Source organism: Lates calcarifer, linkage group LG5 (genome assembly GCF_001640805.2).
Source record: "Lates calcarifer isolate ASB-BC8 linkage group LG5, TLL_Latcal_v3, whole genome shotgun sequence".
Taxonomy (NCBI): domain Eukaryota; kingdom Metazoa; phylum Chordata; class Actinopteri; family Centropomidae; genus Lates; species Lates calcarifer.
This window is the reverse complement of record NC_066837.1, coordinates 6,495,519-6,614,138: the sequence shown is the minus strand read 5'-3', so window position 1 is coordinate 6,614,138 and position 118,620 is coordinate 6,495,519. Positions and strand designations below refer to the sequence as shown.

The 118,620-nt window shown below is 40.8% G+C and overlaps 5 protein-coding genes across 14 annotated transcripts in view; 4 read left to right on the top strand and 1 right to left on the bottom strand.

Annotated features, from left to right (window-relative positions):
• Nucleotides 1–12,140, top strand: part of si:dkey-27h10.2 (uncharacterized) — a 16,835-nt gene extending 4,695 nt beyond the window's left edge. For both annotated transcript variants that reach the window (XM_018690950.2, XM_018690949.2), the window contains exons 8-10: nucleotides 2,487–2,729; nucleotides 3,446–3,538; nucleotides 11,526–12,140. In XM_018690950.2, the coding sequence (XP_018546466.1) occupies nucleotides 2,487–2,729; nucleotides 3,446–3,498 (296 nt within the window). In that variant the 3' untranslated portion in view covers nucleotides 3,499–3,538; nucleotides 11,526–12,140. The remainder of the gene's footprint in view (nucleotides 1–2,486; nucleotides 2,730–3,445; nucleotides 3,539–11,525) is intronic.
• A 6,455-nt stretch (nucleotides 12,141–18,595) lies between these two features.
• Nucleotides 18,596–47,652, top strand: frem3 (Fras1 related extracellular matrix 3). The gene is made up of 24 exons (XM_018690874.2): nucleotides 18,596–23,799; nucleotides 24,252–24,341; nucleotides 34,456–34,602; nucleotides 35,551–35,781; nucleotides 35,907–36,032; nucleotides 36,305–36,556; nucleotides 39,603–39,752; nucleotides 39,841–40,050; nucleotides 40,762–40,959; nucleotides 41,046–41,210; nucleotides 41,618–41,800; nucleotides 41,914–42,044; nucleotides 42,581–42,739; nucleotides 42,862–43,165; nucleotides 43,246–43,377; nucleotides 43,486–43,817; nucleotides 44,006–44,198; nucleotides 44,289–44,393; nucleotides 44,731–44,858; nucleotides 44,962–45,096; nucleotides 45,286–45,412; nucleotides 45,529–45,716; nucleotides 45,803–45,949; nucleotides 46,033–47,652. Exons 1-24 carry the CDS (start codon nucleotides 18,771–18,773, stop codon nucleotides 46,600–46,602), a joined length of 9,432 nt encoding a protein of 3,143 aa, XP_018546390.1. The 5' UTR covers nucleotides 18,596–18,770; the 3' UTR covers nucleotides 46,603–47,652.
• Nucleotides 47,653–47,677: 25 nt separating this feature from the next.
• On the bottom strand, nucleotides 47,678–55,882 carry smarca5 (SWI/SNF related, matrix associated, actin dependent regulator of chromatin, subfamily a, member 5). The gene is made up of 24 exons (XM_018690876.2): nucleotides 55,615–55,882; nucleotides 54,251–54,376; nucleotides 53,993–54,159; nucleotides 53,808–53,908; nucleotides 53,592–53,692; nucleotides 53,290–53,469; nucleotides 52,522–52,677; nucleotides 52,281–52,412; nucleotides 52,046–52,114; nucleotides 51,795–51,904; nucleotides 51,479–51,705; nucleotides 51,257–51,378; nucleotides 50,971–51,123; nucleotides 50,738–50,870; nucleotides 50,437–50,585; nucleotides 50,196–50,318; nucleotides 49,985–50,092; nucleotides 49,739–49,852; nucleotides 49,518–49,640; nucleotides 49,282–49,414; nucleotides 49,066–49,184; nucleotides 48,684–48,896; nucleotides 48,487–48,597; nucleotides 47,678–48,165 (listed from the first exon to the last, which is right to left on the bottom strand). Exons 1-24 carry the CDS (start codon nucleotides 55,684–55,686, stop codon nucleotides 48,100–48,102), a joined length of 3,108 nt encoding a protein of 1,035 aa, XP_018546392.1. The 5' UTR covers nucleotides 55,687–55,882; the 3' UTR covers nucleotides 47,678–48,099.
• Nucleotides 55,883–56,846: 964 nt separating this feature from the next.
• On the top strand, nucleotides 56,847–66,466 carry usp38 (ubiquitin specific peptidase 38). Its single transcript, XM_018690875.2, is given in 13 exon segments — nucleotides 56,847–57,163; nucleotides 58,735–59,022; nucleotides 59,024–59,426; nucleotides 60,569–60,704; nucleotides 60,944–61,028; nucleotides 61,030–61,074; nucleotides 61,300–61,401; nucleotides 61,808–61,966; nucleotides 62,160–62,353; nucleotides 62,445–62,538; nucleotides 62,639–62,745; nucleotides 63,097–64,444; nucleotides 65,129–66,466. Coding segments are annotated over 12 exon segments (3,117 nt in total). The 5' UTR covers nucleotides 56,847–57,163; nucleotides 58,735–58,743; the 3' UTR covers nucleotides 65,294–66,466.
• Nucleotides 66,467–69,028: 2,562 nt separating this feature from the next.
• Nucleotides 69,029–118,315, top strand: gab1 (GRB2-associated binding protein 1). 9 transcript variants are annotated; one of them, XM_051070523.1, is made up of 14 exons: nucleotides 69,029–69,472; nucleotides 69,604–69,759; nucleotides 101,750–101,878; nucleotides 102,323–102,488; nucleotides 105,565–105,793; nucleotides 105,977–106,069; nucleotides 106,579–107,264; nucleotides 108,993–109,087; nucleotides 109,347–109,647; nucleotides 111,978–112,070; nucleotides 113,268–113,361; nucleotides 115,163–115,238; nucleotides 116,243–116,371; nucleotides 116,483–118,315. In XM_051070523.1, the coding sequence occupies exons 2-14, from the start codon at nucleotides 69,688–69,690 to the stop codon at nucleotides 116,639–116,641; spliced, it is 2,322 nt and encodes a 773-aa protein (XP_050926480.1). In that variant the 5' UTR covers nucleotides 69,029–69,472; nucleotides 69,604–69,687; the 3' UTR covers nucleotides 116,642–118,315. The 9 variants fall into 9 exon arrangements, with proteins under 9 accessions (XP_050926480.1, XP_050926479.1, XP_018546393.1 ...); XM_051070522.1 differs by lacking the exon at nucleotides 115,163–115,238 and adding an exon at nucleotides 114,062–114,185; XM_018690877.2 differs by lacking the exons at nucleotides 105,977–106,069; nucleotides 115,163–115,238 and adding an exon at nucleotides 114,062–114,185.
• The last annotated feature ends 305 nt before the right edge of the window (nucleotides 118,316–118,620 follow it).

The window sequence follows — 118,620 nt, the reverse complement described above, 5'->3', positions numbered from 1 at the left end:
GTCTGGGCCTGCCTCCTTGCCTTGAGCCACACTTTGTTTAAATGGACAGTGCTGATGGCTGCTTTGAAAGGCAGTTACCTCTCAAATGGCTCTCTTCCTCTCATGGGAAATAATGAAACTTTGCCAGCAATCAGAGTAGGTGAGGAGCCAGATTTCTAATCATGCACCTGGGTTTACTGCTGCTGTTTTAGTTCAGAAAGTTTTATCTGATGATGACGGCTTGTCCAGTGCACTCAGACTCACTTGTTTTATTTCAAGCGTTACTGAAAGGAACACAGAAGAAAACAGCCAGACGCTTGGCAAATTATGGTTTCCACAATTACAAAATCTCTGATTTCCCTATAGGGTATTGTTTACAGCACCTACTTGAAATATCCATGCACAAGATAAGACAAAAAAATAACCACAATTCTACTTATTACAAAGCCACAGCCTACCATCACACACACACATTTGACCTTGAGGAAACTCTCACAAAATCTAACCCCACCTTCACTGGCCCTTTGGTAACAGTTAATGTGAAGTTAAATGATCAGCTCTGACATTAATTGTCTTTTATCTTCATATTGAGAAGTATCTAAAGAGGAAGCTTCTTGAATGTGTGTGACTTGCCTCTTTCAGTAGTGAGAAACATGAGATAAGCGTTAAAGTTTGACCGGAAAACAAACATCATTGTGCAAACTGATGACTAAAGTAAGTTAAAGCAACACTAGGCAACTGGTATGAGATAACTAGAAAATTAGACTATTCCACAGAAACTTTGTAAGGTGATGTTTGCAAGCTGTGCATAGTACAACATGGCATATTTGTTACATTTCATACAAAAGGATACTAGAGTGACAAAAGAGGCTAAATATAATCAGCTTTTATCAGGATGGATCATTTGCTGGTTTAAAAAAAAAAAAATCACCAGAAGTCTGGTTTGTCATTTCCTGTGGATTGAGTACAAGTACTTCTTCATTTTCTTTTATTCAACAGGGAAATGTGTTATTGCAATTAAGACCTCTTCTGCTAGAGAGACTTGGCTGAGAAGAAAGCATAACTGTGTTACAACAATAAGTAGAACCCATACAAAGGAAAACTTTTTGCACTGACACACTGAAGAAGCAGACATCCATTAAAATGTAACAGGTAATGACACTTTAAAAACCATCCAAATAGATGTAAAATGTCACATGGGTAACCCTACCATCTGTACATGCCCACACATCCCTGAGAAATGGTCTAATCAGATGAAATAATTGAAATCACCTGTGTGGGTGGACCAGGGCTTTGGAGCCAGGGAGGGCAGGTGATTAGCTTTATTTAGCATTAAGATTGGAAGCAGGGGTAAACAGTTAGCCTAGGTGTCTCCAAAGTTTAAAAAAAAAAAAAAAAAAAAAGGAAAACCAGCACCTCTAAAGCTCACTATAACTGGTGAGAGGCAGGGTACACCCTGGACAGATCGCCAGTCAATCGCAGGGCTGACATATAGACAAACAACTGCAGTCAAAATTCACACCTGCAGGCAATTTAGTGTCACCAATTGTCTTTAGGACTGTGGGAGGAAGCCAGAGGACCCAGCGAGACCATATGCAGGTACAGGGAGAACCAGGGAGAACCAGGGTGGCTGTGAGGTGACAGTGCTGACGACTGCACCACATTGTTGCCCCAAAGTGTTTAACCATATCCTTAAATACTGCATTTTAACCAATATCTTTTTACATAATAAAAAGTATCAAGTGCACTACAGAGCACATTTTCAGTCTCAGACTATGAAATAAGAGTGCTAAGCTCACAATCAGGTCAACAGCCCACCTGTAATTAAGAATGTAGTCATCTGCCAAAAAACAGACAGACATGATGATTCTCTGAAGGTTGGAATGATGCCTGAGGAGCCATCTTAGTCATGGCAGAATTATGTCTAGAACAACGGTCGCCTTCCTCTCTCCTTCATCTCTGCTTTCCCTCCACCTAACCTTGGGTCAGATAATGATGGGGCCGCTCTACTTTCCCACAGCCTTCAACAGCTGCATGGCTGTAGATCATTAGGAACTGGTCAGTAATCAGCCGCCTCATTACCAACATGGTGGCCCCCTCAAATGCCTTTGCCCAAGAAAAATTCCCCACCCCACCCCAGACTGTCAGAGAGGGCAAAACCACTGCAGGCTATATGAGTGGAAAAACTGTTATTATGTGGCAGCTAAACACAGAATATACTGACCCTAACAGCCAACCTGCAAAGTCATAGAAGTTTAAGATATCAGAGAAATGTCTCAACAACCTTACACAATTAATTTATTGCAACAGTTTAACTTCCTAAAATGTCATGTCAATATTCTTCAAAAATATGACTCAGCCTGTGTGTTATTTCAATTTATTTACATATTGTTTTCATTTACATTCGTATGATAACCAGATACAGAATAGAAAACAGCATTAATGTTCTTGAGAGTCACTAAAAAACAGCTATGTGGTTTGCTTTTTGTCGGGTTTGTCTTTCACAGCTGAGGCCGATAAACCTGTTGTCGATCCCAGTGCTGAGTCTGCAGCTCCAGCTCCTTCTCCAGACAGCTCTGAGGACAAACCCAAAGAGGACGTTGTTGAGCAGAGCCCTCCTGCACCTGTGCAACCGAGCACGGAGGAGAAAACTGATGACGAAGGCGCTGTCTCCAACAAGACCTCAGTGGAATCGCTGAAGGAGGCAAATGGGAACAACAGCAACAATGCTGACTTAAGTCTGAAGAGAGGTTGGTATTTAAATAATGTGTCTCCTCTAAATAGTCTGCAATTCCTTTTACTATCTGAAATGTGAACAATTTCACACTCTGAAATTCACTTCCCTTTGTAACATTAAACAACAGGCTCTGTTTTCTTTTCCCAAGTCTACCTTAATATATTGCTGACATACCTATATGTATGTTAAAAGAGTTATTGCACTCTAAAGATTAGTTGAAGCTAATATGAGGCTACAGCAGTTTAATTAAGTCAAATAAAATTCCAAGATTCATCTTTTTAGTACAAAATTCCCTTTGTGTCCCTTTGAGTTGCAGTGGAGGGATAATAACAAAAAAGAGGGAACTGATTAGGCACAAAAACATCTGTAATTATGGAAGATATTGTTTGATTTGGCTGACTGACTGCTGAAGTCTCATATTAGCTTTAGGTAAACCTTATAATGAGCATACGTACAGAAAGAGGGTTGGATTTAGTCCCTCCACTCTTTCTCCGGAGTAGGACCTAGGAAGGAATGTGTTCACTTAACACGAGGAGCAATTACAAAATTATGAATAACTCTTTCAATGACTCTTCTGTCTGAATTATGAAGTGTGATTGTGGTAATAATTACATCAAGGTACTGTCACATTTGAATGTACATTTTTTTAACGTTTACTTTTTATCATCTTACTTTTGACCAACAAACAACTGTTTAGCATCATAATTCACTTCTTTGTCTTTTGAACAGATCTGGAGTCAGGCTACATCTTCTTGGATATTCCACTCGACTCTCAAGTGTGATATTCGCCTCGTTGCCCCCATCCTCCACCTCAAAAACATGGTAAGACCACAGTGGAGGAATACTCTGCTGCAGCTGCTGCACTGCTCAGCCAGCTCAGGTGTTAGTTAAGGGAAAACCCCCACCCCCACCCCCACCCCACGTACTGCAGCTCAACAGACCACATATGACCACTGGGAGTGCTGTGTTACAGCTTCCTGTCTTTAATTTTTAAAAATAGAGTCATAACCATTAAATCTAAAATTATAAAATGTGCTTGTCCCCAGAATTATAAATCACACTGATAGCCTGGTGTCCAGTAGTTTATAAATACACATTATGGAAGCTGCATCCAAAACTGAGCCTCGCTGCAAGAGACAGTATCACAACATACAGTATATCATTATTTCAGACTGTTTGCTGTTACTTTAAATTGCTTTCCTGTTTGCATCTTTAAACAGATTTTTATGTTTTAATTTACAGTAGGTGTGCTGACAAAATTGTTTTCATTCAACATCCACTTGCTTGTTTTTTCCGGTGCTATCAACTGCATCTCTTGGTCTCAATCATCAATATCACCTGACCCGAGATCCACACTAGGCCAATGACATGTGATGACAACTGAGCAAACTCAATCCACTGATGAAGACAGGGGAAAAAGCTATGAAGTGGACCTTGAGTTCAGATGTCTTTGCCAAACAGCTATTTCTAGGGTTGAAAGGGGCCTTTATGCTCATTTATAGGACTCTCAATAATGATGAAAAAGCAGTTGCTATTTTACTTAAATGCAGCAAAATCACTTCTTTTCTTTCAAAATCACTCTATTTTTGCCAACTTTTAACCACACTTGGCTTAATTCCTCTTGCCTTCTGTTACCCCCTGCTCTATCTTCCACTCATAGATAAGATTCTTCTCACACAAGTAGTAACATGGGCCCTCTCAGTCTAATCATCATGTGCTTCAGGATGTTAAGGCCCACATCTGCACCTGCACCTCTCTCTTCCTCTCTGCTCAGAGACACTCAGGGCTGAAGTCTGTCACACTGCTCTTAACAGCTGATGATAAGCTCACATCTCAGGAGCTAAGCGCTCAGATGCTCTGTGTTAGCAGTCACGGATCATCTCTGTTCTCACAAAAAACACCAGCTTCAGAAATCCCAAGAATCTCCATTTCAGCAAAGGTAGTCAGTTCTGGTTCGACACTGCATCTCTAAATACCCGTTCACATTGTATCACTAATCTGAGCTCCGAGCCCCAGTATGCTTTGCTGGCAGTACACTTAACTTCTAAAATCAACATTATTTAAGGATTTAAAGTAAGTAAACTCATCATGTGTTTACTTTATTAGCATTTAACCAAAACCATCATCTTATCTTAAACTTAACCAAAGGGCTTTTGTTTCCCAAGCCGAACCAAATGATGGAAACGCTGGTCTCGAGTGTCAAAGTCCTGCAGTTTGTACACCCTCCATCCACCCCAACCACCCCTAAGACTCTCCTTTGTATACTGTGCAGAACAAAAATGTGTCACTCTTCATTCTAAAAAACAGCATAATCCAGACAGCAACTGTTTCCAAACATTTGTTATTGTTTAAAAAAATGTACTACATAAACACAATTTCCAGAAGACAGAGCTACTTCAAGTGACTCTTACAGTCTTTATCTTGAGAATGTCTTTTTTAGATGAAGTGCATATCTGTCTGTATTTCTGTCTGATGGTGCTAAAACAGCAAGAAAATTAGATGTGTTGTGTTGTGTGTCCTGTGACCAGACTCTTCCATTAGGATGTTTTAAGTTGGTCCATGAGTGATACAGAGTGATCACAAAACACAATCCAAGGTTGTGGAAATTTGCAATTTCTAAAAATATCCAGTCATGTGACGGTATGTAACACAACAGCAGTGCAAGCCATTTATCTTTGAACCCCCCCCCCCCCCCATCTGAATGATGTGAGTCTCTTCTTTACTGGAAATTCACTGGAACCATGTGAAACAAAGTTACATTGAAAACCCAAAGATTTTTTGGGTCCATAGTCTGGGAGTGACTTTTAAATTTCATGTAAGAGACAATACCTTTCAGACTGTGAGAAATTATTCACATGAGTATGAGCCGGCCTTCCAAAATAACACAATGAACATGCATTGTAAAACAGTAAATAACACAATTTGGGAAAACAGAAGAGAAAAGAAAAAGTGAACGCTTCACTCATTCCCACCTGGATTGGGAATTGATGAGCAAGCTGGAAGCTGAAATTGAAAGGCTGTTGGCTGTAGCTGGTGGATAATGGATATTGAACTGACAGGTCATAAACTAAACCAGCATAATTAGACCTGGGACTTAACAGTGTTATTTTCCAGTCAGAGCTGGGCTTTCATGTTTGATGGCTAATGTTGGAAACTGTCTGTACCGCCTGGGATGAATATTTCACAAGACAAACGGGACTAGTGGTCAGCTGGAAGCAGCTTGTTTTATTTGCAAAGGCTCTTATTGTAAGGAGCTGCTGCTGCTGGTTCAGAGGCAGGTCACAAAGACGATGAGGGTCAAGGATCTGAGGCTGAGGAGGGTAGTTTATCTTTTATGAGCCTTTGTGTGTGGCTTCAGGAGAATAAATCTTATGAAAAAACATAAACTATTAATATAGTTTTTCAACTTTTAGCTTTTTGCCTCTTCCCTCTAATAGCAAAAGTGATTTTCTCGGGAAGTATTGCAGGCGTAAACATAGATTTATGGTGGGTAGGATGACAATGGTGTGTGTGGTGAATGTGGGATCTTTATCTCAGTAATAACAGTGAGGGGAAGCTTCCTGCTCATGAGTTTTGATGTGGTTCAGACTGGCAGGTAGACCATTACACCTGGGCAGCTTTACAGGAGGGAGGGACTGTCGGAAAGCCCAGACTGACACTCCCTTCACACTACAAGAGGGAAAACAGCTGGTGGAGGCAGGTTCTGCCCCTTCCTCTCTACACTTCCTACCACAAACAATCAAGTTTTGGTCAAAAAAGAAGAAGAAGAAAACTTGGAATGGCAAAGTGGTGAAGATAGCAATTAGACTTGCAGCATTACAGGGCTGCACCTGCAGTATATGCTGCACATACAGTTTTAAGGCTGATGATGGTGTGTCATCACTTTTTTCATGTGACAACATGAACATTTTCATGTTCTAACTCACCTTAGCTTAGTGTAGATCCCTTGAGTTTATCTCAGTTTTCAACTCCACAATACACAGTGACTTCTTTTTTACTTAAAAAAAAAAAAGGTAAATATTGAGGAGATATTGTACATATGATCAATCAAAGATGGTTATATTGTAGTTTAGTCTTGTCATCACATATTGTTGCTCATTTATTCATAAATGTTTAATATACTTAAAATATGGAACAAAGATTTCAGAGGCTTTACACCCTGGACAGATCACCAGTCCATCACAGTGAACTTGTAGTTGAATCCCTGAAAATCTTTTGCAGAAACAGAGCTGTTGGTGGTGCAACTTGCGCATCCTGTGTCAAAGGTCAAGTTGAACAGTGTTCAGTTTTATTTGTTAAAAATCCTATGTATAAGTAAAAATATTTACTAATCATTCCAGAGACACAGCTGACCATTACAAAATACATAGAAAATAAATCTGTCAGTGGTGTTTTGATGCTGTTTCCTTTAATGGCCTGTCAACATAATAAGAATTGTGGACCAAACAAAATGGAGCAGGGGAGAAGCTGATTGTTTCCCAAACAATGTAGGTGAGTTTGTTTTGAAACTGAGCCCTTTATGAGGCCATGGTGTGTTGAAAGAAGTGAGACACTGACAAATGAGGTCAACCTGACTGTCTTTAAACAGAAACTAGTGCAGTTAATGATGATGTCATTGCACATGTATAGCAGATTGATAGCTTCCTTTGTTTCTGAATGCAGACTGTGTGTCATCCCTCTTCATCAAAACCACAGGGTTTGTCCTTTTTCCCTCTTCAGTTCCTTGACCTGAAGACATTCTGGGTTGTCCTTTCCAAAGGTCAGAGGTCAGACAATCCTAATTAAAGGGTTCACAGTGACTGCAGGAGAATAATGTGGCCTCAATGTCAGAGTCAACTGGCTCAAATTCTTTGCCTGCCATTGAGCAAGTCTCTGCAGAATTGGATGTGTAGCGGCTGCTGTGATGTGAAGCCCAAACCAGGATACATTTCAACACATGACAGAACCTGAAACACATTCTGAGAAAAATAAATGGAGACATGAAAAACTGTTTACCAGCTGGTTTTAATGTCGCATTTAAGCAGAGCCTCAATTCTCCCTCACACATCCAAAGCAAATTATTTTATATTCAAGAGTACTGTTTTCTATCGTGTGACACACTGTATTTTATTCATGAATAAATAACCCACAGCAACACACACTTATAAAGATTTTGTGATGGAGGAAAAAGAGCAACAAAAGTTTAGAAGCAAGGGTAACACTTTCTAATATGGCCCCCTTTTTTATTTGTTTAACTAATGGTTTTATAAATTATTAATACATTGTTTGTACTTTATAGGTCAGTTATGAGCCACTAATTAAAACAATGTTAACTGGTTATGTAGTCTACAAATGTTAATAAGTTGTTTAGAGAGAGACAAGAGATTATAACTTATTATATTTCTGTCTATAATAACCTTCATTTAATGAGACTTTCTTATGAGCCAAAAGGGGAAAGTGTCATATGCTGGAGCAGGATAAAAACAAGCCACAACTTGACCAAACATTGTTCTAAGTAATGGCCTCTTCTGATCCATAAAGCAGTAGCAGATTATTCATTTACTCTTAATGAAGCTATCCATCACAATTAATAAACCACAAGTCTTTTAAAAGACTCCTCACCTCTACTTTCCCTGAAGCCCCAACCTATATCCTTTTATTTGAAGAGATATCCGAGTATGCCAGGCCTTGACCCTCACAATTTACACCATAGATGCTTTACAACATGAGAGCCATTTTTTAGATTCTTCCTTTGTACTTCAGTCCATACTTTGGTAGGTGGCCCATAAAACATTTACAGCCCTTAGTTTAGCATGTACGATGTTCCATGTCTTCACATGCAGCACCTCTCTCAACAAAGGAAAAGAGAGGGGGGAGTAACATAGTGAAAATAATTTGTAGATGACACAGAAATAGAGGTAGCACTCATGAACAATCACACCTTTGACACCTCCATTCTGCCTAGTTACAAATGGTCTCAAATGCTTTGTTGCTGTTGGTTTTTTTTTTTTTTTTTTTTTTACAGTTCACCCTCTGTAAAGAGGAAACAGCCATCTAGTTTATGTTAAGGTAATGACAACTTGCTGCGGTTTAGAAATTTGTCATCAACGGTGTGCAGGAGTTTTGTTTATGTTGCTGGTTCCCTGGGGACTGGATTAGGTAAATGGTTACAATTAGTTGTAAAGGATGAAGAAATTACTGCTCTCCTGTCCTGCTCTCCTCAACCAAAAGTTTTTGTGTACAGCTTTGTGAGTTCTGTAACAAAACAATTAGATATTGGTTAAATTGTAAAACACATCATGTTACAATAAAAAAGACTACAGCCAAGCTAGAAACTCTGTAAAGCTGTACTTAGCTACAGTGCTAAATGCTGGCATGCTTAGTGACACTGTTGACAGTGACATTAACATGATGATTAGAAGGTAATGGTTACCATGTTGACTAGCTTAATTTAGAGTGTTAACAGGCTAACTTTTGGTAATTGGCACTGAACACAAACTATGGCTGAGGTTAATGGGAATATGACCTGATGATGGGGCTAGATGGAAAGTCTGAGGATCAGGAAAGTTATTATAATTAATCCTGACGATACGAATGTCTGTACCAAATTTCGTGACAATCCATGGAGTAGTTGTTGAGATATCTTAATCAACCTGCTGGTGGCACTGGAGAAAAAGTCAGTCGAATGCTTCTTTCGGGAATTTAATGCTATTTTATTGAATAAGTGAAAACTGTGATTTGCTGGTGGCGCTAGAAGAAAAGCCAATGGATCATCAAAGTCAGGTGGAATTCATCCTCTGGGGATCCTGAATATCTGAACCAAATGTTATGTCAATCCATTCTAAATTTGTCAAGATATTTAAATGTGGACCAGGCGACTGATTGACCGACCAGTATTGCCATCCCAAGAGTCAGGCTGTTCCTCTCCAGCCTGGTTTAGACATTCCTGGCCTGGCCTTGTGCAGTTGGCAGGGCTGCTGTGATCAGGAGGCCTGCTGACAGACGGGCGTTCATTCACCTGCTGGTATTGCCTGTGGCATCAGGCTCCACATTCCTCAGGCAGTGTCAAACTGTCAGAGTAATATCGTGGCTTTATTACCTCTCTGTCTCTCATCATTCACACACAGTTTAAAGTGAACTCAGGTGGAATCTCAGATGATGCTGAATGAAAGTTCCTAAAAATGTTAAACCTCTAGTTTCCTTTCATGGGACGCAAGTTGATGTGTGGACATGTCAAATGTTGAAATATGAATGTGGAAACAACCAAGAATTGTTTTGAAAGCCAAGCACAAAGCCTGACGTGTATATTCCATACTGTGTTATGCACCAAATAATAATGAGTACAAGGTAGCAGGTGCAATGTAAGAGAACAATCTAATGCCAATACTCTTTAACTTAAAGTCTGCTCACTTTATCAGTGTATCTTTGCTGAGTGAGTGGTGTTGGATGCTTGAAGCTAAAAGCTAATTGTGCCTGGTTGGTTAACAAGTAACATGCTAGCCTGCCAGAAAGTAGTGCTAGTCAGTCACAACAGCTCTCCAAGCTTCTCTCTGTTCTCATTGTACCAGACTATTAATTTTACTGGGTATTACGTTTCTTTTAAAACTCTTTTAACTAATATCAAGATTAATAATTAACTAAGTGATCAATTAATTGGATAATCCCCAGTTGAGCCATAAATCTTCCCATAAATCTTGTTTTGCTGTGAAAAACATCCCTTTACATTCTAGCACAGGATATTTAACCTTGGAGCGATCAATCCATCAGGTCTGATACATTTTATTGCTCCAGTTGTTCCGACTTCTGTTTTTGTACACACCCCTTGTCATGTCAATAGCCCCAATAAATACATTTGTCACCTTACAAAACACATACAAGATCAGTTAAGTGTCATGTGATATAAGTTAAATGCACAGCTAAGCTGTGCTTCAGATGCAAAAATAAGTAGAGAACACAACAAAAATAACTCACTTAAACTCAAAAGCGGTTTCCATAAACTCCCATTGTTTTACCTGAAGAGGATTTGTGGGTTTTCTATCTGTGTGACTGAAAAAGGACAAACATCCTTGGAAGAGATTGTGTTGAGAATTTTCTTCCGCACTCTTAAATCCCCCGTGGAATGCCCAGTCTTTCAGCAGCCGGGTTTCACTGTAGAGGCTAACTGGTTTCCACAGATCCCTATCTCTCCCCGTGGCTCAACTCAGCACAGCCGTATAGACTAAGATCAATGTGTAGTCTCACCTGCAACCTGAGCCTCAGTAGTCACATTACTGGTCTAAAACCAAACTTCTTTATACTGGATGCAGTTCAGATTAACTCAGGTCAAATTTGAGATTGTGGGATTTGTGAGAACAAAACATCTCTTTGACAGATGCGAATTGGTTTGAATGATTCTTAAAGTGCAATACATCAGTGGTCACTCTAAACCCTGTTGAAAGCATCAACCAATGTCTTCAAGTAATTGTAGTAAAAAGATCATTAAATAATAGAAATAGATAAATACACTTTTATTTAGACAAATATTTGGATAAATCCAAAGTTGAACCCTCCCAGTGCTGTTGTCACTTCACCCTCAGGCACTACAGTGGTTTCTTTGCAGCCGCTTAACAGTGAAGCGTAAATCACATCAATAGATGTGGAGTGGGATTATGTCAGCTATCCTTTCCCTCAAACAGATGTTTCTCCATAGAGATCAAAGGTCATGGCAAAGGCCACATAAACTTGGACAAAGCAGAAGTTACAAGTGGAAAAAGCAGGTGATTGCAGGACACATGACTGTGGGACAAAATACATTTGTTTTCATTGCTCTGTTCCTTGTTTTCTCTCTCAGATTGAAGAAGAGACCCATAAACTCAAGCCACTGGAGGACACTTCTCTTCATGCTGTGTGAGAAACTCAATTGGCTTCTTGTCGGAAACTAATTTGTTGTAGCACAGCAGCTTTAACCAAATTAAATGTCATCTGAGCTCAGCTTATTAGTGATTTTATTAGGTAAGGTACACATATTGAAGATTTTTAGATCATTATTAATGACCTTATTGATGGTTGTTGTATTGCAGTATTGGTATAAATACAAGCAGTGGCAGCTTTTATTCATTGCCACTTCCTCTGATATCCTCAAAAGTAGGCTTGCAACCTGGCAACCTTAAAACTGCTTTTTACACATTACAACAAGATATATCTGAAGGTTTTTTTTCACATAAGAGTATTTTTGGTATGGATTTGTATAGTAAAAATAATATATAAATAAACAAGACAGTATATGATGACAGATTTTAAATCAGTGTTCTTGTATAAATTTATGAAATGTATCAGTTTTATTTTTGTAGATGGCATTTTGCTTTTTCATGCTCTTACCATTCAGTAGTATAAAGTTTCCGTTATGCTGAGAAATTGCTATGATGTGAATATAATGATTATACTAAATAAAAGTACTCTGACTTTTTCCTGTTGTGTTTATGTCATTTTTTTATCATTGCAGTTAGTGACAGATTATACATAAAGTGGATTTGATCGATCTTGGTCTCAGAACAGGGCAGCTTTGCCTTGTTTCGCTTCTTTGATCTGAGAAAATAATAATTAGGTCAATTAATAGCGTATTGTATCTCTGCTGCTCCCCTACTGACTTTTACAAGCCGTTCTTCAGATAGCCCCTGACTTGTTCTAATGTAAGTGCAAACATGAGCTCCAGGTGCAAACACATTTAGTTCAAAGTGACTGTGTTAAAAGACAGGAATCCCCAGACACTGTACTGCAAACATTCCTGGGTCAGTAGCTGGCTTTCTCTTTTTGGAACCAGTGTTGTCTAGGAGTAAATGTGTAGTTACATCATTATAGGTGCTAATTAAACCTTAAACAAGGATGGAGGAGGAACAATGTTTTATGATGCTATATATCAAATATGTCATTGTGAGTAAGACAGAATATAAATTTGCTGTTTAATAGACAATAAAGCTAAATTTACTGCTGTGTGGGGTTTGAGCTCATCACTAAAGGAACAGCCTATATATATGCCTTTAGATTCCTGTTTAATTTCATGAGGCATATAATATTTTTATTATTTCCATCTACAGTGATGTGTTGCCCAGTGTTTGGGTCTGATCCAGCTGCTATATCCAGCCTGTTTCCATGGGCTTCTGCTCCCCTTTAAAGAGAAGTGATAGCACTGGCCTATATCAATCTGCCCGCAGGATGCTTTAATCCACCATTAAGCAGATGAAATGTTGCACTGAGCCTGCGGTGCGGCAGTGACGGCAGGAGCGGTTCTAAAATTTGTGCGCGTACCTCCTCAAACCTGACCGCAGTCATGGACACCCTGCACCAAACCACCCAATGCAGCAGAACACAAACCTCTTCCTCCTTGGGAACTGGATCCAAATGTCTCAGGTCTCAGTATCCTCTATTTATACGCTGTGTATATTTACAACAGGCCAGATGATTAGGATGCTAGCGAGTAGTGCTAGAGCAAAGAGAATGTAGGTGCAATCTTCTTCAGCTATTCTAAGGACACAAGGAGTTTATCAGGGGTGAGCGACCTCTCTGATGTCAAAGCTTGTTTTCAAAGAATCTGTCAGAGCTACTTTCCTGAACGACTTCACACATTCTGCTGTTGATCCTTTAATTTTTTTCCTTCATAACGTTTATTTAATCAGCTAATCTCAGTGAGACTGACATCTCTTTTGCAAGAGAAACTTGAACACAGCAGGAAAATACAGTACATGCAGAGCAAAGACAACCAAGAAACATTGTTCAGTCAGACATATGAAAGCACAAGTGCAGACACAAACACCTAATTATGTTCTTGGTCAAACGTTTGCAACAATATGATGCAAGGAAATGGAAGCTAATAATTCCAAATAACATCCTTTTCATATTATCCAGACAGTTTTTTTGCATGTCATACCTCTCTGTCTCTTTCCATTAAAGACAAATAATCTGTGTAAATATCTTTATGTTGTTATGGAACCAGCCTGTTTTTTGTTATACACTTCCTCATGATTAATATTATATTTTTTTTCTTTAACAAAGTACAATGATACAATCCATCAAGACAGGATGTGAAACATATGAGAAAGAGACATCTCCATAGTCTAACACAGACGTGATGGTGGACAAAACATGTTTTATTTTTAATAAACAAGGAAATCACAAATAGTGGATGGAATGCTTGATGCAGGTTTACTAGATAAGCTAACATAACTGGTTGTTATCTGGGAACTGATGCATTTTTGAGTGTGTTCAAATGTACTGTACTGCACTGGACTTTCTATTTTCACTGAATGAAATATATGTAAGAGCAGTACTGCACAGATGGAGTAGTGTGTCTGACCAGGAAGATAAGTCATATTGACCCTCTGTATTGTCTCTAGGCACACACACTCACACAATGACAGTGATGCTCATCTACAACTGTTCAGCACAGCTGGATTTGGCTGCTCAGGAGCAGTGTGAACAGTTGAGATGTTCTCAAGTGATAAGCGTTAAGGACATGCTCAGAATGTGAAGAATGATCACTAAAACTGTTGCTGTTGAAATGGGGAAACATCCATTAAAGCTTCTGTCAGTGTGCCACATTGTGGAATGTTATAATGATTTAAGTCTATGAAGACGTATTTCCATTCCTATTTTTTGACACCTCTAAATCAATTAAATTGTCTCAATTACAGTTTATTTTTACTCTGTTTTCTTTTTTATATTCATTCTACACCCAGGTTTTAGTCTATAGTCAAGACAAAGCCTGATCCTGAAAAAACAAACAAATAAACAAACAAAAAACTGTTGTGACTTTAATATCTTTGTTTCCTTGGTCCCGAGTTGGTTTGGTTTTGTGCAACATTTCAATGTTGTTGTTCTAGTAAAAAGAAAAACTGGGAGTCTACTATGAAGGACAAAAAATGACTTAAGTATAAATAAATAAATAAATAAATGCAGAAATAAATAAATGCAATATACAAGACATTTTGTGATGTAAAACGCTATTTTTTATATGTATTTATTTCTACATTTATTTATACTTATGTCATTTTTTGTCCTTCATAGTCTACAGCCAATAAACAGCAAAGAAGAGTCTACATTCATGTTAGCAGCTCTTGTACTCACGCTAACCAGTGCTTTGAGCTGAACGCTGAAGTCAATAAAGTAAAGACAAAGGCAACATGCTAATGTTAAACAAGTGTAATGTTTCCATACCACCCTCCTAGCGTGTTAGCATGTTTACGTTTGTTAATTAGCGCTGAACACTAACAGCTGAGGCTGCCGATGCGGGCTAGCTAAGACGTTAAACCTCCAATAACTTTTTTGGTAACTGTGAGTGGAGTGGAGAGCAGCTGTGAACATAACTGCCAAATGTAAGTTCAGTGTTAAATCTCGGTTAACACTGTTTTTGCTCTGTACCGACTTATGAGGGAAACATGTGGCTGTTTCGCCGTGAGTCCTCCTTTGTGTTCACCGGCTAAACTAGTTGCTAACTGCGTTTGTTGGCTGTTCGGTGCTAAGAAAGTAGTGTACAGTGAGTTCTTATGGCTTTTTCTCTAAAAACGGTCGCTGTTGTTGCTAAAACAATGATGTGAGAGCAGTGACAGTGAACCAAAACAGTAAAGTTGTAGGCCAGACAGGTAAACAATGACCTGAAACTTAATGTAAAGTCTGTGAGACCAAACAGATCTGCAGATTCAGATTGATAGTCCCTTGCAGGTTCATCATGAGGAGCAGCCCCATGCACACCGTCAAACTGTTCACATTTTCATTTGATACACTGTTATAGGTAAATATTTATATATAATATATAATATAAATATTTTAAGCTGTTAATGGTGAAGGAAAGGTCAGTAAATCACCAAAGTAATTAGGATTCATCCTCTGCTGGGAACCGTGAATGTTGGTTCAAAATTTCACGGCAGTCCATCCAATTAGAGATATTGACTGACAAACAGTTGAGTCCCTGGAGTGTGGTTAAAAACATGTATAGCCACAATATGTATTTTTATTGAAAACATGACACATTAAGACAAATTTTGAAAAAAAAGAAAATGAAAACGCAGGTGCTTACTTAATAACTTTGCATTCTGTGTCCTCTAAGGAAAACAGGTTTCTGAAGAGCTAAATGAAAATGATGGAGATCTGCATCTGAGCACAGCATCATCTTGACAGACGGAACAACTGCACTGAGAGGAAAGTAAGCAAATCCCATCTTCCCTCTGAGTGGCTGTTAAGGATTCAGGGATTGGAACTACTTGGGCTTTGTTTTCCATCTATCATGAGGTCATTAGTGCCTGCTGTCATCATGAGCTGCCTCCTGGATGAAGAGTTGATCCTGGGCAGCGGGGCTGGCCCCGACCCAGCTTCTCTCTCTGTTTACCTTAGACGCTCATTAAAGGCATGTCGCGTCTTTAATGTCTAAATTGGACAAAGGCAAGCTAATGGCTTAATGAATACCATGCTGTAGCTCAAGAGCAGACACATTTAGTAGTAGCTGTTTTCCACTCACTTGTACAGTACTGTAGCTGGAGAGGCAGTTTCAATTCTCATGTTTCATGGCCCAGGAAACAATATTAGAAGTTTCTCTGTCTTTTTTTGATCCAAACACAAATGAGAAGTTGCTGCTGTAAATCCACAGGTCTTGATATTTTGCAGTACACTTCTTCACCATGGGAGGAATGTGAGTGAAATCCAAGAATAACAAAGTATAAAAAGATTGCTGTGTTTGTTTCTATAGTTACACCCTGTGGTGTGTGCCCCCTTTTTATTCTTGGCCAGTCAAGTGAGGAGGGCAAGATTTATTTAGAGGATGCAATGAAAAGTGTGATACAGAATGCCTGGATGCAAATGGCATGTCTGCTATTTGGCCCACACTTAGGGAGAAGGTTGAGTGGTTCACAGTGTTGCCCCAAAAGCATTATCATGTCCAGTAAACAGAGGAACATTTTCAGAAAAATGACTTAAATTGTCAGAGTTACAGTATTAAACCTAATTTATTAATTGGTTAAAGGTAACATTCCAGATATTTTCCTTCAACAGGTTATCAATCTCACATTCTTGTGCATTAGAGAGATTCATTCATCATAAGAACTTTTTATGAGTGCTTACCCTGATAAATTTACAGGTATATTTGTTTATTCAAAAATTGTAACTCAATTCAAGATTTGTCTTTCAATACAACAATTTAGCATCACTACATCTGTGACAATAAAATGTAAAAATTCCAATAATTTCAAGCTCTGCAAGAGAAAGAACTGTGTGTTTGAGCAATGCACACAGATCACTTCATCAAGTGTCAGGCCCAACTCAAAAGATGATCCATAAAAGGCTACTAGGTATTTTTATCTTAACATGACCTTGTGCACCATACTGAGTACACATTCTCACATTCTCACTGCATCCAGTGTGACCGCTTGATGTCTCCATGCAGTGCTTTGTCAGTATCACTGCAGAAAAAGCCTAAGCCAGTGTACTTTATTCATATATCTCCCTGCTAAGACAAAACTTGATGTTTTATGAGGACTACACTTTATATGTTCTGTATTAGGTTAACAAAAAATCACAACATTGTGCATCAAACATCTTAAATTACACACTGGCACAACAAGAAAGGGGATTTCCAAGATTGAATAGCACATGATTTAGTTTCTAGCGAGGGAGCCACTGTGGGCTCAGCAACTACAACTTAAAGTGCACTCATTTGACAAAACTCTCAGCACTTGAGCAGTATTTTGAGCTGTGTAGTGTTTTCTCTGTGTGTGAGAGACCAAACAGTGTCCATTCACCTGTCCTGCCAGCTGATGCAAGGTTATTGTCCCTCAGTGTGAGACTAATGGCCACTCCGGTGCCGAGGTGTCCCTCTGACATGACCTCAGAGGCACTCTGAACAGAATACAAAAGCCTTTCACACAGTTCATGTTTATATCTAATTTTATAGATGACAAATAAGTTTGCATTTTTTATGTCAAAGAGTCTAGGTAAGAACTCAAATCCATGCTGAATGTTGCAAAATGTATGTAATTTAGATTCTCTCTAAAACAACAAATTACATTTCTGCATTTCACCTTTTATCTGATAGTTGCAAGAGGCTGAGTTATGCACTGCAGTACGATTTCAGGTACCCTGAGTTAGTAAAGGAGTGCTGGGATGTCAGATTTGACCTTGACAGAGAGACTATGATGCAACTGCAATAAGGCTTTTCTTCCTTCATTCACATAGTTCCCACCCTTGAAGATGCCTTCGTCCCCCTCTAGAGCAGTGTGTGAGATCACACAGGTTAGGTATGATATATCACTGCATACAGCTAACTAAGTGACTTTGAAACCACTCGTAAAACTACTTGACCAAAATCAGTTTAATACTGAGCAAAGTGTTTAATATTATCCACAAGAGTTGCTGTTTATTGCTTCATTTATTCAACTTAAATCCACAGTCATAGATAGCTTAATCAGTTTATTCACCATAGGGCCCTAGTATCATGTATTTTTAAAAAAAAAGCATTAAGTGCATGTACAATTAAATTCTCATATGCATAGTAATTTCCAAAAGTAAATCTTGAAAAGATCAAATCATGATCAGATGTTGTATTTTTAAATGTATTAAATTAATTGACAATTTGTCAAATTTGTTAAAACTCAAATAAAATATAGAAACAGTGTCAAGTTTGATTGAGCACTGATTCCACTAAATTAGGTTAAATTAGTTTTTACACTGAATTTTTCCCCCCAGTTTTTTTCTGTGAGACACTGGGAGGAGGGTGGGTGTTGGTTGGGGGAGCACTTTCACAGTCTTGTCCAATAGTCTTTCTTAAATTAGCTGTGGGGGCAGGAGGCCCTCCCTGTGCTGACAGAAGGAGGAGCCTACCCCTGTCACTGTCTACTGTTTCATTATTACCTGCCCAGCCCTGCAGCATTCACCACACTTGTGTCTCTGTGTGGCCACACAGAAACAGAGAGAGACTGAGTGCGACAGATTCCATCCAAAGGCCCAAACCATCAGAAAGAAGTTTCTTCTTTGATGCTTTTTCTCCACTTGGGAGAGTAATCTGCCTGCTACCTGCTGACTTGTAAAATAAATTGCAAGGCAACTAGCAGTGGACATGGCTGGTTGTCTGCAAAGTTGGCAACTTTGTAAAAAGTGGGCATTTTTGAGATGCCTGCTTGTGACATTTTCTCTCAGCTTCTGTTTTGCCTCATTAGATGCAGAGCCATTTGATCCAACTCATCTCTATCACCACAGATCTGGACCTAATGAAGACAACATAATCATTGCCAACAATGGGATCAGGGTGCCTTTTGGGAGGTCTGTGTATCTGGACCCTGTGAATGACCTGATAACAGAAGTGCAGCCCGGTGACCGCTGCCACATCACAGTTTTGGACAATGACCCGCTGGCCCAGAAACCTGGTATGCTGACCCCTAAGAAGTTCCCCTGCTCATTTGGACCGGATGAAGTGAAATACACTCATTTTGGATCTCGGAGCCCCAGCAAGGATCGTGTGAAGCTACAGCTTCGTTATGACTCCCAGACGGACACAGTTATCATCCCTTTCATGCTGGAAGTGGAAGTGGTTTTCCAGCAACTTGAGATCCTCACCAGGAATATGCCTCTTAATGTAGAGAAGCTCAATGGTGACAGCCACCCTATTGACAAAAAGAGTCTGGAGTTTTCCTTTGAGGATGGTGTCACACAGTGTAAGATCACCACTCTGGTCGGTGCTGGAGGTCTTCCCAGGTATGGCACTCTTTTGAATAACCCCACCAATGGCCAAATGGTTGACTGTGATGAGTTTGTGAAGCAGGGCATTCGCTATAAGCACACTGCTAAAACAAATTCACCAAACAGAGACTATGTGCCAATGATGGTGGAGCTGCAGGATAATGAAGGCAACACTATAATGCAAGAGCATTTCCAAATGATGGTTAGAATCAGAGAGGGTGCTGAGAATACAGCTCCTAAACCTAGCTTTGTAGCCATGATGATGATGGAGGTTGATCAGTTTGTGATGACAGCTATTACAAGCGACATGCTGGCTGCTGAAGATGTTGAATCCGACCTAGATGATTTAATCTTCAACATTACTTCACCATTGAGCCCTCAACAGGGTTATATCATCAGCACAGATGATCAGAACCTGCCTATTACCTCCTTCTATCAGAGAGACATCAAAGATCTTAAAATAGCCTATAAACCACCCTCAGAGGACTCAGAAGTAGAGAGGATTTTCCAGCTAGAGTTAGAAATTGTAGACACGGATGGTGCTGTGTCTGATACATTTGCTTTTATGATTGTGGTGAAGCCTATGAATACCTTGGCTCCTGTGGCAACCAAAAATACAGGACAGCTATTGTTTGAAGGGCAGTCCCGAGCGCTCTCCAGCTCCCAGAATTTAGAGATTAGTGATGAGGATAACCTAGAAGATGTGAGAATTACTGTTGTTGATGGCTTAAAGCACGGAGAGCTCACTGTGCTTGGCGCTCGCAGGAAATTCTTCACACCAGCCGATCTAGACGCCGGCATTGTGGTGTACCAGCATGATGGCAGCGATACCTACAGCGACAACATTATTTTTAGAATGACTGATGGCAGTAATGAAGTAGAATTTTTGTTCCCTATCACTATTGCTCCCACTGATGATGAGCCCCCTATTATCAATGCTAACACCGGTTTGGTGCTATTCAAGAATGAAGTCATGCAGATCTCTCCCTTCATCCTGAGTGCAACAGATATTGATTCAGAAGACTCTACCATAAAGTTTATCTTAGAGGCACCCTACTCCACAGTTGGGGAGCTGCTGCTAAGGCAAGTTGAGCCTCCATCTGATCCATCTCTCTGGAACTTCAGCGAGACAGATGAGATGTTTGAGCAGGTGGTGACTGAGTGGTTTCAGCAGGATATTCTTGATGGGAAGCTGTTCTATCGTCACATCGGACCTCATAGCACCACCACTGTGATCGATCAGTTTGTGTTCCGGGTCCAAGATGATAATGATCCTCCTAATCAATCGGGCGAGCATATGTTCACCATCAAAATCCACCCAGTTGATGACCTAGCCCCAGAACTTTTTCCAGGCACCACCCTTCACATGACAGTCCAGGAGTATGAACTAACACACTTTAAGAAGAAATTTTTGTGTTATACTGATTTAGATTCAGATGACAGGGACCTTAAGTATACCATCACTAAGACCCCAACTGACACAGATGAGAACAATCCAGCCTCCTTAGGTGAAATTGTACTGACTGACAAGCCTGACACTATAATTACAGAGTTCACACAGGCCCAGGTTAATCACCACAAAGTAGCTTACAAGCCTCCAGACCAGGAGCTGGGCATCACTCCAAAAGTGGCTCAGTTCACATTCATTGTGGAAGACACAGCTGGTAACACAGCAGATGGACTATTCACCATTTTCCTACAACCAGTTGACAACAAACCACCAGTTATCACCAACACAGGGTTCACTGTTATGGAAAGAAGTACATATATCATTACTAGGAAGGAGCTGCATGCCACTGACACAGATACAGATGATGAAAATATCGTCTTTACAGTGAGCCAGATTCCTCGGTATGGGCAGCTGCAGTATTTGGGGATCGACATGACAAATGGCGAAACGTTTGTGCTTGAAGACATCGCAAATGGACGTCTAACTTACATCCATGGAGGAGAAGAATCTCTCAGTGATGTTATCAAGCTTGATGTCAGTGATGGTTTCCATGAAGTACCCATCACTATTAAGATCACCATCGAGCCCGTCGATGATGAGATCCCCACAATTATGCTCCCAGCCGGCCTGCTCGGAGCCTCCATTGATGTACTGGAGAATGGAGCAACAGAGATTACGAGCAATGTCATTCAGGGCCGTGATGAAGACACAGATGACCTCATGCTCACTTTTATTGTAGAAGAACCCCCCAGGCTGGGTGAAATCCTGGTTAACGGTGCTCCTGCTGAGAGATTCACCCAGGAGGACATTATTAATGGGGTGGTGGTGTACGCTCACACATCTGGTGAAATTGGCCCAGTCAAAGAACATGACTCCTTCAACCTTACTCTGTCTGATATGTCTGACCAGTGGGTTGTTGGTGGTAACAAGGTCCAAGGTGTGACAGTATATGTCACTATCCTTCCAGTTGACAGCATTCCACCTATTGTTAGTGTCGGAGACCAATTTGTTGTTATTGAAGGAGAGAAAAATGTCATTACTCTGGACCACATCCAAGCTGAAGATATTGACACAGACAATGAAGATATCCTGTGCACCATCATCGTCCAACCAACATCTGGTTATGTTGAAAACATCTCCCCAGCTGCAGGCTCTGAGAAATCCAGGGCAGGGACAGCCATCACTGCCTTTAGCATAAAAGATATTGCTCTTGGTCATATCTACTATGTCCAAAGTATCCACAAAGGTGTTGAACCTGTGGAGGATCGTTTCACCTTCCGTTGCTCAGATGGTATAAACTTCTCTGAACGCCACTTCTTTCCTATAGTCATCATTCCAGCCAATGATGAGAAACCTGAAATTTTTATTCGTGAGTTTGTGGTAATGGAGGGCTTGAGTCTGGTAATTGATACACCAATTCTGAATGCAGCTGATGCTGACATCCCTGGGGATGAGCTGCACTTTGAGATCATCAAAAAACCCAAGCATGGAACAATAGTTCAGCAGCTCAGCACTGGCACTATCCCTGTGGAAAAATTCAACTTAGAACAAATCAAAGAGGCATCCAACATTGTCTATGAACACGATGACTCTGAGACGAAAGAAGACAGCTTTGAAATCAGACTCTCAGATGGGAAACACATAGTTGAAAAAACAGTTCTTATCATGGTTATTCCTGTTGATGATGAGTCGCCAAGGATGGCTATAAATGATGGCCTTGATGTGGAGATTGGAGAGACAAAAGTGATCAGCAACAGGGTTTTAAAAGCCACAGATCTTGACTCTGAGGACAAAGACCTAACATATGTTGTGCGGTATGGCCCTGGCCAAGGCTATCTCCAGCGAATCAGCAAGTTTGGTGATGTTTTAGGTAACATCACTCTGGGGATGAACTTCACACAGGACGAAATCGACAAACAGCTCATTCAGTATGTACACACAGGTCAGGAGGGAATCCGTGACCTGCTGAAATTTGACGTCACCGATGGTATCAATCCCCTCATTGACCGTTACTTTTACATCAACATCGGAAGCATTGACATGGTCTTCCCAGACGTTATCAACAAAGGTGTGACTCTTAAGGAAGGAGGGAAAGTCACTCTCACTACTGACCTCCTCAGCACCACTGACATCAACAGTCCTGATGAATACCTCAGCTTTAGCATCACAAGAGCACCTAGCAGAGGCCACTTAGAGAGCACTGACCACCCAGGTGTTCCTATCTCCACCTTCACCCAACTGCAGCTTGCTGGCAACAAGATCTACTACATCCACACCTCCGATGATGAGATGAAAATGGACAGCTTTGAGTTTGAGGTAACGGATGGTTACAATCCTGTCTTCCGAACCTTCAGAGTGTCCATCACTGATGTAGATAATAAAAAACCTGTCCTGACTATAAACAGACTGGTTGTAGAAGAGGGTGAAACCAAGCTCATCACACCATTTGAGTTGACAGCTGAGGACCGAGACACTTCAGACAACCAGTTGCGCTTCATAGTCACTCAGGTGCCAGTGCATGGCCAGCTGCTTTTCAACAATACCCAACCAATCACAACCTTTACCAAGCAGGACCTCAATGAGAACCTTATCAGCTATAAGCACGATGGCACCGAGACCAGTGAAGACAGTTTCTCCTTCACTGTCACAGACGGCACACATACCGATTTTTATGTCTTTCCTGACACTGTGTATGAGACACGCAAACCCCAGATGATGATCATTCATATCAACACAGTTGACAATGGTGTGCCCCAAATCGTAGTCAATAAGGCTGCAGCCTCACTGAAGGTCCTCCAAACAGGCCACCTGGGCTTCGTGATCACCAGCAAGGCCCTTCGGTCAGAGGACCGTGACAGTCCCCAGAGGGTCTTGAAATACAGTGTGTCTGAGGCTCCTCTGCATGGCTTCATCATTAACACTGCCCTGGGCAATGACAGCATCAAAACTTTCACACAAGGTAAGATAATGTCACACCATTACATCTTTTTAATTATGAGTTACTGTTTGTAACTGTTATCTAGTTTAATTGGTTTAAATGGTAATGAATGTGTGATAAATAATTATTGTGGGTGTAATGAAGTTAAGATTGTATTAAGATGCCACACATATATTAATGTATTGTATAATTATACTAATAATAGTGATTCTAATATGACTGCAACTAATATTAATCATCATCATATTAACTGTAGATAATATTTCTGTAATAGATATTTCTAGCAGATAAAACATTAAGACTTTGCCTAAAACAATCCTGAATTCTTGGTATCACATGTCCTCTGTGGCCCATATTACTTTGCAGCCTAAGGGCTGTAACTAAAACCTTGTTAAAGTGGCTTAGTCGTCACAGTTATCGTACCTAATGTTTTCAGCTACCACTCAGTCTCTCTATATTTGTCATACCAACAGCTGATATCAATGACATGAAGATCTGTTACGTGCTGTTGGATGGAAGCAATGCCACAAGTGATATCTTCTACTTCACAGTTGAAGACAACGGTAGGAACCCTTCAAAATTTCATACTTGTGTACACTGACACCAAACTGGGGCCCATTGCCAAGGAATAATTTGCCCAAAGGCTTTCCTCAGACTTAATGTGTCTTTTTTAATGGCTTCTTAAAATTGAAACTTCCTGCTTTCTGTCAATCTCCCAAGTGTTTGCATCACAAAGACTTAAGGCAGTTGGCCATGACTGACACCCAGTATAGAGCCACCATCTCTTTTCGCCCCACTGGAAAGGGTGGCAGGTTTTAAGGACAGGGGTCAAAGGAGACTTAAGCCAAACACTGACTGTTGGCTGGTAAAAGTGAAAGAGGTGGGACTACCACATGCTCTAAACTTTATTGTCAATGAACAATAGGGCCCATTCCCTCAGGGTGTTTCTCTGAGCTTTCAAATGTCACCTTCTGTTCATCATGTGTTTGAAGTGACACTGTGAAATGTGCAAAGGTATGCATATGATATTTACTTTATATTTTCTTGGAATATTTTGTGAATGTTATGATTAAAGAATACTAGGTATTGGCAAAAAAAACCCATTCAGTGCAATTTGAGGACGATATATAAATGTAGAGATTCAGATTTTTAGTCTCTATTTTCTGTTTTCAAGTCATCAACATCCAATAGGGTCCTCTACATTTTGAATTAAATACATTCCTTTCTTTCTCAGCTTACACAGGCACTCCACTGATAGACTGTGGTTCTCAGTAACTCAGTTTTTATTGAAGATTATATTTCCTTATGGCCTGCTGTCTTATGAGTCTCACTTTTAAAATATTATAAATATCTACAGAACACGCAAACATGTTTTTAGCCTGTTTATCCTAAAGAATTCTCTTAAATGAACCAGATATGCATGGTACAGACATGACTGTGAGCTGCAGTATAATGTATAAGCTCTGCAGCTTGTCACCTCTGACTCTTCCATAAATTTACTCGAATAGTATTACAAATATAGCAAATGCAAAATGCAACAGGTGTCCATGATTTGGATATGCAATCATTGGATGAGGGAAAGTTTAGTCTGCAAGTATGCTGGATTGAGGGACATGTTAAAAGTAATACCACTTTTAACCATCAGGACCATTGAGAAGGCAGGGCCAGGAAGATGTTTAACCAAATTACTATCTTTTTCTCTGTAAAGTGAAACCTCATATTCGCCTCAACTGAATGCCTACAAATTAGCTGTAAGTGAAGCAGGTGATAATTGCAGCTCTGACATTGCTTGAAATAGATAACATAGCCATTATTATTCTTTAATCTATACTGTCCCCCAAGATTATCATTAATATTTCTTTACCGTACATTTGTGACCTAGAAGGCAAAGCAGGCATTTCTGTCTCTAAGTGGAGGTTTAACCACAGGAAGGGAGCAAGGGCCTCAATTAGCTCAACAGCACTTTTTCTGTTTGCTTTCCCACTTTGTTTAAGCTTCCTGGCAACTCAGCTGAACCAGGTGCAGTGATGCAGGCTGGGACATAAAACAACCGTGTTTCTGCATGGCCACGGTTCATATGAACAGGGCACAGACAAGGCCTTCGGCTCACACCACAGTATATATATGTAATTAATTACATACACATATATCATTACACCTACTTGATAAACTAGTTACACTCTCAGCACTGCATGCATACATAGGAACACACACAAACATCTGTAAAGAAGCTCAAATAACAGATAAAAGTCAGATGAGCCGACTGGTGAATCACTAATGTGAAGTGTTGAAGAGGTGATTGCTGGAGGAGGTGGTATTATCCTGGACATGTAGGGACATGCAGGTAGTGAGCATGTTAATGGTCAGCTTATCTGCTTATAAATCTAAGTAGGTTTGTGTGTGAAGCAAAACTCTGGGTCAGTAGAGATTTGCACTCAAGATATTCCACTTAAACCGGTCTTCGTTAGCATACTTTTACATATGTGAATTCACTGAATAGTGAAAAAAGTAGAAGTATGTTTGCTCCAACATCATAAAAAGTGATTATGTACTTTTGAAGTTTTGAATCAGTATAAATAGTGGCCATTTCTTTGGCAATTTCTCTGTTGCTTAGAATCTTTTTGGAAATTCATTCAGAGAGACAGAGAAGTAAACTGTTATTAGATCTAAACAGAGAGGATTATTCCTAAATGAGAACAGACCACAATGATTTAATGGGAAATAAACCTCCTTTATAAACAGTAGTTTAACCTTAAATTAAGTCTAATCATTGTGTTTCCTAGACATAACATTCTAAAACAATTTAGCTAAGTAAGTTGTTATGTTAAACACAGCCTGAGTATGACCTCGTGTCAGGAAATACCCCTCAGATCCACTGATGGGGGCAGCTGCTTAAGGGTCTTAGCAGCCTTTAAAAGGTTCCTGCCACTACATGTACTGTGCTGATTACAAGTGGGTCAATAATAGACACACCCACAAATATATAAATCATTAACTTATCCTCATGGAGTAGTAGTGTGTACTGTGACATACCTTATAAGTCTTACACGCTGAAATGTTGCCAGAATGTGTGTCTGTCTGCAGATACAGGACTTCAAGATCTTAATCAGAGACTTCAGGGTGCCATGTGTGGTGCAGGAACAGCTTGTGTGTGGCCAGGCACAGCTGAAGTGTTGTCGTAATTGTGTCTCAAGAGTAAGAGGTCAAAAGTGGACATTTAGTTTTATTTCACACAAGTCTGAGTGTGGACCTGCTGGTCAGTGGTTAAATTCCAAACTCTGAGTAGAAAGTTAGCTCTGTTGAGTCAGGACACATCAGTCAGTCCTTTAAACATCTCACTTCTTTGCAGAAATGTGTCAGAGATCCATAAATCATTCACACCTGCTCATCAGATATGACAGAAGCAGAGGACAGTGAGTGAACCTGAGGAAGCCACAATGGAGAATGTGTTGTTCTCTCATGGATTTTTGAGTTTGTGGTCCGCTAAAGAAATTCATGAAGTAAAAGTAAAGTAAAAGTTGGTTTCAAAAAATGCTGATTTGAGCACTTATAATGCTACTTCCTAAGTTAAATCCAGGTGAGAATGGCCCCAGATGACCCATAAAGACCTATTTCAGGAGTCAAAGAGCACATCAAAGAGATGTGAGAGCTGCAGAGAGAAGTGAAGGAACAGTGATTAATGGTGTGAGCAGGAGAATTCGTTTTCTTTTATCCTGAAATGTTATTTATTTTGTTTATTTACCCCAGAAAGGAGTGCAATGACAAAAAATGCATGATATGTCTGAAGCGAAGTCATCTACTTTATAAAAAGAATGGCATAAGAATTCTTGCAAAGTAGTTAATAATAACAAACTCAACCCTCCAGTAATGATGTGGCAGTGACCTCAAATACAAACTGTAGTTCAACTTGGTTCATTCTTGCTGTCTGCTGGGAATTTTCTATGGGAAAAGCAATAACCTGTGTGCAAGTGACCAGGTCAGAAACTCCCCAAAGCCATTCAAAGTGTGGGTTACTGAGGCAATAAATACTTGTTTTTACAAGTGGATACACAGTTTGCATACATCCTTGTCCATTAGGCATGGGCCCAGTGAGCCACAGGCTAAGAGACGAAGCCCTTACTCACTTTCAGACGTGTTGGGACATCTGTAGCTTTATGTTCGTTTCTAATTCTCAGGACTGGTGCAATATTTACATGTCAGATCTTTGTCTTTAGAGTCTAGTCTGCCAACCTTAGGTGTAAGATAGTCTCAGATTTCATTGCAACACTAATCAAACTGATTAAGAGACTAGAAGAAAAAGAGAACATAGCCTCTGCATTCAGATAAGTTGAATCAGTCTCTGTGGTTTTTCCAATAGCAACAATATAGTCTTCTGGCTCTGGAGAGGGATCACAGACCTCCAGTGGGTTGAGTGTTATGTGATCATTCATAGCTGGGGGAGGAATGCACTTCCTTGGAGACTCCAGACTCCAGGGCCACAGACAGAGCAGGCCCTGGAAGTGCAGTGGTATCCCGAACAGACAGGTGTGTACGTGAGAGGGAAGGCTCCAGAGGGATCCCCTTTCAAAGCCCTCCGTCACCCCGTTCCCAGCTCTGCAGAAATCCAACCCATTCTCAGATAGCTCGATAACCCGCCGCAGACTTCCACTGCAGAGGTGCCTGCTCTGGAGGGGCACTTCCCCGCAGAGTGCAATGATACCAATAGAGACAAAACGAATTTAAAAAAGCTATAAAATGTGAATATGAATGTGAATACTATAGTTAGACTTTGGTTAGTTTTCTTCAATGCAGTGAGTGTATTCTGCTGTACAGTAGGACTGCAGAATGATTGACAGAGCCATGTTACACCCCTACTTCCTAACTGTGTTTTGGGATCTAACATGTCACCCGTGTCAACAGTCACCAGGAGATTTACTGGCTAATGGTGCCACGGTCAGGGTCCCCTGTGACGAGAAGAAGCTGAGGCCTTTCAGTCCCCCTCTACCGCACCCCACTCTCTGTTCTCACTCTCCCTCCTTCCCTCCCTCTGTGACCCCTTTGAGTATCACTATTCTTTTTCTTTTGTGTATTCATCTCATTACCTCGTCTCAATTTCTTTTCCTTCTCCTTCTTCTCAGGTTTTTCTCCTCTCCCTTTCAATGAACGATGGTATCGTTCTCTGTTCTCTGTCCTTTTTCTTCTGCCCTGATTTATGGTGGTTCAGGGGCTGCTGGGGTGGAGAGTTATGATGTATGGCTTCAAGTGGTTATTCTTATCTCCTCTCATATGGCAAAGCTGTTGCTGCCTCTAGCCAAGCTGTCATTGAGTTTCTTGCACTCCTTTCCTTGTCTTTTTCTTTTTAACCACACTAAGGTGTGGCTCTTTCGATGGCAGTTCACCTCTTTGATCCAGGCTGAAATATCTTGATAACTTTTGAATGGATTGTCACTAGAGCTGCTAAAGACCTCCATGGTACCCAGGGGATGTATCCTCCTGATTTTAGTGGCCTTGACTTTTCCTCTTGCAACACGACTGTACCTAACTTTGATCATTCCTTAACTCTCATCAAGTGTTAATGTCCAATTCTTTGGTTTATGACAAAACTACATGAGCATGTTAGCATGTTGACATTTCGCTTTAAGCACCACTAAGTACAGATGGAGAGGGCTACTGTGGTTTTAGACTCAGCTCTGTTTTGTTTCTACATAATTATTGTTGTTGGACTTGTGTGTGCTAACATGGTACAAGATTGAATATTGTCTGTGAAAATCCCTAACCTTTTTGTTTATGTCGGCTTTCCTCTCGTCCATTCTACACAGAATAGAGTGGTTTTAGTTTGGTTTGTTTTTTGTTGCAGACGTTGGTGTCACCATGCCAAATGTGGCAAGCAAGGGTCTAAGAGGATGTGGCTCTCAGGCCGTGTCAACATCCTCCAGAGATCACTTCAGTGTCCTGAACAGAAGCAGTAAACCAGCCGCTGTAATGTGTCGATTTACAATCCATGCTGCCACAGTCCGGAAGGAATGATTGCAGTTATTAATACATTTAATCATGTAGCATTCCTAACATGAATTCCTTGGAACGCAGAGCGGAAGCTAAGCCAAGCTCGCACTATTTGAAAAATCTCTTTATTTCTTTATTGAAATGTACAAGAAAAATCAAAATGAAGATCAACTTTTGACATTTGATTTAATAGAACATACTTTAAAAAATACTCTGATATTTAAATACCACACATAGCTGACTGGAACCTCCACAGTATTTATATCAACGGGATGATTAATGAGGAAATGCAATAATGGCAATGCTTGTCACTTGATGAAGATATTCTTAGAAGGTTGCTTGTCCTTGCATCATGTTGGTGAACGTCAAAGCCTCATATTGACCTTCCTTTCCAGTGATATCTCCGGCCTGACCCACTATCCCACTGCATCTATGTATGGTACAGGCAGCATGGCTGTGTAAATATGAGCCGATGAAGAATGTGCTGTCCGAGGTCGCTTAGTGCAGGGAAAATCTGAGGCTGTAATGTCATGTATGTGTTTTGATGTTGCTTTGCTGATGCAGGATATTGGATACATTTTCTGAAGAGCACTCTTCTGCTGACTCATTCTGCCATGCTGTACTCGCATCCAATTAACTAATGACTTTTAGTTAAATTGTGTACCAAAAGAACCTATATGTGCCACTTACGTGACTTTCTGCACTAAAATAAGTCAAGCAGCTTTTAATGAGGGTTTGGAGAGGATCCAGTTAGTTACACCAAGGTCCTAAAACAGCAAAACTTTGTTGCACTTCCTTAATATTCCTTCCATGTCAGCGATTAGCATCAATCACACTGAAGCTAATTTATTAAATAGCTGCTAACAGGGACATTTAGAAATACGTGCAGGCTATAAAACATTTCACCCCAGCTGAAGTTATGATGATTGTCAGTTTGAAAAGCTAATGGAAATGTGAGCTGAGCCAGGCACTGACTGTGTGTATTAGATTTGATGGCCAGTCTAATATAGTATGTGTGCCATAAAAATGGTAATAAATTAGACCATCAGTCATGTTTAAATTCATGTCAAAGCAGCTATTTGGACTTCTATGTTTGCAGCTATTTTTCTCCCAGGTCTTTAATTTGTCATTTTCTGTTCTGGGCAAAGTTAAGCCATTTTCATCTCTCTCTGAAGTACTGTGTTACCCCGGGAAGTCTGGCATCTTGATTATTTCTTGATTTGTTGAGGCTCTTACCAACTCCAGCCTCAATGTCTGACAGCATGTACAATAGAAGTGAGAGAAAGGGATATTCCCCTCTCTTACACTCGTGTGAACAATGTGGAGGCAGGCAGGGAGGCATGCCATGGTGGTAGATCTAGCCCACCCAGACTGTGGCCTGCTGTCCTTCTCAGTTGTTCATCCCCTGAGTGAACAAAGCCGACACAGGGAGGAAGGGGGACTTCAAGGGGGGAGGCAGGGGGTGTGGAGTACAGCTGTCACTCTGCTCCACATAATATAGGAGATTGTGGTGGGAAGGAGAGACAGACAGACGGACAAAGACAGAGAAAGATCTTTGCTTTGATGATCTTGAGCCCAGCGAGAGGATTGTTGTGCTTAGGTTATGTTATATATACTGTAACTTTCCATCACTTAGCAGTGAATGAGGGTGAAGGCTGAGGCATGGCTAGGAAGAAGAGATATGAAACTGGCATTTTGAACAGCACTGACCGAAGTAATGCTAGACAAAGGGAATTTGCAACACTGCTTGTGCAGCAAAAGAAATGCACCTGTTGACCACACAGTGTTGTAATCCCACTGAACAGGCCAAGGAAAATAGCAAATGTCACTTATTCATATCTCCTCATACCTTTTGACCACAGTGTGGTGTGAACTTTTATTCAGTTCTGAAGGTTATAGTTAGAAGTTATAGCTCTAAGAATGAACAAATACTGATTTGATGGTCATGGTGGTAAGATGCATAATCCCCTTATGTCATTTCTTGTATGTCCTGTTAACACCTGTGCCTCCAGTTTACAACTACATATCAGGTAGCATTTCATCACCTCTTTTTTCCAAACACTCACTGCTGAGTTTGCCTGTTACAATGATTTCACAAGTGAGGAACTGAACACCGAACTACTGAGTCAGTTTGACCGGTGCCTATTTATAAATTTGTGACTCTTGATCTGTCAAAAGAAAATGTTTTTAATACAGATATAGCACTGAGTGTATGTGTAATGTGTACCTCAAGAACTGTAATGGGTGACTCATTCACTCATCAGTGTTTTTTTTTATTACAATGAAAAATACCTTGTTTTTTACTACAGGTGTCTCTTATTCAGAACTGTGTACCCTGGCAGCTGTGGTCAGGTCTCATTCATAAAAACTCCATTGTTTTACTCCTTGTAGCAGCAATGCAGAAACCTTAAACTGGCTGATTGCTCAATGCCAAAACAGAAGCAGCTTTTTGTCTTGCCCGTGTTCATTTGATAATCCTCGATGATAGCCACTGACTAAGCATCTCCTCGTTTCAGCTCCAAACAGGGCTGGCTGCCAGGACACACTTTCTCCAGCACAGAAACAATCTGATAATTGAAGCTTGTCAAAGACCTTCTGTTTTTTTGGGAACTGTACATCAGGTTGAAATGAAGGCATTTCTTGTGGAGATGTGAATTTGATTCCTTCTTGAGGGCAGATTAAGCAAAAGTCTTATCAGTCAGAAGTTTATTCCTTGAACAGAACACAGGCTCTCTATAGTTTCTGTGCAGAATACAACAAAGGCATATGTTCTAAACTTATTTTACACATGTACTGTATCAACACTTGAAGAATTTGGGGCGAGCAAAAACAGACATGATACATGTTTCCCATATTTTTAGCCATGACTGTTGGAAACCTGAGCATGGAGCATGGCTGAGGGTAGCTGTGCCTGCTGCTGAGCTCTGCTGCTCCATGTCACCTTTCTCCATGTCTGTGTGTGGATAGATGGACAAAATGGATAGAATAGACAGAATAAGCGGTACTCTGATTATTTGAACTTGTGGTTGTCTTTGTGAGAAGAGATAGAAAAGGGCCTTTGTGTTTACAGTCTCATCATCACATTTTCCAGTTAGTTAATTCCAGCAGAGACATGATCCAATGTTATTATTTTTCCAGAGAAAAAGGCTTATCATTATCACTTCCATCTTAACATGCTTCTGTCTTTTTGGTGAGTGTGGTTCGTCCCCTGTTGCGACTCGGCCTGGTTTGGCTTCAGTGTTGACATGTGGGTTTGAGGAAGTGGCCCCTCTCCGATCCTGAATACCCACACTCAGCCCCCCAGTGTTTTCATTCTTCCCACTCACATAGCATAAAGACTGCAGCCTCTTTCTTCCTCACTGAGGCAAAACTGAGCTCCGTGCTGGTTTATTGTGTAGACGTTCTGTGCCAGTATTTGCTTTTTTTCATGCTCCGTTGACAAGTATGATGTCCAGTTCACCTTTGTGTATTATATATCACATCAGATAACCATTGTTTTTAGTTTTGCCGAATTGCTGTTTGTTTCTTCTGAACCAGTGAAGTTCCCTCACTCCTCTAAGGGTCTTGAAGTGTCCTTAACAGAGTTAGGTCAACAGGGCCGCTGTCAGCATGACCAGCCTTGCAAGACTAAAGAGAGACTACCCTCTCTAACCTCCCCAATTCAAAGACTCCGCCAAGCCTGACCCATTTCACATCTCCCAAGTCACAGGTCACCAGGCTCGTCTCACAGAAGGATGAGACATTAGGGCGTTTCTCCGCTGTTGTTAAAAAACATTTACGTTATGCAGCAGAATTCCGTAATCTTAAATATCTCTGAAGCAGTCAGAATCAAGTCAATGACCAAAACTGAGCTGACAGTTTTAGGGATTACATGAGTCATGAGATAGTGTGGATTAAGGACAGGAATGGGCCTGTAGTTGTGGATCAGCAGCAGGTGACTCTGAGCTTTGGATGATTCATGTCGAGTGTTTTGTTCTGATGTGTGTTTTACAAGCAGGGCCTCTCTCACAGATAATAAAGAGGAGCTAAACTAAATGAGGATCAAATGTTCTATGAGATTCAGGACTGATACAGTGAATATGCTTCATACTTTCGGAGAATAAACATAGTAAGATAAGGTGATATTAGTTTCAGACAGTGGAATAATGAAGTATGTCTTTGCAGTCACCCTGTGAGGTCACTATTAGAGCAAAAAGAAGCCGCACTGCTGCTCACACTTAAACTTTACCTTGTTTGAGAGGGAGAGCGACAGAGCGTGGACATGATGGGGTGAGACTCCGAACAAGCCAGCTCATTAATGAAATAAAATAAATTATGACAGATTTTTTCCATAAGAAGATGATGGACAGTATATTTATGCTTTTATGCAACTGAGCGTAGAGAATATGGCAGTGCATTAGGTAGAGGTGGATGACAGTCATGGGAAATACGCAGTGAAGCAGCTCTTCTTGAAGCTCTGTGAAGTGAGGTTTAGGGAAGCCCTGGTATTAAGTTATCATGTTTCACTTCCAAAATTAAAATGGCTCTTTGATTCCTTTTATCCTTTAGCCTGAAGCAAATTGCAGTTTATATGCCTCACTGGCTCCTAATATGAACAAAACAGATTGTTTCCTTATTGTACTGTGCAGTGAGGAGGTCTTTCAAATTAAGTACTGAGGCATTAAGCTTTTTCTCTCTCTCTCTCTCCCTCGTTAGGTGGAAACAAACTAAAGCCTCAGCCTTTCCGGCTCAACTGGGCTTGGATCTCATTGGAGAGGGAGTATTACTTGGTGGATGAGGACGCCAAATTCCTGGAGGTGACGCTGAAACGCAGAGGTTACCTGGGGGAAACCTCCTTTGTCAGTAAGTGTTGACAATTGTTTAACATCTATCCTGATGTGTAAACTTTGAAACAGATTTTTTTTTGTTTCTTGACTGACTGAAACTGAATGAATTAACTTAATTTTAGAAATCACGTACATTCATGAACTATCTGTAGTGACTTAAGCTAAAGTCAGAGAAATCTTATCATTATATCTAAATTTTTTTACAAAAATATTTTTTCCCCATTTTTATTTTTGTGTGTCTGTATCATTTGTGTCACTAATAAACTGATATGAAACATGATGGTAACATGCCCTTATTAAACTGACAGTTTCACAAAGAAATATTGCCTCTTAAACTGTTCGCTTGACTGTATTATGTAATTTATGTGTCATCTCAAAGGCCAGTCCTGCTATAAAATGTCAACATAACCTACTTATTTGAAATCTGTTCCTCTGAGGCTACAGGGTGTCCTCAGTTTACCACCACAGTTAGATTGACGAAAACTTAATCAACAACCTAGAATTGTTCTAAATTGTGCAAATCTTTTGTTTTCTTGTTTTACTGGTGCTCCATTTCCTCTTTTGTCTGAGATAGAGGTGTGATTGAGAGCACATATGATCTTTCTAGAAAGGTCACAAGGAAATGTCAACATGTCGGTCACTGACACTTATATTTATAACAACATATGTCTTTGAAGATGCAAGGGGAATGCAAAGGAAGAAACAAGATAATACATTACAGACACAGATTTTAACATGGGATAAACCTAATCTGTTCAGATAATACATGTATGATGTGGTTCTGTGGTTTCTTACATACAGTACCTAAATCATGATTTCCATTGTTGACTGCTTGTACTCAAATTTTTAAGCATGGGATAAGCACAGGACAAAAAATGGTGTTCTTAGAGATCTCACAGCTGCTTAAATCAGCACTTGAGTCTTTAATGTTGCATCTCAAAACACGTACATCCCTCTCCCTCAGGTATTGCCACAAAGGATGGCACAGCTGAGAAGGATAAGGACTTCCGTGGTAAAGCCCAGAAACAGGTCCAGTTCAACCCTGGCCAGACTATAGCTACCTGGAGGGTGAAGATCTTCACAGACCAGGAGTTTGAAACCTCAGAGACCTTTGAGATACAGTTGTCAGACCCAGTCATGGCGGTGCTGGAGTTTCCAGACATCGCAACAGTGGAGATAGTGGATCCTGGAGATGGTAAGAATCTGATATTTGAGATTTTTTAAAAAGTTTTACCACCAAAAATATTGACCTGAATATATTTTATAAGTGAAGAAATTTACTCATGATTATTTGTCCTCATTGTTTCTTTTCCAAAACAGAATCAACAGTGTTCATTCCACAAGCAGAGTTCAAGATCGAGGAGGATATTGGAGAGCTGTTAGTGCCTGTACGGCGCTCAGGAGATGCCAGTCAGGAACTCATGGTTGTTTGTTTCACTCAGCAAGGTAAGCTGAACTTGTATGGAGAGAGAAGAATTTACACAAAAAAAGCCAAATGGAAACAAGGACAAAGTATCACACGTCAAAAATTCCAACATCAAACAGTGAAGCTTTTATCAAGGATAATTACTGTAAATATAAGGTAGTTAAAGGAGCAAATGTGAATGTGTAGACAGCTATTTTTCCTATGTTTACCCTTTTTGTAGTCTTCTGTGCTAAAACTGTGTCTGCAATCATTTAATTGTACTCCCATCCAATTTCCTCCCACAATTCCTCAGCCACGGCCACCGGCACCATACCTAGCACTGTCTTGTCCTACTCTGACTACATCACCCGGCCTGAGGACCACACCAGCGTCCTGCGTTTCGATAAGGACGAGCGTGAGAAACTCTGTCGCATCATCATCATCGATGACTCGCTGTATGAGGAGGAGGAGAGCTTCAACGTCAGCCTCAGCATGCCCATGGGTGGCCAAGTGGGCGCCAACTTCCCAACCGCCAAAGTCACCATCTTGGCAGACAGTGATGATGGTAAGTAGAGTGGTAGATAGATAGATAGATAGATAGACTTGTAAGTAACGAGCCCATTTCTCTTGGGATCTTCTCATGGGTACTCGTGGAAATGCGAGGTCAGGAACAGATGACATCATGTGTAGTTACAGTCCTACAGAGGGTCGGGTCATGGTAGCAGGTGTTGGTGATCCTGCAGCTCAGTGCCCCTTTGATGCTCTACTTTGCCATTTTGGTATCTGCACACCGTTAATCCACCAAAAGTGCACAGACAGCACCATAACCCCAGTTGCCAAAACAAAAGCCCTGGATACTGTACTTGCCTTAATGGATTTACAGTGATTTCAGGTCCATTACCTTTTCCATGCCTGAGACTAACTTCTCTGTTTACACACTCTGTCTCATTCATCCACCACACTCTGTCTGTCTGCGTCTGTCTGTCTTGAGTGTTAGAAACAAGATAACAATAGACAGGTGTTGAGGTGGAGAATGGTGGCCTCCGTGGATGTTACGCTACATCTGCCTGTGTGACAGATAAAAGGACTTTAAACCTCACTGTGTTTCTCGACCGACCCCCGTCCTCATTGGCATTCAGAGGAACTCAGGGGGAAACACAGGGCATCCCTTTGTCTGCAGGGACCAAAAGGCAGGTGGTGGAGAGAGAGGGACTATTGTTCAGGGAATCCAAATGACTGGCATGTTTTCACTCTGTTCCTCTGTTTGATGGTATTCAGTGCAGTTCTGCCTCTTTGTGCTAAATATATTAGACTCTCTGCATTTCCATTTTCAACGTGAGAAGGAATGCAGTTTTTTAAAGCGATCAATCACAAATTTGTCATTGTCTAAAAACATGGCAAATGATAGCTCTCAATTCTTAAAATCCTTGCAGTTCTTTTTGTCTTTCTTTTGCAACCAGACTCATTTTGTCCTCCTCACATTTCTCCTCTGTCTCTTCCACCTTTCACTGAGGCTAATTTCCTGCACTTGCCTCTTGTAGTGAAAGACCTGCTCACAGAACAAGCATGCCTCCCATGCAATTTGGAACAGAAGTTTATGTATAAATAATCAGCGTGCATTCCCAGACACGTAAAGAGACAAGAGAAGAATCCTCAGTGTAAACCTCTATTGTGGTTCCACTTCTTGGTGGGTCCTGAAGTAACACCCCACCATAAATCTGGTTCTGTGTGTGTGTGTGTGTGTGTGTCTGCGCGTGTGTGTAAAACCATCTGCCTGCCTGAGTAAACTTGTGGTTTGGACTCTCGCCAGCATCTAGCCTCTATTGTTACAGTATTTGTCTGGCTATTCCTCCCACTGATCTTTAAGGTTGCCATGTTGGCACTCATTTCCCCATACAACCCCTCTGGTACTAAATAGCTGGCTTGAAGGCAGAAAGACATTGAAAGTGTGCCAGAAATCTGTCCTTAGACATCAGTTGTCAGTTGCAGTATCAGTCAGTTTCTAAATAAGCCCAAGATCTGCCAATGCTGCTCAAGCACCAATAATTGAGAGCACCTTTATTGTCAAAACTGCTGTTTTTTTTTTTTTTTTGGCCTATAGGCTTCATCACGTTCAACAAACAGCACTTTCACAGAACATTTAAATAGACAAAATTAGGACGTCACTCTCAACTTGCTGCCATAAGTGACACTTACAGGATAACGCTGAAAATAATGCAAATCATGTAATGTAACAATACCACCAGTAAAGATGAGTCATAAAGTCTCCAGAGGGACTCGGTAAGTCAGTTGCTTAGCAATATCTATTTAAAGTCTGTTATTTGCTAATATTAGTCGATATAATAATGGTCAAATCGTACCAAGTGTATTCAGTTAAGCAAAAGTGTGTTTAAGTGCATATGTATTAAACTTTTCTCTTGTAAATGGAAGAATTGATAAGTTGTTCCCAATATTTACCATACTATACTACAAAACAGTAAGTTCAGAAGTTCACCAGGGTTACCTCCCTGGCAGCAGCTTAAATAATTTAGGTATCACTTGCTAATAAGGCACCTATTATCATATGTTTATACATTGTAACAAATGGCTTTAGTTATAGTGGTTAAAATGAGTTTAGACCTGTTGATGTGGTTGAAGTTTGGGGATGGCGATATGTGAAATATCCCTTGCTTACCCCTCACTTGCTTTCTCTTTTAATTCAGCATTCTTAATGATTGTTTGATCTATAAAGCAATGGTAAATAATTTACCAAGTATCATTAACACCTATAATTACTATTCACAAACTCCAAGCATGCTTTATTTGAAATTGGTACCATAATTTGCACTTGGGATTTCTGTCTCTACCTTGTCTATACTTGTGTCTTAGTTTATAGTCCAAAAAAGCTTAAGGCCTAGATCTGCACCTCTATCAGTTGATCTTTAAGAGCACTGGCTGGACAGAGTGTGATGAAAACAAGCTTTATACAGAAGTGAAGAGAGATGAATTGACATTGTGTTCCAGGGGTCTGAATTCTTGCCCTCTCTCTTTGCAAAGTGGAAGGTTGCCTCTCTGTCTCTGCCACCCGCTCTCCTCTAGTGCTTATCGTCTGCTCTATCATCAGAACATCCCTTCACTAATGCATCATTCTGTGGGGCACACACAAGCACACGCCTTATTCTTCGGGTGTATCCTCGACCCTTTGGCGTTGAGTTCAGACAGAGCTGTCTGGATTTAGATAAATGGGGAGGAAGGTGGAAGGAGGACAGGATAAGAGGGATGACAGCTCTCTTCCTGTGCTGAGTCAAAAAATGAGGGAGTTTGCTCAGCTATTCATGTCAGTCTGTCCCTGAACCTGATCACAAAATACGTGTAGCAGTTAACCACAAATATGCAAATGTCAGTGGTTGATTAAAATACACTCTTGTTCTGACAAATACCAAAAATACAGCAGACTATGACAAAATGACACGATGGTGAAGCTGTTTGAAATTGTGTTTTAGCAATGACTTGGGCATGATATTTGTTTTGCAAATCAGGTGAGGCAACAGTGCTAACCACTGCACCACCCTGCCACCTCCAACCCACTGTACTTTTCTGTTTTTTTTTTTTTTTTTCCCCAAATCCCACAGAGCCCTCGTTGTACTTTGGGGAACCTGAATATATTGTGGATGAAAGTTCAGGCTATGTTGAAGTGAAGGTTTGGAGGACAGGGACCGATCTGTCCAAGACAGCTACCGTCACCGTCCGCTCCAGGAAGAGTGATCCCGTCTCAGCAGAAGGTAAACTCAGCAGTTTGACAGAATCAGCAGCACTCTGTCATGATTTCACACTGCAGTGTTAATTTGTGGCTTCCTCTCCATCTGGCAGCTGGATTAGACTACGTCGGCATTAGTCGCAACCTAGACTTTGCTCCTGGAGTGACAATGCAGACATTTAGAGTGACCATCCTGGATGATCTGGGTCAGCCGGAGCTGGAGGGGCCTGAGACCTTTGACCTTGTGTTACGGATGCCCATGAACGCTGTGCTAGGAGAACCAAGCAAGACCACCATCACGATCAATGATACCGTCACTGACCGTGAGTGTCAAATACAGAAACAAAACATACAATATATATTCATGGTATATCCAAGCCAACAATAACTATTTGCCATATTCTGTATATGAAATGATAGAATAATCTATATGGAAATTCTCTGATTGTGGGTTGAAAAATACAATTTAACAAATTTATGCACAATTCTGGAAAAAATTGCAACACTTGATTTTTATTCCCCTCTTTAGCATTAACAGTACATCAACAATTAACAAAGGTCAATATAACATACTCCTGGATAGTTGTAAGCACACCTAAGGACATTGTTACATATGTGTTTGCATAGTCATTATACAAATGTACAAATCCTTCATAGGCCTGTTTAAAAGTGTTTATGTCTTAATATAGTCTGAAGTTTTTGTAATACTTTTATAAATAACAAACTACAAAACATTTGGTTTTGTTGTTGCCTTCAAACAGTTTCAATGTCTAATATCAAACATTTGTTGATTGTTTTAACGCTTATATATTCATTCACAGGTGACATCATTGTATATTATTACAACTACTGGTATATTATACTATGAATGCTTCATAGCTGTTATATTTGTTGACTAATACATTATTACATTTTTTTGAAATGTCCTTGTATCTGCATACAGTAATTCTGCTGGGCTAAATGTAATTGCCATCACTAGGCTCACTCAAATCCAGTGAGACTCTCTTCTAACAGGTTGATTATTGTCCTAACAGTGCCTAAGGTTCAGTTTAAGGAGGGCAGCTACAAGGTGGACGAGTCTGACGGGGAGGTAAAAGCCATAGTGTACCGCAGTGGAGACATCAGCCTCCAATCCACAGTGCGCTGTTACACTCGCCAGGGCTCTGCTCAAGTCATGATGGACTATAGTGAGAGGCCCAACACTGATGCATCAATCATCACTTTCCTACCAGGTGAGACATGCCTCTCTTCATTTTAATGTGTCTGTTCCACACCAACCTACAGCACCTAACTAAGCACGTTAATGATTCTTCTCTAGGTGAGTCAGAGAAGCCGTGTGTGGTTAGTCTGATGGACGACTCTATCCATGAAGAGGACGAGGAGTTCCGCTTGGTCCTGGGAAATCCAAAGAGCAAGTCTCCATACGGAGCCTCTGTTGGGGAGCAGAAGGAGGCACTGGTCACAGTCACAGATGAAAAAGACAGTGAGTGCTTTATAAATAAGAGGAAATATTCTAGGAAAATATTTAAACGAAACAAAATTCATTAAAACCGTACATAAACCAATACCCTCAGGACAGCTGTAGCAAATGAATGAGAGCAAAGTGATTCAGTAATGTTGATGGAAAGAATAATCTCCTCTCACCTCTTTTTAAGAACTACTGCTGCAGTGCTCTTGAGCAAAGCACCTCATTCATAACTGTTTCAGCTGAACCAGTAAGGGAAGCATGTGTTTATATCAAGTAGGCTAAAAATGTCAGGCAGGATACTGATACACATAATTACAAATTATTTTTGATCCATCCATTATTAAAAAAATATTTTTACTGCATCAGACAATAAGTAAACCGCTTGTGTTTCTCTCATGAGTTCAATTTATTTCCTGTTCTAGAGTCCATCATCCGTTTCTCTGAGATCAAGTACAGTGTGCGTGAACCTCAGGTCAAAGGAGATGTGGCTATAGTGAAGATTCCTATCCTGCGTATTGGAGACACCTCAAAGGTCTCAGTGGTGAGAGTGCACACCAAGGACGGCTCTGCAACCTCTGGAGATGACTACAACCCGCTGTCAGAGGGTAAGAACCTGATTTAATGGCACATTAGCTTCCACAGTCCCTCCTGCTACAAATATATGTTTGAGACTTTTATGTTTTTGATTGTTCCTCACTTGATTGTCTGGGTTTCTAAGATGTGGAGTTCAAGGAGGGCGAGAGGGAACACTTTGTGGAGATTGAGATCCTATACGACGGTCAGAGAGAGATGAGGGAGGCCTTCACTGTTCACATGAAGCCTGATGACAACATGGTGGCTGAAATACAGGTGAGACAAAGACCCCACGGCGCACACAAAAGCCAATACACTCAATCAACAGCAGGTCCTGGTGTGCACATGTACAGTACTGCAAATCTACACACGTGAGCATGCGCCTTGTCATGTCAGCCTGTGTTAAAATAGCCAGGCAGCAGCTGGCATTGCTGTCAGCGCGCCTGAACCACAGGGTCTTATAAAAAGCTTTTCCCTCTGGAATGAGATGCTGAGGGGAATGTCCCAACAGAGCCAAACAGTAGACGAACCTATAAACAGAACTGTGACATTCTACCCATATACTCCACATCAGGCATGTATCGTTCACGTGACAGAAATAGGTTACCTCTGACTAAACCGTTTTGTGCTTTTACTGGGGATGAAAGAATGGCTAATTGACCTAGGAAGGGCTCAGGGGAAACATCCCATGAGTAGGGCTGCAGTATTTTCATTTATCCATGAACTGGACCAAAAAACACCTCAGCAGAGGTTATGAATGAATGAATTTACATTATGTGATGGGGTCATAACGATGCCTTTCTTCTTGGTAGATGAACAAGGCCATTGTGTACATCGAGGAGATGGACAGTGTAGCAGATGTTACCTTCCCCGCAGTGCCCCAGGTGGTTTCCCTGCTCATGTACGATGACACAGTTAAAACCAAAGACAAGCCCCATCCACCCAATGGATACCCTGTTGTGTGTGTGACGGTGAGTGGGATGTTACTTTTTCCACACTGCTCTAAAGCTTACCAACTGAACCAGTCATTATTGTTAAAAAATTTAAGAGGAAATATGTATTCATTCAGCGTCCGTTTTGTCCTCTCTGGCAGGCCTGCAACCCTAAGTACCATGACTTTGATAAAACTGGTTCCATCTGCTCTGCGGAGAACATCAATGACACCCTTACCCAGTACCGCTGGCTGGTCAGCGCCCCCACTGGGTCAGATGGAGTGACAAGCCCCATGAGGGAGGTGGACACTAACACTTTCTTCACCAACACCAAGTCCATCACCTTAGATTCAATCTACTTCCAAGCTGGCTCCAGAATTCAGTGTGCAGCAAGAGCCTTCAATGCCAATGGAGATGCGGGACTGGAGCTGTCCAGTCCCATTGTTGTGATCAGCAAGGAGGAGGGTGAGTGGAAGGCAGAGGAGACATGGGTGATCAGTGCAGATTTGTTTGGTTGTGGATTAATTGTTTTAACTACTTTGCAGGTATGTGTCAGCCTCGTATCCCTGGTACTGTTGGAGCTGAGCCTTTCTCTGCAAAGATCCGTTACACCGGCCCAGATGACCCAGACTTCCCCAACCTAATCAAACTGACTGTCAACATGCCTCACATGGATGGTGAGCAGTAACTCTTCTATTAAGTAGTGATATATGATCATTATTATTCATTCATCTCAACTAAATCCTTATCTTGTGTGATAAGAACAAGCTTTCCCCTCTCGACAGGCATGTTACCAGTGATCTCCACAAGACCTCTCTCCAACTTTGAGCTTACACTGAGCCCAGATGGCACACGTGTGGGCAACCACCGTTGTTCCAACTTACTGGACTTCAATGAGATCCAAACCGGCCATGGCTTCATCACCGACGCAACAAAGAACCCGGAGATCATTGGCGAGACTTCACCCTACCAGTACAGCGTTATCATGCGTTCAGCCAACTCTCTGCGCTTCTACAGGAACCTCAACTTAGAGTCCTGCCTCTGGGAGTTCACCAGCTACTATGACATGTCAGAGCTGCTAAATGACTGTGGAGGCTCCATAGGCACAGATGGACAGGTAGGAAATACAATCAGTTGGTTTGCTCATACGCAAATGTACACTGTTTGTAAACTGTCTGGGACAGTGAGCATAAAAAATGGAAGAAATTATTGTAGCTCGTCATTAGCAGTGCACCATCCACTTTTATATTATGTCCTCTGTTGGTGTATAAATGTCCTACAGTGTCTGTTTTCCCACTTATTTAGGTACTGAACCTCGTCCAGTCCTATGTCACCTTGCGTGTTCCACTATTTGTATCCTACGTCTTCCACTCTCCTGTGGCTGTGGGGGGCTGGCAGCACTTTGACCTCCAGTCAGAGCTCAAACTCACCTTTGTGTATGATACAGCCATTCTGTGGCAGGACGGCATTGGCAGCCCTCCTGAGGCTGAGCTACAAGGTACGTTCTCGGAGCAATGCTGCTCCCTGTCGGTGCTGACAGAGAGAGAAAATCTGTTTTCTAAATACTGTAAAACTTTCTCTGTTATAGGAGCCATGTACCCCACCAGCATGCGTATTAATGAGGAGGGCCGCCTGGTTGTCAACTTCAAGACCGAGGCTCGCTTCAGGGGACAGTTTGTTATGTCTCATCCAGGTAAGAGTGTGGTGCCCTAATGCGCACACACACACCCTAAACCTATCCTGTGTGGTCATTCTATACAAGCAGCCTCCTATTGGATTACCCTGTGGCCCACATCCTCTCTTCATCTATTTCTGGAGTTCCACATTAGGGGTCCTTCCTGTGTGAAAGTGCCAGAGGTCATTTCAGCAAATGTCAAAATCACCCTGTGGCGTTTACAGTTAGGAAGCAAGTGGCACAAACAATACAAAAGGTCACTCTATAAATAAAAGGGTGGACACTGTTGCTAGTTTTAATTTGGACAAAATGCAGCTTCAGAGATTTATGACTTACAAACAATGTTTGTTTTCAGGAACCAGCGTGTCATCCATGGTGATGTGTGCTGACCACCCTGGACTGACGTTCACCCTCAACCTGGTCAGGACTGAGCCTACGTACAACCAGCCCATGCAGCAGTGGAGTTTTGTCTCAGACTTTGCTGTGAGTCAATATGGAGTGAAAACTTTCCTTGCTGTAGTAAAGAATTCACAAACGTTATACAAAATACCAACATTTGTTCCTGTGTTCTCTGTGTGACATACAGGTGCGAGACTACTCTGGGACCTACACTGTGAAGTTGACCCCCTGCATTGCCTCCCCCAATGGGGAGTTCAGCATCCCTCCTGTCTGCCACCCAAGAGAGCCTCTTACCTTTGACATGGACATACGCTTCCAGCAGGTTAGCCCAGATATCCTGACAAAAATCCCCAAGCAATATTTCTTTCCTCCACAATAGTGAGAACAGACACCAACATAGGAGTCATTTAGTCTTTAACACAAGATTAATACTGTGTTACTTTGGTTAGTTTAGTTACATTTGTCAATAAAGGTTTTAAGTGTCTTAATATCTCAAAATAATGTTCTCCAGGTGAGTGACCCAGTAGCAGCTGAGTTTAGCCTCAATACTCAGATGTTCCTGCTGTCCAAGAAGGAGTTGTGGTTGTCGGATGGCTCCATGGGCTTTGGAGAGGGGACTGATACTGCTTTTTCAGAAGGTACTACAACGCTGCCATCTAGTGGTGATAAATAATATTACAGTCGATGACCGTGACCCCTGAAGAACCCCATGTTGTATCATCCCCCTTACCTTTTCATCTGTCCTTTGCTTCAGGCTCTATGATCTTCGGTCGTGTGATGGTGGACCCAGTCCAGAACCTGGGTGACTCCTTCTCCTGCAGCATTGAGAAAGTCTTCCTCTGCACAGGAGCAGATGGTTATGTTCCCAAATACAACCCCACTAACAAGGAGTACGGATGCCTGGCGGACGCTCCCTCTCTGCTTTACAGATTTAAGATCCTGGTAAGATGTAAAGGACAATACTTAAGGGGTGTAGAAGCCAAAAGAAGTAGATCCCATATCTGATTTCTGTTTGTATTGTTCTGCAGGACAAGGCCCAGCCAGAGACTCAAGCTTCAGCATTTGGTGATGTTGCTTTTAAGGCCACACTGGCCCAAGACACACCTGGAGCGCTGCCTTTGGTCAAACAACCAGGATCAGATGGCTTCACACTGTCTTCATCTCCACTTTTCCAGGTCTTGATAGATATTAAACTAATAACGTGTATTGAATAATACATAAACATATACGAAAAGGCTCAAATACCTCTCTTCTCTAGGTGGCTGCTGGTCGAGAGTGGTTCATCCACACCATCTACACTGTCCGCTCCAGAGAAAATGCCAACCGCAATATCGGCAAACGCAGTGTGGAGTACCTCCATCACAGCATATCCTCTGTCGAGCAGCCCCAGATCTCCAGCGTAGCCGCCCGCCGCCACCGCCGCGCTGCCCCTGCTCTCTCCAGCCCTGCTCTGGCCCAGGACATCGGTATCGAAAACAACCGGGGAACCAACATCCAGCACATCGCTCTGGACCGAGCAGACCGCATGGTGGTCAGCCAGCGCCAACCTTGGTCCCCCAACCGTGACCCTCTCCTGGAGCGGCCCCTGCTGGAGAGTTCTGGCAGAGAGCCCTCCGACACCTCCACCCTGCCCATGTTGGTGGGCCTCGCAGGTCTTATCCTCCTCATCTGCCTCATCACCACTATTGTCATCCTGCTGCTGAGGCGCAAGAAGAAGGAAAAGAACACCCAGTACCCTCCTTACACCACCTCCTCCTCCTCTGCCTACAGTGGCTACAACCAACGTCCAGCAGGCATGTGGAGCAGTTCAGACAGCTCTGAGGTCTAGATGTGGACCACCTACACCTCAAACACCTGCCCTTTATTAAAAAAAAACTATGATAGTCTCCACCACTGTGCCTTTAATGCCCAACTCTTGTAGCACTGAGGAGCCCAGAACAACCTGTGGACAACACAATATGTCAGTGCTCTGGGGCCCACATACAGAGAGTGCTCCAGAGTTTTCTGAGGCTTACTGATCTCTGATGATGGTTAGTTCTTGCTGTAACAATTGGTTCTTGCCTTTTTTGCAGCATATTCTGAATCATGGATGTACGTAGGGGCCCTTAAAATATTAATCTGCTTCACTGCTCACCCAGTTGTAAAATATCCCTCTTTATCCAATGTTTGCAAATGCATGAAAAGCCAGATTTTACTAAACACAATTATTTACCGAGTAAAAGGCAACCACTTTAAAACTTCATGAAAGAATTTCCTGTGTTCCTCCTTTAAAGAAAATTAATTTACCAAGTTTTTTATGACTGTAATTCACTGTTCATTATTTTGTTTTGTGGAGAGTAGAGTAGAGCAAAATGGACTGAATGTTAGTTGAAGCTGACCTTAATGAATGATAATGTGATTAATGATTTTTAGTATTGATGTGTTTCTGTTGTGCTTTAAAAAGCCTGCAGTACTTCGTGCCCACTGCTGAGTTAACAATACCACTATGGTGTCATTGAAAGGGATTGTAAATGAAATGTTTGTCTTGAGAATGCAGAATTTTCTTTCTTTTTTTAAAAACATTTTTTCAGGTTAATGTGGCTGAAATTAGATGCAAAATGATCTGTGTACATATCAATGTAGGACTATGAAAAAAAGGTATTATAACACCCTGGTGAAACTTGAAAAATTATGAACTATACGTCTTTCTGGTTTGTCGATCAAGTTCTGAAAAACAAGCGCAGTATCAAAATTATAAATACTCCTCTACAGGTGACAATATATTTTAATGTGCCAATTGTTATTAGTCTTTTATGGCTTATTAATTTTGTGTCAATTTCAAGAGTTTGGATGTTTGTACACTTCAACTGCCAAATATAAATGTCCTTTTTTGAATCAATGTCTTATTTACCAGAGTGCACACATTTTTTTTTCTTTAAAAAAAGGGGAAGTTTAATTGTGATGTTCAAAAAGACATTTTCTACTTCACATAGGAAGATAAAAGAACAAATGTTTTTTTAAAAATAAAACGGGTACATATTGTTTCAAGCAATGGAATGTAGTACATCCAACAGGCATAAATACATTTATTTCAATTAAGTACTAGTAAAAAAAGGACTAGCAAACAAAAAACTAAACCAGCACAGCTGCAGTGTTTAGGTCAGTGACAACAAGGCAGGCTTGTAAAGAAGCACTTCCTAAAACCTAATACAACCAGATCAGTCCATCGGGGAGTTTTACACAGTACATTATCACAGCCTGCAAAAACAAACACAGACACTAGAACTAATGGTACCGGAGCTGGCTGCCGCTCTCCAATTATGATACTGTGTGTTTATAAACAGCTTCATAACTTCAGCTTTTTCCTGCGTCCACGACCATCTGGGGTTCCCTCTGACTTTCGTTTCTGAGCCTGGGAAGGGGGAGACAGTGATTAGGAAAGATTTACAAGCAGGAACAGGAGTACTGTCAGATTTGTACCGTTGCTTCTTCTAATTCCTGATTTAAATCTGTTATTTGTTAATTGTTTAGACAACATTTAACATAGAAAGTTTTTATTTAAAAAAAAATCACTTTGGTATTGTACCGAAACTCAGGTATCATATTGGAGCTAATACTCAAAAACTGAAAACAATACCCAGCTCTAACAAAGACTATTTTGAATTTGAAAGGTTTTAGTAGCATCAAACAAGTGGCTTGCTTCCTGTAATATGACAATGGATTCCCAACTTACTGAGCCGGTCTTTGGGCCTCGTTTCTTTTTCTCCGCCTTCTCCCTCTCCTCCAGCTCCATGTTCTCTCTCTCTATCAGGGTAATCAGGGTGTTACATCGCCTCTGGAGCTCCTACAACACAAAACATCATTTTAATCATAAAGCCAGATTTTACAATCACCATGCAGGAGAGGTGGTGCAAAGAAGCCACAATTCACCATGGCGGTCCTGGATTTGAGGAACCAGTCGAAGCGGAACTGGGGAGAGTTGCGGATGCACTGACGCAGCTCGTCGTACACGCTCTCCTTGTCGAAGCCCAGCTTGTGGAGCATACAGATAAGGAAGCGGTCTTCTTCCTCTGTGTAGTTCTTGCCTTTGTTGGTGCCGTAGGAGATACGAAGCTGATGGAAGGGAGCCTTGTAGCGGCCGATCTGAGCGAGGAGATGAGAAACACAGCGAGGCAGCATTAATTAATGAGGAACAGAGGATAATGTGATAAAGAAACAATTAAGGAATCAGAGCAAGATTTAGAGTTTAAGTGTTTAATGAGATAAAGCTAATTAGGTAGTTTAACCAGAAATAAGACAGAAAGTCAGCTACCTTTGAGTCGAGTGCTTTCTTGATGCTAATCCTTCTCTGAATCCTGGCCTCTCCTCTCTCTATCTGGGCCATGATCTTCTCGATATCCTGCAGCTCATTGCAGCGCTCCCAGAACACAGCTGCAAGAACAAATACAAACATTAAATTACAAAATGTTTAACAAAGGCAAAAGGCTTGGATTTACTTTCTGGACAGAGGAGAAAAGTGAGTCATTACCAGAATATTCCATGACTTCCTCAGGAGTTTTCCCCTCCACTTCTCTGGCAATGTTCTCAATATCATCTCGTCCCCACTTCTCGTTGGCTTTGATGAACTGGTTGAAGTCGCGCTTGTTCCAAATGGTAAATCCCTGCCATGAAGGTGCAGTTGATCAAAATCCAGGTTAAGAAAAATATTTGGATTTGCAGCGTATCAGCCATTAATTGTTAATATTAAGCGAGAATGGTCAGTACCTGTTGCAGCAGGTTCTCCTTCTCCTCCAGTTCCTCCTCTGTGAGAGCCTCAGCCTCGTCAATCTTAGCCTGCTCCTCTTTCTGCACCTGAGCCGAGTTTGGCATGTCTGGATTACGGGGAACCTAAAAAAAAAAAAAAAACAAGAACCACAGATTGACTTCGAGACATTTCTAAAGACATTAACAGCAATCTCACTCTCATCTGTAAGATATCTTTGTACCTTGTAGCCTATGGTCTTCCTATAGAACAGAATTTCCTTTTCTAGAAGCTCAAAGAGACGTGGGGGGAAGAACTGGAAGTCCTGAACATTTGGCTGCTTGGGAGGACGAGGAGCCTGGGAAATGGAGTCAAATAGACACATCTTATGTTACAAACAGGCCATCTGTCATAGGAATATTGTAATTACACATTCTGCTGCATTTAAGCTTTACATCCTAAGGGTGTTATTAGGGTGATCCGACTCTACCTTGGGTGCTTTAGGCTCACTGACTCGCAGGGCTTCTCTGAAATAGGCATCCACTGCGTAATTGGCTTTCCTTTCCCTCTTGGGTGGCTCAATCCAGTTGGTAATGACCTGAATGAAGACAGAAGAGGGGAACACGGTAAAGCCTCAAAGGCTCATGTTGTAGGAATGAAGCAATTACAGACTGCATACTGATGTTGTAAGGTCTCTGTACCTTTTTCTTCTCTCTGTAATCTTCTCCTTCAAATGTGTACACACTGCTGTTCTCCGTGTCCATGGTGAAGTTTCTCAGAGAGCTCTCACCCAGGGAAGACAGCCTCTCCTTCATCTCCATAGTCTAACATATGACGAGATGGCGAAATTCAAAATTAATACAAAAAAATATATATTTATTGGGAATAGCTCAAAGTGAAGTATCACCATCTGTAGGTTTTCTCTCATGCATCCAGACTCACCTTCCTTTCACCTCTCTCCAGGATTGCGTCAATGTCATCGTCTGTGATCTCGCTCTCTTTGGAAGCAAACACGTGCGTGGCGCCGTGGCGGATGATGGACAGCATCTCGTCCTTGCCCAGCTTGTTTGCGCTTGGATCCACAAGTCTTCCTGTTAAACACACAAAGCAAAACTCACTCAAAACCTCTGGTTTTATTTTATTTACCAACTACGTTACAACACTCACTGACGTTTACTGTGTGAACTGTAAGTACACACGATGATGTTCATTTACAATTAAAGCTCATCAGGGGAAGAATTACCTTGCTGGATGACAATGGAGTCCAGGCGCAGCTTCATCTCGGCCCTCTCTACGATCCTCTCCTCCACTGTGTTTTCGGTGATGAAACGAAAGACGCGCACCTGCTTCTGCTGACCGATCCTGTGAGCTCGGTCCTGAAATGAAAAGATTAGACCGGTCATTTTCCTGCCTCTGAAACCAAGTGTTCCAGTATCCAGTGAACGAGGAGAAAGATCACTGCTTCAGAGTACTGACCATGGCTTGCAGGTCGACTTGAGGGTTCCAGTCTGAGTCGTAGAGGATGACAACATCAGCTGTAGCCAGGTTAATACCCAGCCCACCGGCTCTGGTGCTCAGCATGAAGATGAACTTAGAGCTGTTGGGCTCATTGTACGCATTGATAGAGATCTGAAAACACACAAACAATTAACTTTAGTGTCTCGATGAATAGTTTTCTGAGGATGATAGTTTGTTATGAGTTCATGTCAATCTACAGAGTACTCATAAATCATGTCTAAAGTTTGAGAACTGAGCATCTCACCTGTCTCTCCTCGTGTGGCGTCTGGCCATCCAGGCGGCAGTATCCGTAGTTCCTCCACATGCAGTAGTCCTCCAAGATGTCCAGCATCCTGGTCATCTGACTGAAGATGAGCACACGGGAACCTGGAATGAAGGGACAGTGATTGTCAATTACATGTACAGAAAAGCTGAATTACCTGTGAATACGTTAAGACCTTGTAGACTCCAGTGATAATTCACACACCCTGCTCCTTCATCTTTGGTAGCAGCTTGTCCAGCACCGCCATCTTGCCACTGTTCACCACCAGGTGGAGGTCGGTTGTGTAGGGAGGGCCCGGCTCGGCTCCGTCGAACAGGTACGGGTGGTTGCAGCATTTCCTCAGCTGCATGAGAACGTTCAGCAGGCGCATCTTGTCCATCTTACCCGCCGAGTTCAGAATGTCAATGTCCTTCATCAGAATCTTTGTGTACCTTATATACACAACACTTTAATGTTAGTACCCAGGTAATTTCAAGTGGTGCAGAATTTAGAGCGAGAATGCTCAACTGAGGATGCTTACCACTCTCGCTGCATCTTGCTCAGGCCCACATACATCTTGATCTCTTTTTTGGGGAGCAGAGTCTTTTCCACATCAGCTTTTATACGACGGAGCAAGAAAGGACGCAGAACCTACACACACACACACACACACACACACACACAGAAATGGCAGGTCAAACAAGCTGCTTGCTGCTTTAATCCAAATAAGAATGATATATCTTAAAATTAGTTATAAGTTTGAAGTCATCATCAAGAACTTTCAATACATACGGTGTGAAGACGTTCAACCAACTTCTGGTCACCCAAGCAGTTGTTTGTGTCAAACCAAGAGTCAAAGTCCTAAGGGAATTAATAAAATAATAAAATTAGAATCAGAAGGCAAAAACACTTTTCCGCTACATAACAGATCGGAACTAAGTAGATTATGTTTTTAGTTCAAACCAGAGAGTTACCACCTCCTAATAATAGTTCATCTCAATCTTGCGCATTTTTTGTCAATTCTCACCTCTGATGAGTTAAAGACATCAGGCAGCAGGAAGTTCAGCAGAGCCCACAGCTCATGGAGGTTGTTTTGCAGGGGTGTTCCAGTCAGGAGTAAACGGTTAGTGGTCTTGAATTCTCGCACAATTTCTGATAGCTATGTGGACAAACAAGGGCAATTTTAGCTTTACTAAAATATCTTGCAATATTAAATGTAAGACAAAGCGATCATGCAAGTATCTATTTTATCTCAGCGGCTTTCTGACCTTGGATTTCTCATTCTTGATCCTGTGGGCCTCGTCAATAACCAGATATCTCCAGTTGAATTTCTTGAACACAGCCTTCTCGATGATGAGCATCTCATAGGATGTGACACACACATCCCACTCTCCTGGCAGCAGCACGTCTCTGATCAGGGCAGTCTGAGAACGAAGGAAAAATGTTTAGCATTTAGTTTTTTTAATCTGTGACACTTACCTAGACTTCACACAAGACATTTTGCGCATTAGTTTCAGGAATCACAAGCATAATTTTGAATACAACAATCACTTCAAAATAAGATAGAGTTACTTTTCATTAGTGATGCTAAAGTTAGCTGTAGCCTTCAGTGACAGATTATCTTGTGCATGACAGCTATAGTGTGTCCTCGGTACTCTCTCGCCTCAACACATACAGTCAGTAAAAATACACTTTTAACGCATGATATGTGTGCCACATATAAAACAAAAGCTCCCCGTGGAAATAAATGATCAAATGATCTTTAGTGTTATCTAAATCTTGCAGTCATTTTAGTTTGGGTCCATTTCATTAAGCCCAAACCAGAGGTTTCACACACAAAGAAATTAGATCCAGACCAGAGTTTACTATTGCAATCATCAGCAGGATTAGTGCACTATATACTGCCTTGCTGTGAAAATGCTGATTCTTCACAAAACGACAGCTACTGTGCTAAGATGTTGCATGGTTGGCTAAACTCTACTCCCACCTTAAAATAAGCACAATGTAATCAAGTATTAAAGAGTAAAACAGCCTACCCTCTCATCTCTGTCTCCGATCAGGCAGACTGCTCGGAGAGAAGGCACCCATCTCTTGAACTCATTCATCCAGTTGTACAGGGTGGACTTGGGCACCAGCACCATGTGAGGACCAGGGATGTTTCTGTAGTGCTTCATATAACCCAGCAGGGCGATAGTCTGGAGAGTCTTACCCAAACCCTAAAAAACGACAAACAGGGAGAGTGTGAGACAGAGCAGTGTGTGACAATATGAAATGAAAATATGTGGTATACATATCAAGATGCAGAGGTAACCGTGTTTAACTGTGAGAAAGTACTGACCATTTCATCAGCGAGGATGCCATTTATGCCATTTTCATACAAAGAGATGAGCCAGTTCAGACCACGGACCTGATAGTCCCTCATTTTTCCTGTTTTGACGTCTAGATGAGAGACAAGAAAACAAATAAATATTACTTCTGTTCTTATGTATTTTACATATGCCTGTGTACAATGTTCCTTCCTCTCAAGCTCAAATAAAAACTGCTTGTTGCTTACAGGAAGGAGATTCATCAAAGCGAGTGCAGACATTAGTAGTCTTGGTGCTCTCGTTCAGAAGCTCTTCATCCTCCTCTTGCTCTGTGCGTCGATGGCGGTTGCTATCAAACACAAAGGGTCAGTATCATAATGGGAGCCTGCTTGCTCTGATCAAAGACACCTGTGTTGTGCGGACATGTACTCACTCTCCGGCAGACAGGAGGTTCTGTTTCTCATCTTTCTTGATGCGAGGACGTCCTGGTTTCATCTTCAGGGGGGATGTGGGAGTCTTCTGTGCGGCTGGTTGGATGAAATGAGCAAACAACTCTGTCTGCTTCAACAGGTACTCAAATCTGTTGGTCCGATCTGTTTGCTACACGCACACACAAGCAGAGAGTCTTTTTAAACTTCTTTATCCAAAAACAGAGAGCTGTGGCATGCAATGTAATGTACAGTGTCCTTACCACTTTCTCCTCATATCCTGGAGTGGAATCTTTAGTTTTGGATGAGGAAGAGGAGGATGCATCTTGTCCATCAGGACCAGCATCTGAGGAAGATTCTTTTCCAGCATCTGAAGAGTCAGACTTCTCCTGAGCAGGAAAAAATTAAAACAGTTTTGTTTAGTGGCTGGTCTCTGATTTTCTTTCTAACAACAGCAGGCAGGAAGAGATAAAACAAACTAATAAGGAAGGAGGAACAGCTCTGTTCTGGGATGCTCTTTGGACTCTCTCTGGAAATGGCAGAGGAATAATGTCAAGACATCCTCCACTAAGTTTCAACATGAACTCTTGAAAGCTTTGGGCAGTGTTTTCACCCCTACTGCCAAGCATCCACCAAGCCAATCATGCGTACTAGTTGTTAACCTTCTGCACCGGTCTTTGCATTATAAGACAGGTTTTGTATGCGTCTTATAATGTTGTGGTACAAAAAGTGTATGTTTGAATTAAGTGTATTTGCTACACCTTATATGTCACAGTCTATGTCTCGATACACTTTCTGGTTACTATTTATGTTAGTGCTTACAGTATTTTCTACCTTTATTTTTGCTTTTCATGTGTCATATTTGTGTAATAAACAATACACACACAGCAGTCTCCGAGTTTTATCAAAGTCACTTTCTCATTCAATGCTTCTGTTCTTGTACTTCTGTGAATAATCTAATGTTTATCTTATCTAAATTTTTAATATGTGCAGATAAAAGAAACCCTGCTCTTTTTGTCTACATTCGTTAGTCAAAGCTCGATACATAAAGCAGCGGACGACAAGTTGGCGGCAGGCAGCGCCGCGGCGGCATCCCTCTCCGGGAACAACAGCCATAGCCGAACTGACTGTCCCTACTGAAAACAAAGACGCAGATGGGACAGCTGAGCGGGGCGCTGCTCTCCACTCGTCTTCACGGGGTTTTCCAAACGCCGGATCGCAGTTACGAACAACTCGTCGAGTGAATCTGGCCCGGTAGTAAACAAAAAGCACGCCGTGACTTCTCACGCGATGATCAATGAGTGGCTAACGGGTCTATGCTAGCAGTGTGAGTGCTTATGAAACGGGGTGGCCTCGCCGCTGCTTCGTGTTGTAACGTTAGCTTCAGTCCCGAGTCCCCAGCGCCGAGCTGTTGCTGTCGCGAGCTAATGATAGCACCGCGGCGGCTAGCTAACTAGCTCAAACAGCCCACATTAATGTTGACAAAGTGAAAGTTTTACAGAGCCGAGTTAGAGAGACCCGCAGTCGAGGGACGGGCGGGGGTCATAGTTATAGACTTATGCGGCAGGTTTTGAGAGAAGTGTACGCGGTGGTGAGAGAAGATGATGTCCGTTTTAAACCATCTTACCTCGGCTCCTCCGGCTTCTTCAAGTTCAGTCTGCTCTTCCCGCTGTTCCGCGCAGTTTGCACTTTCGGACATTTTTAGTCGAATTTCCTTTTCGATCTAGAAATATCGTCAGTTATTAGGTGCCTTATATGATCCCCTGTACGAGCCGTTGAAAATTTTCCGAACGTTGTCACGGTAAATGGGAACTATCCTCTTGTTTTTAATGAAAGACACACCGGTTGGTCACAGGCAGCACATCCGCGCTAGCAACAAGGGTTTTCTTCAGCACCCGCGTTCATACGGCGCTAACGTTACCCGGTGTATGCGCTCTATCGCGAGACTTGGTGATGGTGCCTTCGTAACTGTTGGAAATGTTGACATTCAGACGTTACAGCTACTCCTAATGAGTTCCTCCTTGGTTTTGATTGTGTTCCCTCTGAAGCTGTTAAGTAGCTAAAATACATGAATGTTAATTCTTCTGTTGTTCTTTCTCCGGATCTTTGTGAAACTATTGTGGTCTTATACTGGGAAGGTGTTGTAGAAAACAGAAGATTTTTATTCATCCAAAGCATTTCTTTTTTCAGGAAATTTCAGGATGATTCTTTGCTTACAAAATCAAATTTAAAAGTTCATATTTGACATTGACAGGCTGAGATTTGCCATACTCTGGCTTTCATTTGTTTGTCCTTAATTTGTTGTTTGTGTAATGCTATTTGTGTTATGATTTTACTATTTATACATATATTTTATTAGATCATTCGTGTATTTTTGTCTGATTGTAATCATCAATCAAATAATCCCATAATTCAGTTTGCAAAGCACTTTGGTTAGTGTTTGGAGTTTTAATGGGCTTTATTGATTAATTAACTTGGCTTTCATAAACACTGAACAAATAAACCACACCAAGTCAACAAGTCAAATAAAATTTCACATCCACTTATGGTCTCTACCACCGTGCACACTCTGCATCTAGTCTTGACAAATCTATATAATTACATATTTACATACATTATCATTTTCTGCAGTGGACGCTTTTACTTTTGAAACTTTAAGCACATTTTCCTGGTTATATTTACATACTTTTACTTTTGAATGCAGGACTTTTACTTGTAATGGAGGATTTTTACAGTGTGACATTCGTACTTTTACTTAAATGAAGGATAAGAATATTTGTGACCTCTGAAATAAGGATGCACGAGGAGTACTTGAATGCAGCACATCAACTGTACATAAACTTCTCAGAAGTGCGTAAATATCGCAACGACAGTTTGACAACATTTAAATCTCGTCATTCAGAAACGGCCAAAAACCTCTCTCACGGTGGTCTGTGATTTTATCTCTCAAAATTTAACAACTGCGTAAACAGGCAATGTTAAGACGAATATTGCTTCATGCAAGGGTCCTACCAGCACCTCCGCCCGTGGGAATGACGCCGGTGGAGGTTTAATCAGCTGATTGTGAGCAAACAAATGAACCAAAATAACGCGGTTTTCTCTGTTAAAAAGTCGTTTAACTTCGACCGACAGTTGAGGATATTCAAGTCGGACACTTGTTGACATGCTTTATTTGGGTAAGCACACATTATAAAGCCTCTGTGTCGTGCTAATACATGGCGGCATTTATGCTAAGTCAGTGGCTCTTAACGTTACTCAGCTAATGTCAGGCCCGTTTGGCTGCTTTGTTAATTTTTTTAATTGTTATTCAATATTAATAACAGCTGTCTGTACGGAGCGTGAGAACCGGCTCCAAGGATTTGTTGTCGTCTTCAGCTCCCGAGCCACGTTTTTAACCGTCGGATGCATAGAGATATCCGTTACCGTTACAGCTAGCGTTAGCAAGCTAGCTGCCTGTATCCACACAACACGTAGAGACAGCGGCTGGTTGCTGTTCTTTTTCAGCGTCGAGATACAGAAGAAAAAGATAATATGTAACATTGTGTTAAATACATACTACTTAACAATAGTTTAATTTGCCCGGGTTTGACTTTGTTAAGGCAGATAGTTAATAAATGAATCCTAAAATTGGTTTGATGACATTTGAAAAAGATAAAACAAAAACATCACATCATATGGGCTATCTGCAGGTCATAGATAGATAAATAGATAGAGTACTTTATTAATCACAAATGGTAATTGCTGTGTTGCAGCAGCTACCACAAATAAATCACCAAAACTATTAAGTCGGGAACAATGCAATTCAGCTTGGTAGTGCTGACAAAAAATGTGATTTTTTTTTTATAGTTTACCAAGTGCCTGGTTTTCCTTGATATTTTTCTTATGTTCACCAGGAAACAGGCCTTAAATTGTCTTCTATGTGACATTAGAATTTTCTTTCAAAAATCTTAAGTTAATGATTATAGTAACCCAAGACAATTATGGCCAAAATTGAGACAGAAATTCTGTGATGGATGAAACCACTTTAACTGTTACATCCATTTTAGACCTATTCACTTTCTTAAATATTGCGAAAGTGATTAGAAGTTCTTCAAGTATGTATTTCGAAAATATGTTGTAGGCTGAAAAACAAAAGTATGTTTGATAAAAATGAAACATTATGTATGCACATGTTACTTGGTTTCTATGAGGCTCAGTCTATAGAAACATGATTAGTGTGTGACATTTTGCTTTCCAGTTATTTCATTCATAAATCTAAATTGGTTCTGAAAATAAGAGTAAATAAGATGACTTCTCATCTGAAAATTGATCTACTACAGTTTCTGTAATCATTTAATTGTCTTAAATAATTTTTTACACATCACAGCCTTTATTTGTTGTGACTCATCGTGTTATATATTTGTCTGTGTGTGTGTTTATGTAATACTTAGAGCCCCAGTTGTCAAACGGTGTAAAATGCCTATTTTCAACTCAATAGTTCCCGTCGCCATCTATTCAGCTGAGTAAACATGTTCTACGTTTGTGTGCTGACAATGGTCACCCGACGAATGTAGACAATTGGTGTACTCTGACAGTTGGAGTGAAAAGAGTTTTACACACCAAACTCTCTCATGTGGTCAATATCATTTAAACAATATAGATTGTTTGTGATATTCCAAAATATGACATTTATGTTTAATATGATTGCAGACCTTGTGTTACCTGTTTACAAGTATCAGCTAATTATTTCCTGAATTGCCCTTTATAGACCGTCATCATGGACAAGATTTTGGAGGGCCTCGTGAGCTCCGATCACTCTGTACCGCTGAAGAGGGCCATTGTGAAGAAGGTAGTGGAAGCAGCAGAGAAAGAAGTTACAGAGGAGCAGTGTCAAGCACTCTTTACTCTCACCACTCGCCTCATCTTGCTTGGTGAAGATGCCTTCCAGAAGCAGATTGGCTTCCAGGTTTTGGAAGCCTATGCACGCTACCACCGCCCGGAGTTTGAGCGTTTCTTCAGTAAAGACTTTGTCCTCAGTCTTCTCCAGCAGGGCTACAGGCCAGCTGGACCGCAAAGACCCAGCCATAATAGACTACATTCACTGCTGCCTGCGGCTGCTCATCAGCTGCCCCTCAGTGCTGGAGATTTTCAGCATAATCCAGGTGGAGGTTTTAAGGATGGTGTGTGAACGTCCGGAGCCTGCTGTTTGTGCCCGGCTGAGCACTTTGCTGTCTGACTTTGTGCAGTGCATTCCAAGGGATAAGTCAGGCGTTTTGTTCTGTCAGCAGCTAGTGAGGACCATCAGTTACTTCCACTGCTTTTCCAGCCAAGAGCCGGAGCTCAGAGAGTATGTCGATCAGGTGACTAAGGTTAGCACATTGCTGCAGAACATCTGGAAGGCTGACCCCGCCACACTGCTTCCCTCATTGCAGGAAGTCTTTGCCATTATCTCTTCCACAGGTAAGACACCTTCAAAAGTGGCCATATTACATCTTATTTCATTCTAAAGGAAAAGGTACCTTTATTTTTCTACAGAGAAAGTTCTGGGAGACCTGGGATGTCCTGAAGAAGTTTAATAGTGCAAAAATGTTTATATGAATGTATAGATCATAGAATCATAGATGTGTGCCTACCAGTGATGGAAAAGGGTATTTGCTTTTGTCAGCATGGATACATGACTTATAACCCTCCCTCTATAAATCTTGGCATTAGTACCCAGGTTGTTAGCGCATGATTGAGCACCCGGGAACAGTTACCTTGTTTCATTTTGGTTTTTAGGCCCTGCCAATAGCTGACTTTGATCCATTGGCTTAGTTTTCTCATTTGTATAGGCTGGAAGTAAATCTAACAATATTCAGTATTATTGGCACACCAATTGTTTTCATTTTGGAGGTAGTGGCCTCATTCTACACACTTGTAATTGCTCGGCGCAATTACTTTCAAATCCACTGATTCGAAGAGTGCATTTTCTTCAAGAGCAAATATTGAAAAGGATTTGCTGTGGGGATGTAGTCGAGTTCAGAACATTTCAGCTCAAGTCAAAGCTGCAGTTCTTTTGTTGACGGTTAAATTTAGGGATGTCCTGAGACTACTGTGCAGTGTTTCAAGTGACTGAACCCTGGAGTAGCACACAATAAACCAACAGCAGGCTGCAGTTCTCAATTAAATAGTCACACTGACAGTGTGTGTCAGTGAGCGACGTGAGCAGAGCCATAGAGGGTTCAGAGGTGACTCTGCCTCTATTTCAGTGATATTTTTCAGGTGAATTGGACTTTTAAAGTGCTGCAGTTGAACTCAAAGATGCTGTCAAAATCCACACTCTTCTTCACAGCTATTACATTAAAAACTATAGGACACTATACAGAATATTACAAGAAACCATCAAAGCAACGCTGTGATGCAGGATACATTCAGCTGCAGCAATTTAGATATGTTTTTTAATTTTAAAATGGACCCACTTTAGTTTCACTGTACTCTGTGCAACTGTTTTATGTAAGAATAAATAAATATTGTACTGAACTGAATTGTAAAGAACCTGGATCTGAATTGGGGGTTAAAAACTTGCTTTATGTTCCACTTTGATTATGATTTACATCTCGCAGACCCCTCCTTTGACCCATCCATCGCCCTTGCCAGCCTGGTCCAGCACATCCCCGTCCAGATGATCACAGTGCTTATCAAGAGCCTCACCACGGACCAGAATGTCAAAGATGCAAGCATGACTAAAGCCCTCTGCAGGTTGCCTCACACATCGAGTCTTTTGATATGAATGGCTGTGCTAGAGTCTTTTAAAAAATCTTTGTAATTTGTAGGAATAATGATAGTCATGCCTAAATCTGTTCTCCCCATGTTTCCTGCATTTTTTTTTCAGAATACATGTCTGAATTCTTCTCACATTGTCCCTACGGGTAACAATCTATACATCTACTTAAGGTCAACATTTTTACACTCAACACGCCCGTCTTCTGTCTGTCTAGGATGATTGACTGGCTTTCTTGGCCTCTGGCCCAACATGTAGACACCTGGGTCATCGCTCTACTGAAAGGACTTGCTGCAGTTCAGAAAGTTCACTATCCTTATTGATGTCACCCTCCTCAAGATTGAACTGGTTTGTAGTTCAAATGCCTTATTCTGAATGAGAAATTGGAGAAATTGTATGCATTTTAAAATCTACACAGATGTTAAACTACAGTAATAAGTAAGATAGATTGCAGCACTTCTTTTTGGACAATATTTATGTAAGGCTGGTAAGAAGACTTACTTGAATTATAGAAGCATTTTCCTAGTGTAAATAAATGTATCTATGGTTTTAAGATTTCTTATTGACCCACAGGTATTCAGCCGTCTGTGGTACCCCCTGGTGCGGCAGGGGGCGCTGGCTGTGCTCTCTCACATGCTGCTGAGTTTCCAGCATTCTCCCGAGGCCTTCCATTTGGTAAGGGATCTCCTGTCTCCTCACAGCCCATTTCCCTCTCATATGGCCACTTTATTGGTTTTCTCATTTTCTTCTCTTCTGGCTTAAATTACTTCAAAGCTGTGTAGACGTCTTTTCCCAGAACCCCAGGCTCGGCGCCGCTCTCCCACTAATGATGTGTGAAGCACTTAAATGCCGAGCAATGGCCCTTGAGTTGGCCAATTTCATTAGTATCTAAAAACATGAATAGTCGTGAAAAATACCCAGCAAATGAGACTGAACTCTCTGTGGGGTTCCTTATGTGCAACTACCCTCTGGCTGACCGCGCTGCAGATTTGTATGATTAATGTTAGCCATACCTTCCAGTGTTTACAGCACCACAGTGTCCTTATCATTTTTCTTTTCTCTTCATCCCTCACTGTCACAGGTTGTTCCTCATGTGGTGCAGCTAGTCCAGTCTTTAAGGACAGATGGTCTCCTCACCAGTAAAGCTTTCTTGCTGCAGTTCACTGAGCTCATACACTGCATGATGTACCAGTACTCCGGCTTCCCAGATCTCTATGACCACATATTAGAGGCCATCAAGGTAAAAGAGTGCAGGACACCTCATGTTAGAAATGCTCTTATGTATAAAAAATGTTGATTTGTGTAATGCACCGGGCCTGGCCATTTTAAACATTGAATATGTAATCAAAATCTGTAAAGACATGTTAATTTTGCCTGTGAACTACTTGCTAAGTTTGTTCTGTATCTGAAATGATTTGAATATGTGCTGTCAGGATCTCCCAAAACCTGGAGAGGAAAAGATAAAACTTGTGTTGAATCAAAGTGCCTGGACATCTCAAACCAACTCATTTGCATCTGGTCTCCTGAGGCAAGTTGGGAAGTCTGAGACAGGCAAGACAGGCCTGGTCAACCTGGGGAACACCTGCTACATGAACAGCATCATCCAGACTCTCTTCATGGCCACAGAGTGAGTCATTTACACATATACACAGTATATACACGTTTTTGTTGCATTTTATTGTGAAACATGAGGATTAAATATGACCTTTCTTTCTCAGTTTCAGGAGGCATGTTTTATCATTACATCTGAACGGTTCCAACACATTAATGAAAAAGCTTCAGCTGCTCTTTGCTTTCCTTGCGCACACTCAGGTTGGTGCCAGCCTGTGTAATGGATAACAGCAGTGGATGACAGTGAGGTTGTGTGTATATTTATGTTTGACATGCATGTGTGTTTCTCTGTGTCCTACAGAGGGCAGCATATGCCCCCAAAAACTTCTTGGAAGCATCTCGGCCTCCCTGGTTCAATGTGGGCTCTCAGCAGGACTGTTCTGAGTACCTCAGGTTTCTTCTAGACAGGTACTGTAGCTCTCTGAACAGACTGGATGAATCAGTCGCAGTAAGATTGTGTAAAGTTTGTGACATTTTAAACAAAAAAAGCTTTTCCTGTATTGTTCTTCCACGCTAAATGAATGGAAATCATACATTTGTGCATCACTGAGTGTAGAATGTAAAAATTGTTAATATAAAAGCCATTGCTATTAAGAACATAAGGCATTTACAGCGCTGTTGAGTGTGCATGATTGGTGTACTGATATAAACTAAATGGTAAGACTTATTGTCAAGAAAGAATATATGTGGAACAAATTAAAATCACTCTGCAGTAACATTTTCTCCTGATGTTGATTGTCCCTGTCTCCTGAATTCAAGGTTACATGAAGAGGAGAGAACACTTCAGGTCCTGGAATCAGCTAAGCCAAAGGTCGCCTCCCCTGTTGACACAAGCAGCAAAGACCCAACAGGTCTGATTTCTTCAGAGGAAGGCGAAGAGTCATCTTTGACTCCTGCAGAAACCAAACCTGAGAATGATGGGAAGACTTTGATAGAAAGGATGTTTGGTGGGAAGCTGATTACAGGTATTCGCTGCATGCAGTGCTTCTGCATCTCAGAGAAAGAGGAGCCTTTTACAGACCTCTCTTTGGCCTTCTGTCCTTCTGCCACCTCTCAGGACGGCCCTCAGGCTGAGGGGCCCTCACAGGAGCCCAAGGTTCTCTGTCAGGGATCTGTCAATGGTGGCAGTGAAATTCCCGAATCAGGCTCAGCGAAAGCCCCAGCTAGCAGTGTCCATTTTGTGCCAGTGACAAATGAGCCTCCTCTCTCTGTGCCTGACCTGGTGAACTATTTCCTGGCTCCAGAGATCCTGGACGAAGACAATGCGTATTTCTGTGAGAAGTGTAGCTCCCTTCAGCGGGCAGAGAAGACCATGAAAGTGGTGTCAGCACCCGAATACTTGATCCTCACCCTGCTGCGATTCTCGTACGATGCCAAATGCCATGTGCGGAGGAAGATTCTGGACAATGTGACCATCCCACCACTCATGAGACTTCCAGTACACGCCCTTTCAATGCCTACACAGTGTTCCTCTAATACCTCTTCCCCTCTGCAAGTGGATTCTCCTGAGAGCAGTGAGAATCTGGCCAAGAAACTCAAACCATCTCAAAAAGATGAGGAGGAAGAGGAGAAGGAGAGGATAGATGGTACAGAGCAGATAAACAGTGGAGGAGAAATGCCAGTCATGTCAGTGCCCTATGTACTGAGCTCAGTGGTAATGCATTCTGGTATATCATCCGAGAGCGGCCACTACTACTCGTATGGTCATAACATCAACGGAGCAGATGGAGCACAGCATCCAGCCAATCACTTCGCCCTCAAGGAAGATTTGGGGAACGACCAGGCCGAGTGCAACCTCGCCACTTGCTCAGCTCTCTCAATTCCACCTGCCGAAGGAGACCCGCTCCCTAATAGTGGCCAGGAAGCAAGGGATTGGCTGCTGTTCAATGACAGCAGAGTGACATTCACATCCTTCCAGTCAGTGCAAAACATTACCAATCGCTTCCCCAAGGACACGGCTTATGTGCTTATGTACAGAAAACAGGAGCTAGTAGGGCAGAACATAAATGGGGGACTGATGGCAAATGGAATGAGATTGTGTGCTGAGCCTCCCCTGCAGAAAGAACTGCTGGATGCCATTATCAAGGACAACAAACTGTATTTACAGGTAAGTGAAGGTGAACAAAAGAAAACATACTTTTCCCACAAACAGGCATTGTGGTACACATTTATCGATCAGTGCCTATAAAATCTCACCAAGAAACGCAAACCAAGTGTGAGGTGATTAAGAGTTAGAGCAAGAATTTAATCTGCTGCAAATAGTTTGTTTGGATATTGTAGCTGAAACACTGCTTAATTTTTCATGCTTTACAAGCAGATGTTGTATAACATCATTACCACTAACCCTCCTAAGTGTGAGGTTATTATGAAAGTCAAGGACTGTACAAGATTCTCTCAGGTGGAAAGTGACTGAGAGAAAACAGACTGTACTTTTACAGATAACTAAGAGCCTGCAGGGTATTGGATTTTTTTTTTGACTGCACTTGAAGTCAAATCTGAACTGTCCTGTTATAAGACGTGAGGTGTAATTTCACGAGTCATTGAACTGTGCTGTGTTAGGTTGACATTCCACCATGCTTGTAGTATAAGTGACTTAAGTAAATCACCCCTAGAGGGTGCTGGAACAATATGAAGTGACAACACTTACTCCCTGATAGTCACATAGAACTACACCATTGCTAAAGTAACTCTTTGGCATGACATTGTTTAGGTGTTGTTTATGTTTTACAGCTGTTTAACAGTTAGAAATAAACTGATGTGTAAACATTTTTTTCCTTCATAATGTCAAAAGGAACAGGAGCTCAACGCTCGGACCCAGGCTCTCCAGGCCCCTTCATCTTCCTGCTCATTCAGGCCCAACGGTTCAGATGACAATAACCCACCAGGGAGCTGCGGTCCATCTGGTGGAGGGGGAGGGGGAGGGGGCTTCAACACCATTAGCAGACTGGTATTCTGAAAGAGAGGAAAAAAAGAAAAAAGAAATGCAGCAGGAAACCTGTGTGGACTCCTGGACTGCTTCGTACAAGAGCCTGAACTGTCACACTATAGATGTGCATATAACCTCATAAAAAAAACACTGAAATAATCTAAGAACATGAACACACACACACACACACGCATTCATACAGACATACACCCAAACACATTCACATACACACATAGGCTATCTGTGCTGGCTCTAATCCTAGATTTGATTTTGACTAAAATAGTTTTTATACCACTGTTCCAGTCATCATTTAACATGTTTTTATTTATTCTGGTTATTTTTTTGTGATCTTAGTATTCTAACCCTCCATTAATCCCCCAGATTTTAAGACAGTCATTGGTGCAAGTGTGTTCTCCCCCTTAAAGAAATATGGCGAAATATAATTTGACATTATTGATGTAACTTCAGTAACCATCATTCTCCAAATAAGCATTTACATTTTACGATGATAAAAACATAAATTTGGTTCAGTCTATAACGTGCGCATATCATCTGGTTTGTCTTGAGTTTTTATAATATTACCTCACACACAAACATATGCAAACACATGCATGTGCATTGCACAATACAGAAAGCATTCAACTGTAAGATAAACTTTTTTTTTTTTTTTTGATCTGTCATAGTTCTGAACACACAGCTCACAAACTTTGTTTACTTTTCTGATGTGCATGCAGCTTTTCTTCATGAGCTGTGCTGTTTGATTTTCAAGATATTTGAATCTTTTTGGTGTGTGCTGTGGTGTTTTATAGGTTTCATATCCCATGCAATAAATGTAAATATGACTTAAATATCATTTCTGAATAATTGTGGAATACAAAATATATATGGAAAGTGAAAACTATATATGGAAAATTTCCAAGATAAAGGCATTTTCAGTAAGAATATTTAAAGCTGTTCTCACACTGTTAGCTTGTGTGATTTACAGAGGATTTAATTGCAAACTACTTGTTTAAACATATTTGACAACAGGTATTCCTCTGATTTGATCATTCAGGGAGACTTTTGTGTTCATGCTGATTTTATGTGCCTTTTGATATTTAATGCAGACTTTTGAAGATGAATTTGTCTGAATTTACACCTCAGCTGTACTGTGTTAATATTCATAATGGCTTCACCTTTCCCTCCAGTAAAAACAAATCCATATTTGTTGTATTGTCTTACTTGCATAGACAAAGCAGTGGGCAGATGCTGGCGACTAAACTGTATGTAATATTAATATATGACAGGGCAAATGGTAAAAATGAATGAAAAAGATGGAAGAGAACACTAATGTGAACCATGGAAAGATGAAGCAGAAGTTGGTTTCTAAATTAATTTCTGTTGTTATGCTCAACTGTATCTAAATGCCTGTGACATCTCACTTGTTTCCATATTTCAGCATTTCATTGCAGAAAATACATTGACCACTTGGAGCCATCTCTAGTACTACATCTTAACTACTGTACATGATTTCTAAACCTACTTGCAGTATACACAGACCTTGTAATCACCAGTGCCAGTTTCTTCCTGCAGGGAGCTAGAGTGTGGCAAGATGGGTTTTAAACTCCAAATAATATGTTTTTTAAATTAAATTCTTCAAAATGAAAATGGTTAATTGTTAAAATCATGGCATTACTGTTGCACACCTCAAGAATTCCACTCAAAAACATGAAAATTTGAGTTTGTGAGTGTCTTTGTTGATTAAAAAAAAAAAATAGAGAACTCTGTGGTTTCATAATTCATCCAAACAAGTATAAGTATCCTCCCATTTGTTGCTTTGATTGCAAAAATATTTTTGCACGAATGGAAGTGCAAATAGACTAACCAGTGACTGAAAAGGGAACTGGGAAATCACATGCACTCACTTGCTTTTCCCACCAGCACGAGACAAATGACTTGTAATGTAGCAAGAGTTAAATTATTTGTAAAGGTGCCATTTTTACTAATTTGCAATTGATTCGGGAAAAACACTGCAGTAGCACCAAAGCTTTCAAAGGGCATTTGGAAAAATCAATGACTCTCAATTATTAATCAACCAAACCATTCCATTTTTGTTGAAACATTAACTCCTGGGAATGGCAGAGTCCTTTTAAATTTGATGCCATAGTAGCATTCTGTAATATTTACATAAGTTTTCATCTAGTGTTGGCACTAAATGTAGTTATGCAATGCAACTCATATTCTCAGTTGACCACAAGGATGCTGTAATGCCCACAAACTAAAGATTTATGTACCTGTGAAGCACAACAAGAGACAACAAACGACAAAGACAGAAGTTTCATCAAAACTGATGTATAAAGAACATGGCACAAGCTATTTGGTGTTGTAACACTTAAGAGTATAGAGCTAAATATATGGTACTGTGGAAAAGAATTCATTAACTGGAAGTGGGGTATGGTGTATACAGCCTTTAATTGCTCCCCATTTCTTCATCGATATTGAGGCTGTTGAAAGAGGTAATGTGTCTGTATAATGGCAAAGTCATTAATCATCGACTAACAGCTAGGGAACATCCTTTGGGGGAAATGTTTACCATTACAATAGCATTCCAATAAGATTCCTCAGATACCAATCTAAGTTCATGGGAAACACATCTTTGCCAGAGGATTAGACCAGTTATAGATGCTCTGTTGAGCCCAGGAAATTGATTAGATTTAAAGAGCCAAATCAATCTTATAGCATTTTTTTTATCAGTTGGATGTTAGACAATTAAACCAGTATCTTGTAAATCTGGGGTTTGTTACATCCTAGAGTACAGTTTAAGTAATATATATACAAATCTGTCAGGGATATAATGTATGTATTTTAGTGTATGTCTTTTTTAAAGTAAAAAATAGACTGTATTTGATACTATAATAAACATAGTCTATGTACAAACTACAAGAGGTCAACGGGCACACTGCCATTATACTAACATTACATGATATTTGGGCGAGTTTTCCTCATCGAGTACATCACGCATTATGGTTGGTGTAGTTTAGACGTGCAATGATTTGTTGGGACCTTTCCGTTCACACTGAGGTGGGTCCTTTCTTTGTCTTGTCTTCAACTGTCTGATGACACTTTTTGTGTTCAGTCAGAGGTGCATTTAGCTTTATTACATCATGGTCCATGTATCAACCCGCCCTTCACTCTTTTGTTGTTTTTGGGACGGAGTACAAACGATTTTGAACTACATGTCCCATGGTTGAAGCTCTACGGTTTTCCCTACACGCCGCCGCCTCCCCAGTTCGTCCTCCAAACTCGTGGTTAAACAATACAGGTTACATGAGTATAACTTCCGACTACAGCTTTCAAAATAAAATCATCAGCGACGAACATCACGTTGCGGAAACACGTTGAAGAAATTAGTTATATCAGAGACATTATAAAATGGACTTGGGCTGTGCAATGTGATATGATTATCGCCGTGAAAGCTGACTGTAATCCATGAATGAAAATACCAGTGTTCTTCACGATTTTTTTTTAAAAATATGCTAGCCATAACTCTGAAAAGTCGAACAAATACATGCACATTCATATCTAGGGACACCAAATGCTTATCAGCAAGACTGAATTAGCAAATTACAAGTGACTTAATGTGACATTTTTTTTGCTGATGGTATCATAGACAGCAGTTCAAACTGACGTTCTAGACAAGCCAAACATTTTATTTTGAAAGTAGAATTCCGACACTTCCGATATTTTTTGTCGTTGGTTCGGTTAACTTGACGCCGCCATGTTCCAGAGGAGGGTGAGTTTAGGGAAAGACGGAGCCACCCTGTCAATCACAATTAAGGAACCATGGGAGTGAACTGGTAGGGAAGCTCGGCGGATCCACAGTGTTTACGGTGAAGCTTGTTTTAATTTGCCCAGAAACGACAACTATGCACCGGTACACTGTGGGGCATTTACGTCTAATCTCGCCAATTGGGAATGGCTCCACTTTGACGGGAATTAGCATGAGGCGTTACATATAACAACAAAAACTTAGCGACTTTCAGTTGCCTGCGTCTATTTTTTGCCCGCACAGCGTTCCAGTTTGAACAAAATACACAAGTCACCGTTGATATTTGTTCAAAAGGCGGCGCCGCGGAGGTTTATATTCACTCCAAGCTCAGGATATACCCGTTTATTTGACTACAACTCGTGGAAAATCTGGTCTGTGCATATCAGACAACTGCCTTGTCGGTGAGTCGACTTTTGAAGAAGGAGTGACGGTATTTACCGCGCTCAAACACGCAATAATAATACATTTTAACTTTTTATTTTTCAGCTTCAGCGTTTAAGCTTTTTTGTCAACGTCTTTTCTCGTCTTTCAGGTACAAGAAGACACTCCCAAAAACAAACGAAGCCAAACAGCAAATCTCCGCTCAAACTCCAGGGAGAGCAAGAAAGGAGCAGATATGAGTGGGGGAGATGTGGTGTGCTCAGGGTGGCTGAGAAAGTCTCCTCCTGAAAAAAAGTTGAGACGTTACGTAAGTGCACTTTATATCCTATTTGTAACGTTGTAATAAAGTAACCTGTTACACACACAAAAAAATGCCAGCTAGATTTACCCTGGGCGCTTTCCGTGTGCACGGTTGGCCGCAGTGACAGCCATGTGTAGGCCTCATCTCCTCTGCATTTCAACAAATAACTTTTTGCTGCTTTTTTTCCTGATCCTGAAACGGTTTGTGTCCTCTCTCAGCTCGGTTTGCTGTGTAATCCCATACAGCAAGAGTGACTTTACCATCAAATTTTGCAAGTAGGAGGCTACTGTGCTGCTCAATGGCACTTCAGTGGGGACACATGGATGATGTTTTGAGACTTTTTCATAATGGGGAAGCCGTTTGTGATCCCTTTTCACATCTTCTCCGTAAGGATTTGATTTCCTTGGATCAATAACACAATACACTGATTGCCTTGGGAAGCAATGCTTGTGCAGTCACAGTCAGCGCTCTCTGTGTCAAAGGTGGTAGAAGGTCATGCCAAGGGTTAAATGATTTACAAGGCAACTGAGGAATACATCAAAGGATGACCACTTTCCTGCAAATGTCAAACAGTGGTTGTAGAGAGCTGTCAGATGTACATAATGAAGTGTTGTTTGTTACAGCTACTGTAACGATTGGTGTTTACTACCCTATGCTGCCTGATCACTCATACGCTTTCACACTCTTGCTACTCACATTGTTTTGTGTGTGATTCTCTCTGCTTATTTGTTGTGCTCTTGAAAAAAAACAAACCTTTTAATGGCCTACAACAGCTCTGATACAAAAGCAAACAACTTCAGTAACATGTTAGCTGTAAAGTCCGCATGCTTTCTTTGTGAATTTGTGGATATCTCCATTATTGATATTTGAATTATGAGGCCTGCAACTTGAGAGGAGGTATGTTTTCACAGAAACCACAGGTCCAATTAAATGTTTTTTCTGAATGCAATAAAGCTAAAATCTAGCCACAAAGACAGGGTTTTTAAAGAGCTGTCTCTTGATGGCAGGACAGTGTCTGATTTGATGAAGAGGAAGTCAAAATCCTACCTCACTGCCTGATTGTGAGCATTTTTCTTGTGTTAGTGTAAGTCTTTATGGGTGGTAAACACTCATGGCTTGATAACACTAATTAGAGACTACATCTTATGTACCATTTGTAGGAAGAACAAATACTACTACAAATACTGTCAGAAGTCACCCTGATTTACTGTTTGAGGTAGATGGGAACTTAAAGTTCCCTCTTCAGAATTTTCTCACTTCTGCATGACTTGATATAATCTCCAGTGTTTACAAATAGTTCCTCCCAATAGAGTAAACGGCAGGCTGGTGGAGGACATAGTTGATCTCAAAGGAGATATGGCAACTTGCTGCTCTAGTTTTATAAATGTTTTTTAGACACATGGGAAGAGCATAGCCAGGAGACCATCTCACAATCCTGGGAAGTCCTCTGATGCTGGTTTCACAAAGAAGAATGTCAGTGGCTTACAGCAGTTCGTTTTTATATTACATGCAAATAACCATGGTCAGTTGTTATTGCTGCTTTTTATTGTTGAGAAATGTAGCATTTTGAATCAATGGTTAGTCAATACAAGTCAGTAAACTGAACAAAGGCAACGCTGGAAACCACCCCTCTGCTTTTAGATGGTTTAAGGAAACGCAACACCACCACCACTGCCACTACCCATCTCCATTTTTCTGTTAGGCGTATCACAACAGTTAATGACAGAATGTGTTGGTTGCAGAGGCTCATTATGTAGTCTACATGAGAGCTAAAACCAAAAACAGGGCTCTATGCCTATTAATCAGCAGATTTGAAACCAGGTTTCTACACTTAACTTACGCTGGATACCTGAGCCATCAGGTTTGGTAATTACAAATTCGGTACCACACATACAGTAGCTTTCATGAGTGAAATAGCCATATAAATTTTAACCTGGTCCCTCAGCATCAAAGTAGTTTTTCACTGCAGTTCAACAATTGAATTGGCAAATAGACCCCCTGTATTCTGTAATGCAATACAACCACAAGATATGATGTGTTTTGCTTAATGTTTTTTCTCAATTGACATAATACTAATTAACAGAAAAGTGGGAGGTTGGAGCATGGTTCCCCTCCCTGTGAAGGGTCATAACGCTTGGTCACATGAGGCTGTGTAATCCATAGAGGTGCTGACTGTCCTTTTTTTTTGGCAGATGACAAATTGTTTAAATGTACCTATCTGGCAACTCACCACCAGCTGTTTGAGTTGATTCCCAAAATAAATAGAGAAGTTGCTTCTTTTCTAAAATAGAAGTCCCGCAGCTGGCAGTGAAGCGTTGTGGTTTTAGGCTGGAAAGGATTAGTGGGATTGATTTAAGGCTGAATCCTGGAATCGTTTTGGTATTTGAATAATCAGGGGACTTTTTTCATCCGGTTAATCTGTTTTCTTTGTTGTATTTGAAAAGAATGTCGTGAAGAGAAAGCACTTGCTGGAAGTTAACTATTTTTAACTTTACTTCCTTGGGTGACAAAACATTCAGTGTAATTGGCACCATGGTCACCATACTTTTTTAGCTACACTCCTAATGACCCACAGCCCCTAGTATAATAGTATTAAATGTTAATATTAGGGTGAGGTATTGTTTAAAATGTGTGTATCACTACCAGTGCCATATCTGGGCTTTAGTACCAACATAAATGAGAGTTTTTAAATACTTAAATACCTGAGGTTGTATGCATATGAGGTGTAAATGTAAATGCTGTCTTCGTGTCACTGTAACAAAATCAGTGGCTCTCAGTAGTGTCCACTGAGACTGAGGCCACTGTAGGATAGAACTGTAGTTGCTTTGTCTGTTGAAGGCAGAAATGGTGAGGTTCTGTCAGCAAGAACAGTCTTGACTATGTTTTTTTCTCCCTTTGACACAGTCTGAGTAGATCTCAGATGTATGGGGCATGAGTGAAAATAAAATATTTTTACTGTCACATGTCAATATCATGATAGCATTGTGAGAACTATAATGATATTTTGTACATATTGCCCATCGCTACTTAGAAGACAAGAGTCCTTGCCACATTTTTGCCAGGTTTTTCTCCTCCTCAGCTTTCAATTAAAACCATAGGGGGGACTAGCTTCATGACTGTTTGCTCTACTTGATTTGCCTCATCACCTATTGGGTCAGTCAAGAACTCTGACTGCCAATGCCCCATTTATCAACACAAACACACAAATCCTCATCATCCATTTTAAATAATGCAACATTTTTGTATTAACATTTCAAGAACAACACTGATTTATTGTGCACTCTGAAAAATACTTATGTAGCTAGCTGTGTATTATATTTAAAATGTACATCCTTTTCAGCTAAAAACAGTTTTTGCTTAACCAAGATTAAGATTAGCAGTTAAACTAAATTCACAGTAAACTTTTTATACATTAGTTTTCCACTAGAATTTATCAAAGAGGGACTGATAAAGGAATTAATAAACCACTGGATTGTTAAGCAGAATCACTAAGCAAGTTAGAACAAATCATTACAAATCATTTGATACAAATAATTTGAATACCCAGTCTTAAATTTCACAGTATTTTTTTTAATACCGCTAACCCTAATTCTTGTATTCCACTGTTTTCTACTGTTTCAAATAATCAGATTACATAAGTTGAACTCTGTCTAACATTATTAAATTTTCAACTTGCTTCCATGTAAATTATCCAGCAGTTGTCTATCTTATTTAACAGTGTATACTGATTGTTTTTTTCCCTCATGAGCAACTTCATATGAGCACCTTTTAAATATCAAAATATTTTGGGTTTTCCAATATCTTGAAATGTATTGCTTTAATTTTGGGGAAAAGAGTCAAGAAAGTTACCAAGGAAATGGACTTTTGCCAAACTGCCAAATTGATGCTGTTGTGGACAGTTATGCCACATTTTTCTGCCTGCATTTGATAGTTTACAACATCATTTACTGAGTGAAAAATATTCTATCCTGCAAATACAACAGATAAAAAACCGTCATGATTTATTTCTCCCATCTGTAGAGATTACCTATGTCATGGCATACCTGTAAGTTTATATCACAATACTGAATGATCTAAAGATGTTCTTTGGTGTTTTAAAAACAAAAAAATCTTACAGTATATCATCTTTAATTTGTCTCATGATAATAAAAAAAAATCATTTCAAGATTACTGTATTTGTTCTGAGACAAGTTGAGCACTCTGTGTATAGTGAAGATTTGGTGGTAGGTTAAATGACTTGGAAAATAAAAGAACAAATAGGATGGTTTACAGTCATATGTGAACATACCATTGCCGTCTCTCTATTTTAATCCCCATCTCCAGACTCAGCAGCAGTAGACTAGAAGCTGAGGCCCCTGCTTACCTGATTAACTACTCAGAGCAAAGTTTGCCCCTGAGGCTCTGCTGCTGATTGGTGGAGCTCAAAGGTGAAAGAAGTTCAGCCGACCTGCCTGTGTCTGAGCAGGCCTGACCATCATGGGGTTGACACACTGTGCATTGTTGTCCCCTCTATTCAGTACAAGTGAAGTAGGTGTCAAGAGGCAGTGCTCACAGATCCCAATTTTTTTTATCACTGTCACCTGATGTTGGCCAGTCACAGATCAGAAATAGTGCATGTATATTTTTTTATACAAACAGTGATAAAAGTGCTGTATTTTCTCTTTCTGTGGGTGTCAGATTAGTCTGCTTAGTTTTTCCATTTTCTCCTAAACAACTCAGTCAGCATTTGATATACAGAATATGTGCAGTATATACAGTATGGCCTCGGTAGTGAATTAATTCTTTGCTGCACTGCTGAGTTTTCTGAGAAAGAGTCAACACTTCCTGGCCATTAATGTCTCATTCACGGACAGCGTGAAGGTATCTAACCACAATTGCTTTTGTAGGACTTTTCCCAGCCAGAGTTTGTCATAACTGTATCCTCTGTGGTTTTCCATTTCATTGACACTGCATTTTCCATCTGGTTCTCCTTTTCCTCTTTCATTTCTCCTACCTTTCAATCTATGAATTTTTGTTTGAGGTCCACTCGTAAAACCCCCTTCAAAGGAACAGCTTGATGACTGGTATCTTCAGGACATCTGCAGTGTGTTATCACAGGGACCTGAAGAGATTCAGGGATGAAGCTGCAAGGTCATTTTTCAGCACCACCCAGTGTGTATGTGACAATATATTGCATCTTATCATGATATCAGAGAGAGGTTATGTGTCTTTTAGAAGGATGCGGATCGCTGGTATGGCTATTGTGTACAAAAAAATGTACATGTCATTATCAGAATTCAGTGCCTTGCCAAAGACATCTTCTCATTGCTGTTTGTATTGAAGGAGTACAAAGCACAGATTTACTGTCATTAAGCGTGGCCCACCAACCCAATTTTGATAATGTCGGTATGTTTATAAGAAGTGCTCCCCAGCTGCTTTCAACAGTAGATGTGTAAATAATGCAATACCAACTTTATCATAATCACATGCTTCCATTTCATCCAACTTTTATTCTCCAGCTTAATTCATCACAAAGACGCATGCAGCCCAATGAGGGCTAATGGTTATATTTTAATTGTTATGTATATGTAAAACATCATTTTTGGCTAATCGTACTGTGCAGTGCATAGTTGTCACAAGTCCTAATTTGACTGGACATTTTCTCAGCGCTTTCCTCCCATTGCACACAGCTGTATGGAGCATTGTAATCCCTGTAGTCCACCAGCATGTACCCGCTGGAAACAGATTAGGATTTTATTGTACACTTTGTCTAACCCTTAATAGGGCCTCAGTGCTGCAGCACAAGGCTACGGGGTAGACCGGATGAAGGAAAATATTGAACCCTGAAGGTCCTCCTCTGATGGCTGTAAAGGGAGAGTGAGGACACACTCCATGCTGATCTCCAGTCCTCTCAGCTGGGAGAAAATGCATTTACTGTACACACCACATTGACCGTTAGCCATTACTTCTGTCTGTGGCTGACTAGAAACAGTTGTCATTTGCAAACTGCTGAAGAGAAATATGTACGCAACAAATGTGACAGCACGATCAGATGAAAACAAAGGCATAGCTTTTTGATTAAGTAGAGGATTCATTAAATCTGCTTAGCAAGTGGAACAGAGAACAAACACTCACTTTCTGTTACCCCCCCACCCCCACCCCACCCCACCCCCCTTCCCCACATGCTTGAAGAAACAAACAAACAAGCAACCCGAAGGGGATGCAACAGAGGGGTACTTGTGCAGCATTAGCCTCTTAGGCTAACAAAGAAAAAATTACTGGACCGTGTCCTGACCGCCTCAGCTACGCAGCACTCCATTTGGACCGGGCAGACTACTGTTGTGTGATATGCCACAGCTTGAAAATGGATTGCATGTGCCATTAATTATTTAATGTCCATTACAAACAAATAATCATTAAATATTAATATCTGTGCTACTACAATAGTTATCCTTACCGGCCCACTTTTGTTCCAGACACAGAATATCGTCACCGTGTTATACATAGGCATATCAGTTTCATTGTAGATAAACTGGTACCCACCATGGTACCAAAGTTAGACTGTAAGAATACAATAAACATATTGTAAAAATTAGCCAATTCAGTGATATTTACATCTATTCCATCCTCAGATGTGGTAATTTTATCTACAGGGTTGGTTGTGTGAGACTGAACACACTGTTTATTTTTTTTCAGGAGATGAAATCTTTTGTGACCTAAACTGTTGTTTTGGTCTTTGTTTCAAAACAGGAGAGAAATGAATGTGATTGTGGTCGGACTCCATTTTCTTCTGGATATTTATAGGGTGTAGTAAGCCTGAAATCATGTCATTGCATCACAAAGAAAAACACTGCGACAAAAACAAAACAGCTAGTAAGAGAAGACCGTGCAGAACATTTTTTGGCACGTGGTAAATACCTCACCAGCCTTTTGCAGCCTTGAGTAATTGAGATTATGTCTTCAGTGTGTAATAAACATCAGATCTATCTATGTTTTACACAGTTTTCTTCATCACATGTGTTTCTGTCAAAGCTGTTTTGAGCGTCTCGAAAACATAGAATTGTGCCTGTCACTCCAATTACTCAGAAGGGGCAGTCCAGTAAAAATAAATCACCTGAACTGATCTAGTTTGAATATCTCATTATGTCTCTGTGGTTCTAATACTATTTTGGAATCCAACAAATCAAGTGCTGGTGTCTTTGCCCCCTCCTTGATACCCCGCTGTCTCTGTCACCATGTGGTCACCAGTTCACTGTCTTGCAGTTCTTCCTGTCACCAGCCAATGGTCAAGTGGCTGCCATGTAACTCCCTCCATAACTCACAACTCACTCCCTTCAGTGATGAAGACTGCAAATAATACTAGCTGTGATACTTTGCATTGTTGATCTTGAGTATATCAACTTAATGTGTAATTCTTCATGCAGCACTTTACCCAGGCATTTGCAAAGTAGCATTTAGTCGGCTCTGGTTGTCTGCATCAGAACAATATAGATTTGTTTGGAAGCCACAGAAGTATGTTAAACTAACCTCAAGTCAGATTCAGCTTATGTTGCAACTTTAACTCACTTGCATTGTTCCCTTCACAATAAATCATCTCTTGTTTGTGATGTAAATTTGACACTTTGATGCATGGCTTACCATGTAGATTGTAGCGCAACAGGACTGCTTTCCAAAAGCCAATACACCATTGTTTAAACCAGCACACAACTGTTGTACAATATCAAAATGAAACTGAAGTTGAAGATAATTGTTTAGACATTGTTAACCCTTAAATCAAGAGATTTACCGCAGCATCAACTTTGGTTTGTTTTGTTTAAAGCTGTGAAATTAATTCAAAGGCCACAGTGAAATAGAAGAGCATATTGTATGTGAAAGTTGAAAGTTGATGAAGTGCAACATGTCGGACGAAGAATAACTTAGAAACTGGCTGTGAGGTACGTATGTTCACCAAGCTGTGATTAAATTATTGATTGAAAGAATTTTTTCTTGCAAATTGGTACATCACAATGAAGCTACACAAATTTCCAGGATTTAAAAAAGACGTTCAATAGAACATAATAGTTAAAAAGCATGCTATCATTTCTGTCATTGTGACCATGCATCAGAGTACTGTTTACCTCTCAGATGTGCTGATTATGCACATTTCCCCCCCTAAATGTTTACATTGCGTCATTGTATCCTTCTTTAAACTGAATTTGTTGCCTTAGTGGAACAATGAGATTGTTGAGTAAAATTGGTAGGTCAAGGCTGACATGAAGCATTTTGTAAACAGATGTGTCTCCTTTTGCCTGGCGCAGCTGTTTACTGTCCTGTGTGCCAAGTCCACAAAGCAGCTCGTGGAGTGACTGTAGAGAGCTGGTTCTCATGCAGCAGACTTGGTTTTCCTGTTTGAAACTTGGGAAGAGTTTCTGAGTTGTGTTTTTCTGTTGGAATATAATCCTGTTGAGTCGTAAAATGATCCTTTTGTGCTTTTTGTCACTGTGCCAAGTCGAACAGTTTCAAGTGCAGCTATTATTAAACACAGACAGAAACTATTTGGCAAGGCTAATTGTACACATCATCATGTGTGCCCCCCCCCCCATTTTCTTATGATAGACCCAGACGATTATCTCATACACATTGAGGTGCATTTAAAGACAATTATTTTCTTAAATCAAAAGTCTCACAAACTTGCTTTACATTGTTTCTTGTGTTTCAACTGTTAAGCTAATGACACCAGGCAGTAAAAATAGTATGTGTCATAAGTCTGCTTTCTATTTCCAGAGTGTAGTTGTAGTCTGTTTTGGACATAGAACAGGGCCAGTAGGAGAACACAGATGGCCAAAGATGGTCTACACTAACCAGACAAAAAGGCTGTAGGGGTCTCTGTTCCCATCAGATTGGCGTGTTTGTCGTTTGAGGAAAAAAAAAAGGATAAACAGAAGTTGGGCCAAATTTATGATAATTTGCATTCCCTGAATACTTGCAAAGCAGGGGGAACTTCTTCAAGACTAATGGTGTAGGGCTATAAATATGTATGCACTGAAATGCAGGCTGGGATATACCACAGTGGCAATCAATAACTTTGTCATCATTGTTGGGGAGAGTGAAGAGAAAGCAAACGGGATGAGGAGGACTGGAGTGCTTCTCAGAGCAATACCATTAGGCAGCCTCCAGTGAGAACAGCTCTCTGTTCTCTCCCTCTTTCTTTCCGTTCCCAGTGCTTCTTGGCAGGCACAGGCAGCAGGAATGTGAGGGTGCTCTGTGCTCCTCTCTGCTGGTCTGCTGGGGTGTGAGTGCCTGGTCCCGGGCTGCCGCTGCTGGCTGGTCAGCTTAGGCTAGGATGGGCTGGACTGCACAGCACTGCACTACACTGCACAACAATGCAATGCAATGCGCTGCACTGGCCGATTGTTGTTTCTGCAGCACTGGGAGGGAAGAGGAGCCGCTCCCTGGCGCCCCAGCAAGGCATGGCCGCCCCTTCCTGTGTGAGGCGCTGATGGCTACCAGATGGCGGGTGAAGAGAGAGGAGGAGGGGTCTCTGTTATTCTCCCTTATCCTTTTTGTCTTTGGATTGTTAGTTTTCTGCTTATATCCTTTATTTTTCTCTTGCAAAATCTTTTTTTTTCTTGACCTCATCTGTATATACCTCTTCCTCTTTTGCTAATTGTTCTCTTAATAAAAGAGGATGAAAAGGAGAGTGATGGTGAGGCCCGAAATTACTGGCATCCAGGCTATGCACCATGCAGTGTTTCTCTAGGTCTTACATACCCTCAGACACAAAAGATGTCACTGTGACTCATTTGTGATCAGTGACTCACTGAAGAATTGTATACTTTGAGAGCCTATTCATGATGCCTACTTTCTTCAAAAATCTATAAGTAACATTTGAACATAACTGTCACATATTATTGCTGTAGCTGCAGTCACTACAGGAGTCTACACTCACGCACACATGCACACACCTGTTCAACAGAAGCTGAGGAGTACATGTGCCTGGTTGGAGAGCTGAGCAGGGTGACCACTTGATTCACTTTGAAAACCTGCTGTTCACCAACAGGAGGCCCTCTAAACTCATAGCACATAGTGACCACTGTTACCTCTTCAGCCGAGTCTCCAGAGTACCTACATGGTCACAAATGACTTAGCACACTTGCTTGGTTAAATTACCTCTCCTAGCCTTGAGACTGACTTGTTTGTGCTTTTATGCAGCCTCTCCTGTTTTAAAGAGAAATCAGACGAATTGCATGCTTATATTAAATTGCACATATTGAGCAGAAAATCTGTGTTTGATCTGTATTTAATCATCTCATCTCATGAAAAGAGATTAAAAAGAAGCATTTTACATTCATGAAGTGTAATGAAGGAGACCTATTTCCATGTACATGTTCCAGATTTTAGGGGTTTCCGAGTCTTGCTGAGTGAAGTTAGAGCAATAAAGGAGGCCCTTGGGATGCAGCTAGCAATTATTTTCATTGATTGATCTCCTGACTATATCTGATATCTGATTTATGCATCGATCACTTGATCTATAAAATGTCAGGAAATAGTAAAAATACCAGTCACAATCAGCAGTTCAAAACCAAAAGGGTTTATAATCATAGATAAGAAAATCAGGAAAGGTTTGGGCATTTTTGTGTTAAAATGACAAAGTAGTAGTAGTTAAAATGACAAAGTAGTAGTGAAGTAGCAGATGCAAGTTGCACAGTACCAAGTAATTCCCAGAATGTTGCACCGTTGATTAGACATATTGTATATATGCAGATTCTCTAGACCTTTTGAAAGCGGCTTTCTTGGGGAGGTTTTGTCGTATGCTCCAGCTTAGTTTGAGCTTTTGGAGAAGTTTGTCTCTTGAGAGTGTGGGATGATTAGAGTGATCAGGTTTGAAAGCAGCTTTTGAAGATAGAAATGTATGCGACTGTATCTGTTCACATTTAACTCCAAAGGTTCACCTGTCATTTCCCACACACACCCACCCACCCACACAGATGCAGCTGGCACTTTAGTTATGTGGTGCTGTGTGATCTGACCCTAGCCGCTGTGTCTGCAGCCCCTTAATATAGCCCACTGCTGTCATGGTAGTTTTTGCCCCTCTTGCCTTGCTCTGTGTGTGAGCACCAATACGTGTACATGTTTGTCCCATCCTGAGGACAGGCTGAGTTAGACAGTGGGGGTGTTAGGGGTGTCAGCCTAGAGACTAGATGCGAAATATTGCTACTGACCTGTGTAATTTCCCAAGTTACTGTGAGACAGACGGGCCCTCAATAAAATGGATTCTGTCTATATCTAATCTCCATTAATTTGTCTTTTTAATTGGTTTTCAAATCAGTTTCTTGTGTGTGTTTTCGAGGCAGAATCTTCAGAACAAACTGAAGTGGACAGAAAGATGGATGACTCTTTGCTATTCACCAGTGGTCCTGTTGTGGCCACTGTCCCTGATTGCATTAGAGTTACTATGGTGCTGCCCGATATCTTTGGCCTGGCCTCAAGCCAGAGGACGTGGTTAAACTTGCACACATGTACACACAATTGTACACACACACACGCACTCAGAGAGACACAGAGATGCATCAGAGACCCTTGCTCTCAGAGAGTATTCGTTTCCAGCCTGACTGGAAGCTGAGAGTCTGGAGGACCTACTCCCCTTGTCCACCTACTTTCTTGGCATTTCTCTGAACTTTCCCTGGCACTCCTCTTCTTCTTCTCCTCTCTTTTTTTTTACGCTTATTGCTGGTGTCTTAGAAACCTGTGGAATAACTGACCTTCTTTGTCTCAGCCCTGAACTCATGGCGTTTGGATAACCACCAAGTGTTTGAGATTCAAGTAGAGCTCAAGGTTGGTAATTTCAATATTTCACATTAATAACAATTAAGTATTATTATATGATAATAAATTCCATTTTGTTTTTGTGCAGGGAGTGCTTGCTCATGGTGGGAATTATTGGGTCTGTGTATATAATATTTTCAAGAGTACGGTCTAGATCTGCTCTGTATGAAAAGTGCCCTGAGATTATGTCTGTTATGATTTGGCTCCATGTTAAAAATAATTGACTTGACTTGAGTAGGGACACTGGAAACCAGTAGTGTTGATGAATGCAAGAGAAAATATAAATAGCTAAATCTGTAATATTTGAAAATTTGAAAGTCTGTAAATAGTATTCCTTCCTGGTGAAGTCCCACCTAACACTGTGGGAAGTTGCAAAGGGAATTTCCAACACAAGCTTTTTATGATCAGCAGCTTTAGTTACAGGTGCTTTGTGTAACAGACCCATTTGCTATTTAGGTTAGATTTAAGGAGAAGTTTTGCGTCATGAATAACTGCTTTTTAAACCTCAATAACTTACTAATTAGTAGAAGCTGCACTAGCTGTTCCTCAGTGGTGCTGAAATAGAAAAATCTGCCTTTGTTTTAAATCTTTTAAGTCTTAGATGTCATAAATCAGAACTTGTGGTTCTTGGCCAGTTCTTGGAACTTTTTTACATGTGATTTGGCTTGTGTCTTTAATGTAATATATGCTACCTATGTTCCAGTGTGACTATTTTTTTTATTTAACTGTTACGTACACATTTGGCTGGTCTGCAGTGTTTGTCTGTTCAGGGCAATAGAAGCTGAAAGGAGAATTGTTTAAGCCCCTCTCGTCAGAGGTCAAGGAACAACGTGATCATGTGAACCAAGTCTGCCATGCCAAAGGAATGTGTTGAATTCTAACGATGCAGCTTTGACAAGTGCATGTGACTCTGTGCAAGAGCTCAGATTGGCGAGGGCAGGAGAAGCAAAGGCAGATAGGATGAAAACAGGGGGAGGGTAGGCAGCAGGTAATCAAAAAAAAAAAAAAAGAATGCGGTGGATGAAAATGTCAAGGTTTTGGCAAAGTTTGCAACATTTTAACCTCCTGCTTATCTGGAAAAAAGTATTAAAACTGTCAGACCAAACAACAGAGAGATACTGTGGGAATGTGATAAACTTGTGTTTTGGGGAGTAACATATCTTGAAGTCAGATGAGCTGGTTTTTATCTCTAGTACAGCTTTGAATCTCATGCCTGAGAGTGGGCTTCCATCTGCACTCACAAACCGTCCTCAGAGTGTGCAGATTGAATAGGGCCCTGTATGAACAAGGGTAATTAAGTACATTGAGTCTGGGAATCATTTTCAGCAAAGATTCCCATTGGCTAGATAAAGGAGCCATAGTAATTGTGGTGTTAGCGTATTAGTCTGGGAGTAATAGTGGCTTTCTCTCAGTATGTTTCTTTTAGATGAACAGTTGAACATAAAAACAGTCAAATACTTGTTTTTACCATAAGCAGCTGATGTCATTTGACCAAAAAATCAATACAGTCATTGGAAGTTATTTTGTCATTTTCATGCATCAGTGTGACTGGAATTCCCCTTGGTCCGTCTGTGGAATGGACAGGAAAGCGTTTTTAAAGATCTGAAAGTGAAACAAATGCTCTCTCTTACGTACACATATACAGATATATGGTAACAAAATTTACAAAAGCACAACGCACATAATGGATGCACAACCTCCATTTCTCCATGTCCTATGTTTAATGTTGTTTCCTACTCAGCAGGGTAAAAGGTATTGATTGGTGACCTGGATTTTACTCTTGCCACCACAATCCAGCATGAGTGCATTTTCACTACACTGGAGGAGCAATAACTATGAATTACAAGAAAGTGAGAACGCTACTTAAGTAATAGAGCAAATGTTGGCTGTTGGCTATGATTTGTACTTTGGTTATCTTCTTTCACACTCACACATACACACATACATCTACCATCCTTAAATTCCTGTCATAAAGATGCCACATTTTAACCTGATTTCCGAGATTGCATCATGTTTCAAACTTTATCGTCCTTTATACCCGTAATAATCAGATAAAAACCCAGTCATGTACAGACCTCGCTAAGAAAAAATGGAACCATTTGAAAACAAATACTATTTTGTATCAAGGGGATGAAATAAACCCTTAATACTACTATATTGTAACCACTCACTCTGAATATTGCCTTTTTAGATTATATAGTCTCTCTTTTCATTATTGAATTCTTGAGTTAAGTCAAACACTGTATAGCTAGTTTCACAAAACTCTTTCTGTCCTCTGTAGTTGGTCATTGACATGTGCTTTCTACCACCAGTGGTCATATTGGAGTGTCTAACCTGCAGTAACCAGTTATGTTACAGTAATGTGTACTATGTTGTCCTACGTTAATCGTAGGTTGCTCATGTTTGGCTTTGGTGCGGATGTAGCATATTCTGAATTGCACTGTTGGTTTAGCAGAAGACACAATAATAGAGCTGAGCACTTAGTGCAGGACTGTGCTCTTTTGAATGTTTGGCGAATTCAGAACACAATATCTGACCGTTTTGTAGAATTCTAAGTTGGAGTGATATTATTTATTGGAAAAAAGCCTTATATTGACATGCTGGCATTGTTGCACATGGAGCAATGAACTGTTATTAACCTTTGAGTGACCAAAGGGAAACTGAAAGGCTCTTTCTTTTGTTTGGTTTTGAGTTTACTGATGATAAAATCAGAGTGATGGTATTGGGACAGTTTATATCCTCATTTTCAGATTCCAGTCCGTGGATAAAAATGGTGTTAGCAGAGGGTCAAAACCTGCCATTTGGCCTCTCTGCAGGCAACAGTGCATGCATTAGATGGTCACAAACTTTAGAGAGAAGCTGTGTGCACAAGAGATGGTGAGTGCAGGTGAGTTGAGTACAAATGAGTGTAAGCTGTTAGAACAAATCTACAGGCATGCAAGCACACACCCACAGAAGCCAACCCACAGCTAAAGAGAGAGGGGAATTTTTTAAAAAACCGCTGACATTGTTTTGCATAATAGTTGAGTTGGAAAAATATATTGCATTGTTATCTTTGCTGCCTGTATTGGTGGCTCAAAATGAATGCGTCGGAGGGATTCCACACATTCTGCGCTGAACGTGAATCACTCTATGGAAATCACATGAACACACATGCAGCGCACAACCTCTGAGGTATGTGTCTGCACCACGCACATTCCCTTTCAACTGAAAGTGAAGCAGTATCATCTGAATGTGACAATAGAGCTTGGAGGTGTGTACCAGTTTCAGGGGACTGGCTGAAAAAGGAGGTGTGTCTTTAAGTTGGCTGAGTAACAAGCCTAGGCATGCTCAACAGCTCAGCTCGCAGAACAGGACACCAAACATGGTTAATGCAAGTGCTAAGAATCAGCATGTTGTGTATCTTATCTATGAGAGGCTGCATTTTAGATATTGTTTGCCATAGTATTTGGATACAGGAGAGCATTCACTAATTCCCAATCCTTTGACTTTACCATTAATTAAATAATTTCAGATTTTCATTGACTGGAATAACTGGGAGACTAATTCGAATCTTGTTTCATCTCCTGTTCTGCTGAGTAACCAGGCACCACTTTTTTTGAAAGCAACACCAGTGGCGACACATAAGTACGTATCAGAGTCCATTTCCTTATCTCTGTATGCGGCATCTCAAGCCATTTCCTAGTGGATGGACTCTAGCAAGAGAAGAGGCTAATTAGATCATGTCCAAGGCAACCTCTCACTGGCTGCTAAATGTGATTTGGAATAATTTTCATTGGACTGATTGGATTAGACTGCTGTTGCTCACTGCATGGATAAGGATTAGGTTAGACACACACACAGAGTGGACTAAAAGTATTAACGTGGTACCCATTATTCAGCTTTTTTGTAAATCTTATTGAATTAGAATCAGTCAAAAAGCTTTAAATATAGCAACTACAAGCTTCATTGATGTATGCTGCTTTTAAAGAAAATTATCACGAATGTGGCCTCATCTAACAAATAAACCGAACACTCACATATAAACACACATACACCCACACACTGACCCACAGATGCTTTTTGGGCCTCTCTATGGAGAAGTCATCCATCTCACCATGCAGTGGTCCCCCCTGCAGGAAGCAGTGGGACCATCATGAGTCTGCCGCTCAACCCACAACCTGCTGTAGTGTGAAAATTGCTTCTCTGAGAGCTACAACACTGTGCCACTGTAGGCTCTTATCAGAGCATTAAATGTAAAAATATCTCAATGTCGAGTCTGCGTTATTGTAGACTGACCTCTTTGTACTGACTTGTGCATGTGCAGGGGTGAATCAAAAGCCACGCCGGGAATTCAAAGTGGGTTGGTGCACTTTTTGGCATGTGGGCATGGCGTGTTGAGCAGTGGCTGATATTTTTGGTTCTACCCACCTATCTTGAGCCTGCGTATTGTAGGTGTACTGTAGTGTAGAAGCGCCGTACGATGGGGGTTGGGGTGGGCAGTTGTTGCCAGGGGAGGTGGTATGTTATTTTCAGTCCATTGTGTCTACTTCCTGTGGGTCAGGGGTTATTGGAGCAGGGTGTTGCAGACTTTATGGAGTAAGAGGAGGGGAGGGAAGTCAGCAGGGTAGGCAGGAAAGTGACCAGACTCACTCGACAACAGTGGCTAGTCAGCAGCTTGCTAACCTCGCTTCTCCCGTAACGTTCTTATCCTTGCAAAGCTTGGACTCTTCTGAACCAGGTAAAGAGACATCAATTGCATTTTAATGACCACCGACCTTGTCATTCTCAGCATTTTGTTTTTCTTTAGATGATTTGAATACTGTTGTTATCAGCATTTTACAAATAGTGTTAGCTTTGTAACTCTCAGCAGAGGGTCAGAGATGGAGTGAACTATCAAACGATTATTCTTCCAATGTCCGTTTGGAGATGTTTGGCACAAAAATATGGAGGACAGAAAGTGGATGGAGGCTTGATGACTCTTACTTAACCTGAATGCCACCTTAATGGTGGTGGTGTTTGCAGAATCGGGCTGTCGAGAGCATCGGTAGTTGCACTGTGATTCATTGTTAAAGCACGATTAATCTCATAGTGCACATATAACATAAAACAACACCCTTTACTGCATGCTTATAAACAAGTGTATGCTTATAAAGGACAATGTGATGACTGTCTGTCATAAAAACATGCACTAAATGATGATCAGGCAGTGTGCATTGTTCTTAAAGGAAGGACCCGACATGGTAGAATATGACAGTTTTCTGTATTAAATCCTATTAAAAATAAAAGAGCATTGCCCATGCCAGGAAATGTTTTTGTCTTTGGGAGCATTATTATATTTCAACAAGAAATCTTGAAGCCACAGCAAACGTGTGAACAAAGTTCATTCTCTAAGTGTATTTACTTTGTCTTTGCTCCAAGCTTTTTGTTCTGCAATTAGCTGTCACTTTGTTTTGATGGTTAGCGGCAGACCAGGTGCTGGGTTGTTGTGCTCATATGTTATTGTAAAGTTCCTGCAATTGACTGTGTGGAGATTTTTTTTTATTATGTTTTTTAAATGGATCAAAAACCCTTTACCAGTTTGACTGTAGCTCTTATACAATACCATTTGAGTGCTACATAAGTAGCTCCATTCTGTTGCACTATTACTGTTTTTAAAAAGTAAAAATGTTACATAAGTAAACATTGATTGCTACAGTTTTTTCTCACCAGTGCCTGCTGCTTTCCCACAAATTATTGTGACAAGCAAGTAGCAAAAAGGATAAGGTTTCTTTCAAATTTGGACTTGGCCATATATCAAAAAATATTATTATGTTGCACAGTTAAGGCAGGGACAAAACAGTCATCACTGTAGACCCTTGCAGGTCTTGCAGATTTCCATGCTCTATTGCTTCCTTTTATGCAAGGTAATAACTGCAAACAAGAGCGTGTTTGATTGTTGTTTTAGTGGAACTTGAATAATGCTGCTATATTTATACTGTATATATGCAGTAGTTTTCTTAGTACTATTTCAGACCAGAGAGAATCAAAAATAAATATCAAATAGGGATTTCTAACCGCAACATTTTGCAAAGAAACAGTGCTGTTTAATGTGAGCAAATCATCAACTTATGTTATTAAGTTTTCACAGTGCAGATGTGATTCCTTCTCTACTTAAAGCATAGATGGTAACAGTGATTTAGACCAGCATATGTTGGATTTCCTTTAGTGAGTCCACTTCCAAAGGAAAGACAGACCATCACAGTCTAGTTGCATTTGGGGGTCTTAATCTAGTCCTCAGTTTTCTGGACAAGTTATGAGACATTAGGTGTTGCAGCATAAGGTAAATGTTAATATAGAAGAGGTTCTAAAGTTAGCACCCGACAAACCCCCAAACACGACCACAGTGACAAAAGGAGGCAAAACAGGAAATCTTTTTGCCCAGAGTGTGTGTTGGGAACAGATGACCAGGAAGATAAAAAGCGCTAACAAAGTGGAAACTTCCACTAAGGGATGTTATTTTGCCTTGTGTGTGTTTTTTCTCTCCTTTTCTCTGTTTCACAAAGCCCCATGTTTCCTGGAAAACACAGTCAGAGGTAGTTGGTTTAGTTCTGATGAAAAGGCTAATACTGCAAGAGCTCAACAGTTTCCTATAATATACGCAACTACTGACACTTGTGTGCTCCCTCAGTCATACATGATGTGAAGCTGTGTTAATGTTTAAACCTGCCGCCTCAGAGTTAATGCTTTACCCTGTGAGTACAGTTTAAATCTGAAAGCTGTGAAGAGAGGCCGGGGGGTAGCTGCTTCTTTTTTTCTGATTGGTAGAAAACTGGACGAACTATCCTTGTTTTATGAAAATAAACAACACCACCGCAACCAAGAACAGTACAGAACTACAGATCAGTTCTTCACTTCCTCATGCTTTCCTCTGTTACATCTTCCCCACCTTCTTCCTTTTACTCTCTGTCTCTCACTCTCTGTCTCTCTCTCTTGGTCTTTCCCTCCCTCTGTCTGTGGATACTCTAATGAATGATATGGAATGATTACTTGACGCAGAGTTCCTGTCCCCGCCCTTTGAGAAAGAGTCAGTGGAGCAACGACAGCAATTGCACAGTTGCCTATGTCCAAGCCAATGGAGTAACAGCTGGACCGTGGTCCTGGGCTGTGTGGAATAGGTACAGGGACCCACACAGTCGGTTGAGAATACCTCTCCAACAAAGCCTGACAGAATGTAATACCTGCTGTTGAAAACTTCGGTAAGCACCGCTGTTTCTGCTGCAGATACTTTTATCAAAGTTTTGTGGGAAGAACTGAAGTTTTTTAATAGTTACGGTTTAAACATTGTTGCATTAAATCAGAACCTGCTTCTGTCTAGTAGACCTAATGACTGGGTGGTTGTGGTTTCTGTTTTTAAGCCAGAATATTTAGTTGTTGATGTAAAATAGTTTGAAGAATTGTAACATTGTCTTGTTATTAGGTCACCTGTGAAAGCCCATAAATTAAGAACACCTGTTTTGCCCTTCAGACGGTCTTTCATGAGAATGTTGATCTTTGTGTGTGCTGTTTGCAAAGATAGCAGTATGACTACCAGGGTCTGTGTTCTTTGGACAGTTACCGTAGATTGTTAGGGCTGGGGTCAGATGGCGCCTGGCTGGGTGAGAATTTCACAGCTGCACATGAAAGCAAAGCGACTGTGGGATGGTAAATTGAGGGAGGGAGCAGGGGATTGTGTGGATGATGAAAGGAGGGAACTTGGCTTGTTTTGATCAGATCAGACAGTAAGTGCTCCTTATAGATCAATACACTGTTGATGAGCATACATACAGTATAGGATGCTGTCTAACTGATGTATTGTGCTACTCTCAGGAGGAGCTCATGATGTAGACACAGGTGCTGAAACCTGGTGTTTATATGAGCTTCTTTCTCCCTCTTTCTTTAAAGCATTATATCAGATACTGTCCTTATAATGGCATAAGCTAAGCTATTTTTGACACACACAGACACATATATGCACACTGTCTTTACATTACACAGCAGGTGTCAGTTCACCAGTTTATTTCTGCCAAAGTAGGAATGCACAAATGTTACCTCCATAGTATATTCCCAGTTGCATAAAACAACTGCTCTGTTTTTTGGTGTGGAGCCAACATGTTTGGCCTTGTGGCCTGTACAGAGGCTGGTGCTGGTGCGCATCGCTGCACCAGTTTCTTTACAGAACTCATTAACTTGCTATCTGGTTGTGTAATAGTTCAATATTATCATTGACAATAATTTCACATAATTACATCTTGAGGACATTTTCAAATTGAGATATTATTGCACCGAAATAAATGATAACAAGTTGAACGCGTCCAGTATCTGTTGCAGCATCTTAAAAAAATTCTATGTTCTTGTAAAACACTAAAGAGCCAGTGGACTCCACCCTTTATTTAAAATAATTTAGTAAATATTGTAACATATATTTAAATAGATAATGCTGATAATTTCTGCTATATTAGTTTTATCCATGTTGTCCCCAATCTGCTCCATGATTCAAGCAGGTGATTCAAGTATGTGCATTATCATCATTTACGCCTCTTGTGATGATGTAGCTTGTGATAATTTATACAAAACCTAAACCAGAACATGACTAATTAAGAGCACATGCAGTATGTAAGGCCTTGGTGTGTTAATGCAAGGTTAGTGATTTGCAGTCTATTAAATGACTGTCTAGTTTCTGAGGAATTCTGGATTTGAGCTTTGGGTTCCTCTGGAAGAATTAAGACTTGAGATTTTCACTGTTGTGTCTCTGACCTGTGTGGGAAGATGGGGCGCATGCACACAAAGCAAGGTTGTGATGTTTCAGTTTAACAAAGATTTGTTCTTGTTTTCTCTTGGAGAGGAGAGAAATGAAGAGGTTGACTCTCACATGGGAGCAGCGCTGTGCGGTGGACACGAATGATAATTGATAAGTTCGGAGACAGTTGGGAGTTAAAATTTTTGTTGTGGGTGTTTCCTAAGATGGACGTGTAAGGGTTCAGTAGGACACACACACAGGCACACATAAGCTAATGTTGCTCATACTTAAGTCTGTTTGCTTGGGTGGTCCTATCTTTAGCCCTGTTCTCACTCTATTTCTCTTTGTTAATTTCCTCTGCTGTCTTTGGCTACAGTCCTGTGGTGGGTGCTAAGAAAAAGGACTTTTATATTTCCCACTAAATGCTTTATTTGGACAATCAGTCTTTGTCAGTTGTTCTCCTGAATACAGTGTGACCTTATGGGACAATATACTTTTACAACGGCTTTTCATTTTTACACTTTTGCATTGCCCTAGATATGGTGAAGAAATTTAGATCCAAATTTGGAAGACAAGATAATCAAATCATCACTGATTTCCCTGGTTGGTTTCGTATAATAATTTCCTATCAGCATCTCTGTTGATGAGAGCTGTTAAGACTTTTAACAACTCAGGGTTAAAAAGTAGTAAAAACTATGACTGCGTATGTATGAAAGTGCAGTGTGCAAAGCTCGTGTGTGACTTAGCTTCCTAAGGGCTGCCCGACAACATCACTTGTCTTTGTGCTGATGAGTGGGCACTGTGTAATTGCAGCACATTATGATGAAAAGCACATCATTGCCTCCAACATGTAGTCGTTAGATTGTAAAAAGATAAAATACTTACATCAACCCAGATTCTAAAATAGAATACAAATTGTAGGACTGATTTGCAAAGCAGTGCCTTAATATTGAAATCTGGGCAGGAGCTTTGTTACATGTTACACTTTTAAGCTCTTCTTATCTCTTGACTTAAAAGACCTCCAGTCACTGACAAGGTATCTGTGCAGCATTAGGAGAAGTGTTTGGGGTCAGTGCTGTGCCAAGGGAGAGCTTTTGTGAAGCAGGCATGTAGAGGAAGCTGTCCATGCTGTGGCATCTATGACCTCTTTTTATTGAGAGTGCAGATGGGAAACAGAATCATAAAGTCTCCACAGGAAGCAGAGGAAGGCACACATCCAGGGAAGAGGATGGAGTCTTCAGATGCAACACCAGAGAGAGAAATGCAAGGAGAGTGATTTGTCTATAATTATGGGCTTTGCACAGACTGTTGATTAGGAATGTAAATGAAGAAATGAATATTTTATTGCCGTAATCTTAGAACTAAATAGCAAGGGCAGGGTCCGTCAGGAAAAGCAACATAAGTGGTGAGATGAGACAGATTTTAAAGCCCCCATGAAATACCATCTTGACTTTCTTAATGTGATTTATTTCCTGTTAAAACAGGATGTTGGTTAGGACATAAGACAGTGAAAGATTATTCCTAAATCAATGGAAAAAGAGAGGCACTTGCACAATGTTCATCTTCAGTTTTACTTCTAAGTAAGTGTTTCACATTGTGTAATGTGGCTAAACCGGACTTGTTAGAAACATGCACAATCTCTTGGGTTGCTCTCTGTCCTTCATTCAAGGAGCTGTGTCAGATAGGGTCACGGTCTCTGTGTATGTAGTAAAAATGGAAAATATAGTGTTAATCAAATAAAAGTTGATAGCAGTGAAAGTGAGTGTAACAAAAAGCAAATAACTTTGTTGGTAAATGAAATACTCCACTGTTGTCAGTTGAATATGTTGGGGTGCATTTTTGTAAACTTAACACACACTCTCTTGTTTCTCCCTGTCCCACCCCCCTCTAATGTAGCAGTGGCAGTTGAGAGGGTCTGGGACAACCTGATTACATAGAACAGGAAGTTAGAGGAGGGAGAGGTCACAAACTGCAGACCCTCACACACACACTGCAGCACATGATAACGTCAGAAGGCGCAAATAAGTATAACAACAACAACAACACACTTGCTTACTCACCATCAATAACACAAAGACTGTAAGACAAAACGAAAACAGCTCTTGTGGATATACAGCTTGCCAGGTAGGCTCACTATTTTTCACTGAACCCTTTCAAATATCCATCATGGATAATCTGTAAGCATTAGAGGTAATATTGAATAGCCTTTCTCTTATTCGGTAATCATGGTCTTTGGGGTGCACTCTCTCTGTCTTGATGATGACAGTTAGCGTTTATACCGTGAAAAAGTTTCACCTGTAAATCGCTTGTCTGTGTGTCTGTGCAACATTTTTCCTTCATACAGCTGTGGGATCATAGGAGGAGAGCTCATCAGTTCACTAATGTTTGTTTGGAGCCTGTAGTATCAATTCCCATTCCATTATGGTTCCGGTTACACAATTTCTTTAGCCACTGTTACCAGGATGTGACACTTAATATTTGGATTTATACTGACAGGGTTTTGTTTACTTAAACTAAAATTGAGAACTAACTGGATTATTATAATGCATCAAGCCAAATATTAGTACACTGTGCATTAATAAACATACTGATATTGATATTAGTGAAGTTTTAGAACCTATGTGTGTTTTTGACTATGTCCAGTTACAGGTACATGGTAACACCTGGAGTCTTTCTTAAGGTGAACCCTGTGTAACTTGTTAAGGTGCCATTAGACAGTTCTTCACTCTGCCCATTGTGAATAGAATATTGTGCTTCCCACCAGCTGTGTCAGCTGTAGGTAACATCAGGTCGAGCATGCTTTGGATTTATCTTACAAGACTCCCATCATGCATGACTGTGATCTCAACAGAGCAATTCAAGAGTGTTTACCTTGGGGTCAGAGACTGGTGGTAGAATTGGCTGACTATTAACCACTGTCCAGGATGCTGGACCTCAGGCATGCACATCTTTCATGGAAGTCCCCTGTCCCTCCAGCAGGCGGAGGGCTGATGACGTTCGCTGAACAGCCTCACTTAGCCAAAGGCCATGCACTCTTACTTGTACGTTAACTGCCCTCTCTGGTGCCCAAGGATGTAAAAATAGCTGTTTAGCAAGAATCCCAGTCATGTCTTGCTAACAAAGACTGATTTATACAAGTTGCGGCACTAAGCATAGAGGAGCTTTTGTCCCTCCTCCCCTTCTCCTTCTGCAGACCTCGTCACCAAGGCCAAGAGCGCCAAAACCTCTGACGCTCTTGACACTCCTCTCTTAGAACAGCCTTTGTTCAGAACAGTCTTAGGGTCTTGATAGTGAGGCTTAGGGAAGCACTGTGGTCTGTGAGATTGCGTATTTGTTTGCTGCATTTGTGTCAGATTGCAGTGTCATGGAAATATTTTGTAGTTTTGTTGCATTTCTGCGTCAGCAGATGCAGTTATTTAATATTCAAGTATTTGCCCAAATAACTGAAAATGTCACATGGACTCTCTGAAATTCACTCCTTGATTTTTGTTCCCCCAAATCCTCTGTATGTCCCAACTGTGCTAAAGCACACGTTGTGTCAATCATGATTTCTAACTAAAGATTAGTACTACTGTTTTGGTGATGCTTCACTGTTACCTTTCATTGACTTCATGAGACATTTTCAGATCCTTTCTGGATACTGACACTTGAAAAACTATTTGTTCAGATACACAGCTTTCTTAGACCACAATTTAACATTGTGGACTGAAGCCATTACAGCAAAACAACTTGAAAACGTTCCCTAATATAGCAGTAAGTAATGAATTTCATGTATATTTTTCTACATGAACGCTGAGTAAGAGTACAACACCTGATTCATTTACATTTTTCTCACCTCGGTCTAGGCGTCTGTGTTCCTCTAATGAGACTGCCCTGAATAGTACATAGATCAATACTGACACTCTGAAGTCTATTGTATGTTTAATTTCCTGCTTGGAAGAGATACACTGTGAGTGTAAAGCTAATACAAGAGAGGTTTTTCTTTGTCATATCCACTGACCATAAAAGGTGGTCTGTTTCCTGTGTGGCCATAAAATGCAGTCTGGTGGTGATTTCTGGCAGATTTAACGATAGCACATACTAATTTGTTCTGTTATCACCAAAAATCTTGGCCTTCACTCCCTCGCCTTCACCCTGTGCTCATCCTGCGCCCCGTGTGTCCCTCTTGCTCTATCCCTTTAGCTGTGTTTTTCTGAGGAACAAACAGAGAAGCTGTCCTAGTCAGGATGAGTCAGTGCAGCTGGGGTGCAGGTCATTTACCCACAGCCCACTCAGACAGGACAGATGGCTCAGCCACTTGCATGCTGCTATGTGCTAACTGTGCATCCAGAGTCTGTGAGCTAAGCTAATGCTAACACCTAAAGGGTGAACTAGAGAGAGAGCTCAGCTAATATCAAAACAGTGCTTAAATGTATGCAGAGGATTTTGAATTTTACAGCCTCCAAGGTTGGGTAATGTTCTATTTGTAACTTAAAATTGTACTGATTTAAATAAATTACCTCTAAATCAGACATGATCACATCCAATAGACCACAGCTTTTTCCACTGCATACCTTCCTTGACTGAGGCAAAGTCAAATACTTAAAACATATAGTGAGTTTTAATACACATATCCAAGTCTGAAGTCAAAAATAAATGCAATAGCACTGATATTCAACAGTGGCTGACAGAGAGTGCTCCTCTAATGTGCCACTTCAGTTATAGTTATGCGCTCAAGAGAGGCTCATTCTTTGCCTAGATAAGCATTTCACTCTGTATTGTGTTTAAAATGCAGACAAAATAAGTATTGTGGAAACTGAGATTTGGCCAAATAGAAGAGACACAGAGATGTTCTCTGCTTGTCTGTCTTTCTTTGTCTGTATTCCTTTTTGTTCTTTTCCTTTAATTGGCTGTGACCAATGTCATTCTGTGACAAAATCACTAATGTCATTCAGACAGCACAATAGCTCAGCCACAACCTCCCCTCCCTGAGAGAGCCAAAGTTATAGCTTTGCACCATGGTATTGTTGCACATTTACACGTACTGTTTTTGTACTGGTGCATGGACTGTGTATCGAAGTATACAGACATCTGGGATAGATAAACCGCAGTTCTGTTCGTATGTGTCAGATATGGTTAATAGTTGGTATTGTATCAAATGTAAAAATGTTTGGTCTAAACAAACACATCACACACAATAGATACAAGCTGTTCAAAATAAATACAGAACCCAAAGTGCCTCTGTGTGTTTGGATTTATGATACACCATGTTTGCTGTGCACTTCACTTAACCATGCTTATCTGTTTGTCTGTATGTTTTATGAGGTTGAAAACTGTATGAGACTCCAGACTGTTGTTGACTTGCCATTGCAAGCTAAGTTAGTTACTGTTAAGTTATAGGTCACCAAGGATTGAGTGTAAACTTGCTCATAGAGTGAATTTGAAATTTAACGCCTTTGTTGTTTCACAGTCAGGGTCAATCTTAGAGTTCAACCCTCAAGATAAAGGGTTGGCAATCTTTTTAGCGTCCTTCTTACTGCCCTACAATAGTCTTTGGTCCATTGCACTTAATGTGCAAAGCGGGCACATGTTGTACCTGCATTAACACAGACTGGCACACATGAACCAGTTACACAAATAACTCTGGTGTCACTTTTCACATATTGTCAGCACACTGGTTCATGTCTTGAAGAGAGGATCTTGTGTAATATCCTAACTACTGCTGCTGCTGCAGAAATACAGAAACCCCCTGTCTCTGTATCATTTACCATTAGAGATATAGAGGATGAGTTTAAGTGTGCAGTTTAACAGCCTGTGATGACAGTACATTCGCATTAGCAATTAGAGCACTTAAAGGCTTTTTAGGCTGCATTAAGCTATCTAAACCATGAAGCACAATTAGCCTTTTAAGCGCAGTAAAACTGGAGTTGGTGGAGCTTGAGTGGTGTTGGCAGGATGGTACACTAGCAACTAGTTTCATTTATTTAAACTAATGAATTAGAGTGATTCCTGTAGTACGAGACTGATGCAGCAGCTGCAGCCTATGGAGCCCATTTCCACTGTATGTTTGCTGAAATCTTACTGCATTTGGGAGTGTTGCCATGTCTTTAATCAACACAGAGTGGAGCCATATTGTCTCATTAATTTCTTTACCTCCCTTAATATGGATTTTGGCATGGCATGATACCAGTCAGGACATTTTCCTAAGTCTGATATGGGAGTCCTATGGCTTATTAAGATGCTGAAATGTTGTAAAGTAAAAGCAAATGAGCTGTAATAGATATGTTTTGACTTTGGGTATAATTTCTCTACAGAGCTATTATCAACAAATGGCCATTTTACTGAGGTTTATGTACAGGACTCTTTGTTGGCTAGTTGTTAGCTGTAACTTATGCTCACATTGCACTGCATGTAATAATAGTGTATCCACCTGGTGCTTGAGGATGCAGCTAATGTCTTATCTGTCTCCATTATTCTCTTCCTGGAAACGTATCAAACTGTCACTCTTGCGTATTTTCTCCCTCTTTACGCACTTAACCTACTTCTCTTCCCCACCTTTGCCTTTGTCATGCTCCAGTGATGTTGGGTCGGGAGGCCTCTGATGGCAGCGTGACTCTACTCAGTTGGCATCTCCTCCTGACCCTCCCACCCTCTCCTTCCCCTATCATCATCTTACTCAGACCCTCAATGCTGTCTCTGTCTTGCCCCCATAGGCTGTAGGACCTGGGTGGGCGAATAGCTGGGTGTCTTCCTGTGTCTCACCCTATCAGAAGACACTAGGACGCTTGGAGAAAAGGGGGAGGGGGATAATAGAAAGGGGCTGGCGTGGACAGCTGCCAGCTCCCCATCCCAGTCCAGTATCGTCCCATGCCGTCCCATTCCCAACGCCAGGGCAACAACCACTAGACTCCTACAAGCTGAAGTGGGCTCTGATTGTTGAGTGAGCAGAGTGGTTCAGAATCCGTTGGTGTACTAAGCAAGGCTGGAATGGATGTACATGTATCCTGCAGTTAAGTACTGCAATCTGACTACAATGGAATATACAACAGTAAAAGCAGGACTAGAGACCTCATTGTGTTCTTCATGAGCCTTGGCAGGAGGTATGTGATGGTGAACAGCTACACAGTGTTTGGCAACGATCATGTGGTCGTACTATTCCAAATTGTGTTTGTGGTGTTGGGTTCAAAGTACTCTGGCGTACTTTGGGCTCTGTCATGTTGATATTAAGTGTGTTTACATGCACTTAAAAAAACAATATATGGAATTGTTACGTCAAATAATTCTGTTATTTGTGGTAAAATAAAATTTGTGGACTTTGGTGCAGTTTAAGTGTTTGTTTCAGCCCATTCATTCTCCGTGATCTTGTAAGGCCATGTAAACAAAGTAACCTTGTTTACTTAATCTAGTCGAGAAAAAATTATTTCTTAGTGACAAGTTTCTGACGCAAGAGTGTGCATGCATGCCTGATTTTTCCCAGTAAAAATAATGTTGTGGCAGCAGTTTAGGTGGATGAAAAATGTTTACTCGTAGCAGCACATCTTTGAATCCAGTGTAAGTGAATCTGAAGTCCATCTACAAGTGAAACGCATACATATACAAATACTAAAAGAAATTAGTTTATGTAAGTCAATTTAAAGTCCATATAAGGCAGTTTCCTTAGCAGAACAGTATTTTTAAATTCAGACACATTGGCATATTAGGAGAAGATGTGTGTTGTCTCACTACAAGTGCCTGTTCTCCCACTGTGCTGCCAGTCCAAATGCTCTCATAAAAAGAAGAAAGAACACTTCAAGCTGCAGTATGTACCACTAATACATTTTAAATCTGCTAACATTGGTGTAAAAATATAGTAGGAGGTAGGGGAGAAATGTGATTACTGACCACTACTGGATTTTCCTGTAACTGGGTAAATGCAGTGCATGTAAATGTGCTCTCCAATTTCTTGCCTTAACCTGATTTCTCCCACTTACCTGCTGTCTTGTGTGAGTATATAAATGTAGTTATGACTCTCAGGCTGTGTGTGCATGTAGGTGTGATGGGGCCTAGCTATCAGCTAGGCAAGTAGAGAATGTTGTTGTTGAATGTCTCTTACTTTGGGGAGTGATTTCATTTCTTTATTATTATTTTTTAAGTGTTTATTTTTATGCATGTGTCTGGTGCCGAATGGTTGGCAAATCAGTGGTAGAAAACAAGTGTGTATAATGGTGCATGAGGAAAGCTGTGTGAAAGCCCACAGATGGTGGAGAGATGCTCCAGCTACCACACAGCTTGTCATCCCTAGAACTAGTAGTGCAACCACGCTAATGTAGCAGTGGGTGCAGATTCTCTTCAGGGTCGTAGCTCTTTGAATCACAAACTACTGCTTTGAACTGAGATTGACCCGTAACACTATATTTCCTTAGGGTTTAAAAGTAGATTTTGATATTTTTACGTTTTACATTTTTGTATCTTTTCAAAGTTGGGGACAGCCGTTGATACATCTTGTTATCCATTGTCTTTTTGAGTATTGCTTTTATGTAAATTTGGTTCATTACATAGTTTTATATGTTAATCTTAGCCTCTTAATAAATGCACTTTTTTGTGATTTCTGGGCATCAGTGTTGCCAAGTGCAGTTTGATTTTTATTTGAAGAGAAACTCTGTCTGTCCGACCCTCCAGCCATCCATACATTAGCTTATCCTTTGAGGGTTGGGGAGTGGGGGTGGGCGGTGGGGGGTCTGGAGCCAACCCCAGCTGACATTGGGGTGAGAGGCAGGGTACACCCTGGACAGGTTTTGTGCAGAAATAATTCAATTTTTCATTTATATAGAGCCAAAGCATAATATACATCAATATACATCAGCACTTTACAGAGTAAGGTCAAGACCTTACAATATTATAGAGAGAACTGTTCCCACCATGAGCAGGCACTTGGAGACAGTGGAGAGGAAAAGCTCCCTTTTAACAAGAAGAAACCACAGACAGAACTGGACTTAGGGTGGGCGGCCGTCTGCCTCAATTGGATGAGTTGAGAGGAGAGAAATGGAGGAGAGAGCAGGAACAGTTGTATACAGTATATTGTTTTGTTCAAGTCCTGTCGCACTGGTTGTTAAATCGATAACAATAGTGAAAGTCATAGGTGCATGATGATGATGATGATGATAATGAGTAGTGGTAGATCTGGTTCCTGCAGCTCTGGAGTCAGAGGTGCAGAATGAAGACAGGGAGAGAGAGGACAGAGAGGAAAAGCACAAACTACAGGAGAGAGAAGACACAACGTTAATGACATGCAGTACACACCTGTGTAATGTGTTTGTGATTACTGTCTGGTCTGTTCTGTCGTGTTTACCTGACAAAGCTTCACTAAGATCTAATATAGTTCAGAGCTTTGCTATATTAGACTTATTTGCCACTATCACCATGGTGTGTGATTCTTTTTTTGTCTTTCTATCTTCAGTTTGAGTTTTTAATTCAGCAGCTTTTGAGGTTTTTTGGATGTGCACGCTCCCCACTGTTTCCTTTAACTTTAATTGAACTTTTAGAAACTCTGCTCCACCACAATTAAGCAGTATTGTTAAACAGGTCCCACTTGCCTCTGTCTTGAGCACACACAACTCACCCAGTTGTCAACACTCTCACCCTGGGCGGGCCTGGCCTTGCTGTAACCTAAGCTCTTGGTCCTTCTGTTCCCCACAGGGTAACTTGACCCACGATTGCTTTGTCATGTGCCAGAGAGAGAGGTTCCCTCTCCACACCCTCTGTCTTTATTCAACCAACACAACACAGACACATCAGTGTTGTCTTTGCACATACACTTTAGCTTTCACAGTTAAATTTGGTATTTAAGTGGGCCTGCCTCAAAGGATGTAGGTTTAATAGATTTAAGCCTCATTTGGGCTATGTGGGTGTGTTTGTGATTATATAATGCAGGCCTTTTGAACTACAGTGTGTGAAACATGTGCTGCATGTGTGTGCACAATATGTCAGTGTGGGATGTGAATGGTGTTTTGATTCGTGTGTCTTTTTGAATAATTTAGTGTGTTGTCCATGTGGTTTCTGTGTGCCTGTGTGCCTGCAGTTTAAAATCCAGGGGCTTTTACGGGGCTGCTTGTTTCTTCATCCTGTTTTTGGAGGGAAAGGTCTGATGCTCTTCATGCTGTCTCAGTGCAGGGCTTGGCCAGCTAACAAAGGACACCCTGTGGATGGAAAAACAGCTCAGGGATGAAAAAAAAACAAGTCCACAGCATTGTTAATACGGTCAAACTCTTACCCCAAAACAACAACAACAAAGCTTTAGTTTGCATTCCTCACACACTGTTGGTATGCTTCCTGATCTATCTGATCTCTGTGGTGGTTGTTTGTCCACTTGGCCATTTCAAACTCACATTTCACAGTGCTGGGAAAGTTTCTGGTATTCAGATGATCATTTCATTTTGGTGTTCATGTTTTTTTTTACTCCTGCACTATTTGGTTGGCTGCTACAAAGTGTCTATACATAGCTGTCCCTTCTTAAGCAATAGAAGGAAGTGAAACATTTTTGGATAAATCCCTTTATCTTGCAACAAATTCCAGCAATCACTCAGACAAGTTTTGCTTGTATTTTGTGGAGAGCTTGAGCTCTAAACAAAATGTTGAGCCTAAATGCCATGACTCAGCAAAATCAAGAGTTCATGACCTCCTGCATTTAAATGAATCACTGTTGAATGTGTTCTAGATCATCAAACGTCATGGTGTGGTAAACACAATTTACAAACAGGGGTATAGTGTCAGTGTAGTGCCAAAATTAATCGGCTTCTGGCTTTTGTATTTATTTTGACAGTCTGGTGAGGCCTTTTACTCTCACTGACCTTTATCTTTTAAATAGCAGTCTGTGATATGACAGCTATGCATGATATGTATTTTGAATTACACTGGCACGGGGGAATTTTTTATCATGTTTCTTTAGTGTTGCTTCGGTAATCCATGACTGATTTATTGAATTATCCCAGATAAGAAGGAAAGCAAGTAGTCTCTCATTGCATGTACTGTCGGATAAGGATTTTATTACCAAACTGTTCTTTATTTATGTACACTGAGTGAAAGTCATAAATTTTATTTGCTTATGTTGTTTTACTCTGTCTGCTGTGACTGAATTTAAACTCTTCTGTCTGCTTTGTGGTCCCTTATTCTCGCAGACAACAAATCCCTTTTGAAAGAAAAGACCTAATTGCCTGTTTCTCCTTATAGATTTGGTTATTCATCCCAATCAGGGTGCTAGACCAAACTATGCGGCTTTTGTTCTGGTTATCCCAGACACATATTTCTGGTTGCGGGCCTCTTCCCTCTGGCTCTCACTATTCTTCAGCGAGGGCCATGCAGCTGGTGGAGAAGGCATACAGAGACACAAGCTATGCTAGGACGCATTGGCTAAACTGGAAAAATAAAGCATTTGGCCAGCCTGTGGTCAGTTGGGAATGGAGCAGTCATTGTGAGAACACACATATAACCTTTGGCCTCATTTCTGTGCTCACCCTGCAGGCATGGAAGAAGCGGTGGTTTGTTCTTCGCAGTGGCCGTCTGACAGGCGACCCAGACGTGTTGGAGTACTACAAGAATGACCATGCCAAGAAGCCCATCCGCGTGATTGATCTCAACTTGTGTGAGCAGGTATGGTTCCTCATTATGACCAGCCTGCAAATTGAAGATCCCATTTTCACATTTCTGCATATATAGTTAATTCTTAAGTCCAGATGTGCCCCCGTTTAATAATGCAGTTTTACATTCTAGGTGTCAATTATGACACTCCAGTCACAGATTTAAGCCACGGTTTTGCTCATAAATACATAAAAAGACTAATCTGGAAAAAAACTGTCAGGTCAGTTTACGACACCTGCCACATATTTGCTCAATATACTTTTTCAGAAAAAAAACTGGCTTTGAATCCATTCAAAGAATTACAAACTGAAGCTACATTTTAACATGCATGCAGGTTTTTTGAAGTGCAACTTTCACATTCAGGAGGCTGTCACTGTCTGGCTGTAAATATTCAGTCATCCATTTTTTTCTTGACTGATGCAATACTAAGCTAAGGCCTGGTGGTTGCTCCCTCAGGTGGACGCTGGGCTGACATTCAACAAGAAGGACTTGGAGCACAGCTTCATATTCGACATCAAGACCATTGACCGTGTCTTCTATCTGGTGGCTGACACTGAAGACGAGATGAATAAGTGGGTTCGCTGCATCTGCGACATCTGTGGTTTCAACCCCACTGATGACGGTAAGGACTGGCCTTAGATAGTTAGCTGCGCATCAGTGCTGAAATATTTACAGTTTAGTAGTAGTGGCTACACTTGTCAAAGGAGAGGAATTGAATCTTCACTGAACACCTTCTATAATTTATTATATAGATACAGGAAATGCTGAAATTCTGTGTAGCAGCTTTAAATCAGGGTGTATATCATCACAGACAGTAAGCAAATATATTGTCTAAATTGAACATCACAAAATTAGCTCACAGGCTAACTACTGTACATCTGATTGGTCCCTCTTCTGACTGTTGTGCCTCTCAAATGTCAGCCTCTTTCTCTCTGAAGGAGTTAGGTGAACCAGCTGAATGTGCCAGAAGGCCTCTATTCAGCATAGTTCTCAGCCAAGGTCTAATGATCCATGTGTTGATCCATGTGTTGTGTTGAGGCTCACGTTACTCTTGTTCCCAGTACCGGATAATCAAAGCATTGTGTGCCTGTCGGTCTCACTCCCTCTCTTTCATTCTTTCCCTCTTATCTGGTTCTCATTCGCTCTCGTTTGCATATTCTTGTTTCCCTCTCTGTCTTTTAGACTAATTGCAGGCTGCGCTATTTGCATCTCAGTTTTGGTCCTCTGTCGTTTCTCCCAATCCTCATCTTAATGTGTAAGCATTATAGTCTGATGAGAATTGACATAAAAGTTGCACTATTTCACTAACTTGTATATCACACCACTAAGATTCTTTTAGTAGAAGAATTTACTGTTTAAATTTGGCAACTAAGTCACTAATTATGTTGCTCCAAGGTCATCCTCTCCACAGTATTGTGACTGTGCCTCCACCTCAGGTACATAGCTGGTGTTGCAGGGCAACTCTGATAACAACATTCACGGCACTTATTATTGAATTATTGAAACTAGCTGTGAAAACAAACAGTACGACTATTCAAGGAGAAACTAGGTCTGAAGACAAATATCTTTGCAGATAGCCCTCCTCACAGTTCTTCTGACAAAAGAATGTCCTTGGCTCTCCCTTTCGCGGCCACTTATACTTCTCTGCATGTGAGACCCAACTCCTACTCTGTTGTTCAGTTGTATGTGGCCATGTTAGAGTGCTTCATGGCTGGGCTGATATTAGAGGAGAGAACATTAGGAAGGCTGGGGAGCGAGGGCTCTGAGAGACAGTGTAGGAGGTATAGATGAGTATGAGCAGAGGGGATTTTCCCTCTTCCTGTATGAATCAGCACTTAAACCTTCACCCAACAAATGGGAAAAAGGGAAGGAGATAGCAGAGAAGAGAGGAGCAAACGATGCATGTAAAGAGAGAAAATTGACTTTTAAAAAGAAGAGAAAGAGGGGACCTTGCAGGAGATTAAACCATGGCAGTTATAGAAGAGAGTGGGAGGAGATGTGTGAAAAAAGGGAGAAAAAAAGTAGAAAGATGTGGAATGAAAGCATAGACATATTTCACCCAGCATACATACATCAGCCATCTTGGCTCTCAGTGCAGTACAACAATCCGCTCCAGCAAAAGGGATTGAAAAGGACTCTGATATTTGAAAACTCAGTGTGACAAAGCAGAGACCTTGAGGAAATGCTGTCTGAGAAAGAGTGTGTGGGATTCTGAGGGCAAACACAGTATTCAGACTGTTTATGAACAAGCAAAGCTTTTAAGTGGGTTTCATGCATGTATGTGTTGGATGTGAAAAGAATGATGAAAATACTTAAACTTTAAGTATTAAATTTGCAGCCATTGTGGTGCCAGTGTTACATGCACTACGGGAATGTTGTCAACACAAATATCACTCATATCTGGTGTGTGTGTGTGTGTGTGTATATATATATATATATATATATATATATATATATATATATACACACACATCCCTCAGTATTTCAAAAGCTTTTATTTCTCTTGGGAAATCTGCCCAAACAAGGTTATAGGTCATTATGCCTTGCTGGATCAGTTGAGAAGGGGATCCCTATGTTTTAGCTGCAGGCAACAGCTTTGATTTGGGGTTGAGTTTAATAAACCGAGTACAGGGGGCTGTTGCAGAGACATATCTGAGATCTGTCCTTGAATAGTTATTTCATCAGAGTGAGCTCACACACACCAACCCTCATCAAGTTTGGATAGTATAGAGATATAAAGTTGATGCAGTGTCAGTCAAAATGCTGCGGGTGACTATAGACTGTTACATTGGAATTGGGTTGCTAGGAAACAGCTTGGGTCTAAGTTTACTCTGCCAGAGTTGACACTAGCAAGCACAGCTTACTGTTTACTTTCTGCCCAATATCATCAGTCACCAATATGACCTACACTGTCTCAGTGGGCTTTATAGGTCTACAGAAGTAGCAGACCCTGGCTTATTTGGACTAAGGATCCATAGGTCACCAAGAAGTTGGAACAGTAGAAATACTAAAGTACAACAATGTGGCTATAATCCAACATCAGGATTATAATAGGATCAATACAAAGGTAATATATCTAATCTAAGAAGTCCAAAAGAGAAATGGGTCCATTAAAATTAGTCCACTGGATTTAATAAAATCCATTCAGTAGAAGTCCAGCTGAAACAAATAAAGGACTTAAACAAGTCCAGCTGGATGCATAACTAACTTCAACTTTACATAAGGTGACTGTCTGGCTGATGGTATGTGTGCTTTGTGCTGCCGTGATTAATTACTATAAATCTACTGAGCAGTTTGTAAGCTTGATCAGTCATTTGCTGTTATCTGCTGAGCTACGTTTGACAGATCCTGATGGTATCTCATTTTCTGTGGTCAATTTAGTCACCAGATTACAGTCTAAACAATAACCTCACTCATTTATTAGATGGCATTTGTCGTGCAACATAGCACTTCTGCATTTTGCTGCTGAGGGTTGCTTTTTTTTGTTAAAGTGTACTTATTTCTTCTGTTAGTGGATGTGATAATTAATTCAGTGGCAGCAACCCACCTCCTCATTAGTCAGCTTTGAAAAACCCTGTATTACATTTGACCTTTTGTGTTTTGAGGCACACATGGCTTGATATACAAAACAAAATAACACCTAAACATGAACAGTCTCAACAGGAGTTAATCCCAGTATTCTCTCTTCTTTCCTCCAGAGGCAGCAAAAGCTGCTCACCAGTCAGCCATTGGAGGTCTGGTAGTGGATACCCCCCCACATCCAGCACTGGGTAATATTGTTGGTCCAGCGGCAGGAGTGTTGTCCAATGTGCCACCTCCATACCAGCCGGTCAATGTGCGTCATCTGGATTCTCAGTCCAGTTCAGAGGAGCCTCAGGATTACCTGTGGCTGGTCAACTGTGAGAGTAAAAAGCCTGAACCCAACAGGTGAGTTTGTTTGTGTCAACGTATGCTTATATTGTATGTATGAATCTCCATATCCACTGTGTTTGACTGCTACACTGTGAAGTAAGCTTCTCTTTGCACATTTTTTTCAGCCCATTTATTCTTTTTGTACATTTCACCTGTACTGCCACTCTTGTCCTTGTCCCTGCTGTGTGGTGTGTGTAGCTCAGTGCAGCTTCACTCTCCATTGGAGGGAGACCAGGAGTATTTGCTCCTGGAGGAGTGTGAGAGCAAGACTCTTCCTCCACAGGCTAGTCTGTGAGTGGCCAGCCATCCAGCTGGAACTGCCTGCTTGTGTGCAGTGCTACACATGTATATAAAAAAAGAAAACAAGACAAGACCAACAGAGACACGCAAATACTTCATACTCCCTACTGTAGATTTACATGGCTTTTGTAGATATTAGTGCTGGATTAGAGGTGTTTGAATCTTTAGCTACTAGCCCTCTTTCTAGATCAAAACTGACTGACTTGTTCTTTATCTAACACTATATTGATTCTGTCATTGCCTGCATGTTTAGAAATTACCCAACAGCCACTGAGAGCATCAGTCATCCACCTTACCCAAAAGAGATGTTTATGTGACAAGAGGTACCAAAGATTAGTGATAAAAGGTGTTTGAATGCAACTTTAAGCTACTAACAATGGCTTGCAAACTGTGCTGCGAAGTTTTACTATGACTGTGTGGGTTTCTTAACTTAACTAAATCAACATGTTTTGTTTCTTGTTAATTTAATTCTCTGGTGTATGTATGTGTTTTCTTCTTAGAGCTCATGCTGAGTGTTCCAAGTCTACCTCTTCAGAGACAGACCTGAATGACAACCTCCCCTCTCACCGCACGCCTACATCCTCCACCTCGTCAGCTAAACACACCTCGCACAACGGCTTCTTCCCACAGCACCCGGCCCCCGCCTCTGCCTCTTCCATTTACGACTCGCCTCCATCACGTGGTGCCTCGCTCTCAACTGACGGCGGCCTTTACCACCTCCCTCGCAGCTACTCCCAGGACACTGTGCTGCTCCCCAAGTCGGCCTCCTCCCCTCCAGCCCATCCAGACAGCGGGGATGGCTCTGAGCTTTACGTCTTCAACACACCATCACGGAAGCCCTCGATGGAGACACAGATGCGCAACCTTTCCATTAGTTATGATATCCCGCCTACACCTGGCGCAAACTGTACCTACCAGGTGCCCCGCACGTTGTCATCGTCAACAGGGGTAGGAGGCTCAGAGGGTGGGGGAGATGTAGTCCCCCCTCCCAGACCACCCAAGCCTTCGCTCAGCTCCACCTCAGGACCCCCGCCACCCCCTGCTGAGCGCTCACCCACGGACACCTATTGTGTGCCCCGCTCTGCCTCAGAGACGGATGGGAACTACTGTGTACCTACTAGTGCTGGGAATAAGGCATTACGCAGCAACACTATTGGCACTGTGGACTGTTCACGCCTCCGCAAAGGTTTGTGTTGGGAGTTTATTTTTTTATTTTTTTTGCTGTTGGAGTAGAGATTTTCTGATTTCACTGGAAAACTACTATGGAGTAAGAAAATATGTTTTATGATCCTAAAAAAGACAAATAATCTAAATATAGTGTTTAATAAGACTCACACATTCTCAAAGCTGCATTCCTCTATAAAATCTCGACCTAAATGTGCAGTGATATTTGTCATCGACTAGACACATTATAAAAGGCCTCGTGAGGCTTTTGCACAGCTTTTATGTCGGCATTCGGTACCCTTTTCACTTTCTTTTGATGGATGATAAGAGACATCACCGGAGCTCTTGGCATGTTTTCTTCTACCTGCAATCCCAATTTTCACCTTTATTCTTCTGTTCACAATCCATTCAAATTGTCAAAAGCTTATCAGACCTGAACACAGAGCTGACAGTTCTCTGCAGATGCCTTCAGGGTCTCTACGATTAAGGAACTCGACGACGGTTTGTGCAGCAATTCCAATCATATATATTGATTACAATGCTCAGTTCTAACATTTAAAGGAAAGCAATTTCTGTGCAGCATCATCACTTCCACTGTCTATTCAGGAGAAGATTTGTATGAAAATCTGACAAATCAGAGCCTGAGAAGAGTAGAAAAGAGATGCCTTGTATTATAGTAGTTTAGTAAAATTAGAAAAAAAGTAGCTCTATTAATAAAAGTTGACCTTAATAGCACAAATCTTAAATCACTGCCCAACATCTTTTGTAGAAAGGCTTTAAATAAATAGAACACAACTGTCTGGCAAAAGGAGAGAGACTTATGGAGAAAAGATGGACACAAATTACAATATTCTCCCACTTACTCCTCCCTCTTGTGGTGACAAATGTCATTACAGAGGTATTAGCGGCAAGACAATTGATTACAAACCCTGAGAGTCTTACATCTTTGATGGAACTCAGTAGACAATCATACCTGTGCTAAACACTAAAAGCTGTCAAATCAGCAGTCATTGCACAAATAGTGAATACTCCATGTTACTCTGACTATGTGTTGTATAATTTCATACTGAATGGAGCTGAGGCTGGGGCAAATATCTCCCCCAACATCAGGCTTGGTTGGATGATGGAGCTCTACTTGGCTTCTTGCTGACTGATGAACAGAGCAGGCTATCCAGAGGTGTAAGGGGAACCAAAATGAAAACACACTGGGAAGAGCCATTGAACACAGCCCAGTGCAAGTGAATCATCAGCATGAGTTTTCATCTGACCATTTGAAACATATTTTATTGATATGTTTCTGGATGCAGTTACAATATTTCACTAAAATGACATGTCTCGTAATTACTCCCTGTCATGATCTTACCCCACTTAGTCTCTCTCAGCTGACACACTCATTTGCTGTACAAGCTTTTCCTAGGACTGCTGTGGGTCTTGTGGCTGTAAGTGAAACGCATTAGCGACTGCATCAGTGCATAATGAGAATCCAAAAAACAATAATAATATACCTCACAGTTAGAGCCCTTACCCAGAGCTCTATCCCACTGTGCAAATACATCTTTGCAGAGTCATTAATTCATTAATTAGGCCTCTATTGTGTATATCATTAGGATTATGTTATGGCATACAGTGGCTTGAAAGGAAGGCATTTAGCTCAGGTGTGGAAACTATTATCACTGGTATGTATCTCATTAACTTCCAGTATATGTTAAAATTATGTGTATATGTGGTAATTTGATGTGTTTTTTTGCAGATTTTGGATCCCAGGACTGCTATGACATTCCTAGATCATTCCCATCTGACAAAAGCTGCTCGTTTGACTTCAATGAAAGCTTCAACAGCTACTTTGTAAGTTAAACGCTCATAATACTCTTGGTCCCTGTTATAAATTTAAGAAGTGGCTGACACCTTTTAGGGAGACTTTCATGTTGTGATTGTGGATGCTTTGACAATCTAGCATATCAGCCTTTTATATTAGGGACCAAATATGTTCAAATGCACCCATTATTGACTGTGAAAAATACAAAATTTCATTGCTTTAGAGGCAGCCTTACACCAGCTGTGTCTCTTTGTGAACATGTGTGTATGTACGCCTTGTCACCCTCAGAAAAACAAAGGAATGATGCCAGTGAGTAGCCAGTCCACAGAGGAGATAGAACAGAACTATGTGCCAATGAGTGCCAACTCCCCATCACATCATCACTCAGGCAGTTTGTCAGAGCCAATACTCGAACCCAACTACGTGCCCATGACTCCGGGCACCATGGAGTTCTCCTCTCTGGGAAAGCAGGTGCCCCCGCCCGCCCACATGGGATTCCGCTCAAGCCCCAAGACTCCTCCTCGGAGGCCAATGCTCAGCGACTGCCAGCCCCCACCTGTGGACCGAAATCTCAAACCTGATCGCAAAGGTGAGCGGATAATAGATGTGCATGCATGCGTAGCTGTGACTTGGTTCATACATATTCTGTAGATTTATCACGTTGGTGCTGCGGGTTTGATGTGTGCTGAAGTTTATTCTTGCACCTAACTTGCTTCAGTATGTTCAGTATTCACTAATGCAACAACTGACAACTAACTCTTTCACTCAGCTGCTATTCTCACAGTGCTGGCTCATGGACATAAAGCCATTTTCAAAACATACTCAAAGCAGTTTCTTCCTTTATCACACTAGTTGCCATTACTATTATGGAAAAAGGTTCTCTCTCATGTTATCTTCCCTGGTTTGTCTGGTGAATTAAATACCACCATCTTCCTCCTGTGCCTGTTCTTGATCAGCTTATTTCCCCTCTTGATGAATTAGTATAGTGCCTGCTACATCTTCTTACATCTAACACAGTTAGCCTCTTGTCAAAAGCACTTTTGTCCTGAGCTCAAGAGGCCCTGTAGACCATTTTGGAGGGGGTTGGTCCCTGTGCCATGGAGTGACCGAAACCCGGGGTGGTCACCTCCATCCCCTTTGTTCCCTTCATCTGAATGGAGCTCTTTGATGAAAGACCTAATAGCAAAGGGAATTGCAATCTGGGCAGATTGAAAGGCTGTGTAATGGGCAGCGAGAGAGAGCGAGTTGAAGAATGCCAAAGAGACAGGGAGTCATCACATAGGCAAACCAAAAGCCAGGGCTGTTATTGTCACTGAGGAAAATAGGACATGTTATGGAGTTTTACATTTCCCAGTGGGGGAATCCTCCCATGCATGACATGCAGTCTTTTTTCTGTGACCTTTGAGTCAGTCAGCTCCAAATTTGGCAGGCATCATCGCTGGACTATCATGACTAAAAGTTATAAAAAGATTTTTATTACTCCAAATCATGTGGCTTCTCTACTAGTAAAAATGTGTGTATCAGTATTCAGTATATGGGAGAGAACTATAGTTCTTGATTTACTTTAAGAAGAACAGAAGTTTGTTTTCTGTCATTTCCAGAAAGGTATGAGAGTAAAAAAATATCCTGATTTTCCCTTTTCGTTGTTCACTTCAGATTCACATCTAGCACTGACCAATGCAGTTATTTGACTGGACCACATTTGTTTTGGTTTTATCAGGAGAACTAAGAGACAGAATTGCATTGCATCAAGTTTAGCCATTTTCAGGCAGTTTTGAAACGTCTGCCAAAACTCTTGTTTAGCTTTCTTTTCTGGCAACATCACATTAATGAGTTTTTATGTCATGTAAAGCCCTCAGTAATTAATGATTCAAAAGCTGCTATGTGATATTATTATAGCAAAGAGTCTTGCCCTCAGTCCCTCTACCCTTGGCACAAAATGTAGTTTGCATGTGTACTTCGAACATGGATTTCAGATACTCAGATCTGTTTGCACCTGCAGTGTGTATTATGAATAGCACATTGACCAGGATAAAGCACAGTGAGTTCAGAATTTTCTTATGCGCAGACATCCTTAATTATTAGTATGATAATCAGACTGAAACTGAAGATTAGTCAACATTAATGAGAAACATCACTATTCAAATGCATTGATATGAGGTATTTATTCTTATATGTTACTTTTAAAGTAGAGAGTATGGATGAATATATTTTAGAAATAAGTAGACTATTACATACTTGATTTCTCTATGAATAGTGTTCAGTTCTTTACTTACCATGAGCCATGCAAAATCCATCTGTACTCTAGACTAATCCTGCTCCCTACTAACTATATTCACTTCTTTTTCTGCTTATCTCAGCTGTATGTTGTGAAGGCTTTGACATCTGTGGTCAAGGCTAGTCAGCAGCTTTCATTTTATTAACACTATCTATGATTCCATTTAAATGAATTTTCTCAGTTTGAGATTGTGGCACATTTAGGTTCTTATCTGCACTGCATAGAAATGTTGTGATCAGTGTGTTGATGTAAACGGAGCTATGTTCCTCATCAGTAAGTTACTCTATTCTGCAGATTTGTTTGTGCTCCTCTCAACATGACATGATTTCTCTGTGTACTCTCAGAGCTTATACACTGCTCATCGTGCATGCACAGCTGTGATGTCAGTCTTTGTGTGGGAAGCCGTAGTGCATGGAGTGAGGTGCATGTTGGGCAGTATGGGTCTGCTGTTGTCATGACAATCATCCTCTTGATAACTGTGCTGCACAAAAAGGTGATTGGGTGTACATGAGGGTGTAGTTTTGGTGTTCAGCAAAGTCTCGTCTTTTGCTTTGCATGGCAGAGCAGTTCTTACTGTAGGGCTTAACTGTTGTGATCACCAAATTTTTTTATAATAAGCAAAGTCTTCTTTCACCAATCAGGTCAGAGTCCTAAAATAATAAGAGCAAAAGGTGTCGGTTTAGAGCGAACCGACTCTCAAACCGTAGGTGAATTCCCACGGGCACGACGCAAGGGTAGGTACTCCTCACTGAACTGCCATTGTGTATCTAAAAACTGTTCATTCTCTGACCTGTCCAAACTCCATGTCGACTCTTTGCATGCTGTAAGTAGTGTACTGTGGGATTTCTCTTGTTTCTGAGGCCTGTTAGTTCTATAAGAGATTAACTGTATGCACACCAGAGTCTATGAAAATGTACCTTAATGTTTGCTGTCTGTGAAGAGCACATCCATTCAGTGGTACCCAAATAGATTCAAAAGGATATTAAATGGAGTCTCAATGCTCTAAATCCCAGTGGGGGCGGATGGGTGTGCACTTCCCAAATGGTGAATTGAACTCATGAACAGGAGCAACATACCTTTAAAACTAACTGTTTCTATCACCTTATCTAAATATCCCCTCATTCTGATGTGACATCTTACACGCAGTCATTCAGATGTCAGGAGTTACTAACATTTCTCTTCCCAAACATTTCTTTTTATGTTTTTTTTGTTTGCAGTTGAACATTTTGTGCTTCCAAAACACACATTCAGATGTAGCAGCCACAACAGGATTATTGTCATAAAAACACTCATATGGGCTCTGGAAGGTAGTAGATAGCTCCTCTGGAGGAAATTGAACAGTGATATAATCTAATGAAAGAGATATTCACATAAATGACCATATCTACTTATCGACTTTACTTATGTAAGTATGTAGTTTACACTGTTTTAATTATCTATTGTGTGTTGCTCTGTGTTAGGCTCTTATAACTTGTGAGCTGTTTAATTACATTGCACACAATTTTGCATTTTACATCATACATGCAAAAGCTGTTTTATTATTTATTGATGTATTAATTAATATGTATTCTGTAAATCAATAAATAATTGAACTAGAAAGATTTTTGTATTATTGGTAGTTTTGGAGATCCAATTTTCAGCTGTTTGTAATTGTTTAAAATAAGTACTAAAATATTTTGTTTTTATTTTCAAAATAAAAGTGGAGAATAATGAGCCATGTTTATAGTATTTATATGTGAATTCATTCTGTAGTTCCATTTTGATCTTCATTAGAAATGGTTTTATGATACACAACACTAAATTATGCACACATAGGTTGGTTGACTCCACATTACATACAATGTTTCTGCTGTTGACCTTTGCCGCCCTTACATACATGTACCGTTACTTGTCTTGAGCAGTGACTGACTGGTATGTGTACTTTGCTTCAGTAAAACCCGCTCCACTGGAGATCAAACCACTGCCAGAATGGGAGGAGCCCTGTACGCCTGTCCGCTCGCCTGTCACACGCTCATTCGCTCGGGAGTAAGTATCTAAAATGTTCAGCAGGATTTTTCATAATTCTACATTTTGCTAACAACTAAGAGCATGTTCACACCACTCTGCTTTCCCACGAGGCCTGTTTTTATTTTTAGTTTGAAGTCAAGTGAGGATGCTGTCTCAGAAGAGGCACTGTGCCTCACTTCTTATTAAGAAGAATGGAGTGCTTTTTAAAGTTAAGAAAATGTAACTTTTCAGAGAAACACAGGGCATGGGACAATGAAAATAAATTGAGGCACTACATCTTGTGGTGACTAAAGCTGGTGATGTTGTTATGGAAACTGCGTTGTCCTACCTGCTCTTTATGTTACCAATACAAAATGCATTTAAGGTTTTCCTTTTCTTTTGAAGGAAAATGTACTTTGGTGTGAACATGCCTTTTTGTAGTAGATACAATTAACTAAAGAAGTAGGCGCTAACCCTTCATGCATCACTGTAGTCACTCTGTGACCTGAGTAGCACTGCTCATACAAACAGGTCTGGGATCTGCCCCAGAGCTACATTATACTGAATGCAGTTAGTTGGCTTATCTGAGGTGAGGTCTATTTCTGTGCTTAGTGCTGCAGGGACTCTCCTGGCTGCAGTGGTTTATAGCTGTGGCTGTTACTTCTGTATTATATTTTGTGCTCACCAGAGACTGTATTTGCCTGGAAGTGGGTATGTAAACACTGTGAATGCTGCTCAGTCTCTCTAGGTTTCCAATGCCAGCGAGACCCCCGTCAGTGCATAGCATGGCCTCCAGCACTGATTCCGAGGACTGTGAAGACAATTATGTAGCCATGGTCTCTAATATGTCCACAGATGAACCAGTATGTAACACATAACTATCCTCTGATATAAGACGTTGCATGATTACTTTCTTCTTTACTTCTTAGATCACAGATAATCAAAGCTACAGAAAAGAAATGTGATAAATGTTTAATTTTTATTGTGATATGTGGGTGGTTTTTGTGGTTTCTTGTATCTATTCATATGAAGTCTACAGAAAACATGCACCATAAATATAGTAGAAGATTTTGTATGAGGCAGATCAATGTTTTTAGGGTTAAACACCATACAGCCTAGAATGTTAAGCTGTAATTGTTGTACAGAAAGCATTAGAAATCCTATTTCCAGTCCTTGCTCCTCTCCCTAAGCCATACACTAGAGTGGACAAATTACTGGTTGCTGCAGATGGACTCCTCGCCACTTAAACTCTTTTCTTTGCAGCTTCCTCTTGTCTTGCTGCTCTGTTTTCTTTATCCTCTGTTTTATTCTTTTGCTTTCCAGGTATTGTGTTCTTTAAAGAGTGCTTGCTCTTGTCAAATCGGTACCCTTACTGTAGTTCAAAAGATCCATTTTTGTTATTTGGGCAGTGGGTGAAATGGAATCAGGTTGAGGTGTCTTGTAGTCATTTCAGTAATGCCGCTGAAACAGGCACAATTGGCTTATAGAGCATTTTCGTTTCTGAAGAATAATACTGGGTACATCAGCCATATACTGATGGTGTGACATTTCTGTCAATGGGGATACTTTCTCTAACAGTTTGGGTATTAGATGTGCCATTTTCCTATTTTTCTTGCTGTAACAGTGTACATTTTCCAGCATTTGCTTTAATATTATCTGCTGACTTCCTGTTCTTTCTTCACTCATGTTAATTCCTTTCTCCCTAGTTCCTCATTTTTCTGACTTCACCAGGCTCTGGCTTCATCCATTTTCTTTTTCCTGCATTTTGTTCTTGACCATCTGCTGTTCTCTTTTCTTTTTTTTTTTTACTTTGCGACTACTTCCTTCTTACTGTGTGTAGAGAGGAGTCCTTCTACTGCACAGTCCCCATCACCCCTGTAAAGAGGGAGGTGGAGGAACTTGACACCATAGAGGAGGTGAGCAGGGTTGCCAGGTTAGACATGCATGGCCTGCCCTGTCAGAACACGAGAGGTCACCAGTTTCAGATGTTATCATTAGATGAGAAATTCAGCAAGTACATAAAACATACTTTGCTGTGCTTATATCAGCCCCCAACACCAGCTACAAAGAGTGGCTTGGATACACTGCTTGAAGTGATTTTTAGCTGTATAAGCCATCACTCTTACAATTAGTTTGTTCTAGTTTTGTCACCATCCTAGTTCTAATAATTCCACCACATTTGTAGTTAGAAATTAACACTGTCTATAGGTCCAAAATGTACCTTAGTGTTGTCACAACAAAGCTCTTTATCTGTATCTTAAATTTGATGTCAAGATATTATAAAAAAAGGCAGGAAATGTGACTGATCCATTGTTTTATTCAATATAAAGATATGGAAAGCACCATAAAATATCAAAATAACTATTTTTTTTCATACCAAAAACGCTTTAAGAAATTCAAAAGAAAATATGTAACAGTTCTTTTATGCATGTGCATGTATAAAAGTTTTTTTCCCCAGAGTTACTGTTTTTCATTGGACAGCTTTGAAGCAGCTGGAATTTAGGCATGTTGTTTGGTGCCGATTTTTGGGGCACATTTGCAAAATGGTGCAACCATCAGTGAATCCCTGTCAGACTGTTCACTGATTGAGCTAATGTATTCTTAAAATGAAATGATGATCAACTTCACTTAAATAGCTCCATAATTCATTGATTTTGTTGTTATTGTATAATTAACTTTCTGTTGCAGTCCTCTCAATAACTCACAACTCTCACAAACCACAAGTACCTGTATTTAGACCCTCTAAAGACTGCTGAATGCAATTTGGGTCGAATCAGAACATGCAAAACATGCAAATATCAAATCAAAGACATTTTGTTTGTTGTGACAACACAGGTCTGTGTTCAAATATGGGCTCTGTTTTCACTGCCTCAGTGTTTCTTTTCTCTCAATAAAAGCATTCTTTCTTGGTTCTATGTAGAACATGAAGCTTGTTCCGCCCATGACTGCGGATGGTGGTAGCAGCCCCATGGTGAAGCCAAAGGGAGACAAACAGGTGGAGTACCTGGATTTGGATCTCGACTCCGGCAAGTCGACCCCACCTAGGAAGGTAGGAAGGAATTAACTTTGATAACCTCAATACCTTGAGCTACACACTAAAAATTAGAGGAACAAGTTTGAAGGATTTTCAATACTGACCTATGTGTTTTTCCTTCTCTAGATGAAAAGCAATGGAACTGGCATGGCAGCGTCAGATGAGCGTGTTGACTATGTGGTTGTGGACCAACATCGGACACAGGCCCTTAAGAGCACCCGGGAGGCCTGGAATGATGGCCGCCAATCCACAGAGACAGACACCCCTTCCAAAGGATCCAAGTGACCCTGTTGTCCTAGCTGCCAACCCACCCTCCAAACCCCTAAACCATTGGGCCATTTACACTAGTGTTGGCTCTGGTTTGTGCTTTGAGGCGGTCCAGCTGTCACGTTCCACCTCAGCGAGATCCTTAGTGTAGGAGCCAGTGGAGCTTCATAGCCACTCAACTGACTTTAGTTTACACTGCTGTCAGGCCTAGAACAGCACTGTGTGTACAGTTGTAGGAAGAGGTGTGGGCCAGGAATAAGCTGTATGCAGTATGAAAGCAGGTGGAATGACTGGACTTGTCCCTGGGGTTTGACTTAAGCAGACTCATGAACTTTGAACACTCACTGCCTTCAATATTGTATTCTTTTTTTTGTTGTTCTGTTGTTCACCGTTCAGTGGCCGGTGGGCTGATCCAGAGTTAACATTTCCTTAAATTATAATGCTGTTTGATGTTGTTTTGGAGTGTAAGTGAAATCACTTGATAACATGATCACAATACTTTGTCAATGCAACACTCTACTAGTTAGCATAGCTAACAGTTAACAGTGTTGCCATGGGCACTGTTCACAGGTCAGTTTTACCGTTTCTTCACTTAGTCATAGTGAATAGCAGAAACTGACTCCTGGCCGTGTCTAAGGCAACATCAAACCAGATCCCCAAGATAACCCAGTACGACAGAATTTCATAGTTTTAGTACTTTTTTCTTTCAATGCAAAGGCAGTTGAACTTGTTCATCTTACACGTAACCAAGTGCTCAATTTAAGCTTTGGATTCACTCAAGGTTTAATCCACTGAATATGATTTGATTTCCATTTACTTTGTAAGTGGAAATGCTTCAATCTGTTATTATGGAAGTGCAAAGACTGTACAAAAGTGTTATGTATATAAACAGGAAAAGTGTCCTTTATTTGTACGGAATATCCAGTGTGTTTGGCTCAAAGGTATGTGGATTCTGCAGGGTAGAATCCTGTGCCTGTCTTAGGTGGTATCAGGACTTGTGATTAATGAATGAATTACTGTGAGTTTTTAGAACGTGACAGGTTTTCTATAAGTTATGCAAAGGTATCAAACTTAGGCTACAGAGAGAAAATCAGGTACTCTTTATAAATGCAAACTAATACAACTATCCACTTCTAATTTATTTCTCAAGTTATTTCATCAGGTGGATGTCGTGTCCACTTTTAGCTCAGTATTCTTGATTCATATGGAGAAACATTTGCTAAAGTCTATTAAAATGCTTAGTTTGACAAGCACTAGTCATTTAGTTTCACAAGTTCATTGATATTCCTTATTTCTCTCTCCTCTTAGGTTTAATTTATTTCAAATTGAACTGGCATACAGTTTTGGGAAATTGACTGCATCATGTAGTCAACTACATACATCTTTTATAGACGGTGAAAAAGTCTTTGTCTGCATAAATCTGTGCTTTACTAACCTGTGAACTCTCAGAAGTCCCAAGCATGTGCTGCCACAAGATAAAATCATTGCTGTAAATATTTTGCCATCAGTTAGATTAACACGTATCATTTGAAAAATGTGCCTACTAAGTCATCTTCATTCTACTTCACTCTTTCCTTATTGCAGTCTCTTTGTGATACAGACTGCAAAGCTGATGACGCTTTATCTTTTTTAATGAATCTCGACAGAAAATGTAAATTTTAAAAGTGGACTAAATAAAAATCAAACCTCTTATGCATGTGTTGTCTTTCTTCAGTATGATGAAAACTGGAGACAAATGAATAGAATAGAAACATCCAGAGTGTTGAGTTTTCTGTCTTATCAATCATACTGGGAAATTGTTGATACTATGCCATATACACGCAGTCTTGCACACGACTTTAATTCATCATTTTAATGAACAATTGACTAATAAATAACTTTTAAAAATACATTTCTAGACATGCTGCACAATTACAACCTGCAAATATGATCTTATCATCTGAATACATGGATGAAAACAACCCTACAATACTACTCTTTCCAGCAGTGATGGTGCC

What these genes read in the sequence shown, in the direction of transcription:
- frem3 (XM_018690874.2), top strand. Translation starts at nt 18,771, where the DNA reads ATGGCTGGTTGTCTGCAAAGTTGGCAACTTTGTAAAAAGTGGGCATTT. An exon ending in CTTCACAGTTGAAGACAACG is followed by an intron (nt 24,342 to 34,455) that starts GTAGGAACCCTT and finishes CTCCCTCGTTAG; the next exon opens with GTGGAAACAAACTAAAGCCT. An exon ending in TTTACAGATTTAAGATCCTG is followed by an intron (nt 45,717 to 45,802) that starts GTAAGATGTAAA and finishes ATTGTTCTGCAG; the next exon opens with GACAAGGCCCAGCCAGAGAC.
- smarca5 (XM_018690876.2), bottom strand. Translation starts at nt 55,686, where the DNA reads ATGTCCGAAAGTGCAAACTGCGCGGAACAGCGGGAAGAGCAGACTGAA. An exon ending in ACCAAAGATGAAGGAGCAGG is followed by an intron (nt 51,379 to 51,478) that starts GTGTGTGAATTA and finishes CCTTCATTCCAG; the next exon opens with GTTCCCGTGTGCTCATCTTC. An exon ending in AGGAGAACCTGCTGCAACAG is followed by an intron (nt 49,415 to 49,517) that starts GTACTGACCATT and finishes CCTTCATGGCAG; the next exon opens with GGATTTACCATTTGGAACAA.
- gab1 (XM_051070522.1), top strand. Translation starts at nt 69,688, where the DNA reads ATGAGTGGGGGAGATGTGGTGTGCTCAGGGTGGCTGAGAAAGTCTCCT. An exon ending in ACACGCTCATTCGCTCGGGA is followed by an intron (nt 113,362 to 114,061) that starts GTAAGTATCTAA and finishes AATGCTGCTCAG; the next exon opens with TCTCTCTAGGTTTCCAATGC. An exon ending in ATATGTCCACAGATGAACCA is followed by an intron (nt 114,186 to 116,242) that starts GTATGTAACACA and finishes GGTTCTATGTAG; the next exon opens with AACATGAAGCTTGTTCCGCC.